The following is a 144,179-nucleotide window of genomic DNA, read 5'->3' as shown; positions in this document are numbered from 1 at the left end:
CCCACGAGTGGCTGATCCTGGCGAACCGCGGCCTGACGACACCGCGCGAATAAAAATACCGTCTATTTCGGCCATATCACGGGAGGATACTAAGTTTTTGGTGCCGCTGCTGGGGAACTGGTATAAGGTAATACTTCTCTCTATCAAACTTATTCACAAGCATTTAGTGGTGTCTAAGAAAGACAATTATGCACGGACTTGGTTATTGGATTTTTCGAACAGTCGCCAATTATATTGGGACCAAAAGGATCCTGCCTCTCCGTAGTCGGCCTGGCCACTTGGTTTGTTGAATAGTTCATGCGGAGCTCTGTTACCGAAATACCAGGGAATCAGTAGCCAGAACCAAAAACATATTCCAACGTAGGATAGTTAGTTAATTAAATTAGACTACCTTAGATTAGATTACTTTAGATTACCTTAGATTACCTTAGAATTAGATTACCCTAGATTAGATTACTTTAGATTAGTTTAGCTTATTATAATTTAGTTTATTTGCGAAAAATTAAAAACAAAAAGGCATACCCAGTGTATGACCCAAACCCGATCTAGACCAGGGTCGTTGTTATTCGTACCTGATCCAGACGCAATAATCTCTAAAGCACGCAAGGAAGCTCGAATCAGAAATCAAATGGCATTACGCGTTACTTTAGCAGAAAATACCAAACCCTCGATTGAAGGTCCAGGAGGACCAATCAGATTTCCAGAGATTCAAGGACACTCGTTCGAGTTAAAACATCACATCATCCAGCTCATTCAGAATAGCTATCAGTTTCATGGATTACCGAATGACGATCCTAATTCTCACCTTGATAAATTCATATCTCTTTCGGACTCCTACAAACAGCCAGGGATAGGACAAGATATAGTCCGGCTCTACTTGTTCCCTTATTCTCTCACTCATCATGCTCAAACCTGGTTTGAAGGACTGGAAAAAGATTTCATCACGTCATGGACGGAGATGGCTACTAAATTCCTAACCAAATATTTCCCTCCTTCTAAACAAACCAAACTGAAGAATGACATCATTAACTTCAAACAAAGTTATGATGAATCTCTTTACACCGCATGGGAGCGATTCAAAACCCTGCTGAAGAAATACCCTAATCACCAGCTAGAACGGTCAGCCCAAATCTGCACCTTCTATAATGGTCTTATGGTAAATCATAGGACGACGATTGATGCAGCAGCTCAAGGGAATCTCATGAACCAAACCGCAGACGAAGCATGGGAATTGCTCTAGAACATGACAATGCATCATCATGACTGGAACAGTGGTGAAACAGCTTCATTATCTGCCCCACTCTCTGCACTTAACAATCAAACGGAGGCCATCAAATCCCTCACGGATAAGATGGAATCTCTTGCTAAATAACTCGGAGAACTGAAGACGCAGCCGCAGCAGGTTAACCAAGCTCAAGCTTGTGTTAATTGTACAAACCCGCAACCTACTGAAGAATATCAAGTTGAGTACGAAAACCCTGACGGTTCAGTCTGTTACGTCCAATACCCAGCTCGTCTACCAAATCCCGGATTCAATCAACCACCTAGGGTTAATCAATTTCAGCGAAGCAATCAACCTTTCCGCTATCACTATCAACCTTATCCAGCCCAACAATCTCAATTGACCTACGATCAACCACTTCCACTCACTGGTCCCCCAGTTGAGGAAAATTCCCCTACCACCCAGATTACAAAAGCAACTAACCCCACTCTCGGAGCTGATGATCAGTTCATTCAAGGACAACAACAGCTAAATCAGAGAACTGCCACCAGACAAGATCAGACGGAGATACTAATGAGAAATCAATTGGCTCTGATCAAAAGTTTGGAAATGCAGCTCGGACAGTTATCACAACGCCTTGAAACCCGACTGCAGGGAAGATTGCCAAGTAATACTATCCAAAATCCACACATAGAAGAAGCAAAGCAAATGGATTCCGTAATCCCAGAGGAAGAACCACGGAGAAGGTCAACTAGGCTAAAGAACAAATTGACATATACTCAGAAGCTGACTCCTGAAACTCTAGTTCGCGTACCTTATCCTAGAAGGCTACAAGAAGAACCATCCAAGCTTGATTCCTTCAAACTTGATGGAAGATTCATGGGCACCATGTCTAAAGTTCCCAACCAGAAGAGATACATCTGAAGGCTTCTCTCTACAAAGGAAAGGATACCAGACTCTAACAAAATTCCACTGAGTGAAGAATGCTCTGCATTACTCACAAACTCTCTACCACCAAAGCTAGGAGATACGGGACGATTCGTTTTCCCATGTTCAATCTACCAATCTGGGACCATTCATGTTCTAGCAGATTTAGGAGCAAGTATCAACCTAATACCCTACTCTCTCTATAAGAGATTAGAGTTAGGAGACTTAACACCAACCAAAATGACAATCTAACTTGCCGATCATACAATTCGATATTGATGTCGTAGCGTGGGGGTACGAAATAGTGTATATTTTACTAGGAAAAACTATTAAAACGATACATTTTTACACAAGTTATTTATTTATTTACAGATGGGATATACCTAAACCTTGCTACAACACTATAGGCAGTGTACCTAATCGTAGAGTAGTGTAGTTTTTAGTAAGTCCGGTTCGTTCCACAAGGAGCTGGCTTATTTCACACTATATTTTAAACAATTATATTCGTACAAAATATATTATATTAATAATATATAAAAGGGGGTTTTACCGTTTAATGACCGGTTTGTCGATTTTATATTTTAAGCGAAGCGTAAAGTAAATTTAATTAACAAAATAAAATAAATAACAAAAATATAAATGACGAATAATTAAAGGTGCGATGAAATATAAAATAAAATAATTATGCTTATTTTAACTTCCGTAATCATGATGTTTGACGTGTTGATTTTTAGTTTATTCCCATGGGTTAATTGTTCTTTGTCCTGGATTATTTAATATGTCCGTCTGGTTTTTGTCCATAACAGTCCATCAGTCATAAATATAAAGTGCGAGTGTCCTCGTCAAATTATCCTTATACCCGAAGTCAAATATTCCAACTAATTGGGGATTCGAACTTTAACAAGGTCTTAATACTTTGTTTAATAATTACACCAGGATATCGACTGTGTGTAACCCAAGGTTTAATACTTTGTTAACAATTATGCCAAGAGTCCTTGTACATAATTTCACCCCTGTTTTAATAATTCCATAGACTATTAATCCATTCCCGTGTCCGGTTAAATGAACAATTATTCGTACATATAAATATCCCGCCCATCGTGTCCGATCGAGTATATATGGTTATTTATAGGGACGTCCAATTGTAAATCTTTATATTAAAATTAACAAACTATCATTTAGTTAAACAAATATAAAGCCCATTAATAGCCCATAGTCTAATTTCCACAAGTGTCGTTCTTTTGTCCAAGCCCAATTATGGTACAAAGCCCAATTACCCAATTTTAATATTTTTAGCCCAACATCATGATTACTTTATCTTAAATAAGCGTAATAATAACTTAAGTACGAGACATTAATTTAAAAAGGAGAACATAGCTTACATTGATTATTTATCGCGTAGTGTTACACGGACAGAGCTCCAACTTTAAAACCCGTAAAATAACCTTTACATTAACCCAAACTAATCTAATATAAAACTAACCTATACTATATATATATTATATATATATTATTATTGCATAGGGAGTATTATTATTATTATTATTATTTTTGTGTGTAAAACTCGGCAGAAAACGTTGATATTTATAGGACATTTCTGAAATTTCAAACTCCGCGAGTTGCGGCACTTTTGCACTATAAACTCCGCGACTCGCGGAGTTCGTAAATCCATCTCACACAAGTTTGGATCCTAGTCTGTCGACGGTTTTAATATAAATATAATATATATATAATTTATATAATTAATTATATATTATATTATATTTATATACATAGTTAACTTGTAATTTTTAGTCCGTTGCGTCGAGCGTTGAGAGTTGACTCTGGTCCCGGTTCCGGATTTTCGAACGTCCTTGCGTATTATTTTATATCGTGTACTTTGCGTTTTGTAACTTGTACTCTTGTAATTTTTAGACGTTTCTCATCAATAAATTGAACCTCTTGGATTGTACTTTGTACTTTTGAGCTTTTTGGCCGTTTGCGTCTTCAATTCGTCATTTTTGCCTTTTGTCTTCGCACTTATTTAATATAAATGATTACAATGAAAATATAATACAATTACATATGAAAACCTATTATTTAGGAGGGATATTGCTATGAAATATATGTTCCTTTTTAGCCTTATCAGATATCCTAAGGGCATAGTTGAGAACGTATTGGTGAAAGTCGACAAATTCTTATACCCTACGGATTTCGTAGTGATGGATATTAAGGAAGACCTACACACACCAGTAGTGTTAGGAAGGCCTTTCATGAATACGGCTAGGACTATCATTGATGTGTACAATCAAACCTTGATCTTACGATCACATGGGGAGAGTGTTACCTTCAAAATTCACCGAACAACCAATCTTTCCATACAGGCAGAGATGTTTGCTATTTCCACCAGACGGATCACTTTCGATGACGAGTCTTCACCACCAGCCGCTGATTTCGAGATGGGTGTCGAATCACAGACTGTAGATGACCCAGAAATGGAAGAATAGGATCCCAGCGAAGAAATAGAGGAAAAGGAGGAATCTGAAGAGGAAGAGGAAATGGAAGACGTAAAAGAAACTACGACAATACCCATTCCAAGCACTGAACGTCATGAAGAAATAATGAGGCTTGAGGCGGCAGATCACAGTTTAATCATTCGTTTCAAGAAGAAGACCGAAAATGCTGAGGTTAAGGACATAGAAATTGATCCTGCAAGTATCAAAGTAGAGGATCAGAATACTGAAGAAACCTGTACATCAGACGCATCCTCAGAAGAACAAGACACCGATGATGATGAGGAAGAGCATCATGAAAACATTCTGAATAACTCACACTCTCCAACCGAACCAGGTCAAGGGGATCCGGACTCTTCCTCAGATCGAATTCCGGTTATATCCACACACGCAGACATGATTACCTTCATCAATGATACCGATGAATTTGAAGACATTCTAGAAGCCATCCAAAAATCAACCATTGATTTTTTGCTACGCTTAACAGAACAAATTATGGCTATCCGAGAAGAACACCACCTCTATCTCCAAAGAGAAGACAATGATGTTGAAATCCTAGAAGAACGCATTCAAGACTTTATCAATTCTCTTCACGATCATATCTATCATGAAGAAAGGCAACGAGAGCATAATTCAGTGGTTCGCACTATCCTTGAGACAAGATTCTGTCGAGATCAGAAGATCATTTACTCTAGGGTTTATAACGCCTTAGCCGGATCTGCACTTTCGTTCTCATGAAACCAACGAGCACTACTGACTCTCATCCAGAAGCATATGGATCTTTCCACCGGACGTGTAACGACCCTGGATTTTTCCAACATTTAATTATTAATAATTTATTATCAATGCTTGTGTTTTAATAAACGTGTTCTTATACGTGTTACTTGTTACCGTATTTAACTTTTCATGGCCCAACTTATCTTTGTGACACACATACTTTACACGAATAATATTTCGAATATTATTTACGTTCATGATTAATTATTATTAATCATTTTTAATTAGCTAATGTTAGTACTTAATTACTTGGGCTTATTTATTTAATTTGTTACTTACTTACACTTGGGCCTTTATTAATGTATATGGACTTGGAAGCCCACCCTACTCTCTTAATGGACTAGTTAGCCCATTATTATGCAAGTATTTCATTAATGATAAGCTAGATTAATTAGTGATATGTAAGGACTAGTTACTTGTATACTTACACCACTTTCCCATACCATTTAACTTTAATACCATTCTAAGCATACACCATTCTCCCATGTTGGAAAGTTTGCTTTTGACCTTGCCCCATTTGGCCCTTGGCCGTCGGTTTTGAAGGCTAGGAGGGAGGGATTCAAATTTTTTTTTTGTATACTTATTTACTAGTATTACTTCCTCATTTCTTCACACACACATACTTACACTTTCTCTCAACTTTCTCTCATCATTTTTCTCTCAAATATTGTAAGTAACAAAAATTTTCTTCTTCTTTTTCTTGTTCCAAAACCGAATACATCATCATCATTTTAATTACTTGCTTTGTTACTTGTTAATTGTTGTTGTTAAAGATCAAGTTCTCTAGCTTGAATCTTCATGTAATCTTGGTTACTTTCATCTTTTCTTTGATGAAGAACCAAGAACAAGAATCTAAACTTTCTAGTTTATGGTTCTACTCTTAAATGTTTTAAAGATTTAAAGTTCACAAGTTTCATTATCATACTTGTGTTCATGTTTGTAAACTTAAGGTTTACTTTCTTAAAGATCAAAGCCTTGGTTTGTATCTTCCAAAGTATGAACAACCATGAACTTATTACTTGTAGATTTAATTTATTTCTTCTTTTGTTCATGTTTTAAATTTGTGATGTTGTTAATTTGGTCAAGTATTACTAGTTAATCTTGATCTCATATTTCTGGAAACTAAAAGTTAACTTTATAAGTTCAAGAACATGGAAGTATAACTTTCTAGTTATAACTTCATATACTTATGTTGGATCTAAGTTTATATAGCTTATGGTCTTCTAATTTTGTTGTAAATAAAAGGTTATAAGCTTACATACATTTTACAAGTTGAAAATCTAAGTTTCATAACTTATGGTTTCATTAAAGTGAAGATCCAAGTTCTATAACTTAGGATCTAACTTAAGAACACTAGATCTAGACTTTCTAGTCTAGGATCTTTAAGATCTAGCTAAGATCTAAGTTCTATAACTTAAGATCTTGTTTATTTAGTTTACTTTCAAGTTTGTAGCTAAATATTACTAGTAGAACTCATGTATGTGTCGGATCTAAGATCTTGATGTAACTTTGGTTCATCAAACTACATACAACTCTTAAGTGAGTTGTGCTACATATCTTAGATTTACACTAGTGTTATGATGGTTAAACCTTGGTTAAGATGATTCAAACCCATCAACGAGTTGTACACTTGAAGCTATACACATCAAGGATGAGAACCGTGATGAGCATCAAGCACCAAGAACCCACCGAAACACCTTTACTTACTGTTTCTGGAACTGATCAAACTAACTGGGCTACTGGAAATTTTATTTTCAGTTAGTTCGGTTCGAGTAGATGATTTTCCGTTTAGACCTCGGCTTAATCCGAGATACGGTTTAGGATCTATGGCCTCCCGAAAGTCACTACACCCTATTAACGTTGTGCTGAAATTTCTGACCTACTCGCACTTAAACCATCACCACGGTCAAACAAAGACGCGTTTGGTTCTGGAAATTGGTCAGCCTCTAGAGGACTCATATACAGAGCAATGGCCACTGGTCTCACCCCATTTCACTTTGTATAGAGGTCGTCGTGACTGAACGAAGTCAGCCCTTTTTTCAAACCCTAGTCTTGACTTAAAACTTACTTTACATTTTTTGTTTAATGATGAATGATGATGGTACTTAAGACCTAATTTACATACTTTTAAACCTTTGGGAACGATTTACTGACTTAGTAACTTTTGAATTAGGTTGAGGACCTTCCGGACCAAACTACTTGCTTACTATTCCCGCGTATCGACTTTTACTACTTTCCACTGTGAGTTATAGTATCCTTTTTTACTTTAACTATTTTGGGACTGAGAATACATGCACATTTTACATTTTATATACTAGGCACGAGTACTTAAACTTTATATATGTGTGGGTTATACAACAGCATAAACTTTCCCCTTAGCTCGGTAACGTAGTCATTGGTTTTCGAACCGGTGAACGCGAATCTTAGATATGGATCCATAGGGTTTGACATATAGTAGCACTAGCATTTAACGGTGTTTAATACTTCATAAACATACGCACTCTCCAAGTGTACTTTTAGGGGTTAGTTACCAAGTGCCCACGGTTGAACATATACTTTTCATACTGTTTTGAAACGCTGTTTGAAGCACTGAAATCTCGTGGCCTACCTTACATTACTGTTATACTTAAACTATAGCTCACCAACCTTTGTGTTGACTTTTTTAAGCATGTTTTTCTCAGGTGCTTAAGGTTTGCGTGCTTCTGCTGTAGTTGTCATGCTTTGTAGACTTCCGCTGCGCTTATTAGAGATGTCACCGCATGAAATGTTTAATTTGCATTCAAACAATGTTATTTTTGAAACAATGTATTTGTAACGACCTATGGGTCACGTACTATTATTTTTGCTTGCTATTCGTAGAAACATACTTTCGGATGTTAAACATATGACGTTGGTTAAAACGTCACCTTTTATCATGAATGCAAACTTTTTTTGAAACAGCATATAGTATTTGACCTTGTAATGATCTTGTTGTTGATGATTTGTACACGATGGTTTTGTACGGGGCATCACATTTGGAATCAGAGCATTGGTTATAGGGAATTAGGTTGCATTAGTGAGTCTAGACCGGACCGAGTAGGATTCACTAATAGGACTAATCTACAACTTGCTAGTTTACTTGTTTCTGCGGAACTTGCTGCATGCTGCTGTTTACTTTTACTGCTATATGCCGTATACTGTTACTTGCTTTCACTACTGCATGCTATTATCTGCTTTTGATTGCATGATACTTGTCGTTATTTCCATGCTACTTACTGCTATAGATGATCTAGACTGTCGTAGCTACTTTTCCTAATACGTGCTTACTTTATGACTTACTAACATGGAAAAACTTATTTTTTCTTGTTCAGATGTCGGATGTCCCGCCCGTTATCATTTTGGAGAGAAATTCAGACTCATCTGCCACATCGCCTACCATTGTTTCCGATTCATAGATCCCGTCCTCTTTACCCTCCAGCGACTCTGGCGCCAGTAGCCATACACCCGACCCAGTGATCATCTCAGATGGACACGAGGATCCACCGGAGATTCCAGCTCCACTCATCCCAGGACGCTCGGAGCCACAACACCATTCCGGTGGTGCTGTGATTCTTGGGGAATATGGGGACGTTCCTTTCCGGAATGAGCATAATCATTGGGCTAGACGCTTTCCTGATGGACGTGTTATGCCGATTCCACCCGGCAGATACCGACTGATGACTACCGACCGAGCACACCCACCTTCCAATAGTTCAGACGACTCCTCATCTGATGACTTCAGTGAGGATGATTCCGACGATGATTCCGACGAGGACCCTGAGGAGGCATCCGTGCAGCCACCCTCTTCCCCGCCGAAGAAGCGGTATCGTTTTGATGGTACTGTTATTCTTGGGGTTAACAGACGTAGTTCGTTCGTTAACGCACATGGACTGAAGGTTAGAGTTACCACCTGTAAGCGGCTTGTGCCGTATCCTGCTGATCCATTCATATATAAGGCTCCCCGTTACGCAAGCATCTACTTCTGGTGCCGGGCCGTCTGCACCACCTGCTCCACCAGCATCGTCTACACCACCAGGACCACCTACACCATCAGCACCGCCTGCTCCAGCAGCCTCTCCCTCTGTCGAGAAACTGACGAGGGAGGTGGATACCCTCCGTACTCGGGTAACTGAGCTCGAGGACCAGGTGTCCCACATGATGGACATCCTTTACCCACCGTCACCATAGGGCATTTGTATTAGATTTCTTTATGTAATCTCGTTGTAGTTTCATGCTTTCTAATGTATTGTATAAATTTTATGCGGATGTATGCAACTATCTTACTTATTAATGAATGGAACTTTGGGTTGTTTACTTTTGTACGATGTTCCATTTACGTTATTGTATGATGATTTTGTGGTATCTGAATCTATTTTGCGTTACTTAATTAACATGTGTTGTGTTGATTCCATGTTGGTTACCATATATTGTACTATTATTTAAATACTGGATTTTGACTTGAGTCAAAATTTTTGTTTAGAACATCAATGGCCAACGGAAGATCAACGCCCACATCAGCACATATCGAAGAAATGATCACTGAACGAGTAGCTGCAGCTTTAGCAGAAATAAACCCCCAAGCCCCACCAGTTAACCAGCCCATTCGTAATGGGTGTACTTATAAGGAATTCCAAAGCTGCAAGCCCCACAACTTTAGTGGTACTGAGGGGCCAGTTGGTCTCACTAGGTGGTTTGAGAAATTAGAATCTGTGTTTCGTGTAAGCAACTGCTCGGAGATGAACAAAACAAAGTATGCCTCATGTATGCTGTCGGACGGCGCACTAACCTGGTGGAACACACTTGCTCAAGCTAAGGGTATTGATGAGGCTTATGCCACTCCGTGGGAAGAATTTAAAGGGGCCATGATTGAGGAGTACTTCCCCAGAACGGAGATACAGAAGATGGAAACTGAGTTTTGGGGACTGAAAGTGGTAGGAAACCATCTTGATGGTTACAACCGTAGGTATCTGGAATTAGCTCTAATGTGTCCCACGATGGTTACCCCGGAGTTTAAGCGGATGGAAAGGTACTTTTGGGGACTTCCTAAGACCATTAAGGGAAATGTTACCTCTTCTAAGCCAGCTGATGTCCCAGAAACAATGCGCATGGCACACACCTTAATGAACCAAATTATCAGCGATGAACCAGAAAAGGCAAAATCCGAATCGGGGGTTAGCAGTGAGAAGCGTAAGTGGGACAACAACAAGGGGAGAGCCTATGATCAAACCCCTGCTAAGAGGCACAACGATGGGAGGAACCCCAATCCAAACACTAGCTCTAACTCTAACTACAAGGTTAGTCTGCCGCAATGCAAGAGAAGCTACAAGCATCACACCGGGTACTGCAATGTGGTCTGCGAAAAATGTAAAAGGACTGGGCATATTGGCAAAGACTGCAAGATCACCACCCCGAATGTGAAGATAAACCCTCCTGGACCAAGAAAGTGTTATGAATGCGGACAAACGGGCTGCTTCAGAAATGAGTGTCCCAATAAGCGAAAGGACGGTGGACCACCGCGTAGAAGAGATTTCAATGTAAACGCAAGGGATGCCCGTGAGAACCCCGACTTAGTTACATGTATATTCACTATCAACAATCTATTAGCTTCTGTCCTATTTGATACTGGTGCCGATAGAAGTTATGTATGTAGACACTTTTGCTCTAAAATAAATTGGTCGTTAGTTCCTTTAAAGGAGAGTATGCTTGTAGAGGTAGCCAATGGAAAACTTGAGAAAGTTGACCAAATTAGCCGATGAGCTATTATCAACATAGCTGGTGTGGATTTCGAGATCGACTTGATACCCATTAAGTTGGGAAGCTTTGATGTTATTGTCGGTATGGACTGGTTGACCATGATAAGGGCTGACATTATCTGTGGAGATAAAGCTCTTCGTATACCACATGGAGACGGTGAGCCACTGATTATTTACGGAGAGAGATGTAGCTCGAAACTGAATCTCATTAGTTGCATGAAAGCATAAAAGATCATGAAGAAAGGACGTCTTACTGTTCTAGCACATGTGAAAACATTAGAAACCGAGGTGAAGAGTGTGGATGACGTACGAATTGTGAACGAATTTTCCGATGTCTTTCCGGAAGAATTTCCTAGATTACCGCCACCGAGAGCAGTGGAGTTTCAGATCGATTTAGTGCCATGAGCTGCACCTGTAGCTCGTACACCTTATCGACTCGCACCTTCCGAAATGCAAGAGTTGCAGAGTCAACTACAAGAACTGCTAGACCGTGGATTTATCCAACCAAGTTTCTCACCTTGGGGCGCACCTGTTTTATTTGTGAAGAAGAAGGACAGATCATTCCGCATGTGTATCAACTACCGTGAACTCAACAAATTGACGATCAAGAATCGGTATCCTCTTCCCAGAATTGACGATCTTTTCGACCAGTTGCAAGGATCGAGCGTTTACTCTAAGATCAATTTGCGATCCGGGTATCACTAGTTGAGGGTGAAAGAGAGCGATGTGATGAAGACTGCATTCAGAACTCGTTATGGTCATTATGAGTTTCTCGTGATGCCATTCATTTTAACCAACACACCTGCCGTGTTTATGGATCTCATGAATCGTGTATGCAAGCCATACTTGGATAAGTTTGTTATAGTCTTCATAGATGATATCCTCATCTACTCCAAAAGCGAAGAAGAACATGAACAACATCTTCGTCTAGTGCTTGAACTCTTGAGACAAGAGCAACTTTACGCCAAATTCTCCAAGTGTGAATTTTGGTTAAAGAAAGTCCAATTTCTGGGTCATGTTGTGAGCGACCAGGGTATCAAAGTTGATCCCGCAAAGATCGAAGCTATCAGCAAGTGGGAAACCCCACTACTCCGACTCATATCCGCCAATTTTTAGGTCTCGCCGGTTACTACCGAAGGTTTATTGAAGGTTTCTCTCTGATTACGCGTCCTTTAACCGCACTGACTCACAAAGGGAAGAAGTTCATTTGGGAACCCGAACAGGAATCAGCATTTCAAACTTTGAAAAAGAAGTTAACCACCGCACCTATCTTATCACTTCCTGAAGGCAGTGGCGATTTCGTTGTTTATTGCGATGCTTCGAAAAGTGGTTTTGGTTATGTACTGATGCAACGAACAAAGGTTATCGCTTATGCCTCTCGTCAACTGAAGATTCACGAGCGAAATTACACAACGCACGATCTTGAGCTTGGAGCCCTTATCTTTGCATTAAAGCTGTGGAGACACTATCTTTATGGAACTAAGAGCACTATTTTCACCAATCATAAAAGCCTCCAACACATCTTTGATCAGAAGCAACTGAATATGAGACAGCGTCGATGGATCAAGACGCTGAACGACTATGATTGTGAACTTCATTATCACCCTGGCAAGTCTAATGTTGTAGCTGACGCTTTGAGCCGAAAGGAGAGGATGGCACCTCTTCGTGTTCGGGCTCTGAACATCACCATTCATTCGAACCTCAATAGCCAGATCCGAGCAGCCCAAGATGAGGCTCTCAAGGAAGAGAATATATCTCACGAATACTTGAACATTCTCGTTTCTCGATTCGAGGTTAAAGAAACTGGACTCCGATGCTATGCCGGAAGAATTTGGGTACCTCGTTATGGAGATCTACGGAACCTTATACTAGATGAAGCCCACAAGTCGAGATATTCGATTCATCCAGGAGCCGGTAAAATGTACCACGATCTTAAGGAACCGTATTGGTGTGCCCTTATCGATCATCTCAGATCGCGATCCCCATTTTACTTCCATATTTTGGCGTTCTTTACAAGAAGCCTTGGGGACACGTCTCTACATGAGTACTGCGTATCACCCACAGACCGATGGGCAAAGCGAACGCATGATTCAGACTTTGGAAGACATGTTGCGTGCATGTCTTATTGATTTCGGAAAGGCTTGGGAAAGGCATTTGCCACTAGCCGAATTCTCTTACAAAAATAGTTATCATTCGAGTATTAATGCCGCACCTTTTGAAGCGTTGTATGGCCACAAGTGCCGATATCCTATTTGTTGGGCCGAAGTAGGCAAAACGCAAATCACCAGACCCGAGATAGTCCATGAAACAACTGAGAAGATTGTCCAATTTCAAGCGAGACTCAAGACGGCCCGTGATCGCCAAAAGAGTTATGCCGACCTTAACCGTAAAGACTTCGAATTCAACGTGGGTGACCGTGTAATGTAGAAGGTTGCACCTTGGAAAGGTGTGATCCATTTTGGAAAGCGCGGAAAGTTAAACCCGCGATACATTGGTCCTTTTGAAATCTTGGAGCGTGTTGGACCCGTTGCTTATCGTTTGGATCTTCCAACTCAATTGAGCTCAGTTCATCCTACCTTTCATGTATCGAATTTGAAGAAGTGTCTTGCTGAATTGAAACATGTCATACCATTGGAGGAACTTACCATTGATGACAAACTCTACTTCGTGGAAGAACCTGTCGAAATTATGGACCATGAGGTCAAAACTTTGAAACACAGCAAGATTCCGATCGTCCGAGTACGATGGAATGCCAAACGAGGACTTGAGTTTACCTGGGAACAAGAGGATCAAATGATGTAGAAGTATCCTCACCTTTTCCCAACTCCTCCATCTACCTCAGCTTAAAATTTTGGGACGAAATTTTCTTTAACAGGTGGGTAATGTAACGACCCTGGATTTTTCCAACGTTTAATTATTAATAATTTATTATCAATGCTTGTTTTTTAATAAACGTGTTCTTATACGTGTTACTTGTTACCGTATTTAACTTTTCATGGCCCGACTTGTCTTTGTGACACACATACTTTACACGAATAATATTTCGAATATTATTTACGTTCATGATTAATTATTATTAATCATTTTTAATTAGCTAATGTTAGTAATTAATTACTTGGGCTTATTTATTTAATTTGTTACTTACTTACACTTGGGCCTTTATTAATGTACATGGACTTGGAAGCCCACCCTACTCTCTTAATGGACTAGTTAGCCCATTATTATGCAAGTATTTCATTAATGATAAGCTAGATTAATTAGTGATATGTAAAAACTAGTTACTTGTATACTTACACCACTTTCCCATACCATTTAACTTTAATACCATTCTCCCATGTTGGAAAGTTTGCTTTTGACCTTGCCCCATTTGGCCCTTGGCCGTCGGTTTTGAAGGCTAGGAGGGAGGGATTCAAAAAATTTTTTGTATACTTATTTACTAGTATTACTTCCTCATTTCTTCACACACACATACTTACACTTTCTCTCATCATTTTTCTCTCAAATATTGTAAGTAATAAAACTTTTCTTCTTCTTTTTCTTGTTCCAAAACCGAATACATCATCATCATTTTAATTACTTGCTTTGTTACTTGTTAATTTTTGTTGTTAAAGATTAAGTTCTCTAGCTTGAATCTTCATGTAATCTTGGTTACTTTCATCTTTTCTTTGATGAAGAACCAAGAACAAGAATCTAAACTTTCTAGTTTATGGTTCTACTCTTAAATGGTTTAAAGATTTAAAGTTCATAAGTTTCATTATCATACTTGTGTTCATGTTTGTAAACTTAAGGTTTACTTTCTTAAAGATCAAAGCCTTAGCTTGAATCTTCCAAAGTATGAACAACCATGAACTTATTACTTGTAGATTTAATTTATTTCTTCTTTTGTTCATGTTTTAAATTTGTGATGTTGTTAATTTGGTCAGGTATTACTAGTTAATCTTGATCTCATATTTCGTGAAACTAAAAGTTAACTTTATAAGTTCAAGAACATGGAAGTATAACTTGCTAGTTATAACTTCATATACTTATGTTGGATCTAAGTTTATATAGCTTATGGTCTTCTAATTTTATTGTAAATAAAAGCTTATAAGCTTACATACATTTTACAAGTTGAAAATCTAAGTTTCATAACTTATGGTTTCATTAAAGTGAAGATCCAAGTTCTATAACTTAGGATCTAACTTAAGAACACTAGATCTAGACTTTCTAATCTAGGATCTTTAAGATCTAGCTAAGATCTAAGTTCTACAACTTAAGATCTTGTTTATTTAGTTTACTTTCAAGTTTGTAGCTTAATATTACTAGTAGAACTCATGTATGTGTCGGATCTAAGATCTTGATGTAACTTTGGTTCATCAAACTACATACAACTCTTAAGGGAGTTGTGCTACATATCTTAGACTTAAACTAGTGTTATGATGGTCAAACCTTGGTTAATATGATGCAAACCCATCAATGAGTTGTACACTTGAAGCTATACGCATCAAGGATGAGAACCGTGATGAGCATCAAGCACCAAGAACCCACCGGAACACATTTACTTACTGTTTATGGAACTGATCAAACTATCTGGGCTACTGGAAATTTTATTTTCAGTTAGTTCGGTTCGAGTAGATGATTTTCCGTTTAGACCTTGGCTTAATCCGAGATACGTTTTAGGATCTATGGCCTCCCGAAAGTCACTACACCCTATTAACGTTGTGCTGAAATTTCTGACCTACTCGCACTTAAACCATCACCACGGTCAAAAAAAGACGCGTTTGGTTCTGGAAATTGGTCACCCTCTAGAGGACTCATATACAGAGCAATGGCCACTGGTCTCACCCCATTTCACTTTGTATAGAGGTCGTGGTGACTGAACGAAGTCAGCCCTTGTTTCAAACCCTAGTCTTGACTTAAAACTTACTTTACACTTTTTGTTTAATGATGAATGATGATGGTACTTAAGACCTAATTTACATACTTTTAAACCTTTGGGAACGATTTACTGACTTAGTAACTTTTGACTTAGGTTGAGGACCTTCCGGACCAAACTACTTTCTTACTATTCCCGCGTATCGACTTTTACTACTTTACACTGTGAGTTATAGCATCCCTTTTTACTTTAACTATTTTAGGACTGAGAATACATGCGCATTTTACATTTTACATACTAGGCACGGGTACTTAAACTTTATATATGTGTGGGTTATACAACGGCATAAACTTTCCCCTTAGCTCGGTAATGTTTAGTCATTGGTTTTCGAACCGGTGAACGCGAATCTTAGATATGGATCCATAGGGTTTGACATCCCCACTCGGGCTAGTAGCACTAGCATTTAACGGGTGTTTAATACTTCGTAAACATACGCACTCGCCAAGTGTACTTTTAGGGGGTTATAAACGTTAAGTTAGTTACCAAGTGCCCACGGTTGAACATATATACTTTTCATACTGTTTTGAAACGCTGTTTGAAGCACTGAAATCTCATGGCCTACCTTACATTACTGTTATACTTAAGCTATAACTCACTAACCTTTGTGTTGACGTTTTTAAGCATGTTTTTCTCAGGTGCTTAAGGTTTGCTTGCTTTCGCTATAGCTGTCATGCTTTGTAGACTCCCGTTGCGCTTATTAGAGATGTCACCGCATGAAACATTTAATTTGCATTCAAACAATGTTATTTTTGAAACAATGTATTTGTAACGACCTATGGGTCACATACTATTATTTTTGTTTGCTATTCGTAGAAGCATACTTTCAGATGTTAAACATTTGACGTTGGTTAAAACGTCACTTTTTATCATGAATGCAAACTCTTTTTAAAACAGCATATAGTATTTGACCTTGTAATGATCCTGTTGTTGATGATTCGTACACGATGGTTTTGTACGGGGCATCACAGGACACCCGACTTATCACTCTGATTTGCAAATGATCGAGGATATTCACAGCTTTTTCGCTCCTTTGGATAGAGATAATTTCGAAAGCACACCAGATAGACTAGTGATTTACGTAACAATTGATCACCACACTGATCTGATTATCAAAGATTTACGAGACACTGTTATGGAGGAAGCAAGGCGAAACAATCCGTTCTCTCATCTTGAACCAGACCGAGTTAACATTGCAACCTATGTTACAAAGCAGCTATCACGTATCTTCCACGAATCCAAAGATCCTAGTTTCACATTTAAAGCTGGATGTCGGGAGATATACTCAAAGACGGTGAAATTAATACTCAGATCAGGATTGCTGTTCACTTCTTTCCAGCTTAATTTCTTAACTAATATGTGCAAAGCAACAGACTCTTACTGTGGAGATCACCGTTCCGAAGACTTCGAAATTCTAAAGTTACAGTTTCTGACATTATTTGAAGACCTCCGAAATGAGCATCCCATCAGAGAAATCATCAACACCAGCACTGCTTCTATGGTTGACATTCATGGGTCAACCAGGAGAGCTGTGGATCATATCCTCATCGGACTTCAAGACTTATCAAGAACCGAAACTGCGCACTACTTATCTTTCAGAAGATCTCCAAGAGAAGTACCGGATCTGTTACCACTATTGGTTCGACACTTTCTCAAGATTTACCCACCAAGACTCACATTCCCTCGAGAAGACCAAGATCACAACCATCGGCGAGGAATGTTTGCTTTTTGAAACATCACTACGGTCGAGCCAATGACCTTAAACAAAAGTGCTTCTCGGGAGGCAACCCGTACAATAAAGTAGAGTAGAAGAATAAAGGACAACAAATGAGCCAATAAAGATGCAAAGATTGGAAGCCAGCCGCATCTGCTAGGGGTATTTCTTTCTTCTTGCTACTAGCTCAAGATTCAAACTATGCCACATCCTAGCTTATCACTAAGTGTGGGATAACACCCAATAAAAGCACTAGACAAATACTCCCAAATCTTCAACTAAAACTCCTAAGTGTGGGACACTAGGAACATTGAGGACAATGTTCGTCTAAGTGTGGGATGTTGGTATCTTTTTATGATGTATTATAATAACCCATTACGAAGATTCCAAGTCCTTAAGCCAAATTTCAAAATTTTTGCAAAAGAAACTCTTTTCGAAAGAGTATTTTTGAAAACCTGAAACGTTTGTCAATAAAAATAAGGCTTAAGTAAGGTGTAAATCTTGTTAGATTGAAATCTCTAATAGAGCATTTTGCATGACTAAGGCATTATCGACCTAAATTGATTATGCTGAGGCACCCCAAATAAGACCAGCATTCATCTTTAATGCTTCACCATTTTCCGTTGAGAGTGCTGATGTCTGTACTCAGAATCAGAACTTGCTTTAGATCTACATCTCCAAGCAGCGAAACGTGAATCGGTTGTAATCAAAATAACTAGCCATTTGTCAAAAATAAACCTTCCGCACCTCCACTACTTCTACTCCACTACCACATCCACATCACTATTTCTCGAAAAATTCAGAAAATGAGATTCCTTCAGAAAACCCGATGTTATAAACCTCTCAAGTATCATGGCAAAGGTCTTGAAAAAGTTTACCGACAAAAAGTTTCTCGAGATGAAGTCTCCAAAAAAAAATGATTTTCAAGTTCTGAGAAAAGGAGCAGAACTATATAAAGAGAAACGCCAAAGAGAACTCGACCAAAGATGATTATCAATTGAAGAAAAGTTCAAAAGTGCTTCTCAAAATACTTCAGCACTCCTATCTATCCGAATAAAAGTCTGTATAAAGACTACATTACCCTTTTATCTCACCCCTCAAAAACAATTTCACTACCACTCCAAAATTCCTTTCCCATCATTGACAAATGACCTATAAAGCTGAGATTACTACCGTTCTCGCATTAGCAGCAAGGATTTGAGTCTTTGTCAAACCTATGACGATGGGTGCAGCATGACTGGCTATGAGTGTATTCATTTCTTAAATCTATAGGGAACCCTAAACACTTGAGTGATTTGAGTGACCCATGAAAGCTAGCCTATGTCATGTAACCTCCTCGCATGCTTGCAGAGATAACTTCAATCCTAACATAGATGACTCACCTTATCTTTTTGCTCTTATAATAAAAGCAAACCGCTTAGGCTATTAGAAAAGAAACACCGAAAAGATTCTTAAGGAAATAAGAGTTTGCTTGAGGATAAGCAAAGTCTAAGTGTGGGATATTTGATATCGGCTAAAAAGTCACGTTTTCACCCCGGTATTGAGGCCCAAAAACAAGAAAGATTCAAACTTTGTCGAAAAAATACCCACTTCATCGGTTAGAATTGAAAAACAAGTAATTACGAAGGCGGTGCAAAAAGAATCAAGAGAATCGGAGCTAAAACGAAGATTCTAGAGCAAAAACGGTGAAAGATAAGAAATCAAGTTACGATCCAGGAAATCAAGGCTGACCAGCACCAGAAACGGCCTGCCACACGGCCTACCAGTATGGAGTATGGCCTGCCAAATGGCTCAGCAAACGGCCCCAAGAAACGGGCTGCCAGCCAAACGGGCTGCCAAATACGGGCTGCCAAACGGCCTGCCAGTCGTATTTTGGCAAAATCCTAGTCTATTTAAAGGGTCTTTGTCATTCATTCCAACACACACTTCAATTCACTTCTTTCTCTCTCTTGTACAATATTAGTCATACTCTCAAGGCCTTCGACTCCGTGCGGGAAACCTAGTACCTGGAGAAGAACGCTGAAGATTGTATTAGGAGTGGTCTGGAGTCTTGAAGTTGTCACTTTTGTATTCAAAACTCGTTTAATCTACTGGTACTTCTATCCTTTATCTTATATAATATTTTATGATATTGTTGCCATGATTAGCGAGTAGTTATCTTTAGTGTATGCTATGATGTAAGCAGTTATAATGCCGAAATAATATTATGGTTTGTGTATGCTGTTGAAATGCTTTCCGATTATGCTTTAAACTCAATCACTTTTCCAACTAATAGAACGTAGTTATAGGCTCTGTTATTGGGAAGTCGCGAACCCCGATTCAGACACTATCTGTGTCACCCCTTGGTAAGAGAAGTCTATCGAATACAACGTAAGATTGACTGAGGCACACCGGTTGTAGTAAGTCTATCGAGCTTTGGATTCCAACTGAGGACTCTTTCGTAGTGAAACATTTGACTAGACCCTTAGTACATTGTCGGTCCTAGACCATGCTAGTGTAGTTACCAAGCATATAAACTTCGTACGTGTATGCTGAAGCACAGCGGTTGTTGTAAGCTGTACCTCTCCTAAGTAAGGCCATGGAACCCGGTTAGTGTTGACCAGTACACTGCACCATAACGCGATCTCAAGCATTGCACCCCGCTTGAGGGATTCTTAGTTAATTAAGGAACTGTTTGTTTAGACACATAAAGGATTGGACCGTTAGGATAATCGAACGTGTTCATGGAAGTCAGCTTGACTTGGCCATGATGTTCTTTATGGTTGAACTCTTTTTAAGGGCCTAACTATCTTTTACCAATCATTAACGAAAGCATTGAAACCATCACGTCTCTCGGATATGGTAAACCATGTATTCTATTATGCTTAAGAAAGTTTAGACCATTTTGGAATGTTAATACGTCACCCAACCGAGTCGCTCAATTGGATGAGCCGTCTGAACGTGTATGCCTGTAGTCAGACTGCACGGGCGTCGGGGGTAAGGGACATTGCTGTCTATTCAGAATCTTTAAGCCTAACGCAGTACCCAGTGACATGTCTTATGACAGGGGCGTTTAGGACCAGTGTAATGAATACAGGGCCTCTGCCTATTCATGAGCCAGCATTCCATAATCTTGGCAGAATAACTAATGAAGTCATAGTATGCACTCACTTTAACCTTATTTGAATTACGAATTTTATCGCATTTACTTTATCTGTCTTATAAATTAGAAAATCCAAAAATAAATATTCACTATTCCCTAACTATCTTAGGCTTAAATATAGGTTCGATTCTACTGATATCTCAATAATACGACTCTAGGTCATACATCCTTTACTTATAAGGAGTAGTAAGATTTAGGCCCCGCTAAATATAAATTTAAAACAGTACCTTCCTCCCACGAGTGGCTGATCCTGGCGAGCCGCGGCCTGACGACACCGCGCGAATAAAAAAACCGTCCGTTTCGGCCATATCAAGTAGTCGAACGACATAATCGTATGTTGTGCGAAGCAGCTCGAACGATGCTTGCTTACTCCAAACTACCTTCGAAATTGTGGGGGGAAGCCATTTCTACTGCATGTTATACCCAAAATTGTTGCATCATTAATAAACGTTTTGATAAAACTCCTTATGAGTTACTATATGGTAGACACCCAAATGTCAAATATTTCCGTGTCTTTGGTTGTATATGATATGTGCTTAACAATTTTGACAGCCTCAGAAAGTTTGATACACATGGCGATCATGCCATATTTCTTGGTTATTCTTCGAACAAAGTTGTCTATCGTGTTTATCACAAACGGACAAAGACGATCAAGGAAAGCATTAATGTAAGGTTCGATGAATTATCGGGAATGGCTTTTGAACAACTCAGTTCAAAACCCAATCCTAACCTGTCTATTACTTCTTCAGCGCAAAACTCAATTTTCTTGAAGAATGGTGTTCCTACGGTAACAACAGAGGAACTAGATATCTTGTTTGATAGTCTTTATGCTCCTCAATGGAATACAAATGTTCAAACCGTACCGGTTACACCATCACAGTCAACTACTGTGGAGACTCAATCAAGTCTTTTCGATGAAGATACAACACCAACTGATTCACCTGTTGCTTCTTCATCCTCCCTCCCACCTCCAGATACAGATAATCTTGAACCAATTCAAGATTCATCAGTTGATACAACTCCAGTTGTTTCTCCAGTTACTCAATTGAATCATTAGATGGTGTTACATCAGATCAAGTGGATCAAGGCTCAATGTCAACAACGGTTGATGTTTCAATGGATACCACTGATGTACAACCTCTTCCACATAATAACCGATGGACTAAAAGTCATCCAATTGATATTATCATTGGTGATGCATCTGCTCCAGTCTCAACTCGAAGGGCTACTCGGAATATGTGTCTTTACACTGCCTTTCTTAGTAAGATTGAACCAACAACGGTTGCTCAAGCTTTACTAGATCCGAACTAGTTGGTAGCAATGCAAGAAGAGATCAATCAATTTGAACGGTTAAGAGTACGGCGATTAGTTCCAAGACCAACGGGTCAACGACCAATAGGGGTTAAGTAGATTTTTAAGAACAAGAAGGATTCTGATGGAATTGTGGTTCGAAACAAGGCACGTCTTGTGGCCAAGGGATATCGAGAACAAGAGGGTATTGATTATGACGAAACGTTTGCTCCGGTTGCTAGGATTGAGGCTATTCGTATTTTCCTTGCATTTGCTTCTCATATGAAGTTCACGGTGTTTCAAATGGATGTCAAAACTACTTTTCTGAACGGTCATCTTCAAGAGGAAGTTTATGTTGATCAACCAGAAGGGTTTGTCGATCCCATTCATCCTAACCACATCTACTACATAGAGAAAGTTTTATATGGTCTGAAGCAAGCACCGCGTGCATGGTACGAGACCTTAACAAAGTATTTTGCTGGACAATGGCTTCTCTCGTAGAACGATTGATACAATGCTATTCATTCGTAAAAACCACGGTCACATTCTCTTGGTTCAAATTTACGTTGATGATATTATTTTTGGTTCCACATCTCCGGCCTTATGCAAAGAATTTGGTGACCTTATGGCCAACAAATTCAAAATGAGCATGCTTGACCAGTTAAATTTCTTCTTGGGGTTACAAGTAAAACAATTACCAAATGGGATTTTTATTAGTCAAACAAAGTATATCAATGATATGCTAAAACTTTTTAAAATGACTGATTTAAAACCAATGACAACCCCAATTAGGACTTTACTGGATACTGATGCTAATGGGGAACCCTTTGACGTTACGCTTTATCGAAGCATGGTTGGTTCTTTAATGTATCTGACTGCAAGTCGACCAGACATTACACTTGTTGTAACTGTCTGTGCCCGCTTTCAGTCCAACCCTAAGAAATCTCACTCCAAAGCGATTGTTAGGATTTTTTAGTACCTTAAAGGTACACCTAACCTTGGGATCTGGTATCCACATGGATCCAATTTCAATCTCACTGCTTATACTGATGCGGATCATGGCGGTTGCCATGTTGATAGAAAAAGCACATCTGGATCAATTCAGATGTTGGAGAATAGGCTAGTTGGTTGGTCATCCAAAAAGCAGAAATGTGTGTCTTTATCAACAGCTGAGTCTGAATACATTGCTGCAGCTCACTATTGTTCACAAGTTTTGTGGATACAAACTCAACTTTTGGACTATGGATTTAAGATTTCTAACACCCCAATTTACTGTGATTCAGAAAGTGCTATTACAATTACGAGCAACCCGGTCTAACATTCTAAGACTAAACACATTGATATTCGTAATCATTTCATTAAGGACCATGTAGAAAAAGGGGATGTAGAGTTATACTTTGTGCCTACCAAAGTGCATTTAGCTGACATGTTCACTAAGCCTTTAGATGAACTTAGGCTAAAGTTCTTGATCAAAGAGATTGGTATGGTAGAGTATAGTGCTTGACATTCCTTAGATCTGTTGGGACTTATACTTAGGATCTTGTGTTTAGGGGGAGTAGATACATTCTAGGGGGAGCAACTACTTCTTTTGATTTAGATAACATCTTTCAAGGGGGAGCCTTACTTTTAGAATTCTGTTAATTTCCTGGGATTAAATTTCAGTGGTTACGAAAGGGGGAGGTAACTCATTGATATCATATTTCAAGGGGGAGTTAACTCATTTTCTTGGGAATATATCAAAATAGTGATTTACTTTCTTGTATATCACATTTTGAGGGGGAGAAAAGGGGCGAACATGAAAAGAAAATTGTTTTTCTATAGTGAATTTTATAAATTCCTTGTTTTTATCTGAAATAATTCACTAAGGCTTGTATACATCTCAGTATGCAACCCGTTTTAACAATTGGTATCACTGAAGATTTGTACTTTGTACTTAATTCAAAATTTTCTAAGTACAAATCTTGTTTTGATAAAATTCATAAAAATTGGAAAATATAAAATCCAAAAAGGTTTGTATTTGAATGAATAAATGCTAATTTTAGCATTATACTGAATCTGACAACCAACAGTGCAGATTCGGTAAGTTCAAAATTTTCAACAATTGTCTCAGAAATGTTTTCCATCAAAAATGTGATAATCTTGAATGATTTTTGATAAAGATTTGTCAAAGTTTGAAGTGCAATGTGTCTAAAAATGAAAATGGACTACATTCGGTACTTAAGGCCCATTCGGTAAAGCCCATGTCTTCAAAACATTCGGTATCTATAAATAGCAGGCTCAAAGTCAAACTTTCTTTTACTTTTTCCTAATTGCATACCGAATCTGATCAAAACTACCGAGTCTGCCTAATCTACCGAATCCGTCTCTCTGTATCTTCAAATCTTTAGTATATTCTTGTTTTAATTGAATTTAAATATCACATGTTGTAGATCTGAGATAATTGAACATTAATAAACCAGAAAATCAAGCAAATAACATGATTGTGACACTTAATTTTGAAAAATGTTGTTTATACCGAATTTGAGTCGTATTTCTTAATTCTTAGATTAAACTCATCTGATTTAGTTGATTAACATGAAATCTTGTCAAATCCATGTTAAATTAGTTGATCTATCAATTGACCGAGTATGATTACATGTTTAATTGAGTATTTGATAGATTCTGTATATACCGAATGTGTTCTTGCTACAGTACCGAGTCTGTTCAAGTCATTAACATGTTTTTCTGATTTGTTTGAGTTGTTAATTGATTGTGACTATGTTTTTGCATGATATAAGACTGAATATGCATGTTTGAGTGATAATATGTGATTTTTGAAGATACCGAATCTGTTCTTGGCATTATACCGAGTCTGCTATTTGGTACTTTCAAAATTTGAGATTTTCAACTTGATAAATCTTGCACGCTTTATTTAAGTCTTTGGTATGAATACTCAAGCTTATTTGGTTACAGAATCTCAAGTTTTCATGACTACCGAATCTGCTTGATTTTTGCTTAAAATTGACTAAGTGCTGTTCTGATTCTTTGTGTTATATAATTGACTTTGCATGATGACTTTATATTGTAATGAATATCGAATGAATGTCATGTTTGTCAATTACTTGTTCATATTTAGAATAAATGATGTTTTTACCTTAGAAAAATCATAAAAATTATAAAATTTGAAAAATACAAAGGATTTCAAAGGCAAATAAGAATAGAGATATGTGCTTTATGTTAAATATCTTGTGGTCTTCTCTTTCTTATTCATACAGCTAAATGGCGAATAATCACTTCATCAACTCTGAAACCAACATTCCTTGCAATTACGGGACTGCAATACAAGAGAGGCATACACTATGGCCTGATCTAAGCTCAACTGTCAGTGTACCTATGACAGATCTGGAGCTACTCAATAGAACCATTAGGTTTGTGGAAGCTACACAACCTACTACTGAAAATCCAGAGGGAACTCAACCTCGATTTGAATTTCAACTAAGGGGAGTTCAAGGGATGAGGAGTATCACTAAAGCTGATTTCAGGAGGATCTTCAGACTTCCTCTTGTACAGAATGCTCCTGCTTTCCCTGCTACTCAGCAAATGATGAACGCAGTCTTCGATCTTGGTTATGTTGGAGCTACCAATATTCCACCGGCTAAGTTCCAGAAGAAATATCTGCACTCAAGGTAGTATGTGATCTTCTCAATCATCAACAAATTCTTGCTGATGACAAGGAGTGGATCCAACAGCCTGACCGTGCCAATGCTGAAGTTGTTCTACTCTTTCATAAGAGTAGAGGCTCCTGACTATCCTGAACATCTATGGGAACTGGTTCAGGCACAAGTTGATAAGCCAAGGGGTTCATATATCCCTTGTGAAAGGTTTTTCTGTATCTTTATCCATGATGCTATCACTGCTTGCAGAAATGCAAATATTTTTGTACCAGGTACACATGGATTACCGATGAAAAGATTTGGGGAGGTAAAGATGAATACCCCAGTGATTTCTGACAATCAATTCACTGCGCCGATTCCAAATTGGCTTGTAGGGCTAGCTGTACCCCAAGACGCTCGAATGCGCTCTTATTTTGAGGCTGTAGGAATACCTCTTCCGAACCCGATACAACAAGAACAAGTTGAACCCGCCACGGTTCCAGCCCCAGAGGTTGTAGAGGAACCTGTAGTACAACCACCCGGGCCAGCTAATCCTCCACTTAGGGTGAACTTTAAACGTTCTAGGGCAGCACACCAAGCTCAACCCGTGAGGATCAGGGAGCCTAGTTCACCTAGGATTGAACCAACCCTTTCAACAACACCCGAAGTGTGCAGTGACAATGATTCTTTAGCAACTGAGTCATCTCCTGAACATTCTCCTAAGAGAACTTGATTTATACCTGATTTGATGATTCAGACTCTGCCAACCCAATGAGTAACTAGATCTAGGACTTCGACACCCATCGTCCGCCAAACAGTTACTCCAACTTTTGGTGATACGGACCAAGACCTAGAGCCGATTAGGTCACCCTCACCTATCTCCGTATCATATCCAATAATAACAGTAAGCCCTATGCTAAATGAAGCGCAAGCGAGCTAAACGCAAGGATGGTAAAAAGACCACTAAGCCCATCCAATCTAAACAGGACTTAACAATAAATCTTACACAGAAAGATGCTTCGGCATCTAAGGAAGTAAAGTCTTCCTCTGCAGTAAAGTCAGCGTTGAATCAATCGATTAAAGAAACTCAATCATTGAAGTCCAGAACGGCCGAAGGGGACCGAAAAATCTTGAAAAGGCACCCTGCGTATCGGCTGGAAATCCTCCTGTGCCTCAACGTACAACAGGGTCTCGAGGTCCGGCTTATCTTGATGAGGGAGATCTGTCGCGCCCCATGGAAACGAGTCAACATGACAATCCTTCGGGATATTTATCAGACCTCTAGTAGACTGATCCCTTGGTTCATGAAAGTGATCCATTGATTCAAACCACTTCTCTTCTAGATTCTGAATCTCAGGGTCTGGAGGAAGAGTGGTTAACTGAAAGAGATGTACCACCTCATGGTATATCAATGATTTCAGGAGTCGGAGATAGCAATATCTCTGCGAGATCAAAACCGACGGGTAGTTCTACTACTTTGTCAGAGTCCCATGATACTAAAGTCATGGAGGCGGATGCTTTGAAAGAATCTTCATCGGCGACAACTCCGGTTGTTGCCCAACCTCCATCAGAAGTGGATATCACGAATCTGACTAGTAGTATGTACATCCCTACATATAAGTACAATACCGCACATATATCCTTACATGCCCTTACAGCAAATCCAACACTTCCACCGACATCGCCTCCAACGGTTGCTGCTGATGCTGATGTTGTTCGTGGTTACACTGTTCTTTCACCAACTGGGTCACCTTCTCGGATTTTGAATAAATATGAATTAAGATATCTCTCTGACAATGAGGTGGAGGAACTATATCTTGCTGAATTTGCTAAACGAACTGATCTTGATGAAGTTTGCGAGACTATGATGATTTATCTTGAGCAAGCAAGGATAGTATATCCATTATCTCCATGCAAGTCACATGGACCAATTCACATGCTTGATCATGATGATTTCGATCCCGACAATCTTCATGAGGGGGAGAATAGACAAGGTGATTATTGGTCCAGTGGTTTTCAAAGATCAACGTATGAAGCTGGTACATCTAGTCAACATAAGGATCAAGATGTTGTTGATATATCTGATTCTGAAAGCGATGAAATTGAGGAAATTCAGTGTGAAAGATTTCTAGATGAATCGGAAGGTCAGAGAGAGGGTGACTCAGGGATGCTTATGATTATGGATTCAGCTGATCAAGTAGATAATAAGTTAGCTCAAGAGGATAATCAAAACTTTGATAATATTGAAGATATTTTGAAGGGGTCGTCGAGTGTCGCCAATGAATTCAACGATCGTCAATTTGTTAACTTGTCATCTCCAACTGATGAATTTGGGATACACTTTGAGGAGGAGATTTTCTCTAATGGCAAGGAAGATACTACGACTCCTCCTGATCTGAATGTTCCATTTCAAATTGCAGAGATTGTTCTTAAGCGTGATACTGATTTCCAATTAAGTGAGGAAGAAGAGAAGATGATTATTCGTTCACCATTCATTGAACAATAAGCGTATAGAATCTATGGTGATTCTGATCTCGTCCTTTCTGCATCAATGAGTGTTCTGGGTGCATGGAAATATCATAAGAAACCAGAATATCACAAAGCTTATCTGAGTGTTCGTGACAAATATAAATTGAAGAATGAAGAGAAACTTCAAGTTCAGCGAAATTCAGAGATCAAAAGCATAAATAAGATTTTGATGATTAACAAGGATGGAGTGAAGATGCCATTGTTTCAGGTAACAAGAATGGATGATGAAGATTATCAATTCTCTGAAGCAGATTTTGATAGATTAAAGATGGACGACATTATTTTCATTTACAACTACTTGATTAACTTGAATGAATCTGCAACAATTTATCATGCTACTGCGATGAAGGCAGTCTACATATTTATTCTTGACTCGATGAGATGGATGTCCGTTCACGATTTTTAGATGGGGTTAGAATCTGGACACAAAAAGCTCATAATCAAACCGCCAAATCAAGTAATCGAAGAGCTAAGATATATGTCCTTACTTGAAGTAAGTGACAGTCCTTAGGGGTTTGTGTTTGTCAATTCTCACTATACAAAGATCTTCATCAGAGTCTCAGATTTCAGAAGATACTCAGAAGGAACGTTGATGTATGCTTTCAAATATTTGAGATGGAGACTAATCAATAACTGCTATTCAACTGAAGATAATGAGATTGTCAAATACATTCTCACAAGATTGAAAAGTCGTCTAAAGACAAGAGTGAACATACGAATATATTAGAATCTCAAGGGATTCAAATCTAAAGTTCACTTCAGAGGAACAAAGTTCCTTTAGATGTTTTCAATAGGATTATATTGTAAAGTTCACATTTAACACTAAGAGGGAGATTGTTAGGACCCCGAAGTTGTATAGTGTTAATGTGAAATAAGCTTAATTGATGGTTCCTTAGAAGAGGGCTATATAAGGAACCTAAGTAGTCCTAATTAGATAGCCATTGCATTGTAACTGAGTTCTATAAGCTGTGGAATGTAAATCTTGTTAATTCTCTCTAATACCGAATCTCCTTCACACTTACCGAATCTCATTCTAACTTATCTTTTCTTCTAATCTCAACATGATCTGACCTATCAAAACTCACACTTGGAGAATTTGGCATAAAGTTGCTCTTGTCTCAAAAGTTCCAACACTAGTCGAAGATGTTTTTCATGTTCTTCTTCGTTTTTGGAGTAGACGAGGATATCATCTATGAATACGATAACGAACTTGTCCAGGTATGGTTTGCATACTCAATTCATGAGATCCATGAATACAGAAGGTGCGTTGGTTAAACCGAATGGCATCACGAGAAACTCATAATGACCATAACGGGTTCTGAACGCAGTCTTCATCAGATCGCTCTCCTTCACCCTCAACTGGTGATAACCGGATCACAAATTGATCTTAGAGTAAACACTTGATCCTTGCAGCTGATCGAAAAGATCATCAATTCCGGGAAGGGGATACCGATTCTTAATCGTCAATTTGTTGAGTTCGCGATAGTCGATGCACATGCGTAAAGATCCGTCCTTCTTCTTCACAAACAAAACAGGAGCGCCCCAAGGCGAAGAGCTTGGTTGGATAAATCCCTAGTCTAGCAGTTCCTGCAGTTGACTCTGCAACTCTTGCAGTTCGGAAGGTGCAAGTCGATAAGGTGCGTGAGCTACAGGTGCAGCTCCCGGCACTAAATTAATCTGGAATACCACAGATCACGGCGGCGGTAATCCAGGTAACTCTTCTGGAAAGACGTCGGGAAATTCATTCACAATTCATACATCATCAATGCTCTTCTCCTCGGTTTCTAACTTCTTCACATGCGCCAGAATAGCAAAATGCCCTTTCCTCATGGTTTTCTGTGCCTTCATGCAACTAATGAGGTTCAACTTCGGACTATATCTATCTCCATAGATAATCAGAGGCTCACGATCTTCGTGAGGTATCCGGAGGATCTTCTCCCCACAGATAACTTCAGCTCTTACCTTGGACAACCAGTCCATACCGACAATCACATCAAAGCTTCCCAATTTGATGGGTATTAGATCAATCTAAAAATCCACACCAGCTAGGTTTATTATACCTCCTCGACCAATTTGGTCAGCCTTCTCAAGCTTCCCATTGGCTAGTTCACCAGAATACTCTCGTCTAAAGGCACTAACGACCAGTCTATCTTAGAACTAAAATGTCTACATACGTAACTCCTATCGGCACCGGTATCAAATAATACATAAGCAAATAGATTATTGAAAGTGAATGTACCTGTGACCAAATCAGGATCCTCACGGGCATCTATAGCGTTTATGTTGAAAACTCTCCCACGTGCTGGTCCGGCATCCTTCTTCTTGTTCAGGCACTCATTCTTGAAGTGGCCCTATTGACCGCACTCAAAACACTATCTTGGTCTAGTAGGGTTTGTCTTCACAGCTGGGGTGGTGATCTTGCAGTACTTGCCAATGTGCCCAGTCCTTTTACACTTTTCACAGACCACGTTGCAGTACCCAGTATGATGCTTGTAGCATCTCTTGCACTGTGGGAGACTACCCTTATAGTTAGGGTTCAATCTAGGGGTCGGGTTGGGGTTCCTCCAGTCGTTGTTTCCCTTGAAACTCTCATGCCTCTTAGCTGGGTTTTGATCAAAGACCTTTCCTTTGTTTCCTTCCCACTTACGCTTCTCATAACTAGCTCCTGATTCTGATTTCGCTTTCTCTGATTCTTTGTGGGTGATCTAGTTCATCAGGGTGTGCGCCATGCGCATAGCTTCTGGGACATTTGCTGGTTTGGAAGAGGTAACATTTCCCTGAATGGTTTTGGGGAGGCCCCACAAGTACCGTTCGATTCGCTTAAATTTAGGGGTAACCATTCTGGGGCACATCAAGGCTAGTTCTAGGTACCTTCGGTTATAGCCATCAAGGTCGGTTCCCACAACCTTCAGCTCCCAAAACTCAGCTTTCATTTTCTGAATCTCCGTTCTGGGACAGTACTCCTTGATCATAGCCCCTTTGAATTCCTCTCATGGGGTAGCATAAGCCTCGTCAATTCTTTTAGCCTGAGAAAGCGTGTTCCACCAGGTTAAAGCGCCGTCCGACAGAGTACATGAGGCGTACTTAGTTTTGTTCACTTCCGAGCAGTGGCTCACACGGAACACAGCTTCCAACTTCTCAAACCACCTTGTCAGTCCAACTGGCCCCTCAGTACCACTGAAATTGTGGGGCTTGCAGCTCTAAAATTCCTTATAGGTGCACCCGTCATGATTGTTCTGGTTAGCGGGTGGAGCTTGGGGGTTGGCATTCGCCATAGCTGTAGCTACTCGAGCAGCAATCATTTCCTCAATCTGTTCCGCTGTGGGTGTTTCCCTTGGGACTCTTACGTTTGCCATTGTTCCTCTAAACAAAAGTTTCGACTCAAGTCAAAATCCAGCATTCAATAATATTATAGCATAAGGCACCCAGTATGGAATCAACACCACACACAATTAATTAAGTAAAGCAACCAGATACAGATATCACAAAATCATCATACAGTAGCGTAAATAGAACACCGTGCAAAAATTTAAACAACATTAAGTTCTATTCATTAATAAGAAAGTTTCATACATCCGCATAAGGTTCGTACAATACATGAGTAAAACATGAAACTACTAACAGAGTTACATAAGGAAATCTAATACAATAATCCTACAGTGATGGTGGGTAAATGATGTCCATCAGGTGGGACATCTGCTCCTCGAGCTCAGTTACCCAAGCACGGAGGATATGCATTTCCCTCGTCAGTTCCTTGACGACGGGGGATGCTGTTGGGGCAGGTGGTGCATATGGTGCAGCACCAGAAGTAGATGGTGCATAACGGGCAACCTTACGCACGAATGGATCAGCAGGATATGGCACAACCCGCTTACGGGCGGTAACCACAACTAACTGTCCACGTGCGTCCAAGAAAGGTCTACCTCCGTTAACCCCTGGAATAACGGTACCATCGAAACGATACCGCTTCTTCGGCGGGGTAGAGGGCGGCTGCATGGGTGCCTCCTCAGGCTCCTCCTCGAAATCATCCTCGGAATCCTCCTCGCTGGAGTCATCGGATGATGAATCGTCTGAATCATCTGAAGGTGGATCTGCATGGCCGGTGGTCATAAGTCGATATCTGCTAGGTGTGATCGGAACGACACGTCCATCAGCAAGGCGTCTAGCCCAATGTCCATGCTCATTACGGAAAGGACCGTCCCCATTTCCCCCAGGAATCACAGTACCACCGGAATGGTGCTGTGGCCCTGGGAGTCTAGGGCTGGGTGGAGCTCTGATACCAAATGTGACGCCCCATACAAAATTGACGTGTACGGTTCATCAACAACAGGATCATTACAAGGTCAAACACTATATGCTGTTTTAAAATAAGTTTGCATTCATAAAAAGGGGTAACGTCTTTACCGACGTCAAATGTTTAACAAACGATAGTGTGCTTCTACAAATAGAAAACAATAACATAAGTACGAGACTCAAAGGTCATTACAAATTCATTGTTCAAAAGTAACATATTTCGTGAATGTAAAGTAAAAGTTTCATGCAGAGACATCTCTAAACAAAAGCAGCGGGTGTCTACACAGCAAGTCTAACAGCGAGACTAATACAGCGGAAGCATCAAACGTCTAAGCACCTGAGAAATAACATGCTTAAAAGTCAACACGAATGTTGGTGAGCTATAGTTTAATTGTAACACTAGTGTAATGTAGGCCACGAGATTTCGTATTCAAAACAGTATGAAAAGTATATGCTTAACCGTGGGCACTTGGTAACTAACTTAACGTAAATATCACCCCCTAAAAGTACACTTGGCGAGTACGCAAGTCTACGAAGTATTAAACACCCGTTAAGTGCTAGCGCGACTAGCCCGAGTGGGGATGTCAAACCCTATAGATCCATATCTAAGATTCGCGTTCATCAGTTCAAAAACCTATGACTAAAAGTTACCGAGATAAGAGGAAAGTTTATGCCGTTATATAACCCACACATACAATAAGTTTAAGTACTCGTGCCTAGTAAGTAAAATGTAAAAAGCGCATGTATTCTCAGTCCCAAAAATTGTTGAAGTAAAAAGGGATGCTATAACTCACATTGAAAGTGCGGTCAAAGTCGATACGAGATAAGTAAGCAAGTAAATCGGTCCGAAAGGTCGCCAACCTAAGTCAAAAGTTACTAAGTCAGTAAATCGTCCCAAAAGGTTTATGAGTAAATAAATTAAGTCTTAAGTATCATCATCATCAACATCATACATAAAAAGTAAAGTAAGTTTTCAATCAAGGATATAGATCGAAACAAAGGCTGAATTCGTTCAGCTGCTACGACCTCTATACAAACTGAAATGACACGAGGCCGGTGGCCATAGCTCCGTATGTGAGTCCTCTAACCGCTGACCAATTTTTAAAGCCTAACTCGTCTTCGTTTGACCGTGGCGACGGTATAAGTGCGAGTAGGTCAGAAATTTCAGCACAACATTACAAGGGCGTAGTGACTTTCGGAAGGCTATAAATCCTAAACCGTACATCGGATTTAGGCGAGGCCTAAACGAAAAGTCATCTACTAGAACCGAAATATTTGGAAATCAACTTTTCCAGCAGACCAGGTGACTGATCAGATCCATAAAACAGTAAGCAAGGTGCTCCGGTGAGATTCTTGGTGCTTGATGCTCATCACGGTTCTCATCCTTGATGCTTATAGCTTCAAGTGTACAACTCGTTGATGTGTTTGCATCACTTTTGACCAAGGTTCTAGTATCAAAACACAATAATCATGACTAAGAATTAAAACACAACTCATGTGAGAGTTTGAGCAAGGTGATGAACCAAAGTTGCATCACTTTTCTTAGTTTCAACACAAATACAAGTCTTATAAAGCTATAAACTTTGAATCAAACTAAATAATCAAAACCTTAAGCTAGAGAGCTTAGATCTTAACTAGATATTAAAGATCTTAGACTAAAAAGTCTAGATCTCATGTTCGTGGTGAAACCCTAAGTCAAAACACTTAGACTTTCAACTTTACACAACCATAAGTTATGAAACTTAGATTTTGTAAAGTAAAATGAACATGAATAAATGATCTATTGTTTTAACAAGTTAGATGACCTTAAGTTATGAAACTTAGATCAATTTTACATGTGTGAAAGTCATAAACTAGTAAGCTTATACTTTCTTGTTCTTGAACTTTCAAAGTTAGACTTTGGTTTCAAGATTTATGAGATCAAAGTTTAACAAGTAATCTTTGACCATCAAACTCAAACAAATCAAAATCTATAAACATAAATGATAGATTTAAAGTCAAAAATAAACAAGTTCAAGTAAGGATCCTTTATACAAAAAGATATCAAGTTATGAATTTGAATCTTCATGAAATGAACTTTAAGTTCCAATACTTGAACATAAAGAAGATCATAAAGTAATTTGATCTTAAAATTTGTTAAAAGTTCATGTAGAACCAAAAGCTATAAAGCTTTGATCCTTGTTCTTGCTTCTTTATCATAAAAGAGATCAAAGATGACAAGATATCATGAGGATTGAAGTTATAAAAACCAAAATCCAAAAATAACATTGATGATGATGTTTCGGTTTTGAGAAGAAAAAGAAGAGAAAAAGAATCAAAACCTTCAAGTTTCTTCAAGAAAGATGAGAGAAAAGTAGAGAGAAATTTGAGAGAATAAGTGTGTGTGTTTTTGAAATGAGAATGAGAGAGTTAAAAACAAAATGAAGTGGTGGTGGTGTTGGGGTAGGCCGGCGGTTTGATGGGGTGGGGTAGGGGGACCATTGCTTGCTATTGGATGATGGTACATGGTGGTGGTTGTACATGTTGGGTGGCATGGATTAAAAGGCTAAAAAGTGTAAGTATATGGTACCAAGCATGCTTAATCTTGTCTAATTAACTAATTGGGTTTTGTCTTATGCTTAATGGACTAAATTAGTCCATTAACTAGTCCATTAAGTGAGCCCATCAAGTAAGTAGGGTGGGCCTTGGAAGTCCACTAAGATAAAGTCCATTAGGGTGACTAGTAAGCCTTAGTAAACACTAAGCATAATTAAGGAACCATAAAACCAAGTAATTGTCATTAATAAATAACAATCAAGTTTATGTAGCCATAATATCCCAATCATGACAAAAGTTTAACGTGTACCAAGTTTGTAGCTCGTTTTAATCCTTAAGTGACACTAACGGTCGTAAATGAAATCAAGGATCACGGTAAGTAACCTAGTACTTAAAAACACGTAGCAAGGCATTAACGAAAGTAATTAACATAATTAATGATCTCAGAAAATAATCTATCACAGTAAGCACAAATACGCAGTTTCGTGAAAGATATAAATACAATTAAAAGTCGAAAAAGTCGGGTCGTTACACCAAGTGACGGATCCGTTAAGGGTAATTGACGGGGCCATCACATACACCCTGCTTGGTTATTGGTCTGAGCATTAATGGTATCCTGGTTCCGTTGATTTGCAATGTTTACGGTGTTGCTGTTGGTTCCGTTACGGAGTTCTGCCATAGCCTCGGTTATTCCTTCGGTGATCCACCGACGAACATCATCTTGGGTAACTGGCTTCGGCGGCATTATCTTTCTGGTCAAGATAACACACTCGGTTAGTGTTAATGAAATCGGTACATAAAAATATACTAGCAACGGGAAGTGATGCATAGTAGATAATATTAAATCATAACGATTCTAGTAGTGCTAGTAATGAGTAGTAGTGACACATAGTGCTTAGTAGTAACAATAGTAAGGACAGTGTACACTAGTAGCATTTGCACTAACTAGCAATAGTAGTAGCAACACTAAGCATGACAAGTTATTAGTAAATCCAACACTTAAAGTAATAAAATTCTTATTCATAAACCAAGCATAACCAAAGAAAGTAACATATCCTTCATGTCATAAGTAACACCACGGAAATAAAACCACATCTAGCAATGTATGTGCGAGTATCAAGTAATAAGCAATAATAATAAAATAATATCATGTGACGTGGAACAAGTCCAAACAAGCGATCTCTATTTTCGTTTTTACAGCTCCTTCAACAAATACTCGACCATTTTCTCCAAGTTCTCGACTCGTAACGCGAGGTCATTGGTGTTGTTGTCATTAGTGGCAGCAGCAGTGGATGTACTAGGTTTAGAAGTAGAAGTAGAAGTGTCATAGGGATGGTAACGTTCACACATCTCAAGTGATTGGTTGTCATAGCGAAAACTCTTACAAAATAGGTTATTAGCTCGGGCAGATCCTTTAGGAATCCTACGTTGGCCTCTCGGTCCGTAGGGGTTAACAAAGTCAGGATCAACAAAAGGTGACTGGGAACGAGTGGGTGAGTCGGGTAAATTAGGTTTTGATTCGGATTCGGGTTCTGGGTCCTCCTTCGGTTCTTCTTCTTTCGGCTCTTCTTCCGGTTCAGATTGCATCTCGGGTTCAGATTCAATTTCGTCCATAAACTCAAGCATGGTGTTTCTTTGCGCTTGCACAGTTTCCTCGGATTCCGTGTCGGAGTCGGTAAGAATGATAGGATTGGAAGAAGTCATCTAGCACTCAAGAAAAACACAAGGTTAGCTCATTTAATAATCATATCATTATAGGAATTAAGTAAAGTAACAAGTAATGTCACTAGGATTCATGTAACTTAACAAGTCTAGGGTTACAGTCACTCAATAGATGTCCTAACGTTCGACTCTCTAATGCAGCCTAGTCCTAGGTAACCGATCTGCTCTGATACCAAATGTAATACCCCGTCAGAATCCACTAATGGTGTATTAACTCTGGTCCCACAGTTTAGCGGTCATGCTCTCTATATGAGACGTTTTCGGAAAAGTATTCGCATTAATTATCAAAGCAAAGTCATTTATTAAGGAAAATGCAACGTGAAAATATTTGACAAAAATAACCAACGTAAATGAACCCAAAGCATCTCAATAAGTAAATAGTTTAAATGCGAATATTTGTTCTTGAAATAAAGATGATAAAATATGCTGAACATCGTCCAGTTCTAGCAGCAGACAAGCATGACAACTTCCGTATAGCGGAAGCACTACCTCTATGGACCTGAGATAAAACATGCAAAACGTCAACGAAAACGTTGAGTGAATCTACAGGTTTAGTAAAGCATTTCGTAAGTTAGGCCACAAGATTTCTGGAAAACATCGTAAGAAAAGCATACATTATCATGAGCACTTGATTATAAAACTTTAACCTTTGCGGATAGCTAAAGCGCTACACGTCTTCCTTTTACCCTTTCTAAGCATACACCGATCAAGTGTACAAGTAACAACAAAATAAGCACCAGTTACGTTGCGGTGAGGTTTGTCAAACCTAACGGTACCGTCCCTATAAGTCGAGCTTACATAAAGTAACTAATATAATCAAGCTAATGAATTTTTGATCTGAACTCATATGTATAGTTGTTTAAGTACTTGTGACTAATATGTAAAACATTTGTAAAAAGCATGTATCTCATCCATGTAAAAACATAGTAGGGACTGTAGACTCACCTTAGCAAAAGAACCTGAAATATCTTAGCAAAACGTACTGTACTCGAACAGTCTCGACCGAACAACGCAACCTAGTCAAATAGGTCATCTTAAGTTTACACACATAGGTCATACTATGTCAACCCATAGTGTACGCAAAGTCCTAGTGCTCAGACTGACTCAACAAGCAATTAAAAGTCAACTAGTCCAAGCAAGTCAACAAAAGTCAACCAAAGTCAAACCTAAAGTCAACTCAGTCAAAGTGGTCAACTAAAGTCAAACATCTCAGTAGGTCATGCAAACATGGTCAACATGTCAAACCTAGGTCAAGTAACACTTTACAGTTCATAGTTAAGCAAATTGCACATTCGCAGTTTAACGCATGCCTTCTAAATACGTATATCGTAGAAAGATACAACCATAAGTCATAGCACATAATTCATAAAATTATGACCAACTCCAGATAACAACTAGACTCAAAATCGATTTCAAAAAGTCCAGCCTCATACGATATCTAAAAGTCAGAAATGAGAAAAGGTCTAGTTATGGTTTACTAAATCAGTTTCAGCACGCGCGTCAGTTTTGAAACAATTCTCAAAAAATATAGAAAATAGATTTTGATGAATGGCTAATTGGAGTCCTCTCAAAACATCCCAAAATTTTAGTGATAAAATAATTAAAGACATCTCTTTAGCCAATTCGTACATTTTAATCAATCTTTACAGACCTTTTAGTTTTGGTCAACAAATAAACACATCACTTAGACGAGCACATATCTTATGTCAAATCACACTTTCGCAAGTTGGCATACAAATAAAAAAACATCAAGTAACATATAAACCAACATATTCCATAATATCAAATCCTCAATCAATTTCTATTTTACTCTACATAATTTTATTTAACTTTGAAAACAGATTCAGCTCACTAAAAAACATAAATCTTCGTTTTGACATAACGGGAGCATTACATAAGCTTTTGACGCAAATCTTAAGTCTAACATGCATGATTTTTCACAAGGAATACGATAGTACACTTTTCATTAACTAAATCACAAAGCATTCAAGTCAAAAAATTCGTATTGCGAGCATAACCTAGTCAAAACTTCGATTAAGTATATCTTGAGCATACGATAACGAAATCAAGCAAAATCAAAGTCCAAAATTAATAACTTGTAGATATCTATCCATCTAAACATATTACAAGATCAGTCCACATGTCAATTTTATCAGATCATTAAAATACAAATTCATTTTTTATGCAAACAACATCAATTGATCGATTAAACGATAAATTACAACGCAAAACACCATTAATTGAGCACTAGACTTGAATACACCATGTAATTGAACAAAAATCTAAATTATAGAATTTAGGGTTACAAGTTATACCTTAAAATATCAAATTGCTAGTACGTACGCGTAGAGAACGACGATTGGAACAACGTTTATGCTTAAGTTTTCTTCTAAATTTGAGTTTTGATGGCTATGGTGGTATGGTTGGTGATCGACGAAAAGAAGAGGGAAGGGGGAGAAGCAATCGGCCAAAAAAGAAAAGAAATAAGGGTTTGTGGTATAAGCTTCTATTTATAGTTCAAGGTTAGGGCCTAATTAAATTAACAAGTAACCTTGTAGCCCAAGTTTTAGTCCATAAGGGGGTCCATGGGGGGGGTTCGACCGATTGGCCCACCTAGGGGTGTCCTGGGCTCGGTTTTGCTAAATTACTTGTATGCGCGTGGTCCGTTTTGAGTGCCGTTAACCGTACAGGGTCTCCGATACGTTAACTAGTCGTTGAAACGCAATCACCGGATTTAATTCATTAAATAAATAATAAATTAAATTAGTTTTTCCTAAAGTCAATAATTATTGAAAATAATTATTTTGTCGTTTAATTGAGTTCCGTAAACTGAAAAGCTTTCTAAGCGATTAACTTAATCGTAACGTTTTTTAGTTATTTCGCTATCCGAAATAAAATCATAAATTAATATAACATATTAATTCAAGTAATCCACTAGGATCAAATATGCATTTAATTCCATTAAACACACAAGTCTAAGTAAACACCGTTAAATACTTAACGGACAAGTAATGATAGTAAACGGAAAAGTCGGGTTGTTACAGATTGGAATTTTGTTGACAATTAGTGTCGTAAGATGAATCATGTCACATAACTCTTGGTTTGGAGATAAATTGATTACAGGAACAGTATTGTTTGGGATTTGAGATGCTAAACTGACCTTGAGTTATTTTTTAGCGAAACCTAATTGAAGATCTATCGTTGATGACTGCTCCGTTCATGTAGGGAATGGCTTTGCTTGCCTAAGATACATTCAAAAACTTCACAAAAGCAAACGAATGATCTTGTCTCCATGATATTCCTTCAATTATTCTGAAGTTTTGTAAGACATTTTTTATTGTAGTAGGATTTGTAAATTTAGATAAACCCCCCAAGAACACCGTGGATTTCTTAGGATAAGAATTATGTTTGTGTTTATGATGTATGTAATTGTAATTGTTCGGTTGTGAATTTGGATGTTGAAGATTTATAGGGATTGAATTTGGAAATGTCGGTTTTAAAGTTTGGGAGAATTTGGAGTTCATGTCTATCAGAATGTTGAATGTGATAATGAAAAAAAAAAATGTTGCTTCATATATGCCAAATAAAAAATAAAAGAAACTATAAACGGTAGTTTTGCATTTATTTAAAATATATAAGTAAAGTAAGTATAATAATCCAACTCGGAATATAATATAATGAAAGTGGAGTTAGAAGAATAAAAGGCAATCCAACCACTCCACCATGATCCCCGTAATTGTAAGCCGTATGATTCATCGTACCACTTCTCCGTCCTCTCCCACGTGCCATTCACGTTCTTTATCCAAAAATTTTCATTCTAATCTGCTATCCTACGCCCAATGTTACATTTATGTTTTTCTTTTCTTTTTATAAATGAAGACAACAGGTATAACGAATTGAATATACATTACATCATATATATTTTATTTTCTATCATTTGTCATTTATCTTTATTATATTCAGTAGCGAGGGTGATGCTCAACCCCTAACAGTCCAACATCTGCCTACATTTACAATATATATCAGCCCAACATTTACAATATATATCAGTCCAATAGTTTATTAAGGAGTACTGTTTTAATGATTTTACTATTATTATTTTTGTTCAAAGGCAAAACAACAAATATTATTAATATGAATGAGGATCAGTACAAGGAATATCAAATTGCATGGAGGACGTGCGTGAGATCATGAACAGACAAAGAAACGAGAACAAAACATCGACAACAGGTCTACATTTGAAGATCTAACTTAACTACAATTTAAGCATGATCATCGTATACACTTGGATGTAAAAGCCACTGACACCATTCGATATTGGTCTTCTTTATTCTTGAGGAAATCCAGAGAAAGCTTTTAGCTTGTATTTCTTTGACCATCGAACAGAAATTCTAAACTTTGTTTTCAAAAACCAAAGTTCTGGTATCTCCATATCGTATAGCATGTTACCCATTCTATAGCTTGCCTGATTTTTGAAGTAGAATTTGCACACGATATCTTCCCTTGAAACATATCTTCTAGCCCGGAATAATTGACATTGCCATTATTGAATCATCGACAAACCCGAACCCAAATGTCTTTAACTTTCAAACAATTGAGAACCACGTGTTCAACTGTTTCCACATCGTTATTACATAGAGGGCATCGGAATGAGTCTATGTCAATACCGCGTTTATCCAGCTCGACCCGAACCGGTAACCTCCCTAGTTTCGTTCGCCATATGTGGATGCCAAGCTTTTGTGGGACATAGTTGTTACGCATAATTGCAGTTGGTAAAGAGTAGTGCTGAAGCAAAAGATCATTTAGGATACAGGTGAAGGCATGTACTGAATATTTCCCACTATTTTGTAGTGACCATACCCATGAATCCTTCTGATTGCTTGCAAATTCAAAAGAGTTTAAACAGTTAAGAAGCGCCAAAAGCTCATCGTTTGTTCTTCCTGAAGGGTCTCTATGCCAATGCCAGTTAGTTGTCCAAGCTGCACCATGTCTAATGATTCGATTCGTAACAATAGCATTTTCGTTTGTTTCTAATCTGTACAATCTACCAAATTTCTCACACAACATGTTATCAAGCCAAATATCTTTTCAAAAAAATGTATCTTCGCCATTGCCAATCGTATTAACAAAGGAAGCAGAGAAATTGATGTTCCATTTCCTTAAAATCACATCCAAATGTTGTAATCTTATGCCAAATAGAACCACTGTTGGTACTGATTTGCGCACGAAAATATCCTAACCCCCCGTCTCGCCTATAAATACTTTTGATTACTCTTGCCCAATAAGAGTTATTTTCCATACGAAAACGCCACCACTACTTTCCTAATAAAGCTAAGTTTTTAGCTTTGAGCGAACCGATGTTAAACTAGCCCCGATCATAACTCAAAAGAATGGCATCCCAACTAACCCAAGACATTTTAGTGTTTTCGTCCGACCCGCCCCAAAAGAAGTTATGACGCATACCTTCTAGCAAATCGATGACACCCGAAGGAGCACGGAATTGGGAGAAAGCGTACAACAGAAGGCTACTAAGACTATCTCTAACGCACCCGTGTTGGACCAAATGTGCACCCAACATGCCGCTAGCACGCGGCTAACACGGCGTGCTGGAGGGGGTGAGGGTTGGTGCGCTGGAACTTAACACGGAGGAAGAAGACCCGTGCCTGGCCACGTGTTCAATGGTGAATGGGTGATTCATATGCAACGGATAGTTTGATCGAATTCAAAGAGATCAAATAAATTGAATAATTTCATCTATATATACATTTCAAACTCAACCATTTTTCACACCTCATTTCTAAACACTTCATCTCATATACATTTTCAAACACTTTACTTCACTAAATTTCTAAAAAATGTCACACTCGAACGAGTGGTCGATGTTTAACAACATTTTAACCGGCTGCGGCGAGCCGACATCTCCCGGCACGTCATCTTCAAACCAATCTCGAACTGGACTTGGTTTTGCCAACTATACAAATTGCTCGTTAAATATGAACCCACAAGAAATTGAACAACAAGTCCATCAACTACAACAATTTTAAAACTACAAGAAATTCAAAGAGAACTCAAGTTATCCCCACAACTATTTCAAACCTAACCACAAACACAAGCACAAACCCAACCACAAACTCTATCACAAACCGAAGTAGAGCCCGGACAACCTGGTGGCGCGAGGAGAAGAAGAAGTCACAAACGTAAAGACAAACAAAAGGCATGCCAACCGTGCCAAAAAAGAGTTTGGACATCGGCCGAAGAGGTTTGGTTTGCGAAATGTTGGCTTGATGCGTCTGAGAATCCGATTATCGGAAACTTTCAAAAATATTAATCTTTGTGGGCTACCGTAATGAGAAAATTCAACAATAACGAAAAAGTACGTTTTCGAAATGAATATGCATTATCGGGAAAATGGCGTTATGTGGACAGAGGGTGTAAAACTTTTCAAGGTTATTATGAGGCCGAAAAACGCAATCCAAGGCGTAGTGGAAAACCCGAACAACGTGGTCCAAACGATTGATATTATGGATGATCGTCTTGATAATATGCTTTTAGGTGATGATCTGATTCCAAGGCTCATTTGAAGGAATCAAGCAAAGAAGGCGGCTAGGACTTCCGTATCTTCTGATGCGTCACAAAGCTCTCAATCAACAAACTCTTCAAAATTTGAGGAGTTATGTGAACAAGTTAACGCGTACAAGACCGAAGTTGCAAAGAAAAAGCTTCAACAAATGGACACAATCACCAAGGCGGAACGTATGAAAGCCGCACTTGAAGCCACAAAATGGATTTTGTCGTTGGACATTAATAACATACGAAACCCGAAGGAAAAGAAGTGTTGCATAAAGATGAATAAGAACTTGTTGAAAGAGTACGACGACTAAATTCAATTGTCGGATGAGGATGATGACGAGTAGCTTTAATATTTATATAATTGTACTTTTCAATGTTTAGGACTTTATAAAAATAAAGTAACTTTAGGTCTTTTTAATTATTGTAATTTTTTATTTTAGGACTTTTTTATTAAATATAATCGTATTATTAATTTTTATTTTAGTATGTTTTATTAAATTAATTTGTTTTTATAATTAGAAAATAATAATATAACTAACTAAAAAAATAAAAATAAAGAAAATGAAAAAGAAATAAAAGATACCCCACCCTACAGGCTACACATCAACACGCCACTCAACACGCCACCATTATTTGCCAGTCTACCAGCATGCCCATCAAGCACCTCACCCCCACCCAGCAACACGCCAACACGCCCATCGGGTTAAATATGGTCTAAGCACCGACTTTATGAGAGTGAGTCGGACCCCGAACGACATCAATTTTGATTTCCAATTCGCAAGTCTACAACGGATTGTTTTCGATGTATGGTTCCCGTTCATTTAACTTATTCATTTTTTGCCCAATTGGTAACCTTAGATATGACATGGTAAATTTACCCGGTCGGCCATCACATCTATGGAATCATTAGACACACATGTCCCGTATAGACAACTTTATGCAAAATTTAGTTTTAGACCCAAAATTTTCTCAAAACATTTAAGAATTTTCATGAGATTCAAGGCATTTCTTCTATTCCATTCTCCAAAGAGTAATGTATCATCCGCATATTGAAGATGTGAAACCACAATTTTATCTGCTCCTATTTCCAGTACGTTAAATAGATTTTTGTCAATAGCACTTTTCATTAGCAAGCTAAGTCCTTCGGTTGCTAAAATAAAAAAGTAGGGGATAAGGGATCTCCTTGCCTTACGCCTTTCTTTAGCACGAATTCGTTAGTTGAAGCACCATTTACTAAGACGGAAACGGAAGCAGATTTGAGACATGAACCTATCCACGATATCCATTTATCCCCGGAGACCATTATATTTAGGATTTCAAGAAGAAACTTCCAATTTAAGCTATCAAAGGCTTTCTCAAAATCCGATTTGAAGATTAAACTCTTCCATTTTCGAGTCTTAAGATCATCTACCGCTTTGTTAGCTATTAGAATTCTATCAAGGATGTATCTCCCTTTAATGAAAGCACTTTGATCATAGCCTACAAGACTCGGGATGACCTTCTTGAGACGATTAGCAAGTAGCTTTGCAATTATTTTGTAGTAGCTACCATTAAGCTAATGGGGCGATAATCACTTAAGTTCGTCAGACTTTTCTTTTTCGGGATTAAGGTGAGAAAGGAGGCATTACATCCTCTCAAGATTGATTTTTCCTCCCAAAACCTATCTATGGCTTTCACGAGATCGTATTTTATAAGCCACCAAAATTTTTTAAAAAAATCTTAGATTAAAACCGTCGGGACCGGAAACTTTTGAGTCACCACATTCTTTTTAGCACTCCATATCTCTGATTCGGAAACAGGAAGTTCCAGCATAATAGCGTCAGTTGAATCGATGGTTTTAAATTTGAGCCCATTAAACCCATCTAACCCTGATTCACTATTGTTGGATCTTTCAAATACATTTTTGAAGTATAAGAACACCTCATCTTTTATTTTACTGGGGTTTTCTTCCCAAACACTGTCGATGAATAATCCCTGAATCTTTGTAGTGTTGCAGTTTCTTTGAATAGAAGCATGCAAAAAACGTGTGTTATCGTCACCTTCTTCCGCCTATTTCAAATATTATTTTGTAATATAAAAGGACTCTGATCTCCACACAACTCTTGTTAATTTATACATATTATTTTTTTTCTATCATGATGTTACTATTATAGTATTAGATAAATACTACAGTATACCATAAAAATAATATTTTATATTTATAAATATTGTGTAAACAATAGCTATAAGAGTTACCAAGCGTCGATTTATTCGGGACATGACTGACTCTTAGAGCCTAAATTAAATTTCATGCGGGATTTAAAATTCATGGAAGCTTGATTTTACCATTTTCATGGTGTCCCAATTTTATTTTTAATTTATTTTAATTTTTCTAAAAACTTTTTCCTACTTATTGGCCGGAGGTCCACTCGGAAGCAATCTCTGTATCCAACGAGTAGAGAGAGGGATGCCTTTCTCTACTTTTGAGAGTGTTTTCACTCTGGGTGGAGAAATGACTTGTCTTTATTCTCGGATAGGGGAAGAATTGTCTACATCTCACCTCCCCTATACACCACTTATGTGGTATTGAGTTTTGTTGTTGTTGTTGTTGTTGTTGTTGTTGTTCTTGTTGCTATACGTGTTACCGTGAACTGCAATAAATGATTGTACATAAAGTTATCTATTAACTGTAAAATAACAGTTATCATGTAGTACAATACTATAAAATGTGTCAAACGATAGTCCTAGAAGATGTCGTTAGCAAACCGTAATACTGCCTCCCCACATTTTGAATGCACAACTATTTTCATCATCACCTAATGTATTAATCAAATTCAGTGTAAGTTAATAACTAAGGCGTCATGGTGAAACAAGTTGCACAACTGAAGGAAGTTTGAATGTGATTTGGAATTTCTATGATCATTCTTTTTATAAGAATATTTCAAGAACTTGAATTGCATATCAAATAAGTTAGAATAGTGGGTTTAATTTTAATAGTGCGTCAATGGGATTTCCTTGACTTTGTTTATCAAGTTTACACAAGTATAAAAAATTAATAATGATCCTGGCTTTATGGCTGGTTTTGTGAACATTTATCCTGATGATCAGGTATGTAATTGTACATGTACGGAGTAATTATTAGTATGTTTTTTGACTTGGCTTAACCTGATGTCAGTTAATACCGTGGTTTTAAAATGTGATGTTGTAAGTTAATAGCTTCATTTATTTATTTTAAGGACACATATTGGTGCTTGCTCTCCAAATTCTATATACCGTAATTTCATTATTCATAAATTCTATGTGTTGTATGTGTGTGTGTGTGTGTTGTTTAAAGAATGTTGTCATTAAGCCTATATTGACAATTTATGTTTTTGAATATTTAGAAATGTTGGAGTTAATCGGTTCATTGTGTCACACATCGAAAAGTGAAAGAAATCAATTTGCGTATATAAGCTTATAAGAACCTCCCTCTATCACTAATTGATTTTAGAGTAATGTGTAACTCATGAGCTTATATGTTGTACAGGTTCAAACTAATATGACTGTGGACGTGACCGGGGAGAGGTCGGGGGTCCGGGTGAGTCGAGATGGTATTGAATGCGTTTGTGGGAATAGCGTGGATTGAACCGATTAAGGGGGTGATTGTTGGTGTCTGTGGGATTAGCGTGGATTGAACCGATTAAGGGGGGTGATTGTTGGTGTTATGTTGAAGAAGTTATATATTATGGACCAACTTGATTAAGGGTGCACCGCATATCTATTTGTCCAGGAACATTTTTTTATGTTTCAAGTTAAGCTACAGTTGTAATTGTGCTCAAAATTAATTGTCAAGTTTAATATGCTTCATTCTAACTCAAGTCTATAATATATGTGAAAAATGGTGTATATGAGCTTAGTTGTGCAAGTCCATCCGGAAGCTTTCATATCCTTGAAGATGATAAACAACTCACGGGAAATTTTGAATGATAATTATGATCACGTTGACGAAGTCCTTAGAACTAGTATTTATGAGTTTATAAGAGGTTCAACACTTATTTTATTGTGTTTTCTTTTTTAAAAATAATTATGATACGTTTTTTTAACAACCCTGTATTTTCACGGGTTCTATAACTAAGTACATTATTGAAATGTGCCTTTCCTTTTCAATTACATATTACATATTGAATATTAAATGGTGTCTTCTTTTAAAGGAAATATTGTACATACAATTAGATGGATGTTACATAGCATCCAAACCTTTGGCAGAATATAGTGTACTCTGGATGGGGTATGCGTTCCACCCGGATTTAACAGGAAAAAACATTTTACACTAAAAAATTGAAAATTTTTATCAAAAAATAAGATTTTTTTAGTGTTTACCCCTGCAAACAATGAAAAATTTATCAAATTTTTACACTCGCCTCATCTGTACCCGAATTTATAAGAGGTTCAACACTTATTTTATTGTGTTTTTTCTTTTTTAAAAATAATTATGATACATTTTTTTTAACAGCCCCGTATTTTCACGGGTTCTATAACTAAGTACATTAATGAAATGTGTCTTTCCTTTTCAATTACATATTGAATATTAAATGGTGTCTTCTTTTAAAGGAAATATTGTACATACAATTAGATGGATGTTACATAGCATCCAAACCAGTGGCGGAATATAGTGTACTCTGGAGGAGGTATCCGCCCCATCTGGATTTAACGGGAAAATACATTTTACACTAAAAAATTGAAAATTTTACCAAAAAATAAGATTTTTTTTAGTGTTTACCTCTGCTGACAATGAAAAAATTTATCAAATTTTTACACCCACCTCATCTGTACCCGAATTCAAATTCCGCCACTGATCCAAACCCACGAACTAGCAAGTTATGAACTTAAATAAACAAGAAGGAAGAGCTGGATTAGATAAAAACATTCAGAGGGAGCATCCACACCGTACATCAGCAGCTAAGCAGCAACTATATAATTAAATTTTTCGAGTCTCAGAACCAAATGTGTTAATCTAACTTCTTGTTCTTTATTCTAAGCGAAATCCAATCATACGATACCACTTGAATTTCGTTGAGAGCGATCGGGACATTCCAATATTTGTTCTTAAAGACTTATTGCTTACGCTATTTCCAAATTAGATAACCACAAGACCAAACAACTATTGGTGATTTTAATGTGATCCAACCAATGATTTTAGTGAATTGGATTTACTAGGTAAAAAGTGTTGGTAATCTATTAATACTCTAAAACGAATTCGGTGAAGTGTTGATTACACGTTCATAAAAAGTTAAATAGATTGCGGAAGTCGAACGTGAACTTAGTGATTTTGACAAAAGGTTTAAACTACACAACCTGATCTGAACTGGCGGTGGCACACCGTGCCAAATTGTGGAACGACGTGCCAGAAGGTGGGAATTTGGCAAAATGGCACGCCGTGCCAGGCCGAGCTGCAGGGAAAAGGTGTCAATTATTGACAGAAAAGTTGAAACGGTTCACTAAAAGTTGCACAGGTTTCCTGGAAGTTCTAGCACGATTTTCCTGTGATTATTAGGTCATAATAACACCATTTTAAAGTTGTTTATTACCAAGTGTTGTGTCTTTACATTATGACCATTATCAAAGGTTGCAACTCTTCAATTGCACATTTTCGACTATTATAAATAGAAATCTCTATTTCTGTAAATGGGTTACAGAATTTGACAAATTTCATATATACTTTCTAATCACAACATCGATATTATCCACTCTATAATTGTTTAGATTTCTTAACTTTTAGCCTAGACTATAAATCATTTCTTGTCTTATCCCAATCAAGACTTCGTGCAACCCGAGGCTAATAGGATCGAAATACTTGATTATGAAAATATTCACAAGATTCAATGAACAATCTGGTGATCATATTCTACAGCCCTATACCATATTTATAACATTCTAATCAAGTATTTGCTAGAATCATGGTTGGTGAATCTGTGAAGGAGATGATATGACGCCCCGTACAAAACCATCATGTACGACTCGTCAACAACAGGTCCATTACACGGTATAATACTACATGCTGTTTTAAAACAAGTTTTGCATTCATGAAAAGGTAACGTTTTACAAAAGATAACGTGACATAAAGGTCGTTACAAAGTCATTATTCAAAATAACATAAGTTGCGAATGCAAAATGAAAGTTCCATGATTGAGACATCTCTAAGTAATGCAGCGGAAGTCTAACACAGCGAGTCTGTAACAGCAAGTCTATAACACCAAGACAGCAAGTCTAACAGCGGAAGCAACAACGTCTAAGCACCTGAGAAATACACACTTAAAAGGGTCAACACGAATGTTGGTGAGCTATAGTTTGTATTCAGTAATGTAATGTAGACCACGAGATTTCGTATTCAAAACAGTATAAAAAGTATATGCTTATCCGTGGGCACCCGGTAACTAACTTAACGTAATAATAATACCCCCTAAAAGTACAATTGGAGAGTGCGTATATCCTCGAAGTATCAAACACCCGTTAAATGCTAGCACGACTAGCCCGAGTGGGGATGTCAAACCCTATGGATCCATATCTAATATTCGCGTTCACCGGTTCAAAAACCAATGATTTAACGTTACCGTGCTAAGGGGAATCTTTGTGCCATTATATCACCCACACATATATAAAGTTTAAGTACTCGTGTCTAGTATGTAAAACATAAAAAGCGCATATATTCTCAGTCCCAAAAATAGTAAAGTAAAAAGAGAAGCTATAACTCACAGTGAATGTGCAGTAAAGTCGATATGAAAAGTATGCAGGTAGTAAGTCGGTCCGAAAGGTCGTCAACCTAAGTCAAATGTCACAAAGTCAGTATATTGTCCCCAAAAGTTTAAGAGTGAATAAATTAAGTCTTAAGTATCGTCATCATCATCATCATCATCATTATACGTAAAAGAATAAGTAAGTTTTCAACAAGAATAGAGACCGAAACAAAAGGCTGACTTCGGACAGCTGCTACGACATCTATACAAAACGAAAAGACGTGTGGTTAGTGGCCAAGGCTCCGTATGTGAGTCCTCTAACCGCTGTCCAATTTTCAGATCTAACTCAATGACGTTTGACCATGGCGACGGTTCAAGTGCGAGTAGGTCAGAATTTTCAGCACGATGTTACAAGGGCGTAGTGACTTTCGGAAGGCCATAAATTCTAAACCGTATATCGGATTTAGACGAGTCCTAAACGAAAAGTCATCTACTCGAAACGAACTATCTGAAAATTGATTTTCCAGAAGTCCTAGGAACCTGATTAGATCCCGAAAAATAGCAAACAAGTGCTCCGGTGGGTTTTTTGGTGCTTGATGCTCATCACGGTTCTCATCCTTGATGCGTGTAAGCTTCAAGTGTACAACTCTTTGATGTTTTAGCATCACTTTGACTAAGTTTCAACCATCAACACACAACTAAGTGTAAAAGCTATCATTCTACAAGTTTTGAACATCAAGGTTGCCTCTTTATTGCATAAACCCAATAAAGCTTCTACCTTTGTCCTTTTTACACAAGTTTATGCATCTTCATCATATGAGATGATGAAGACTTGATCTTTATCATCACAACAATCACAAAAAGGTTCCAAGTAAGTGAGATCTGTAATGATAACTTAGATCTCAAGTATTAAGAAAACCCCAAGCTAGAAAGCTTGGATCTTTACAAGATTAATGAGACCATAAGCTAAAGAGCTAAGATCTAATGAAAGTAATGAGACCATAAGATAAAAAGCTAAGATCTTTAACAAAATAATGAAACCCTAAGCTAAAAAGCTTGGATCTTTAATGTTCTTGAAGATCCTTAAAGCAAAAGGCTAGATCTTCAAGCTACATGAAGATCATAAACACAAGTTTTGATCTTTTTAACAAAATAAAAGAATCATAAGCTAGAAAACCTAGATCCAACAAAGTAATGAAGATTCAAAGCTAGAAAGCTTGAATCTTCCATGTTCTTGAAGGATTTAAACCAAAGTTTGAATCTACAAGATATAACAAGATCAAAAAGCTAAAAAGCTAGATCCTTGCATGATGATGATGATGATGTCGACAATGAGAAGAAGAAGAAGAAGAAGAAGAAGAAGAAGAAGAAGAAGAAGAAGAAGAAGAAGAAGAAATTTAAAACTTACACTTTTTAGAGTGAGAAAGACTAGAGAGAGAATTAGAGAGTAAGTGTGTGTAAAATGTGAATGAGATTAAGTGTGAAATGGGTGAGATTTGCTTGGTATTTATAGAGTGGTGAGGGTGGTGGGGAAGCCCTTTGGCCGTGGGTTTGGGGGGAGACAAGGGGGACAACTTTTGCTTTTTGGTTAATGGTGGTCTAAAGTTGGTGCTTATGTTGGGATCCTATGCAACAATTGTGATTATGGTTAACAAAAATGCTAGTATGTTCCCTCTAATAAATGGGTATTTGTTTTACATTTATGTGGGTCATAAACTTATTAAAATTGGGCTACTTAAATAGTCCATTAACTAGAGTAGGGTGGGCTAAAGTTGAACAAGGTAGAAAGTCCAACAAGACTAACTAGTGAGCATAAGTAAATTACTAAGCGTAATTAAGCAACCAAAAACCCAAGTAATTGTTATTGGAAAATAACAATTAGTATTTCGTATTCATAATATTCCAATTACGACAAAAGTTAAACGTGTACCAAAACATATAGCTCGTTCTCAACGTCAAGTGACACTAACGGTCGTAAAAGCATTCGGGGATTAAGTTAAGTAACTAAGTACTTAATGGCACATTGTATGGTATGAACGAAAGTAATTAATCATAAAACAAGATCCCATAATATAAACCAACACAGTACGCACAAATGCGCATTTCGCAGAAAGTAACAAGCATAAAAGCAAGTCGAAAAAGTCGGGTCGTTACATTACCCACCTGTTAATGAAAATTTCGTCGCAAAATTTTAAGCTAAGGTAGACGGTAGAGTTGTGAAGAGGTGAGGATACTTCTGCATCATTTGATCCTCTCGCTCCCAAGTAAACTCGGGTCCTTGTTTAACATTCCAACGAACTCGGATGATTGGAATCTTGTTGCGTTTCAAGGTTTTGACCTCACGGTCCAGAATTTCAACAGGTTATTCCACGAAGTGGAGTTTGTCATCAATCGTAAGCTCCTCAAGTGGTATGACAAGTTCTGGTTCAGCAAGACATTTCTTCAGATTCGACACGTGAAAAGTGGGATGAACTGCACTCAACTGAGTCGGAAGATCCAAACGGTAAGCAACGGGTCCAATACGCTCCAAGACTTCAAAAGGACCAATATATCGCGGATTTAGCTTCCCACGCATTCCTAAATGGATTACACCTTTCCAAGGTGAAACTTTCAACATCACTCGGTCACCTACATGGAATTCGCTATCTTTACGCTTAAGATCGGCATAGCCCTTTTAATGATCACGGGCCGTCTTGAGCCTCGCTTGAATTTGGACAATCTTCTCGATTGTTTCATGGACGAGTTCGGGTCCAGTGATTTGCTTTTCACCTACTTCGGCCCAACAGATAGGAGAACGACATCTGCGGCCATACAAAGCTTCAAAAGGTGCGGCCTTAATGCTCGCGTGATAACTATTGTTGTAAGAGAATTCGGCTAGCGGCAAATGGTTCTCCCAAGCCTTTCCGAAATCAATTACACAAGCACGCAACATGTCCTCCAGGGTTTGAATCGTGCGTTCACTCTGTCCGTCGGTTTGCGGGTGATACGCAGTACTCATATCTAAACGTGTTCCTAAAGATTCTTGTAAAGAACGCCAAAATCTAGAAACGAAACGGGCGTCTCGGTCTGAAATAATCGATAAAGGTACACCGTGTCGAGATACAACTTCCTTTATGTATAATTGCGTGAGTCTCTCCATCGTATCAGTTTCCTTCATGGCTAGGAAGTGTGCAGATTTGGTAAGACGGTCAACGATAACCCAGATAGTATCATATCCGCCTACCGTCTTCGGTAGCTTCGTGATGAAGTCCATTGTTATTCCTTCCCACTTCCATTGCGGGATTTCTGGTTGCTGAAGTAATCCGGATGGCCTCTGATGTTCGGCTTTTATCTTAGAGCAAGTTAAACACTTTCTGACGTAAGTCGCAACATCCTTCTTGAGGTTCGGCCACCAATATTGAACCTTGAGGTCATGGTACATCTTACCATCACCTGGATGAATCGAATATCTTGACTTGTGAGCTTCATCTAGAATAAGGCTTCGTAAATCTCCATAACTAGGCATCCAGATTCTTTCGGTAAAGTATCGGAGTCCAGTCTCCTTAACCTCGAATCGAGAAACGAGAATGTTCAAGTGCTCTTGAGAAATATTCTCCCCCTTGAGAGCTTCCTCTTGGGCTACACGGATTTGGATATTGAGATTCGTGTGAATAGTGACGTTCAAGGCTCGAACACGAAGATGTGCCACTCTTTCCTTTCAGCTCAAGGCATCGGCTACAACATTTGCCTTACCAGGGTGGTAGCGAAGTTCACAATCATAGTCGTTCAACGTCTCGATCCATCGACGCTGTCTCATATTCAGTTGCTTCTGATTGAATATGTGTTGAAGGCTTTTGTGATCGGTGAAGATAGTACTCTTGGTTCCATACAGATAGTGTCTCCATAGTTTGAGTGCAAAGACAACGGCTCCAAGCTCGAGATCGTGAGTAGTGTAGTTTCGCTCATGAATCTTCAGTTGTCGGGAGGTGTAAGCAATAACCTTCTTTCGTTGCATCAATACACACCCAAAACCTTATCGGGAGGCATCGCAATACACAACGAAGTCATCACTGCCTTCAGAAAGGGATAGAATAGGAGCGGTGGTTAACTTCTGCTTCAGGGTTTGGAATGCCGACTCTTGCTCGGTTTCTCAAACAAACTTTTTCCCCTTGTGAGTTAACGCGGTCAAAGGACGCGCAATCAAAGAGAAACCTTCGATGAATCTATGATAATAACCGGCGAGCCCTAAAAATTGACGGATATGAGTAGGAGTAGTGGGAGTTTCCCACTTGCTGATGGCTTCGATATTTGCGGGATTGACTTTGATACCCTGATCGCTCACAATATGACCAAGAAATTGGACTTCCTTCAACCAAAATTCACACTTGGAGAATTTGGCATAGAGTTGCTCTTGTCTCAAGAGTTCAAGCATGAGTCGAAGATGTTGCTCTTGTTCTTCTTCGCTTTTGGAATAGATAAGGATATCATCTATGAAGACGAAAACGAATTTGTCCAGGTACGGCTTGCATACGCAATTCATGAGATCCATAAACACGGCAGGTGCGTTGGTTAAACCGAATGGCATCACCAGAAACTCATAGTGGCCATAACGAGTTCAGAACACAGTCTTCAGCACATCGCTCTCCTTCACCCTCAACTGGTGATATCCTGATCGTAAATCAATCTTGGAGTAAACGCTGGATCCTTGCAGCTGATCGAAAAGATCGTCAATCCTGGGAAGGGGATACCGATTCTTGATCGTCAACTTGTTCAGTTCACGATAATCGATACACATGCGGAAAGATCTGTCCTTTTTCATCACGAACAAAACAGGTGCGCCCCAAGGTGATGAACTCGGTCGGATAAATCCACGATTTAGCAGTTCCTGCAGTTGACTCTGCAACTCTTGCAGTTCGGAAGGTGCAAGCCGATAAGGTGTGCGAGCTACGTGTGCAGCTCCTGGCACTAGATCGATCTGGAACTCCACTGATCTTGGCAGCGGTAATCCCGGAAATTCTTTGGAAAGACGTCAGAAAACTAGTTCACAATTCGCACATCATCCACGCTTTTCTCCTCAGTTTCTAACTTCTTCACATGCGCTAAAATAGCAAAACGCCCCTTTTTCATAACCTTTTGTGCCTTCAAGCAACTAATAAGGTTCAGCTTCAGGCTACATCTATCTCCATAAACAATTAGTGGTTCACCATCTTCGCGAGGTATACGAAGAATCTTCTCTCCACAAATAACTTCTGCTCTCACTTTGGACAACCAGTCCATACCGACTATCACATCAAAACTTCCCAACTTAATTGGTATCAAATCAATCTTAAAATCCACACCAGCTAAGTTTATAATACCTCCTCGACCAATTTGGTTAACTCTCTCAAGCTTTCCATTGGCTACCTCAACAAATATACTCTCATCCAAAGGCACTAACGACCAATCTATCTTAGAACAAAAGTGTCTACATACATAACTCATATCGGCACCGATATCAAATAGGACAGAAGCTAATAGTTTATTGATAGTGAATGTACCTGTAACCAAGTCAGGATCTTCACGAGCATCTCTGGCATTCATGTTGAAGACTCTTCCACGTGCTGGCCCGCCATCCTTCTTCTTGTTAGGACATTCATTCCTGAAGTGGCCCTGTTGACCGCACTCATAGAACTTCCTTGGTCCACTTGGGTTTATCCTCACAGCTGGGGTGCTGATCTTACAATCTCTGCCAATGTGTCCAGTCCTTTCACACTTCTCACACACTACGTTGCAGTATCCAGTGTGATGCTTGTAGCATCTCTTACACTGAGGAAGGGTACCTTTGTAGTTAGGGTTAGAGCTAGGGTTCGGGTTAGGGTTCCTCCAGTCGTTGTTCCCCTTAGAATTCTCATACCTCTTAGCTGGGTTCTGGTCAAACCCTTTTCCCTTATTTCCGTCCCACTTACGTTTCCCATTACTAGCTCCCGATTCTGATTTCGCCTTCTCTGGCTCTTGGCGGGTAATTTGATTCATCAGGGTGTGCGCCATATGCATAGCTTCCGGTACATTCGCTGGTTTAAAAGAAGTGACATTTCCCTGAATGTCCTTGGGAAGTCCCCACATATACCTCTCCATCTGTTTGTACTCCGGAGTAACCATTGTGGGGCACATCAAAGCTAACTCCAAGTACCTTCGATTATAGCCATCAAGGTCAGTTCCTACAACTTTCAGTTCCCAAAATTCCGCTTTCATTTTCTGAATTTCGGTTCTGGGGCAGTACTCCTCGATCATAGCCCTCTTAAACTCCTCCCATGGTGTAGCATAAGCTTCGTCGATTCCCCGAGCCTGGGCGAGCGTATTCCACCAAGTCAAAGCGTCATCCGAAAAAGTGCAGGATGCAAACTTAGTCTTATTCCCTTCGGAGCAGTTACTCACACGGAACACAGATTCCAACTTCTCAAACCATCTCGTTAGCCCAACTGTCCCTTCTGTTCCACTGAAATTGTGGGGCTTACAACTCTGAAATTCCTTGAAAGTGCACCCATTCTGGAAGTTCGGGTTAGCCGGTGGAGCTTGGGGGTTGGCATTCGCCATAGCTGCGGCTACTCGAGCGGCTATCTTCTCCTCGATCTGTGCTGCTGTGGGCATTTCCCTTGGACCTCATCCGTTAGCCATCGATCTTCCAAACAAAATTTCGACTTAAGTTAAAATCCATCAACCAACAACGTCACAGCATACGGTAAACAACATGGAAACAACACTGTACATGATAACTAAACATGGCAACAAGCAGTAGATAGTACAAAAGCCAACATGTAATAAAAATCCGTACAATAAATTAACAACAGTAATTCCATTCATAGTAAGAAAATTGCATACAACAGCATAAGGTTCGTATAATACATAAATGAAAAACAGGAAACTACAAACGGAATACATAAAGAGATCTAATACAACAGTCCTAGGACGAGGGTGGGTAAATGATGTCCATCAGGTGAGTCATCTGGTCCTCGAGCTCCGTTACCCGAGCACGGAGGGCATGCACTTCTATCGTCAGTTCCTCGATGCTAGGTGATGCTGGTGGTGTAGTGACCCGAACTTTTCCATGTTTATATATATTAATTGAGATTGATATTTACATGATTAAATGTTTCCAACATGTTAAGCAATCAAACTTGTTAAGACTTGATTAATTGAAATATGTTTCATATAGACAATTGACCACCCAAGTTGACCGGTGATTCACGAACGTTAAAACTTGTAAAAACTATATGATGACATATATATGGATATATATATAGTTAACATGATACTATGATAAGTAAACATATCATAAAGTATATTAACAATGAACTACATATGTAAAAACAAGACTACTAACTTAATGATTTTTAAACGAGACATATATGTAACGATTATCGTTGTAAAGACATTTAATGTATATATATCATATTAAGAGATATTCATACATGATAATATCATGATAATATAATAATTTAAAATCTCATTTGATATTATAAACATTGGGTTAACAACATTTAACAAGATCGTTAACCTAAAGGTTTCAAAACAACACTTACATGTAACGACTAACGATGACTTAACGACTCAGTTAAAATGTATATACATGTAGAGTTTTAATATGTATTTATACACTTTTGAAAGACTTCAATACAATTATCAAAATACTTCTACTTAACAAAAATGCTTACAATTACATCCTCGTTCAGTTTCATCAACAATTCTACTCGTATGCACCCGTATTCGTACTCGTACAATACACAGCTTTTAGATGTATGTACTATTGGTATATACACTCCAATGATCAGCTCTTAGCAGCCCATGTGAGTCACCTAACACATGTGAGAACCATCATTTGGCAACTAGCATGAAATATCTCATAAAATTACAAAAATATGAGTAATCATTCATGACTTATTTACATGAAAACAAAATTACATATCCTTTATATCTAATCCATACACCAACGAACAAAAACACCTACAAACACTTTCATTCTTCAATTTTCTTCATCTAATTGATCTCTCTCAAGTTCTAAGTGTTCTTCATATATTCTACCAGTTCTAGTTACATAAAATCAAGAATACTTTCAAGTTTGCTAGCTCACTTCCAATCTTGTAAGGTGATCATCCAACCTCAAGAAATCTTTGTTTCTTACAGTAGGTTATCATTCTAATACAAGGTAATAATCATATTCAAACTTTGGTTCAATTTCTATAACTTTAACAATCTTATTTCAAGTGATGATCTTACTTGAACTTGTTTTCGTGTCATGATTCTGCTTCAAGAACTGCGAGCCATCCAAGGATCCGTTGAAGCTAGATCCATTTTTCTATTTTCCAGTAGGTTTATCCAAGGAACTTAAGGTAGTAATGATGTTCATAACATCATTCGATTCATACATATAAAGCTATCTTATTCGAAGGTTTAAACTTGTAATCACTAGAACATAGTTTAGTTAATTCTAAACTTATTCGCAAACAAAAGTTAATCCTTCTAACTTGACTTTTAAAATCAACTAAACACATGTTCTATATCTATATGATATGCTAACTTAATGATTTAAAACCTGGAAACACGAAAAACCCAGTAAAACCGGATTTACGCCGTCATAGTAACACCGCGGGCTGTTTTGGGTTAGTTAATTAAAAACTATGATAAACTTTGATTTAAAAGTTGTTATTCTGAGAAAATGATATTTATTATGAACATGAAACTATATCCAAAAATTATGGTTAAACTCAAAGTGGAAGTATGTTTTCTAAAATGGTCATCTAGACGTCGTTTTTTCGACTGAAATGACTACCTTTACAAAAACAACTTGTAACTTATTTTTCCGACTATAAACCTATACTTTTTCTATTTAGATTCATAAAATAGAGTTCAATATGAAACCATAGCAATTTGATTCACTCAAAACGGATTTAAAATGAAGAAGTTATGGGTAAAACAAGATTGGATAATTTTTCTCATTTTAGCTACGTGAAAATTGGTAACAAATCTATTCCAACCATAACTTAATCAACTTGTATTGTATATTATGTAATCTTGAGATACCATAGACACGTATACAATGTTTCGACCTATCATGTCGACACATCTATATATATTTCGGAACAACCATAGACACTCTATATGTGAATGTTGGAGTTAGCTATACAGGGTTGAGGTTGATTCCAAAATATATATAGTTTGAGTTGTGATCAATACTGAGATATGTATACACTGGGTCGTGGATTGATTCAAGATAATATTTATCGATTTATTTCTGTACATCTAACTGTGGACAACTAGTTGTAGGTTACTAACGAGGACAGCTGACTTAATAAACTTAAAACATCAAAATATATTAAAAGTGTTGTAAATATATTTTGAACATACTTTGATATATATGTATATATTGTTATAGGTTCGTGAATCAACCAGTGGCCAAGTCTTACTTCCCGACGAAGTAAAAATCTGTGAAAGTGAGTTATAGTCCCACTTTTAAAATCTAATATTTTTGGGATGAGAATACATGCAGGTTTTATAAATGATTTACAAAATAGACACAAGTACGTGAAACTACATTCTATGGTTGAATTATCGAAATCGAATATGCCCCTTTTTATTAAGTCTGGTAATCTAAGAATTAGGGAACAGACACCCTAATTGACGCGAATCCTAAAGATAGATCTATTGGGCCTAACAAACCCCATCCAAAGTACCGGATGCTTTAGTACTTCGAAATTTATATCATATCCGAAGGGTGTCCCGGAATGATGGGGATATTCTTATATATGCATCTTGTTAATGTCGGTTACCAGGTGTTCACCATATGAATGATTTTTATCTCTATGTATGGGATGTGTATTGAAATATGAAATCTTGTGGTCTATTATTATGATTTGATATATATAGGTTAAACCTATAACTCACCAACATTTTGTTGACGTTTTAAGCATGTTTATTCTCAGGTGATTATTAAGAGCTTCCGCTGTCGCATACTTAAATAAGGACGAGATTTGGAGTCCATGCTTGTATGATATTGTGTAAAAACTGCATTCAAGAAACTTATTTCGTTGTAACATATTTGTATTGTAAACCATTATGTAATGGTCGCGTGTAAACAGGATATTTTAGATTATCATTATTTGATAATCTACGTAAAGCTTTTTAAACCTTTATTGATGAAATAAAGGTTATGGTTTGTTTTAAAATGAATGCAGTCTTTGAAAAACGTCTCATATAGAGGTCAAAACCTCGCAACGAAATCAATTAATATGGAACGTTTTTAATCAATAAGAACGGGACATTTCAGTTGGTATCCGAGCGTTGGTCTTAGAGAACCAGAATTTTGCATTAGTGTGTCTTATCGAGTTTGTTAGGAGGCATTAGTGAGTCTGGACTTCGACCGTGTTTACTTGAAAAATGATTGCTTAACAAATTTTGTTGGAAACTATATATTTTTAACATGTGAATATTATGTGATATATTAATCTCTTAACACGTTTGATATTATGTGATAGATGTCTACCTCTAGAACAAGTCCCATTGACTCACCTAATAATAATGAAGAGTCAAATGTAAATTGGAATGATTCGTGGACTGATTCACAAGTTCCCGAAGAGGAACCGGAAGAAGAGTCAGAACCGGAAGAAGAATCGAAACCGGAAGAAGAATCGGAACCGGATGAAGAAATAGAATCGGTGGGGGAAATAATAAAACGGTTAAGTAAAAGAAAATCCTCAACCAACCGACCAAGGTTAATTATGGTCAATGGTGTTTCCGCCAAGGAAGCAAAATATTGGGAGGATTACCAATTCTCCGATGAATCGGATTCCAACGAGAATTCCGATGATGTTATAGAAATTACCCCAACTGAATTTAAAAAGGCAAAAGAAAATAATAAGGGAAAGGGCATAAAAATAGAGAAATCTAATTCCAACCCCGATGAACTTTATATGTATCGTCAACCCCCGAAGTCCTTAAGTTGTAACAATGACCCGGGAACCTCTAAACCATCAGGTTTTTCTAAACAAATGTGGAAAACGACGGCTCGTATTAGGGGAACATCATATATCCCTAGAAACTTGGCAAAACGAACCAAAACCGAAGAAGAAGAAACGAGCGAGTCGGAATAAGATAGTTGTATTCGTGTGGTGTAATATATGTAATATAGTGTGCTTATGCTTTATGATATATGTAAAAATTGCTTGTATTAATAAGTATTTTTTATGAATCTAACTCTTGTCTATTTTACAGTTTAAAAACACAAAATGGATAGACAACCCAATATTTTAAGAGACCTACCCGGAGACATGATTGATGAAATCCTGTCTAGAGTCGGTCAGAATTCCTCGGCACAACTATTTAAGGCGAGATCAGTTTGTAAGACATCCGAAGAACGTTCCAAGAATGTCTTGGTTTATAAGAGACTTTCGTTTGAAAGAAGGGGGATATCACATTGGGAAACCCATAAGTTACGATGTGTTTACTTTGACGCATATATTGCGGGGAACCCAAATGCTATTTTACGCAACGGGTTAAGAAATTATTTTGACTCAATGTATTCGAATATAGGACTTCATGATTTAGAAAAAGCGGCTAACATGCAACATAAAGAAGCATGCTATGCTTACGGGTTAGTAATGTTCGCTTCTCACCAAAGTGAGAAAAAGAACATCGGGCTACAGCTATTAAACAAAACGTTCCCACAAGTGACGGAGTCGGTAATTGGGGTAAGAAATGAGGTTTTTAGGTTATTACGAGACTGTTGGTCATTACGTAACCCTCGTCCCTTTGACGACGTTACAACACGCTGTCTTATCAACGGCCATAACGGTTATGTTCCACAAGACCAAGGATGGGAAGTAGTCCTAGTAAAACCAGAATGCATGACTTGTTTCTGGACGTATGAATTACGTGTCTTTATTGCCTTTGCTGAACGACTTGTGTACTAGCTAGAATTATCTTCACAACTATCTTGTATCAAAGTTATTGTGTGCTATATTTCATGCTTTATGTAAAATAAGCGGTATTGTAAGTTTGTAAAATATTGTATAAAAGTCTGAACGCGAAATATTATTATAATCAGTTTTTCATATAGAATTGTAGTAGTTGAATTGTATATTAGCTACTAAGTATGAACTTAACGGGTAGGTACTACCCGAATTTAAACTTATAAAACGCTAATATGAAGAAAAAGCTTTTATAAATGAGTTCATATTATGCTACGAAATACTATTAACTACTCTTAATATTCTGTATGATTAACTTGTTCCATTTGAATATTTTGAAGGAAATGGCACCGACAACTCGACACACCGTGAATATGAATGAAGAGGAATTCCGTACTTTTCTAGCTTCAAACATAGCCGCAGTACAGGCTGCGCTACATACCAACAATAAACTTAGATCTAGCAGTACGGGAAATCATGTAGGATGCACCTACAAAGAATTCACTGCCTGCAAACCTTTGGAATTTGATGGAACCGAAGGACCGATCGGATTGAAACGGTGGACCGAGAAAGTCGAATCGGTGTTTGCCATAAGTAAGTGTACTGAAGAGGACAAAGTGAAGTACGCTACGCATACCTTCACAGGTTCTGCGTTAACATGGTGGAATACCTATATAGAGCAAGTGGGACAAGATGATGCGTACGCACTACCGTGGTCAGCATTCAAGCACTTAATGAACGAGAAGTACCGTCCCAGAACCGAGGTCAATAAGCTCAAGACAGAACTTAGAGGGTTACGAACCCAAGGATTTGATATTACCACCTACGAAAGACGATTCACAGAATTGTGCGTATTGTATCCGGGAGCGTTCGAAGATGAGGAAGAGAAGATCGACGCGTTTGTGAAAGGATTACCGGAAAGAATCCAAGAAGATATAAGTTCACACGAGCCCGCCTCCATACAACAGGCATGTAGAATGGCTCACAAACTAGTGAACCAGATTGAGGAAAGAATTAAAGAACAGACGGCTGAAGAGGCCAATGTGAAGCAAGTCAAAAGAAAGTGGGAGGAAAACGGTGATAAGAATCACCAATACAACAACAACAGCAATTACAATAATAATCGCAACAATTATCCCAACAATCGCAACATCAATCGCAACTACAACAAACGGCCCAACAACAACAACAACAACAACAACAACAACAGCAACTACAACAATCGTCCCAACAACAATAACAACCGCAACAACAACAACAACAACAACAATCAGAAGCAGCTATGCCAAAGGTGTGAAAAGTATCACTCGGGGTTCTGCACCAAATTTTGCAACAAGTGTAAAAGAAATGGTCATAGCGCGGCGAAGTGTGAGGTCTACGGACCAGGGGTTAACAGAACGAAAGGAACAAATGGTGTCGGAACGAGTAATGGCGGAGCAAGTAGTGTCGGAGCAAGTTATGCCAATGTAGTTTGTTATAAATGTGGAAAACCGGGCCACATTATCAGAAATTGCCCGAACCAGGAGAACACGAATGGACAAGGCCGCGGAAGAGTTTTCAATATTAATGTGGCAGAGGCACAGGAAGACCCGGAGCTTGTTACGGGTACGTTTCTTATTGACAATAAATCTGCTTACGTTTTATTTGATTCGGGTGCGGATAGAAGCTATATGAGTAGAGATTTTTGTGCTAAATTAAGTTGTCCATTGACGCCGTTGGATAGTAAATTTTTACTCGAATTAGCAAATGGTAAATTAATTTCAGCAGATAATATATGTCGGAATCGAGAAATTAAACTGGTTAGCGAAACATTTAAGATTGACTTGATACCAGTAGAGTTAGGGAGTTTTGATGTGATAATCGGTATGGACTGGTTGAAAGAAGTGAAAGCAGAGATCGTTTGTTACAAAAATGCAATTCGCATTATACGAGAAAAAGGAAAACCCTTAATGATGTACGGAGAAAAGGGCAACACAAAGCTACATCTTATTAGTAATTTGAAGGCACAAAAACTAATAAGAAAAGGTTGCTATGCTGTTCTAGCACACGTCGAGAAAGTACAAACTGAAGAAAAGAGCATCAATGATGTTCCCGTCGCAAAAGAATTTCTCGATGTATTTCCGAAAGAATTACCGGGATTACCCCCACATCGATCCGTTGAATTTCAAATAGATCTTGTACCAGGAGCTGTACCAATAGCTCGTGCTCCTTACAGACTCGCACCCAGCGAGATGAAAGAACTACAAAGCTAATTACAAGAACTTTTAGAGCGTGGTTTTATTCGACCAACCACATCACCGTGGGGAGCTCCTGTTTTGTTTGTCAAGAAGAAAGATGGTACATTCAGGTTGTGTATCGACTACCGAGAGTTGAACAAACTTACCATCAAGAACCGCTACCCACTACCGAGAATCGACGACTTATTTGATCAAATACAAGGCTCGTCTGTTTATTCAAAGATTGACTTACGTTCCGAGTATCATCAAATGTGGGTGAAAGAAGATGATATTCCAAAGACTGCTTTCAGAACACGTTACGGTCATTACGAGTTTATGGTCATGCCGTTTGGTTTAACTAATGCACCAGCTGTGTTCATGGACCTTATGAACCGAGTGTGTGGACCATACCTTGACAAGTTTGTCATTGTTTTCATTGATGACATACTTATTTACTCAAAGAATGACCAAGAACACGGTGAACATTTGAGAAAGGTGTTAGAAGTATTGAGGAAGGAAGAATTGTACGCTAAGTTTTCAAAGTGTGCATTTTGGTTGGAAGAAGTTCAATTCCTCGGTCACATAGTGAACAAAGAAGGTATTAAGGTGGATCCGGCAAAGATAGAAACTGTTGAAAAGTGGGAAACCCCGAAAAATCCGAAACACATACGCCATTTTTTAGGACTAGCTGGTTACTACAGAAGGTTCATCCAAGACTTTTCCAGAATAGCAAAACCCTTGACTGCATTAACGCATAAAGGGAAGAAAGTTGAATGGAATGATGAACAAGAGAAAGCGTTTCAGTTATTGAAGAAAAAGCTAACTACGGCACCTATATTGTCATTGCCTGAAGGGAATGATGATTTTGTGATTTATTGTGACACATCAAAGCAAGGTCTCGGTTGTGTATTAATGCAACGAACGAAGGTGATTGCTTATGCATCTAGACAATTGAAGATTCACGAACAAAATTATACGACGCATGATTTGGAATTAGGCGCGGTTGTTTTTGCATTAAAGACTTGGAGGCACTACTTATATGGGGTCAAAAGTATTATATATACTGACCACAAAAGTCTTCAACACATATTTAATCAGAAACAACTGAATATGAGGCAGCGTAGGTGGATTGAATTGTTGAATGATTACGACTTTGAGATTCGTTACCACCCGGGGAAGGCAAATGTGGTAGCCGACGCCTTGAGCAGGAAGGACAGAGAACCCATTCGAGTAAAATCTATGAATATAATGATTCACAATAACCTTACTACTCAAATAAAGGAGGCGCAACAAGGAGTTTTAAAAGAGGGAAATTTAAAGGATGAAATACCCAAAGGATCGGAGAAGCATCTTAATATTCGGGAAGACGGAACCCGGTATAGGGCAGAAAGGATTTGGGTTCCAAAATTTGGAGATATGAGAGAAATGGTACTTAGAGAAGTTCATAAAACCAGATACTCAATACATCCTGGAACGGGGAAGATGTACAAGGATCTCAAGAAACATTTTTGGTGGCCGGGTATGAAAGCCGATGTTGCTAAATATGTAGGAGAATGTTTGACGTGTTCTAAGGTCAAAGCTGAGCATCAGAAACCATCAGGTCTACTTCAACAACCCGAAATCCCGGAATGGAAATGGGAAAACATTACCATGGATTTCATCACTAAATTGCCAAGGACTGCAAGTGGTTTTGATACTATTTGGGTAATAGTTGATCGTCTCACCAAATCAGCACACTTCCTGCCAATAAGAGAAGATGACAAGATGGAGAAGTTAGCACGACTGTATTTGAAGGAAGTCGTCTCCAGACATGGAATACCAATCTCTATTATCTCTGATAGGGATGGCAGATTTATTTCAAGATTCTGGTAGACATTACAGCAAGCATTAGGAACTCGTCTAGACATGAGTACTGCCTATCATCCACAAACTGATGGGCAGAGCGAAAGGACGATACAAACGCTTGAAGACATGCTACGAGCATGTGTTATTGATTTCAGAAACAGTTGGGATCGACATCTACCGTTAGCAGAATTTTCCTACAACAACAGCTACCATTCAAGCATTGAGATGGCGCCGTTTGAAGCACTTTATGGTAGAAAGTGCAGGTCTCCGATTTGTTGGAGTGAAGTGGGGGATAGACAGATTACGGGTCCGGAGATTATACAAGAAACTACCGAGAAGATCATCCAAATTCAACAACGGTTGAAAACCGCCCAAAGTCGACAAAAGAGCTACGCTGACATTAAAAGAAAAGATATAGAATTTGAAATTGGAGAGATGGTCATGCTTAAAGTTGCACCTTGGAAAGGCGTTGTTCGATTTGGTAAACGAGGGAAATTAAATCCAAGGTATATTGGACCATTCAAGATTATTGATCGTGTCGGACCAGTAGCTTACCGACTTGAGTTACCTCAACAACTCGCGACTGTACATAACACTTTCCACGTCTTGAATTTAAAGAAATGTTTTGCTAAAGAAGATCTCACTATTTCGTTAGATGAAATCCAAATCAACGAAAAACTTCAATTCATCGAAGAACCCGTCGAAATAATGGATCGTGAGGTTAAAAGACTTAAGCAAAACAAGATACCAATTGTTAAGGTTCGATGAAATGCTCGTAGAGGAACCGAGTTCACCTGGGAGCATGAAGATCAGATGAAGAAGAAATACCCGCATCTATTTCCAGAAGATTCGTCAACACCTTCAACAGCTTAAAATTTCGGGACGAAATTTATTTAACGGGTAGGTACTGTAGTGACCCGAACTTTTCCATGTTTATATATATTAATTGAGATTGATATTTACATGATTAAATGTTTCCAACATGTTAAGCAATCAAACTTGTTAAGACTTGATTAATTGAAATATGTTTCATATAGACAATTGACCACCCAAGTTGACCGGTGATTCACGAACGTTAAAACTTGTAAAAACTATATGATGACATATATATGGATATATATATAGTTAACATGATACTATGATAAGTAAACATATCATAAAGTATATTAACAATGAACTACATATGTAAAAACAAGACTACTAACTTAATGATTTTTAAACGAGACATATATGTAACGATTATCGTTGTAAAGACATTTAATGTATATATATCATATTAAGAGATATTCATACATGATAATATCATGATAATATAATAATTTAAAATCTCATTTGATATTATAAACATTGGGTTAACAACATTTAACAAGATCGTTAACCTAAAGGTTTCAAAACAACACTTACATGTAACGACTAACGATGACTTAACGACTCAGTTAAAATGTATATACATGTAGTGTTTTAATATGTATTTATACACTTTTGAAAGACTTCAATACACTTATCAAAATACTTCTACTTAACAAAAATGCTTACAATTACATCCTCGTTCAGTTTCATCAACAATTCTACTCGTATGCACCCGTATTCGTACTCGTACAATACACAGCTTTTAGATGTATGTACTATTGGTATATACACTCCAACGCCCATGTGAGTCACCTAACACATGTGGGAACCATCATTTGGCAACTAGCATGAAATATCTCATAAAATTACAAAAATATGAGTAATCATTCATGACTTATTTACATGAAAACAAAATTACATATCCTTTATATCTAATCCATACACCAACGACCAAAAACACCTACAAACACTTTCATTCTTCAATTTTCTTCATCTAATTGATCTCTCTCAAGTTCTATCTTCAAGTTCTAAGTGTTCTTCATATATTCTACAAGTTCTAGTTACATAAAATCAAGAATACTTTCAAGTTTGCTAGCTCACTTCCAATCTTGTAAGGTGATCATCCAACCACAAGAAATCTTTGTTTCTTATAGTAGGTTATCATTCTAATACAAGGTAATAATCATATTCAAACTTTGGTTCAATTTCTATAACTATAACAATCTTATTTCAAGTGATGATCTTACTTGAACTTGTTTTCGTGTCATGATTCTGCTTCAAGAACTGCGAGCCATCCAAGGATCTGTTGAAGCTAGATTCATTTTTCTCTTTTCCAGTAGGTTTATCCAAGGAACTTAAGGTAGTAATGATGTTCATAACATCATTCGATTCATACATATAAAGCTATCTTATTCGAAGGTTTAAACTTGTAATCACTAGAACATAGTTTAGTTAATTCTAAACTTGTTCGCAAACAAAAGTTAATCCTTCTAACTTGACTTTTAAAATCAACTAAACACATGTTCTATATCTATATGATATGCTAACTTAATGATTTAAAACCTGGAAACACGGAGAACACCGTAAAACCGGATTTACTCCGTCATAGTAACACCGCGGGCTGTTTTGGGTTAGTTAATTAAAAACTATGATAAACTTTGATTTAAAAGTTGTTATTCTGAGAAAATGATTTTTATTATGAACATGAAACTATATCCAAAAATTATGGTTAAACTCAAAGTGGAAGTATGTTTTCTAAAATGGTCATCTAGACGTCGTTTTTTCGACTGAAATGACTACCTTTACAAAAACGACTTGTAACTTATTTTTCCGACTATAAACCTATACTTTTTCTATTTAGATTCATAAAATAGAGTTCAATATGAAACCATAGCAATTTGATTCACTCAAAACGGATTTAAAATGAAGAAGTTATGGGTAAAACAAGATTGGATAATTTTTCTCATTTTAGCTACGTGAAAATTGGTAACAAATCTATTCCAACCATAACTTAATCAACTTGTATTGTATATTATGTAATCTTGAGATACCATAGACACGTATACAATGTTTCGACCTATCATGTCGACACATCTATATATATTTCGGAACAACCATAGACACTCTATATGTGAATGTTGGAGTTAGCTATACAGGGTTGAGGTTGATTCCAAAATATATATAGTTTGAGTTGTGATCAATAGTGAGATACGTATACACTGGGTCGTGGATTGATTCAAGGTAATATTTATCGATTTATTTCTGTACATCTAACTGTGGACAACTAGTTGTAGGTTACTAACGAGGACAGCTGACTTAATAAACTTAAAACATCAAAATATATTAAAAGTGTTGTAAATATATTTTGAACATACTTTGATATATATGTATATATTGTTATAGGTTCGTGAATCAACCAGTGGCCAAGTCTTACTTCCCGACGAAGTAAAAATCTGTGAAAGTGAGTTATAGTCCCACTTTTAAAATCTAATATTTTTGGGATGAGAATACATGCAGGTTTTATAAATGATTTACAAAATAGACACAAGTACGTGAAACTACATTCTATGGTTGAATTATCGAAATCGAATATGCCCCTTTTTATTAAGTCTGGTAATCTAAGAATTAGGGAACAGACACCCTAATTGACGCGAATCCTAAAGATAGATCTATTGGGCCTAACAAACCCCATCCAAAGTACCGGATGCTTTAGTACTTCGAAATTTATATCATATCCGAAGGGTGTCCCGGAATGATGGGGATATTCTTATATATGCATCTTGTTAATGTCGGTTACCAGGTGTTCACCATATGAATGATTTTTATCTATATGTATGGGATGTGTATTGAAATATGAAATCTTGTGGTCTATTATTATGATTTGATATATATAGGTTAAACCTATAACTCACCAACATTTTGTTGACGTTTTAAGCATGTTTATTCTCAGGTGATTATTAAGAGCTTCCGCTGTCGCATACTTAAATAAGGACGAGATTTGGAGTCCATGCTTGTATGATATTGTGTAAAAACTGCATTCAAGAAACTTATTTCGTTGTAACATATTTGTATTGTAAACCATTATGTAATGGTCGCGTGTAAACAGGATATTTTAGATTATCATTATTTGATAATCTACGTAAAGCTTTTTAAACCTTTATTGATGAAATAAAGGTTATGGTTTGTTTTAAAATGAATGCAGTCTTTGAAAAACGTCTCATATAGAGGTCAAAACCTCGCAACGAAATCAATTAATATGGAACGTTTTTAATCAATAAGAACGGGACATTTCAGGTGGGGCAGGTGGTACAGATGGTGTAGATGGTGCAGGTGGTGCAGATGGTCCAGGTGGTGTGGATGTAGTACTAGAAGTAGACGGCACTGAGCAGGCGAACTTACGCACAAATGGATCGGCAGGATAAGGTACAACCCTCTTACGGGCGGTGACCCTAGCCAACTGTCCATGTGCGTTCACGAACGGCTTACCTCCATTAACCCCTGGAATAACAGTACCATCGAAGCGGTACCTCTTCTTCTGTGGGGTAGAGGGTGGCTGCACGGGCTCCTCCTCGGAGTCCTCCTCAGAATCCTCCTCGGGATCCTCCTCGCTGGTATCATTGGATAATGATCCGCCTGAATCGTCGGAAGGTAGTGCGGGTACATCACGGGCGGGAGAAAGTGTCTGGCCGGTGGTCATAAGTCGATATCTGCCAGGTGTAATTGGTACGACACGTCCGTCAGCGGTGCGTCTAACCCAATGTCCATGCTCGTTACGGAAGGGACCGTCTCCGTCTCCCCCAGGAATCACAATACCACCGGAATGGTGCTGTGGCCCCGGGAGTCTAGGGATGGGTGGAGCTAGAATCTCCTCGGGATCCTCGTCTCCGTCTGAGAAGTCCATGAGGTCAACCGCGTGTCTACTATCTCCAGAAGACGAATCGCCAGAGTCGCCGGAGGATAGCGGTGAGTCAGCAACAATAGTAGGCGAGGTAGCAGACGTATCTGATGTCATACCCCATCCTAATCCATCTGGACGAAGTCATTACATTTGGTTACATCGCGAGGTACTTGACCTCTATATGATACATTTTACAAACATTGCATTCGTTTTTAAAAGACAATCTTTCTTTACATCGAAAGTTGACGGCATGTGTAGTGACCCGAACTTTTCCATGTTTATATATATTAATTGAGATTGATATTTACATGACTAAATGTTTCCAACATGTTAAGCAATCAAACTTGTTAAGACTTGATTAATTGAAATATGTTTCATATAGACAATTGACCACCCAAGTTGACCGGCGATTCACGAACGTTAAAACTTGTAAAAACTATATGATGACATATATATGGATATATATATATATATAGTTAACATGATATTATGATAAGTAAACATATCATTAAGTATATTAACAATGAACTACATATGTAAAAACAAGACTACAAACTTAATGATTTTGAAACGAGACATATATGTAACGATTATCGTTGTAACGACATTTAATGTATATATATCATATTAAGATATATTAATACATCATGATATCATGATAATGTAATTATTTAACATCTCATTTGATTTAATAAACAATGGGTTAACAACATTTAACAAGATCGTTAACCTAAAGGTTTCAAAACAACATTTACATGTAACGACTAACGATGACTTAACGACTCAGTTAAAATGTATATACATGTAGTGTTTTAATATGTATTCATACACTTTTTAAAGACTTCAAGACACTTATCAAAATACTTCTAAGTAACAAAAATGCTTACAATTACATCCTCGTTCAGTTTCATCAACAATTCTACTCGTATGCACCCATATTCGTACTCGTACAATACACAGCTTTTAGATGTATGTACTATTGGTATATACACTCCAATAATCAGCTCTTAGCAGCCCATGTGAGTCACCTAACATATGTGGGAACCATCATTTGGTAACTAGCATGAAATATCTCATAAAATTACAAAAATATGAGTAATCATTCATGACTTATTTACATGTATACAAAATTACACATCCTTTATATCTAATCCATATACCAACGACTAAAAACACCTACAAACACTTTAATTCTTCAATTTTATTCATCTAATTAATATCTCTCAAGTTCTATCTTCAAGTTCTAAGTGTTCTTCATAAATTCTACAAGTTCTAGTTTCATAAAATCAAGAATACTTTCAAGTTTGCTAGCTTACTACCAATCTTGTAGAGTGATCATCCAACCTCAAGAAATCTTTATTATTTATAGTAATATATCTTTCTAATACAAGGTAATACTCATATTCAAACTTTGATTCAATTTCTATAACTATAACAATCTTATTTCGAGTGAAAATCTTACTTGAACTTGTTTTCGTGTCATGATTCTGCTTCAAGAACTTTCAAGCCATCCAAGGATCCTTTGAAGCTAGATCTATTTTTCTAATTTCCAGTAGCTTTATCCAGAAAACTTGAGGTATTAATGATGTTCATAATATCATTCGATTCATACATATAAAGCTATCTTATTCGAAGGTTTAAACTTGTAATCACTAGAACATAGTTTAGTTAATTCTAAACTTGTTCGCAAACAAAAGTTAATCCTTCTAACTTGACTTTTAAAATCAACTAAACACATGTTCTATATCTATATTATATGCTAACTTAATGATTTAAAACCTGAAAACACGAAGAACACTGTAAAACCGGACATACGCCGTCGTAGTAACACCGCGGGCTGTTTTGGGTTAGTTAATTTAAAACTATGATAAATTTTGATTTAAAAGTTGTTCTTCTGGGAAAATGATTTTTCTTATGAACATGAAACTATATCCAAAAATCATAGTTAAACTCAAAGTGGAAGTATGTTTTCTAAAATGGTCATCTAGACGTCGTTCTTTCGACTGAAATGACTACCTTTACAAAAACGACTTGTAACTTATATTTCCAACTATAAACCTATAATTTTTCTGTTTAGATTCATAAAATAGAGTTCAATATAAAACCATTGCAATTTGATTCACTCAAAACGGATTTAAAATGAAGAAGTTATGGGTAAAACAAGATTGGATAATTTTTCTTGTTGTAGCAACGTGAAAATTGGTAACAAATCTATATTAATCATATCCTAGCTAACTTATATTATATTATACATGTATTCTAATATATTATGTAATCTTGGGATACCATAGACACGGATGCAAATGTTTTGACATATCATATCGACCCATGTGTATATATTATTTGGAACAACCATAGACACTCTATATGCAGTAATGTGAGAGTTAGCTATACAGGGTTGAGGTTGATTCCAAAAATATATATACTTTGAGTTGTGATCTAGCCTAAGACGTGTATACACTGGGTAGTGGATTGATTCAAGATAATATATATATATATATATATATATATATATCAATTTTTTTCTGTACATCTAACGTTGGACAACTAGTTGTAGGTTACTAACGAGGAAAGCTGACTTAATAAAATTAAAACATCAAAATGTATTAAAAGTGTTGTAAATATATTTTGAATATACTTTGATATATATGTACATATTTGTTATAGGTTCGTGAATCGACCAGTGGCCAAGTCTTACTTCCCGACGAAGTAAAAATCTGTGAAAGTGAGTTATAGTCCCACTTTTAAAAATCTAATATTTTTGGGATGAGAATACATACAGGTTTTATAAATGATTTACAAAATAGACACAAGTAAGTGAAACTACATTCTATGGTTGAATTATCGAAATCGAATATGCCCCTTTTTATTAAGTCTGGTAATCTAAGAATTAGGGAACAGACACCCTAATTGACGCGAATCCTAAAGATAGATCTATTGGGCCTAACAAACCCCATCCAAAGTACTGGATGCTTTAGTACTTTAAAATTTATATCATATCCGAAGAGTGTCCAGGAATGATGGGGATATTCTTATATACGCATCTTGTTAATGTCGGTTACCAGGTGTTCACCATATGAATGATTTTTATCTCTATGTATGGGATGTATATTGAAATATGAAATCTTGTGGTCTATTGTTACGATTTGATATATATAGGTTAAACCTATAACTCACCAACATTTTTGTTGACGTTTAAAGCATGTTTATTCTCAGGTGAATATTAAGAGCTTCCGCTATTGCATACTAAAATAAGGACAAGATTTGGAGTCCATGTTTGTATGATATTATGTAAAACCTGCATTCAAGAAACATATGTCGATGTAATATATTTCTATTGTAAACCATTATGTAATGGTCGTGTGTAAACAGTATATTTTAGATTATCATTATTTGATAATCTACGTAATGCTTTTGAAACCTTTATTGATAAAATAAAGGTTATGGTTGTTTTAAAAATGAATGCAGTCTTTGAAAAATGTCTCATATACAGGTCAAAACCTCGCAACGAAATCAATTAATATGGAACGTTTATAATTAATATGAACGAGACATTTCAGTTGGTATCAGAGCGTTGGTCTTAGAGAACCAGAAAATTTGCATTAGTGTGTCTTATCAAGTTTTTTAGGATGCATTAGTGTGTCTGGACTTCGACCGTGTTTTCTTTAAAAATGATTGCTTAACATTTTTGTTGGAAACTATATATTTTTAACATGTGAATATTATGTGATATATTAATCTCTTAACATGTTTGATATTATGTGATAGATGTCTACCTCTAGAACAAGTCCCATTGACTCACCTAATAATAATGAAGAGTCAAATGTAAATTGGAATGATTCGTGGACTGATTCACAAGTTCCCGAAGAGAAACCGGAAGACGAGTCGGAACCGGAAGAAGAATCGGAACCGGAAGAAGAAATAGAACCAGTGGAGGAAATAATAAAACAGTTAAGTAGAAGAAAATCCTCAACCAACCGACCAAAGTTAATTATGGTCAATGGTGTTTCCGCCAAGGAAGCAAAGTATTGGGAGGATTACCAATTCTCCGATGAATCGGATCCCGACAAGGATTCCGATGATGTTATAAAAATTACCCCAACACAATTTAATAAGGCAAAAGAGAACAATAAGGGAAAGGGCATAAAAATAGAGAAATTTGATTCCAAACACGATGAACTTTATATGTATCGTCAACACCCGTATTTCTTAAGTTGTGACAATAACCCGGGAACCTCTAAACCACCAGGTTTTTCTAAACCAATGTGGAAAATGACGGCTCGTATTAGGGGAACATCATATATCCCTAGAAACTTGGTAAAACGAACCAAAACCGAAGAAGAAGAAACGAGCGAGTCGGAATAAGATAGTTGTATTCGTGTGGTGTAATATATGTAATATAGTGTGCTTATGCTTTATGATATATGTAAAAATTGCTTGTATTAATAAGTATTTTTTTATGAATATAACTCTTATCTATTTTACAGTATAAAAACACAAAATGGATAGACAACCCAATATTTTAAGAGACCTACCCGGAGACATGATTGATGAAATCTTGTCTAGAGTCGGTCAGAATTCCTCGGCACAACTATTTAAGGCGAGATCAGTTTGTAAGACATTCGAAGAACGTTCCAAGAATGCCTTGATTTATAAAAGGCTTTCGTTCGAAAGATGGGGGATATCACATTGGGAAATCCATAAGTTACGATGTGTTTACCTTGGCACATATATTGCGGGGAACCCAAATGCTATTTTACGCAACGGGTTAAAAAATTATTTTGACTCAATATATCCGAATATAGGACTTCGTCATTTAGAAAAAGCGGCTAACATGCAACATAAAGAAGCATGTTATGCTTACGGGTTAGTAATGTTCGCTTCTCACTAAAGTGAGAACAAGAACATCGGGCTACAACTATTAAACAAAACGTTCCCACAAGTGACGGAGTCGGTAATTGGGGTAAGAAATGAGGTTTTTAGGTTATTACGAGACTGTTGGTCATTACGTAACCTTCATCCTTTTGACGACGTTACAACACATTGTCTTACTATCGGTCACAACGGTTATGTTCCACAAAACTAAGGATGGGAAGTGGTATTAGTAAAACCAGAATGCATGACTTGTTTCTGGACGTATGAATTACGTGTCTTTATTGCCTTTGCAGAACGCCTTATTTATTAACTAGAATTATCTTCGCAACTACTTTGTATCAAAGTTTTATGTGCTATATTTCATGCTATATGTAAAAAAAAAGAGGTATTGTAAGTTTGCAAGTTATTGTATAAAGGTTTGAATATGAATTTTTTTTTATTTTTTTTTTTTTTTTTTTGTGATTAGTTTTTCATATAGAATTGTAGTAGTTGAAATGGTATGTTAGCTACTAAGTATGAACTTAACGGGTAAGTACTACCCGAATTAAAGAGTATAAAACGCTAATATGAAGAAAGAGCTTTTATAAATAAGTTCATATTACGCTACGAAATACTATTGACTACTCTTGATATTCTATATGATTAACTCGTTTCATTTGACTATTTTGAAGGAAATGGCACCGACTACTCGACACACCTTGAATATGAGCGAAGAGGAATTTCGTGCCTTTCTTGCTTCAAACATAGCCGTAGTACAGGCTGCGCTACATACCAACAATAACTCCGAATCTAGCAATGCAGCTAACGGCGCAAGAAATCGTGTAGGATGCACCTACAAAGAATTCACTGCCTGCAAACCTTTGGAATTTGATGGAACCGAAGGACCGATCGGATTGAAACGGTGGACCGAGAAGGTCGAATCGGTGTTTGCCATAAGTAAGTGTACTGAAGAGGACAAAGTGAAGTACGCTACGCATACCTTCACAGGTACTGCGTTAACATGGTGGAATACCTATCTAGAGCAAGTGGGACAAGATGATGCTTACGCACTACCGTGGTCAGCATTCAAGCACTTGATGAACGAGAAGTACCGTCCCAGAACCGAGGTCAATAAGCTCAAGACAGAACTTAGAGGGTTACGAACCCAAGGATTTGATATTACCACGTACGAAAGACGATTCACAGAATTGTGCCTATTGTGTCCAAGAGTGTTCGAAGATGAGGAAGAGAAGATCGACGCGTTTGTGAAAGGATTACCGGAAAGAATCCAAGAAGATATAAGTTCACACGAGCCCGCCTCCATACAACAGGCATGTAGAATGGCTCACAAACTAGTGAACCAGATTGAGGAAAGAATTAAAGAATAGGCGGCTGAAGAGGCCAATGTGAAGCAAGTCAAAAGAAAGTGGGAGGAAAACGGTGATAAGAATCACCAATACAGCAACAACAGCAATTACAACAATAATCGCAACAACTATCCCAACAATCGCAACATCAATCGCAACTACAACAAACGGCCCAACAACAACAACAACAACTACAACAATCATTCCAACAACAATAACAACCGCAACAACAACAACAATCAGAAGCAGCTATGTCAAAGGTGTGAAAAGTATCACTCGGGGTTCTGCACCAAATTTTGCAACAAGTGTAAAAGAAATGGTCATAGCGCGGTGAAGTGTGAGGTCTACGGACCAGGGGTTAACAGAACGAAAGGAACAAATGGTGTCGGAACGAGTAATGGCGGAGCAAGTAGTGTCAGAGCAAGTTATGCCAATGTAGTTTGTTATAAATGTGGAAAACCGGGCCACATTATTAGAAATTGCCCGAACCAGGAGAACACAAATGGACAAGGCCGTGGAAGAGTTTTCAATATTAATGCGGAAGAGGCACAGGAAGACCCGGAGCTTGTTACGGGTACGTTTCTTATTGACAATAAATCTGCTTACGTTTTATTTGATTCGGGTGCAGATAGAAGCTATATGAGTAGAGATTTTTGTGCTAAATTAAGTTTTCGATTGACGCCGTTGGATAATAAATTTCTACTCGAATTAGCAAACGGTAAATTAATTTCAGCAGATTATATATGCCGGAATCGAGAAATTAAACTGGGTAGCGAAACATTTAAGATTGATTTGATACCCGTAGAGTTAGGGACTTTTGATGTAATAGTTGGCATGGACTGGCTGAAGAAGGTGAAAGCAGAGATAGTATGTTATAAAAATACAATTCGCATTGTACGAGAAGAAGGAGAACCGTTAATGGTGTACGGAAAAAAGGGCAACACGAAGCTACATCTTATTAGTAATTTGAAGGCACAAAAACTAATAAGAAAAGGTTGCTATGCTGTTCTAGCACACGTCGAGAAAGTACAAACTGAAGAAAAGAGCATCAATGATGTTCCCGTCGCAAAAGAATTTCCCGATGTATTTCTGAAAGAATTACCGTGACTACCTCCACATCGATCTGTTGAATTTCAAATAGATCTTGTACCAGGAGCTGCATCAATAGCTCGTGCTCCTAATTGACTCGCACCCAGCGAGATGAAAGAACTGCAAAGCCAACTTCAAGTACTATTAGAACGTGGTTTCATTCGACTAAGCACATCACCATGGGGAGCTCCTGTTTTGTTTGTCAAGAAGAAGGATGGTACATTTAGGTTGTGTATTGACTACAGAGAGTTGAACAAACTTACCATCAAAAACCGTTATCCACTGCCGAGAATTGACGACTTATTTGATCAACTACAAGGCTCGTCGGTTTATTCGAAGATCGATTTATGTTCTGGATATCATAAAATGCGAGTAAAGGAGGATGATATTCCAAAAACTGCTTTTAGGACGCGTTATGGTCATTACGAGTTTATGGTTATGCCGTTTGGATTGACTAACGCACCAGCTGTGTTCATAGACCTTATGAACCGAGTGTGTGGGCCATATCTTGACAAGTTTGTCATTGTTTTCATCGATGACATACTTATTTACTCAAAGAATGATCAAGATCACGAAGAACATTTGAGAAAAGTGCTAGAAGTATTGAGGAAAGAAAAACTGTACGCTAAGTTTTCAAAGTGTGCATTTTGGTTGGAAGAAGTTCAATTCCTCGGTCACATAGTGAACAAAGAAGGTATCCAGTTGGACCCGGCAAAGATCGAAACCGTTGAAAAGTGGGAAACCCCAAAAACTCCGAAGCATATACGTCAATTTTTAGGATTGGCTGGTTACTACAGAAGATTCATCCAAGATTTATCCAAAATAGCAAAACCCTTGACTGCATTAATGCATAAAGGGAAGAAATTTGAATGGAAGGATGAACAAGAGAAGGCGTTTAAATTATTAAAGAAAAAGCTAACTACGACACCTATATTGTCATTGCCTGAAGGGAATGATGATTTTGTGATTTATTGTGACGCATCAAAGCAAGGTCTCGGTTGTGTATTAATGCAACGGACGAAGGTGATTGCTTATGCGTCTAGACAATTGAAGATTCACGAGCAAAATTATACGACGCATGATTTGGAATTGGGCGCGGTTGTTTTTGCATTAAAGACTTGGAGGCACTACTTATATGGGGTCAAAAGTATTATATATACCGACCACAAAATTCTTCAACACATATTTAATCAGAAACAACTGAATATGAGGCAGCGTAGGTGGATTGAATTGTTGAATGATTACGACTTTGAGATTCGTTACCACCTGGGGAAGGCAAATGTGATAGCCGACGCCTTGAGCAGAAAGGACAGAGAACCCATTCGAGTAAAATCTATGAATATAATGATTCACACTAACCTTACTACTCAAATAAAGGAGGCGCAACAAGGAATTTTAAAAGAGGGAAATTTAAAGGATGAAATACCCAAAGGATCGGAGAAGCATCTTAATATTCGGGAAGACGGAACCCGGTATAGGGCTGAAAGAATTTGGGTACCAAAATTTGGAGATATGAGAGAAATGGTACTTAGAGAAGCTCATAAAACCAGATACTCAATACATCCTGGAACGGGGAAGATGTACAAGGATCTTAAGAAACATTTTTGGTGGCCAGGTATGAAAGCCGATATTGCTAAATATGTAGGAGAATGTTTGATGTGTTCTAAGGTCAAAGCTGAACATCGGAAACCATCAGGTCTACTACAACAACCTGAAATCCCGAAATGGAAATGGGAAAACATTACCATGGATTTCATTACTAAATTGCCAAGGATTGCAAGTGGTTATGATACTATTTGGGTAATAGTTGATCGTCTCACCAAGTCAGCACACTTTCTGCCAATAAGAGAAGATGACAAGATGGAGAAGTTAGCATGAATGTATTTGAAGGAAGTCGTCTCCAGACATGGAATACCAATCTCTATTATCTCTGATAGGGATGACAGATTTATTTCAAGATTCTGGCAGACATTACAGCAAGCATTAGGAACTCGTCTAGACATGAGTACTTCCTATCATCCACAAACTGATGGGCAGAGCGAAAGGACGATACAAACGCTTGAAGACATGCTACAAGCATGTGTTATTGATTTCGGAAACAGTTGGGATCGACATCTACCGTTAGCAGAATTTTCCTACAACAACAACTATCATTCAAGCATTGAGATGGCGCCGTTTGAAGCACTTTATGGTAGAAAGTGCAGGTCTCCGATTTGTTGGAGTGAAGTGGGGGATAGACAGATTACGGGGCCGGAGATAATACAAGAAACTACCGAGAAGATCATCCAAATTCAATAACGGTTGAAAACCGCCTAAAGTCGACAAAAGAGCTACGCCAACATTAAAAGAAAAGACATAGAATTTGAAATTGGAGAAATGGTCATGCTTAAGGTTGCACCTTGGAAAGGTGTTGTTCGATTTGGTAAACAGGGGAAATTAAATCCAAGGTATATTGGACCATTCAAGATTATTGATCTTGTCGGACCAGTAGCTTACCGACTTGAGTTACCTCAACAACTTGCGAATGTACATAACACTTTCCACGTCTCGAATTTGAAGAAATGTTTTGCTAAAGAAGATCTCACTATTCCGTTGGACGAAATCTAAATCAATGAAAAACTTCAATTCATTGAAGAACCCTTCGAAATAATGGATCGTGAGGTTAAGAGACTTAAACAAAACAAGATACCGATTGTTAAGGTTCGATGGAATGCTCGTAGAGGACCCGAGTTCACCTGGGAGCGTGAAGATCAGATGAAGAAGAAATACCCGCATCTATTTCCAAAAGATTCGTCAACACCTTCAACAGTTTAAAATTTCGGGACGAAATTTATTTAACGGGTAGGTACTGTAGTGACCCGAACTTTTCCATGTTTATATATATTAATTGAGATTGATATTTACATGACTAAATGTTTCCAACATGTTAAGCAATCAAACTTGTTAAGACTTGATTAATTGAAATAGGTTTCATATAGACAATTGACCACCCAAGTTGACCGGCGATTCACGAACGTTAAAACTTGTAAAAACTATATGATGACATATATATGGATATATATATATATATATATATATATATATATATATATATATATATATATATATATATATATATATATATATATATATATATATATATATATATATATATATATAGTTCACATGATACTATGATAAGTAAACATATCATTAAGTATATTAACAATGAACTACATATGTAAAAACAAGACTACTAACTTAATGATTTTGAAACGAGACATATATGTAACGATTATCATTGTAACGACATTTAATGTATATATATCATATTAAGATATATTAATACATCATGATATCATGATAATGTAATAATTTAATATCTCATTTGATTTAATAAACAATGGGTTAATAACATTTAACAAGATCGTTAACCTAAAGGTTTCAAAACAACACTTACATGTAACGACTAACGATGACTTAACGACTCAGTTAAAATGTATATACATGTAGTGTTTTAATATGTATTCATACACTTTTGAAAGACTTCAAGACACTTATCAAAATACTTCTACTTAACAAAAATGCTTACAATTACATCCTCGTTCAGTTTCATCAACAATTCTACTCGTATGCACCCGTATTCGTACTCGTACAATACACAGCTTTTAAATGTATCTACTATTGGTATATACACTCTACTATTGGTATATACACTCCAATGATCAGCTCTTAGCAGCCCATGTGAGTCACCTAACACATGTGGGAACCATCATTTGGCAACTAGCATGAAATATCTCATAAAATTACAAAAATATGAGTAATCATTCATGACTTATTTACATGTAAACAAAATTACACATCCTTTATATCTAATCCATATACCAACGACCAAAACCACCTACAAACACTTTCATTCTTCAATTTTCTTCATCTAATTAATCTCTCTCAAGTTCTATCTTCAAGTTCTAAGTGTTCTTCATAAATTCTACAAGTTCTAGTTTCATAAAATCAAGAATACTTCCAAGTTTGCTAGCTTACTTCCAATCTTGTAGAGCAATCATCCAACCTCAAGAAATCTTTATTATTTACAGTAAGATATTTTTCTAATACAAGGTAATACTCATATTCAAACTTTGATTCAATTTCTATAACTATAACAATCTTATTTCGAGTGGAAATCTTACTTGAACTTGTTTTCGTGTCATGATTCTGCTTCAAGAACTTTCAAGCCATCCAAGGATCCTTTGAAGCTAGATCCATTTTTCTCATTTCCAGTAGCTTTATCCAGAAAACTTGAGGTAGTAATGATGTTCATAACATCATTCGATTCATACATATAAAGCTATCTTATTCGAAGGTTTAAACTTGTAATCACTAGAACATAGTTTAGTTAATACTAAACTTGTTCGCAAACAAAAGTTAATCCTTTTAACTTGACTTTTAAAATCAACTAAACACATGTTCTATATCTATATGATATGCTTACTTAATGATTTAAAATCTGGAAACACGAAGAACACTGTAAAATCGGACATACGCCGTCGTAATAACACCGCGGGCTGTTTTGGGTTAGTTAATTAAAAACTATGATAAATTTTGATTTAAAAGTTGTTCTTCTGGGAAAATGATTTTTCTTATGAACATGAAACTATATCCAAAAATCATGGTTAAACTCAAAGTGGAAGTATGTTTTCTAAAATGGTCATCTAGACGTCGTTCTTTCGACTGAAATGACTACCTTTACAAAAACGACTTGTAACTTATATTTCCGACTATAAACCTATAATTTTTCTGTTTAGATTCATAAAATAGAGTTCAATATGAAACCATAGAAATTTGATTCACTCAAAACGGATTTAAATGAAGAAGTTATGGGTAAAACAAGATTGGATAATTTTTCTTGTTGTAGCAACGTGAAAATTGGTAACAAATCTATATTAATCATATCCTAGCTAACTTATATTGTATTATACATGTATTCTAATATATTATGTAATCTTGGGATACCATAGACACATATGCAAATGTTTTGACATATCATATCGACCCATGTGTATATATTATTTGGAACAACCATAGACACTCTATATGCAGTAATGTGGGAGTTAGCTATACAGGGTTGAGGTTGATTCCAAAAATATATATACTTTGAGTTGTGATCTAGCCTGAGACGTGTATACACTGGGTCGTGGATTGATTCAAGATAATATATATCAATTTTTTTCTGTACATCTAACGTTGGACAACTAGTTGTAGGTTACTAACGAGGACAGCTGACTTAATAAACTTAAAACATCAAAATGTATTAAAAGTGTTGTAAATATATTTTGAATATACTTTGATATATATGTATATATTTGTTATAGGTTCGTGAATCGACCAGTGGCCAAGTTTTACTTCCCGACGAAGTAAAAATATGTGAAAGTGAGTTATAGTCCCACTTTTAAAAATCTAATATTTTTGGGATGAGAATACATGCAGGTTTTATAAATGATTTACAAAATAGACACAAGTACGTGAAACTACATTCTATGGTTGAATTATCGAAATCGAATATGCCCCTTTTTATTAAGTCTGGTAATCTAAGAATTAGGGAACAGACACCCTAATTGACGCGAATCCTAAAGATAGATCTATTGGGCCTAACAAACCCCATCCAAAGTACCGGATGCTTTAGTACTTTGAAATTTATATCATATCCGAAGGGTGTCCCGGAATGATGGGGATATTCTTATATATGCATCTTGTTAATGTCAGTTACCAGGTGTTCACCATATGAATGATTTTTATCTCTATATATGGGATGTATATTGAAATATGAAATCTTGTGGTCTATTGTTACGATTTGTTATATATAGGTTAAACCTATAACTCACCAACATTTTTGTTGACGTTTAAAGCATATTTATTCTCAGGTGAATATTAAGAGCTTCCGTTGTTGCATACTAAAATAAGGACAAGATTTGGAGTCCATGTTTGTATGATATTATGTAAAAACTGCATTCAAGAAACATATGTCAATGTAATATATTTCTATTGTAAACCATTATGTAATGGTCGTGTGTAAACAGTATATTTTAGATTATCATTATTTGATAATCTACGTAATGCTTTTGAAACCTTTATTGATAAAATAAAGGTTATGGTTGTTTTAAAAATGAATGCAGTCTTTAAAAAACGTCTCATATAGAGGTCAAAACCTCGCAACGAAATCAATTAATATGGAACGTTTATAATCAATATGAACGGGACATTTCAGCATGCATACAATTTCATAATATATCAACTATAATTGACTTAATAATAATCTTGATGAACTCAACAACTCGAATGCAACGTCTTTTGAAATATGTCATGAATGACTCCAAGTAATATCTCTAAAATGAGCAAATGCACAGCGGAAGATTTCTTTCATAACTGAGAATAAACATGCTTAAAAGTGTCAACCAAAAGGTTGGTGAGTTCATTAGTTTATCATCAATAATCATTTCTATCATTTTAATAGACCACAAAATTTTCAGATATTTAATTGTACACGTAACCCGAGTACAAAATAATACGCGTAACCCGCGAATTAAAAATCATTCATATGGTGAACACCTGGTAACCGACATTAACAAAAATGCATCTAGAATATCCCCATCATTCCGGGACTCTCATCGAACATGATAAAATCGAAGTACTAAAGCATCCGTAACCCGGATGGGGTTTGTTAGGCCCAATAGATCTATCTTTAGGATTCGCGACAATTAGGGTTTCTGTTCCCTAATTCTTAGATTACCAGACTAAAAGGGTGATATTCGATTTAATAATCCAGCCATAGAATGTAGTTTTGAGTACTTGTGTCTATTTCGTCAAACATTTATAAAAGCAGCGCATGTATTCTCAGTCCCAAAAATATATATTGCAAAAGTATTTAAAAAGGGAGCAAATGAAACTCACGATACAATATTTTGTAGTAAAAATATTCATTCGACTGAACTGAACAATGCAGGGTTGGCCTCGAATTCACGAACATATATCATTCATATATATATTAACACACATAATTGTAATTCGAACAACTTTATATTTATTTTGTTATGTATTAAGATTAATATTCTTATATATATTTTATTAATACTTATAATATGTTATAATACTTATTTGATATATAATTCAATTAACGTTATAATATTGTATTAGTTAAAACATAATTTTATGTAATATTAGTATATTTATGTAATAAATATATTTAATGTACAAAATATTTATTTATTAGAATGATAGTTTTTGAAAATATTTATTTACTAATAATAATAATAATAATAATTTTAGTAATAATAATATTAATAATTTTCAAAAATAATAATAAGTATTTGTCATAAACTTAATCATACTTTTTCTTAATAATCATAATCATATCATTAACCTATTTTGAATCATAAACTTAATCCTTAATTTTATTTTTAAACCTAACCTTAACATTTTAATTAAAATTAATTATTAATCCTAATAATAATAATAATAATAATAATAATAATAATAATAATAATAATAATAATAATAATAATAATAATAATAATAATAATAATAATAATGATAATAATAATAATAATAATAATAATAATAATAATAATAATAATAATAATAATAATAATAATAATAATGAGTAATAAGTAAACTACCTCAAAGAAGTAGTCCTTAAAAAATGCCCAAGTCCGGGTTTGAACCCGAGACGTCCCGCTAACCCTATAAAACTCCCAACCAATGCTCCGTTACTTATTTTCTGTTTTTAATTCATACCATAATCGTCAACATTCGGTTAAAAATGATTTTCATGCATTATCGAATTCGCCTTCCCGTACCCTCATCGTTATCCTCATATGATCATCATTACTTATTTATTATTATCATATAATTATTATCATTATATATTTTTGTTATCACCATCGTCTAATACCATCATTATCATAATCATAATCGACTTCTCTTATCATCATATAACCGTTATCATATTATCATCATTCGTATCATTATATCATAATCATCATCATCATCATCATCTTATCTTAACCATCATGATCATTATCATCATGCGGTTCTATCATCATCATCATTTTCATTTCTCCTATATTATCATTATCTAACCCGTCATCAAGATCATAGCATCCTCGCCATCATCATACGGTTATCACCGTATCAAGTATCATGTATTACGCATCACCTCATGCTACCATCACATCATACATCATTTAATCGTAATCGTAATCATAATCATAACCATCGCTACCTCATTATCTATCATAATCTTATCATCACATAAAATCATATATTAATATTGTTATCATATCATTACGAAGTTATTCTTTCATCATTAACATCATCATCTCATCAATATCATATCGTCACCATCATCATAGTCACGATATCATCATCATCCTTTCATAACTTAAGAATTTATTTGGTTTATACTTGTGAATCGACAGAAACTGTTTAAACGAAAATTTCGAGCAGCAGCCCAACAAGAAATAATGGTTAGAGCTCGGCCCAATACCTTGTTATGTTCGAAGCCCACATATGGCCCAATTTAATAGCAGTCCGGTTAGCCTGGGAGCCCAATTAGTAACATTGATCAACCTAGGATTCCTTCTAATTTAATACAATTCAAGTTGCTATTCCAAAAATCTGGAATCCAAGGAATACGTCTCTATCTCGACCCCTCCACTCTCTTTTTCTTTATTCATGACAAAAGGGAGCTATCAATTACTCAATTTGTTGAAAATTTAACAGGAACTTTAATAAGTTTTTGAATAGCAGGAAGGATCGAAGCTGGTAGTTTCTATCATAGAGATCGAATAGCACTAGTTGAAGATATAAGCTCGAACAAATTTAAAGATGGTGAGGCGTCAACAGTAGTAACAGACACAAAACAAAGGTGGTGAAGGGTTGATGGTGGTCTGAGTTATCTTGCAGTTGCAACAGAAGAAGTCTAGTGATTTTGACGGGCTCGTTTGAAACAGAAGGAAAATAAAAGAAGACGAGCAGGAAATTAGATAGGAACTAGTTATAGTTCTAGTTGGGTTCATGGCTGAAACAGGCAATTATTTGCAGGTGGGTTTGTTGGGTTGATGGCCTAATCATGGAAACAAAAAAATAATGGCAGTTGATGAAAATAATTTTCATGGTGTTCGATGGAATAGATCAAAAATCATAGCAGTGGATAATTCATGATAGAGATCAAGAGCGGTAAGAGAGAGATGAGAAGGTGGCGAGTGATATGGTTTTTTAATGGTGGATGTATGGTGATCTATGGTGATGATTTTTCGTAGAGTAGTAGCAATTCTTAGATTTAATAGAGAACGAATATTTGGTAACAGGTATTAATAGAGTGCTTTTGGGTGAGTGATCGAAGATCGTGGGTTTTTGAATTGTATCAAAGAAGACGAGCGGCATCAGTAGTATATGATTGGGTAATTTGTGTGTGTGAGTTTAAGATTGAACAGCAGTCATGGTTACCTAAATATTAGCATGGTTTCCATGATGAGATTATGATTGTTGATGGTGTATGGTTCTCGAGCAACTGCAGCATAGTATTCACGATGTAGTAACAGAAGATGGTGTTTTTTTGTTCTCAGTTAGCAACAGTAGTAGGAGGTAATGATGGTGATAGTTGATGATAACAAGGAGAGGAAAGATGATGATCGATGGTGCTTGTAGTTTTGTTGGGTGGTGCACGACGGTGATTATTACAAGGTGGACTGTAGCCATCTTAGTAAGTGGTGGTGATTAATGGTTTGTGTTATGGACTTTTGTTTTGTGATGGTTTGCTGTGGTGTCTATTATATGATAAAGATGATGATCGAGTGATAGACGGTAGTTCATGGTGGTGGTTTGTGATGTTGATCAGATATGGTTGAAGGTGGTTGTTGTGGCTATGAAGTGGTCGATGGGTTTGTATAAGTGATGAACAATCAAAATTAGAAACCATTTACTGGTAGCAGTGATTTATGGATTTGCTACCCCATTATCATACATATGTATATATAATTATATAATATATATAATAATAATATAAAATATAATATATTAATCAATCAGAATTCAAGAGATGCAATCCAGCTGCCATTCTTATTTTTAACTGCCGACACTTTCAACACTGTGTATTATATTTAATATTAATAAATTATATTAATAATTATCATAATAATAATTAATAATAATATTAATAATAATAATTATTATTAGTAATAATAATAATGTTTCTAATTATATTAATAATAATAACAACAATGATATTATTAATATAATAAATTAATATTAGTACCTAATTATTTACATAACATGAAATAATTATTTACATAAGATAAAATATTATTAATTTATTTCTTTTGGTCTTATTCTTAGTAAAGTTATTTATAAAAATTTGTTACTTGTTTTTAGTCCTAACTAAGCTATATAAAGTAATAAAATCCAAATTATCAACGTAGATGCATTTTATATAAACTTATAATCTACGAAATCTATCTACAAACTAATGATCACAATCATTTTATTCGAAACCATTTATATTCAATATACTTCATTTACGTATATAGGTATGTTTTAAATAATAAGTATTATATATTATTTTATTTTACATTACTAATTCTAACAAATACATCAGATAATATTTCTATATATATATATATATATATATATATATATATATATATATATATATATATATATATATATATATATATATATATATATACACATCTATTTACAATTTGTGGTTCGTGAATCGTCGGCAATGGTCGAAGTTACATGAATGTATGAAACAGTTCAAAATTTTTGAGACTCAACTTTACAGACTTAGCTTATCGTGTCAAAAATACAAAATCGAATCGAGAGTTTGGTTTAAAATTAGTCGAAATTTTCCCGATCGTCACATCTGAGTCGCTCTCGAAGTCAAAGGTCATGGGCGGCATGTCTGACATCTAAACAAGGAAAAATAACTTTTTCCATGTCAGTAAGACATATAGCAAGCACGTAATCAGGCACTACAGCATCCTAGCAGTACATAGCATGGCAATCGTAACAGTATTAAACAAAAGTAACATGCAATCAAGGGCAGATAGTAGCATGCAGTAGCGAGAAAGTACCAGTAGCATACGGCAAGTTCACATAGCAGTAAAGGTAAGCAGTAGCATGCGGTAGTAGTAAGCAGTAACAAGTAAACGAGCAAGTTGTAGATTAGTCCTATTAGCGAATCCTACTCGTGAAACAACCCGACCCGTATTCCATACGATAAATTTTTTTTTTTGAAATAATACACATTTACGCGCCAATTAAATATGTAAACCATTCCACACGTTTCGTTAAAACATACAACAAGTTTAGTATTTACAAAAGGCACAAAGGCCATTAACAAATGTGATGCAAGTTTGACCAATACAAAAATGATAGTTTTAAACCAAACAACACATCGAGCATGGTTTGTGACTAAACTACCCAAAACGCTAGGCCAACTTCCAAAAGCTCCAACATAACATCATCAAGGGACACCTAGTGCCCAACAACCCCCTTGCCCTTGTCCACACCTGCATCTAAAAAGATAAACAACGAGAGGGGTAAGCTAATGCTTAGTGAGTGCAACAATTATACGTTTGCATATACAACCTACTTACTTGCAATCACTTACGCATTTACCCTATACATGCTAGCATTATAAGTAATCATACCATCACAAGTATAACACTAAACCTTCCACCATACGAGCTAGCATAACAATAGCATATAGTTTAAATAATATAATATGCTACAATCCACAAACATACAACTATGGTTAACCAAACGAACGAGCGAACGGTGTTTAAGGACCGTCGGAGTTCATAACAACCATTAGTGCACTTAACACTTCGTACACTAACCCCACGGGTGGCATCTTAACACGTCGATACTTCACCCCGGGTGGTGCCTTAACACTTCGACACTTCACCCCGAGTGGTGTCTTAGCACATCGACACTTCACTCGTTACATCTCTCGGAGTGGCATCTTAAAACATCGATACTTCACTCCCGAGTGCTGTCTTAACACATCGACACTTCGCTCGCCACGTGAGGAGTGGTGTCTTAACACGTCGACACTTCACAACTCAACTACACAAATAAATACATCATATATGCACGCATATAATTATTCCACTCACCTTAACACTTCGGTGATGATTATGCACTTCCGAAACTTCAAGGCAACATACCTAATATATAAGTACACATTTAATTACACAACTAGTGGAACTTACCACACTACATATCACTTGAGCATTTAATGACCCATTTGCATTAAATAGCTCACCCATCTCAAAATCGCCCATGAATGGCCAAGACTCATATTAAATCACTAAAGCTAGTGATTTAAGTCTACTAACATTAATTAATCACAACTTAGGGTAATTCATACCCATTTCACCCAAACTAGGTCAACATTACCCCTTTTGACCCATTTTAACACTCTTTCAACATTAAACAAGTGTTTTAAAGCTTAACAACACCATTAATACTTACAAATCTTAAATCATAAGGCCAAACCCTAGGTTATAGCTATTTAAGATTTCTTTTCACCCACATAACCCAAGTTCACCCATTTTATCCCCAAATGGGTCATACAAGTCTCTAGTAACCAAAACCCTAGCCATTAACCAATTAAAACTCAAAACTTAGAGTTAGAACTTACAGAGACTATCAACGGGTAGCTAGAGACAAGAGGAACAACTTTAATTCTTGCTCCAAAGATCAACCCTCAATTCTTCACTCTCAAATCTCACCTTTAATTCAATTGGGTTTTAAGTTTTGGGAGAGAAAATAGAAAGAAAAGGGAAAAGAATTTAAATTAAATGAACTAGTGGTGCAGATTTAATTCTCCAATCTGATCCATACACCAATTTACCAAATTGCCCCTTAAAATCACTTATAAAGAGCTAAGTCCGACACCAGTCTGGCAGTAATGCAGCAGCGCGGCTCAAATCGTCGCGGCGCGACGAACAAAGGGAAAATCACCCTTTCTTAACCCATGTTCTGTCCCTGGTTTGCTTGATATGCCGCGGCGCGGACCCGTTTGTCGTGGCGCGGCCTAAGACACTATCTGGCCAGCTCGACAACCTTAAACACAAAAATCATTTTACACAACATTCAAGTCGTTCAAGCTTCCAATACACGTCTAAACATCGTATCTAAGCCTCACAAGACTTAACGCTAACCAAAACTCATTTACAAACTTATATACGCACACATTAACAAGTACATATATATATGTATCTACACAATTACGCATAAACAACGAGTTACAAACGTGCAAATGATTAAGTATTTACCTTTCGATACGTACGGGAAAAACGGGATGTTACAACTCTCCCCCACTTGAATCGGAGCGCGTCCTCGCGATCCAAGCCGCATGACCAGTCGGAAGATAGACCAAGACAAACTCTTCGGATTCCCATGTAAACTCGGAACCCTTTCGATGTCGCCATTGCACCTTGAAAGTTCTAATTTCCTTGTTTCGCAACATCTTAACCTTCTCATCAAGGATTGCAACCGGTTCTTCCGCATACTCTAGTTTGTTATTCAACGTAATCTCATCTAAAGGCACCCAAGTCGAGTCATCCGCAAGACACTTACGAAGATGGGAAACATGAAACGTGTTATGGATTCCCGCAAGTTCTTCGGGTAACTCTAGTCGATAAGCAACCTCACCAACTCGTGCCAAAACCTTGAAAGGACCAATAAACCGAGGAGCTAACTTTCCTCGTTTCCGAAACCGGATAACACCCTTCCATGGAGAAACCTTAAGCATCACCATGTCACCTTCTTGAAACTCAATCGTTCTCCTACCTTTATCGGTATAAGACTTTTGTCGATCTTGTGCCGCTTTAAGCCGAGCCAGAATCATTTCAATCTTACTATTCGTCTCCAAGACCAAATCGGAACTCCCGATCTCTCTTTGACCCACTTCTCCCCAACAAATGGGAGTTCGACACCTACGCCCATAAAGCATCTCATACGGTGGCATTCCAATACTAGTGTGGTAACTATTATTGTACGAGAATTCCACCAATGGCAAGTTCTCATCCCAACTTCCACCAAAATCAATAATACACGCCCTTAACATATCCTCCAACGTTTGGTTCGTACGCTCGGTTTGCCCGTCTGTTTGAGGATGATACGCCGTGCTCATTTTCAACTGAGTACCCATATCTTCATGAAACTTGTTCCAAAACCGGGACGTAAAATGAGTATCTCGATCCGAAACAATAGATATAGGAATCCCATGTCTCGATATCACCTCCTTGATAAACAACTTGGATAAAGTCTCTGATGATATCGTTTCCCGAATGGGAAGAAACAAAGCCCTTTTCGTCAATCGATCAAATATCACCCAAATCATATCATATTGGGTTCTCGCCATCTTCGGTAACTTAGTAATGAAGTCCATGGTAATGTGCTCCCATTTCTATTTCGGGACTTCCAAGGGTTGTAACTTACCGTACGGCTTTTGGTTTTCGGCTTTAACTTGCAAACACGTGACGCATTGTTCAACATACTTGACCACATCACGTTTCATACCGGGCCACCAATAATCTTTCTTCAAGTCATAGTACATCTTTGTTGCACCCGGATGAATGGAATACTTTGACTTATGTGCTTCATCTAGTAGAACTTGTCGGTTACCACCCATCTTAGGCACCCACACTCTTCCTTGAAAAGACAACAAACCACGCGAGCCCATAGTAATGAACTCCATTTGCCCCACAATCCGTTTTTCATGCTTGTTGTGAACATATGCTTCTATTTGAATCTCACCAAGCTTTACAAGAAAATCGTTAGTAATAATCATGCGTAACGATCCTACTCGTATCGCCGGATGTTGACTCTTTCGACTCAACGCATCCGCGACCACGTTCGCCTTTCCCGGATGGTAAAGTATCTCATAATCATAATCCTTTACCACATCCATCCACCTACGTTGACGATAATTCAAATCTCGTTGAGTAAAGAGATGTTTCAATCTCTTATGGTCCGAATAAATCGTACACTTGACACCATACAAGTAGTGGCGCCAAATTTTCAACGCATGAACCACCGCCGCCAATTCAAGATCGTGAGTCGGGTATCTCTTTTCGTGTTCCTTTAATTGTCGAGAGGCGTAAGCGATGACTTTACCTCTTTGCATCAAAACACACCCGAGCCCATTTAAAGAAGCATCACAATAAACCGTCATGTCTTCTACCCCTTCCGGCAACACTAACACCGGAGCTTGACACAATTTCTCTTTTAACAATTGAAAAGCGATTTCTTGCTCGTTCTCCCAATTGAACCTTACGTTCTTCCTCGTCAATTTAGTCAAAGGAGAAGCAATCTTAGAAAAGTCTTGGATGAACCGACGATAATAACCGGCCAATCCGAGAAAGCTTCGGATTTCCGTAGGCGTAGTCGGTTGTCCCCAACCCTTCACCGTTTCTATCTTCCCCGGGTCTACTTGAATTCCTTCTCGATTCACAATATGGCCAAGGAATTGAACTTCCCTTAGCCAAAATTCACATTTGGAGAATTTTGCATACAACTTCCCCTTCCGCAATGTCTTCAACACTTCACGCAAATGGTGCTCATGTTCCTTCATACTCTTAGAATAAACAAGTATGTCATCGATGAACACAATTACCGACTTGTCCAACATAGGTTGGCACACTCGGTTCATAAGATCTATGAATGCCGCCGGTGCATTCGTAAGACCAAAAGGCATAACTACAAACTCATAATGCCCATAACGCGTTCGAAAAGCCGTTTTCTCTATGTCTTCCTCACGGACCCGCACTTGATGATAGCCGGACCGTAAGTCAATCTTAGAAAAATACGTTGCACCTTGGAGTTGGTCAAACAAATCGTCAATCCTAGGTAATGGATAGCGATTCTTGATCGTCACTTTGTTCAACTCCCGATAATCGATGCACATCCGCATACTTCCATCTTTCTTTTTCACAAACAAGACCGGAGCACCCCATAGCGAGGAGCTCGGTCGAATGAAACCCTTCTCAAGTAACTCTTGGGTTTGATTTAACAACTCTTGCATTTCCGTTGGCGCTAAACGATAAGGAGTTTTAGCAATGGGAGTAGCTCCCGGAACCAACTCAATGCGAAATTCTACTTGTCTTTCCGCCGGAACACCCGGTAGCTCATCCGGAAAAACGTCTTCAAACTCATTAACCACCAGAATTTTACGAATGGATGGTGGCTCATCACGAGTATCAACTACATGAGCGAGATAACATACACCACCACTCTTGAGAAAACGTCGTGCCCGTGCATAAGTGCATAATGGTACGACTCTTCTTCGTTTATCACCATGAATAATCAACTCTCCGCCACTTGGGGTTCTCACACGAATGAACTTATCATGGCATGCAATATCGGCTCTATTACGATCGAGCCAATCCATGCCAACAACAATATCAAACTCACCCAAAGTCATCGGAATGAGATCGATTTTAAACGTTTCGGTACCAAACACAACATTACAATCTTTACACACATCAACCCCTAGCACCGTCTTACCATCCGCTATTTCAACTTCTATCGGATGACTTAACTTAGCTAGCAGTTTGTTAAGCTTAGACACAAATCGAGGCGATACAAAAGACAAATTAGCACCGCTATCAAATAATATCGTTGCCGGATTAGAGTTAACCATGAAAGTACCTGAGACAACTTCATTGGAATGCCTGGCCTCATCATTGGTCATCAAATAATTCGCCCCTTAGCCGTGCCCGCCGCCTTCTATAACCTCTTAACATGATCACCCCGCAAGTCGGGACACTCCGGCCTCTTATGCCCTTCTTTACCACAATTAAAACAAGTGAGCTTGGTTGTGGTTGATTGTTTCGGGCACTCACGAGCCATGTGCCCCCTTTGCCCACAATTGTAGCAAGCATAAGTAAAATCACCAGAAGCACCCTTCTTAACACTACCAACACTCTCGGAGCCCTTCTTGTGCTTCTTGTTAGAAAAGTTCGAATGACTAGTAGCTTCAAATTTCTTTTTGCCGAAGGTAAAGCCACTCTTTCTCAAGATGAGCGACTCGAAACCTTTGGCCATATCAAACAACTCATCAAAACTCTTCACCACATTCACGCTTATCTTCTCTTGATAATTATCATTCAAGATTTGGTAAAAGTCTTCCCTCAACATTTTATCATTCCCGACATACTCCGGGCAAAATTGAGTTTTTGACAAGTAAACGGATTTAAGAGTATTCAAATCCATCGACCCTTGCCTCAAGGAACGCAACTCGTCCTTAAACCTAGTAAGATCGGCCGAAGTTCGATACTCTTGGAAGAACTCCATTTTGAACTCATCCCAAGTAAAATTCATGCAATGTTCTTCGCCATAAACTAGGATTTTTGCATCCCACCATAGCTTCGCATCACCTCTTAGCATGCTACAACCATACCTTGTCTTTTTATCAATCGGGCATTCACAAGTTCGAAAGGCCCCCTCCATATCGGAGATCCACCGGGCACTCTTTAACGGGTCTCTTTCGCCCTCAAAAGTAGGTGGTTGAGCATCCTTAAAGTTCTTATAGAGAAAGTCACGTCTTCCCACATTATCCTCATGTAGGACGGATTTAACTTGTTCTTTGACTACATTGACCAATTGTTCGTCAATTGAGTCTAGGAAAATCTTCTTGATATCCACAAGGTACTCCACCTTTTGACTTTTAAGAATGGCCTCAATCTTGGCCGTGAATTCGGCGTCCTCACTAGTGCCCCCATTTTCGGTGTCGTGTCCGTTTCTCATCTTCATTCTATAAAATGAAAAAGATTAAACAACGAACGAAACAAAAGGACATAACACGTATGCATATACGCATACCCCACACTTCTCCATCTTACTCAACAATCGTCGTACATTACTTGTTTGACACGATTTGCACCCGTAACAATGGTAGCTAATCATTGTTACGCGAGCAGGTTACATTAACTTGCTAGTACAACATCCATCTCGCTTGATGATTGCTAAACACAACACAATCAATTAGCACGAGGTTAGTTCACATAACCAAAGCACTAACAATTCCCGATTAGACCCAAAGTCCTACAAGTCCCGCATAAAAGCGCATGCACAATAAAGTCTATGTCTAGGCACTTATCTCAAGTCACCTAAATCCCTTAGACCATGCTCTGATACCACTTGAAACAACCCGACCCGTATTCCATACGATAAATTTTTTTTTTTGAAATAATACACATTTACGCGCCAATTAAATATGTAAACCATTCCACACGTTTCGTTAAAACATACAACAAGTTTAGTGTTTACAAAAGGCACAAAGGCCATTAACGAATGTGATGCAAGTTTGACCAATACAAAAATGATAGTTTTAAACCAAACAACACATCGAGCATGGTTTGGGACTAAACTACCCAAAACGCTAGGCCAACTTCCAAAAGCTCCAACATAACATCATCAAGGGACACCTAGTGCCCAACAACCCCCTTGCCCTTGTCCACACCTGCATCTAAAAAGATAAACAACGAAAGGGGTAAGCTAATGCTTAGTGAGTGCAACAATTATACGTTTGCATATACAACCTACTTACTTGCAATCACTTACGCATTTACCGCATACATGCTAGCATTATAAGTAATCATACCATCACAAGTATAACACTAAACCTTCCACCATACGAGCTAGCATAACAATAGCATATAGTTTAAACAATATAATATGCTACAATCCACATACACACAACCATGGTTAACCAAATGAACGAGGGAACGGTGTTTAAGGACCGTCGGAGTTCATAACAACCATTAGTGCACTTAACACTTCGTACACTAACCCCACGGGTGGCATCTTAACATGTCGATACTTCACCCCGGGTGGTGCCTTAACACTTCGACACTTCACCCCGAGTGGTGTCTTAGCACATCGACACTTCACTTGTTACATCTCTCGGAGTGGCATCTTAACACATCGATACTTCACTCCCGAGTGGTGTCTTAACACATCGACACTTCACTCGCCACGTGAGGAGTGGTGTCTTAACACGTCAAAACTTCACAACTCAACTACACAAATAAATACATCATATATGCACGCATATAATTATTCCACTCACCTTAACACTTCGGTGATGATTATGCACTTTCAAAACTTCAAGGCAACGTACCTAATACATAAGTACACATTTAATTACACAACTAGTGGAACTTACCACACTACATATCACTTGAGCATTTAATGACCCATTTGCATTAAATAGCTCACCCACCTCAAAATCGCCCATAAATGGCCAAGACTCATATTAAATTACTAAAGCTAGTGATTTAAGTTTACTAACATTAATTAATCGCAACTTAGGATAATTCATACTCATTTTACCCAAACTAGGTCAACATTACCCCTTTTGACCCATTTTAACACTCTTTCAACATTAAACAAGTGTTTTAAAGCTTAACAACACCATTAATACTTACAAATCTTAAATTATAAGGCCAAACCCTAGGTTATAGCTATTTAAGATTTCCTTTCACCCAAATAACCCAAGTTCACCCATTTTATCCCCAAATGGGTCATACAAGTCTCTAGTAACCAAAACCTAGCCATTAACCAATTAAAACTCAAAACTTAGAGTTAGAACTTACCGAAACTATCAACGGGTAGCTAGAGACAAGAGGAACAACTTTAATTCTTGCTCCAAAGATCAACCCTCAATCCTTCACTCTCAAATCTCACCTTTAATTCAATTGGGTTTTAAGTTTTGGGAGAGAAAATAGAAAGAAAAGGGAAAAGAATTTAAATTAAATGAACTAGTGGTGCAGATTTAATGCTCCAATCTGATCCATCCGCCAATTTACCAAATTGCCCCTTAAAATCACTTATAAAGAGCTAAGTCCGACACCAGTCTGGCAGTAATGCCGCGGCACGGTTCAAATCGTCGCGGCGCGACGAACAAAAGGAAAATCACCCTTTCTTAACCCATGTTCTATCCCTGGTTTGCTTGATATGCAGCGGCGCGGACCCGTTTATCGCGGCGCGGCCTAAGGCACTATCTGGCCAGCTCGACAACCTTAAACACAAAAATCGTTTTACACAACATTCAAGTCGTTCAAGCTTCCAATACACGTCTAAACATCGTATCTAAGCCTCACAAGACTTAACACTAACCAAAACTCATTTACAAACTTATATACGCACACATTAACAAGTACATATATATATGTATCTATACAATTACGCATAAACAACGAGTTACAAACGTGCAAATGATTAAGTATGTACCTTTTGATACGTACGGGAAAAATGGGATGTTACAACTCGGCTCGGTCAAGACTCACTAATGCAAACTAATTCCCTACAACCGATGCTCTGATACCAAATGTGACGCCCCGTATAAAACCATCATGTACGACTCGTCAACAACAGGTCCATTACACGGTATAATACTACATGATGTTTTAAAACAAGTTTTGCATTCATGAAAAGGTAACATTTTACAAAAGATAACGTGACACAAAGGTCGTTACAAAGTCATTATTCAAAATAACATAAGTTGCGAATGCAAAATGAAAGTTCCATGATTGAGACATCTCTAAGTAATGCAGCGGAAGTCTAACACAGCGAGTCTGTAACAGCAAGTCTATAACACCAAGACAGCAAGTCTAACAGCGGAAGCAACAACGTCTAAGCACCTAAGAAATACACGCTTAAAAGGGTCAACACGAATGTTGGTGAGCTATAGTTTGTATTCAGTAATGTAATGTAGACCACGAGATTTCGTATTCAAAACAGTATGAAAAGTATATGCTTATCCGTGGGCACCCAGTAACTAACTTAACGTAATAATAATACCCCCTAAAAGTACACTTGGCGAGTGCATATGTCCTCGAAGTATCAAACACCCGTTAAATGCTAGCGCGACTAGCCCGAGTGGGGATGTCAAACCCTATGGATCCATATCTAATATTCGCGTTCACCGGTTCAAAAACCAATGATTAAACGTTACCTTGCTAAGGGGAATATTTGTGCCGTTATATCACCCACACATATATAAAGTTTAAGTACTCGTGTCTAGTATGTAAAACATAAAAAGCGCATGTATTCTCAGTCCCAAAAATAGTAAAGTAAAAAGGGAAGCTATAACTCACAGTGAATGTGCGGTAAAGTCGATATGAAAAGTATGCAGGTAGTAAGTTGGTATATTGTCCCCGAAAGTTTAAGAGTGAATAAATTAAGTCTTAAGTATCGTCATCATCATCATCATCATTATACGTAAAAGAATAAGTAAGTTTTCAACAAGAATAGAGATCGAAACAAAAGGCTGACTTCGGACAGCTGCTACGACCTCTATACAAAACGAAAAGATGCGTGGTTAGTGGACGAGGCTCCGTATGTGAGTCCTCTAACTGCTTTCCAATTTTCAGATCCTAACACAATGTCGTTTGACCGTGGCGACGGTTCAAGCGCGAGTCGGTCAGAATTTTCAGCACGTCATTACAAGGGCGTAGCGACTTTCGGAAGGCCATAAATCCTAAACTGTATATCGGATTTAGACGATTCCTAAACGAAAAGTCATCTACTTGAAACAAGCTATCTGAAAATCAATTTTCCAGAAGTACTTGGAACCTGATCAGATCCCGAAAAACAGCAAACAAGTGCTCCGGTAGGTTTCTTGGTGCTTGATGCTCATCACGGTTCTCATCCTTGATGCGTGTAAGCTTCAAGTGTACAACTCTTTGATGTTTTAGCATCACTTTGACCAAGTTTCAACCATGAACACACAACTAAGAGTAAAAGCTATCATTCTACAAGTTTTGAACATCAAGGTTGCCTCTTTATTGCATAAACCCAATAAAGCTTCAACCTTTGTCCTTTTTACACAAGTTTATGCATCTTCATCATATGAGATGATGAAGACTTGATCTTTATCATCACAACAATCACAAAAAGGTTCCAAGTAAGTGAGATCTACAATGATAACTTAGATCTCAAGTATTAAGGAAACCCTAAGCTAGAAAGCTTGGATCTTTAAAATATTAATGAGACCATAAGCTAAAGAGCTAAGATCTAATGAAAGTAATGAGACCATTAACTACAAAGCTAAGATCTTTAACAAAATAATGAAACCCTAAGCTAAAAAGCTTGGATCTTTAATGTTCTTGAAGATCCTTAAAGCAAAAGGCTAGATCTTCAAGCTACATGAAGATCATAAACAAAAGTTTTGATCTTTTTAACAAAATAAAAGAATCATAAGCTAGAAAACCTAGATCCAACAAAGTAATGAAGATTCAAAGCTAGAAATCTTGAATCTTCCATGTTCTTGAAGGATTCAAACCAAAGTTTGAATCTACAAGATATAACAAGATCAAAAAGTTAAAAAGCTAGATCCTTGCATGATGATGATGATGTCGACAATGAGAAGAGAAGAAGAAGAAGAAATTTAAAACTTACACTTTTTAGATTGAGAAAGACTGGAGAGAGAATTAGAGAGTAAGTGTGTGTAAAATGTGAATGAGATAGTGTGTGAAATGGGTGAGATTTCCTTGGTATTTATAGAGTGGTGAGGGTGGCGGGGAGGCCCTTTGGCCGTGGGTTTGGGGGGAGACAAGGAGGGACAACTTTTGCTTTTTGGTTAATAGTGGTCTAAAGTTGGTGCTTATGTTGGGATCCCATGCAACAATTGTGATTATGGTTAACAAAAATGCTAGTATGTTCCCTCTAATAAATGGGTATTTGGCCTACATTTATATGGGTCATAAACTTATTAAAATTTGGCTAATTAAATAGTCCATTAACTAAGTCAGTATATTGTCCCCAAAAGTTTAAGAGTGAATAAATTAACTCTTAAGTATCGTCATCATCATCATCATTATACGTAAAAGAATAAGTAAGTTTTCAACAAGAATAGAGACTGAAACAAAAGGCTGACTTCGGACAGCTGCTACGACATCTATACAAAACGAAAAGACGTGTGATCAGTGGCCAAGGCTCCATATGTGAGTCCTCTAACCGCTGTCCAATTTTCATATCTAACTCAATGACGTTTGACCATGGCGACGGTTCAAGCGCGAGTAGGTCAGAATTTTCAGCACGATGTTACAAGGGCGTAGTGACTTTCGGAAGGCCATAAATCCTAAACCGTGTATCGGATTTAGACGAGTCCTAAACGAAAAGTCATCTACTCGAAACGAACTATCTGAAAATCAATTTTCCAGAAGTCCTAGGAACCTGATCAGATCCCAAAAAAAAGCAAACAAGTGCTCCGGTGGGTTTCTTGGTGCTTGATGCTCATCACGGTTCTCATCCTTGATGCGTGTAAGCTTCAAGTGTACAACTCTTTGATGTTTTAGCATCACTTTGACCAAGTTTCAACCATCAACACATAACTAAGAGTAAAAGCTATCATTCTACAAGTTTTGAACATCAAGGTTGCCTTTTTATTGCATAAACCCAATAAAGCTTCAACCTTTGTCCTTTTTACACAAGTTTATGCATCTTCATCATATGAGATGATGAAGACTTGATCTTTATCATCACAACAATCACAAAAAGGTTCCAAGTAAGTGAGATCTACAATGATAACTTAGATCTCAAGTATTAAGAAAACCCTAAGCTAGAAATCTTGGATCTTTAAAAGATTAATGAGACCATAAGCTAAAGAGCTAAGATCTAATGAAAGTAATGAGACCATAAACTACAAAGCTAAGATCTTTAACAAAATAATGAAACTCTAAGCTAAAAAGCTTGGATCTTTAATGTTCTTGAAGATCCTTAAAGCAAAAGGCTAGATCTTCAAGCTACATGAAGATCATAAACACAAGTTTTGATCTTTTTAACAAAATAAAAGAATCATAAGCTAGAAAACCTAGATCCAACAAAGTAATGAAGATTCAAAGCTAGATAGCTTGAATCTTCCATGTTCTTGAAGGATTCAAACCAAAGTTTGAATCTACAAGATATAACAAGATCAAAAAGCTAAAAAGCTAGATCCTTGCATGATGATGATGTCGACAATGAGATGAGAAGAGAAGAAGAAGAAGAAGAAATTTAAAAACTTACACTTTTTAGAGTGAGAAAGACTAGAGAGAGAATTAGAGAGTAAGTGTGTGTAAAATGTGAATGAGATTAAGTGTGAAATGGGTGAGATTTGCTTGGTATTTATAGAGTGGTGAGGGTGGTGGGGAGGCCCTTTGGATGTGGGTTTGGGGGAGACAAGGGGGGACAACTTTTGCTTTTTGGTTAATAGTGGTCTAAAGTTGGTGCTTATGTTGGGATCCCATGCAACAATTGTGATTATGGTTAACAAAAATGCTAGTATGTTCCCTCTAATAAATGGGTATTTGTCTTACATTTATATAGGTCATAAACTTATTAAAATTGGGCTAATTAAATAGTCCATTAACTAGAGTAGGGTGAGCTAAAGTCCAACAAGGTAGAAAGTCCAACAAAACTAACTAGTGAGCATAAGTAAATTACTAAGCGTAATTAAGCAAACAAAAGCCCAAGTAATTGCTATTAGAAAATAACAATTAGTATTTCGTAGTCGTAATATTCCAATTACGACAAAAGTTAAACGTGTACCTAAACATATAGCTCGTTTTCAACGTCAAGTGACACTAACGGTCGTAAAAGCATTCGGGGATCAAGTTAAGTAACTAAGTACTTAATGGCACGTTGTATGGTATGAATGAAAGTAATTAATCATGAAATAAGATCCCATAATATAAACTAACACAGTAGGCACAAATACGCAGTTTCGCAGAAAGTAAAAAGCATAAAAGCAAGTCGAAAAAGTCGGGTCGTTACAGATGACATCAAAGTTTGCCAAACTTGAGAAGTTTCAAGGAGCGGATTTTAGAAGATGGCAGGAAAAATGTGATTTCTTTTGACAACCTTGAAGGTTGTGTATGTTCTATCAACACCTATGCTTGAAGAAATGGAGAATGGAACGTTGGAGTACACCTAGAAGAGAAGCAAGTGGGAAAATGATGACTTCATTTGTCGTGGCCACATCTTAAATGGTATGTCTAATATCTTAGTTTTCGTGGCCACATGGACGAAGATTCTTCTAGCAAGAAGTTTCTTGTTAGCAATTCTAATAATTAAAAAATTGTCGACGCAAGGTCGGTAATGGAGCAATTCCTTGAGATTCTTGGGATTTTGGGACAATTTGCTCAACATGACCTGACAATGCATGAATCCATTTCGGTGTCATGTATCGTTGATAAATTGTCTCCATCTTGGCTAGAATTTAGACACACTTTGAAATACAAAAAGGAAGAAACAAATTTGACCGAATTGGGTGGCCACTTCCGTATTGAGAAATCAATACAGATGTAATAGGGTGGCAAAGGGAAGATAAAGAAACCGGTATCATCTTCTGTCAACATGATATAAGTTAATTACTGTGGGAACAATATCAACAACCACAAGAAATCAAATGAAAAGAATAGGATATTTGATGGTAAAAAGAATGGTACCAACAAGAAGGAAAAAAGGACTTGTTGAAAGTGCGGTAAATCTGGTCATGTCAAAAAGAATTGACGTGTAAAGAACATTAATTGAGCAAGCACTTCGGAACTAAAAAAATTACTCAATATATTAATTGGAACTTGGCAAGTTACTATCCATATTGTCATGAGTGGTATTTTTAAAATTTATGAACCTCATACTTCAGTTACTATAGCGATTTTCACGAATGGTTTAGGTACAAACGGCTTCGTGTCCAAACGAGCCATTGTTTTTGAAATAGATTGAATGGGTCGAGTCTAAATGGGTTGTGTTGAGAAGATTTTCCATTAAAAAAATATTTTTCAATCAAAACTTTCTTATGAAATTTTTCCACTATCAGTCTTAGTTCACCTTGAAATTTGACATTAATGTAATCAAAGACGTTGATCGCTTCATGTAATTACCTTTGCCTTCATTTGATTATAGGTTGCAAAGTCTTCTTTTGTTCCGGTTTTAATTGGTCATGCTGATCGTATTACTCATTTAAGCAGCTCTATTTTCGTGTGTTAGATGATGTTGTGTAACATCCCGGTAATTTGAGGTATTATTTTATTATATTATATTATATATATTAATCTAATAATACTGGGAGTAGTTGGGATGTTTCGGGTGACCAATTAATGGTGCGAAATATTATCTTTATAATGATATAATGATTGGAGTGTCGGGAGTTAAAACATCGAGTCGTAGGACTTAACTGTAAGTTTTTGTTAGTAATAGGATTGCAAGCGCGGGGACGCGAGTTTAATAAAAGATGGGGACTTATTCAAACTCATAATAAAAAATATTCTTGTAATACTAGAGGGACTTGAAGGTTAATATAGTGGAAGTATTATGGGATAGGGAAAAGACTATGAACTTGAGGGGTTAAAGTTAACAAACTCCAAACTTCAATTAAAAGCCTGAGACCATGTTTTTGCTTCCGCTCGTACGTTCCATACATAAAAAAAAAAAAAAAAGAGAGCTAGGCAATTTTAGAGAGATAAAGGAAGAAATCTTGAGATCTTGGTGAAATTAGGGCTTGAAACCTTGCAAGTGTGCAATTGAAGTGCAAGCTATACCTAGTGTGGGGCATTTTTGGTGAAAGGAAGTGTCCATCCTCTCTAATTTGAACTCACTTGGTAAGAACACTAAAACCCTATCTTAATTCATAGTGGAGTTTTGTTATTTAAGTGTTTTTGTGTACTATATCATCCACGCTTATATGAAAAATGAATTTTTAAAGGAAGTTTGTTTGATGAGTTGTATAATCATGTGTAGATGATTATTTCTAGTTATATATTATAGTAAGAATTATGTTAGAATATGTCCACATTGATAAGGTTATGTAAGAACTATTAAATTGGTGTTTTGGGTATGGTTATGGGTTAGAAAATGATTAAAGGATGTCAAACCCGTAGTTAAGAAAACTGCACAAATCATGATTTTGTAAAGGTCATATCTCGTAAATCTGTTTGGGGTGTGTGAGCACTTTTTGAAAAGATCTTTGAGTATCCTTTCCAATCAATAAACTTTTGTTTTCCAAAGAGGTGTTTAACTGAGTCAGAATCTGCTGTAACTAATGGGCTGTCCAAATGATTAAAATGGGTAAAATTTTTATAAAGTGTTTTTGTTTGAATTTTTGGGCATGGTGTAAGTGTCAATAATGTTAGAGAGTTATTGGCATGAATTACCACTTTTAGCGGTAATGAGTCAAGACCCTCTTGAGTCAATAATTGGTTGAAAGCTTAATTGGGTCAAAATTAAGCTAGTGGTCAATTTTAGTGCCTAGTGACATTATGGGCGGGTCTTGTGTTATGTATGTGGTAATTAGCTAAATAGAAATATTTAGCTTATTATTCTTGATATAATGTAATAGGTGGATTACATTGGCGACTCGTGAAATTTGAATATTGTGTTGCTAGAGATTTCGAGGTGAGTGGAATAATTATATGTGTATGTATATGATTTATTTGCTTGTGTGAGGTGTGGTTAGTAATTCCGTGCGCAAGGATTCATTACAGTGTTATCCGTGCGTGAGAATTTCACTACTCCTTGATGGAGGCTACATTGTGTGTCATGGTGTTGGTGGTTTTAATATCACTTCGTCGATAACATCATGACATGTGGGGATTGGTGGTTTTGACTGATTTCATCGATTCACTCTATGCCACCATGAGGAGTAACGTTGTATCATGTGGTGTATAACGTTATCGGGAAATGCGAGTACCGGTGGGAAATGCGATTACCATTCCTGTGTTGTGTGAATATGGATCCATATTGCGATGTGTTGTTATTGTTAGCATATTATTATTATTGTGATTATATGCTAGTGTGACGCTTGTATGCTTGGTATGCAGTTTGTGATGTCGTGCAAGTTAGTAAGTTGTATACATGTATGTATAATTATTAGATTCACTAAGCGTTAGCTTATTCTGTTGTTGTTTACCTTTTTATAGGTACCGATTGAAGATGCGTTGATATCTAGTTGCTAGACTAGATCTTTAGATGTTGTTTGAGTTCATTGCGGGATTGCTCGCGACTTATTGGACTCGGGTTAGGGATAGATAATCCCCGGGATCATGCTCTTGGTATCGGTTTGGGTTGTGGAGTCTTAAACCGTTCGTTAGGTAATTTGGGTCAAAATTACACTTTTGTGTTATGTAATAGGTAGTGGATCACCCGATAGATGATTAAACTTGGTCAAGCTCTTCGTTATATGATTTTGTCGTACGTAGAAACCTAAAAAGATTTTGGCTGATATGAATGAGTTTAGGTAACTTCTGTGTTTGAAACGACCTCTACTCATTTCCCGAAAAATGACAAATATTTTTTTTACACATGTTTGCGGAGCACACTTATACAAATGTGTGCGGCGCACACTTATATTTGTGCGGCGCACACTATGCCTTCCTGCGCGCTGATCAAATTTCTAGTATATGTGTGTGATGCACACATGTATGTGTGCGGCACACACACCACCCAAACCAGTTTTTTTATACCAAAATCTAGTACTTTTGACCCATTTTCAAATACCCAAATTGAGACCAACAAACACAATTTGATTACAACTTGTTTTTCTTTGAAATATTACATCCAACTTACCTTATCATATTATATGGCCGAAACGGACGGTTTTTATTCGCGCGGTGTGGTCGGGCCGCGGCGCGCCAGGATCAGTCACTCGAGGGAGTGATACTGTTTTAAATTTATATTTAGCGGGGCCTAAATCTTACTACTCCTTATAAGTAAGGGAAGTATGACCTAGAGTCGTATTTTTGAGATATAAGTAGAATCGAACCTATATTTAAGCCTAAGATAGTTAAGACGGAGTAGTGATTACCTATTTGGAATTTTCTAATTTATAAGATAAATAAAGTAAATGCGATACGAATTCAGATAAGGTTAAAGTGAGTGCATACTATGAATTCATCAGTTATTCTGCCGAGATTATGGAATGCTGGCTCATGAATAGACAGAGGCCTTGTATTCATTACAGTGGTCCTAAATGCCCCTGTCATAAGACATGTCACTGGGTACTGCATTTGTGATGCCCCGTACAAAACCATCGTGTACGAATCATCAACAACAGGATCATTACAAGGTCAAACACTATATGCTATTCCAAAATACGTTTGCATTCATGATAAAAGGTGACGTCATAACGAAGGTCAAGTGTTTTACAACCAAAGTATGCTTCTATGAACGGAAGCAAAGATAATAGTACGTGACCCTTAGGTCGTTACAAATCATAGTTCAAAAGTATTTAAGTTCGAATGCAAAATAAAGTAGTTCATGCAGAGACATCTCTAAAGCAGCGGGTGTCTACAGCAAGACTAGTACACAGCGGAAGCAACCTTAAGCACCTGAGAAAAACATGCTTAAAAACGTCAACACAAAGGTTGGTGAGCTATAGTTTAATTATAACATTAATGTAAGCTAGGCCACGAGATTTCAGTGCTACAAAGAGCGTTTCAAAACAGTATGATAAAGTATATGTTAACCGTGGGCACTTGGTAACTAACTTAACGTTTATACCCCCTGAAAGTACACTTGGCAAGTGCGTATGTTTACGAAGTATTAAACACTCATTAAATGCTAGCGCGACTAGCCCGAGTGGGGATGTCAAACCTTATGGATCCATATCTAAGATTAGCGTTCACCGGTTCAAAAACCAATGGCTAAACGTTACCGAGCTAAAGGGAATGTTTATTCCGTTGTATAACCCACACATATATAAAGTTTAAGTACTCGTTCCTAGTATGTAAAACGTAAAATGCGCATGTATTCTCAGTTCCCAAAATAGTTAAAGTAAAAAGGGATGCTATAACTCACAATGATAAAGTAGCGGTAAAGTATGACTCGGGAAATAAGCAAGTGTGTAGGTCCGTAAATTCCTCAACCTAAGTCAAATATTACTAAGTCAGTAAATCGTTCCAATAGGTTTAAAAGTATGTAAATTAGGTCTTAAAGGTCATAATCATTCATCATCAAACAAAAGGTGTAAAGTAAGTTTCGTTCATGAAAAGAGTTTAAAACAAAGGCTGAGTTCGGTCAGTCACCACGACCTCTATACCTACTGAAATAAGGTGAGGCCAGTGGCCATGGCTCCGTATATGAGTCCTTTAGGTGTGGTAAAAATCCTAGAAGCAAAATCGTCTTCATTTGACCGTGGCGTTGGTCTAAGTGCGAGTAGGTCAGAATTTTCACCACAACGTTAAAAGACATAGTGACGATCGGAGGGCCATAAATCCTAAACCGTAACTTAGATTAAGACGAGTCCTAAATGAAAAGTTATCTACTCAAACAGAGCTATCTTAAAATCATCTTTACAGTAGCCGAGGTCGTACGGGTCAGACCCAGAAACAGTAACACAGTAGGTTCCGGTGGGTTCTTGGGTTCGATGCTTATCACGGTTCTCATCCTTGATGCATATAGCTTCAAGTGTACAACTCGTTGATGTGTTTGCATCATCTTAACTAATGTTTCACCATCATAACACTTGTGCAAGTCTAAGACATGTAGCACAACTCATTTAAGTGTTGCAAGTGTTTTGATGAACCAAAGTTACATCAAAGTCTTAGATTTAACACATACATGAAATATAAAAAGTAATATTAACCAAGTTTTGACTATTATGACACAAGTGTAGGTCTAAGACATGTAGCACAACTCACTTAAGAGTTGTATGAAGTTTGATGAACCAAAGTTACATCAAAGTCTTAGATCTAACACATACATGAACTTTAAAACTAATATTAAGTTACAACTTGAAAATAAACTTATAAAATCAAGATCTTAAGTTGTAGAACATAGTTCTTAGTTAGATCTTGAAGATCCTAGACCCAAAAGTCTTGATCTAACATAAGTGTATCAAGTTATAATTAAAGAAAGCTTACTTACATGTTCTTTAACTTTTAAAGTTAATTTTAGTTCAAGAAAGTATGAGATCAAGACTAACTTGTAATACTTGACCATTTAAACCAACAAACATGAAATTAAAGTACATAATATAAAGAAATAAACTAAGTAAGAAAGTAATAAGTTCATGGGTTTAATACTTTTAAAGATTCAAGCCTAAATCTTGATCTTTAGGAAGTAAACTTTTAAGTTTTCTTCATGAATACGAGTAATGATTTACAACCATGAACTTACAATCTTTTAAAAAATTAAATGTAGAATCATAACTAGTAAGTTAAGTTCTTGTGTGTTCTTGTAAATACAAGATAATATGGAGAATCAAACTAAAGAGTTTGATTCTTGTAACATGTAAGTAAGTAACAAACAACTACAAGTAAGTAAGTAAACAATAATCAAGTAAACAACAACAAGTAACAAAAGATGATGATGATTGAGTACTTGGTCACGGTTTTGGAGAGGAGAAAAGGAAGAAGATTTTGTTCATGTTACTTACAAGATTAGAGAGAATTGAGAGAGAAATGAGTTGCAAGTATTGTGTGTTTTTGGAATGAGAGGAATGTGAGTAAGATGTAATGCATAAAATGAAACAACACTCTCCCCATCAACTCCTAAAGCTGACGGTTCACCAAGGGGGGAAGGAGAAGAGTTTTGCCCACTAGTTTCATGCATGTAAAGTCTTACAAAGTTGGTTATTAGATGGGGTTTCATGGGGATAAGGTGGTAACTAGATTCCTTGTGACTTAAACTAACTAGTTAGGTTCCAAATGTAATACTTACATGTTAAGTGGGCTAATAAGTCCACTAAAGAAGTAGGCTGGGCTCTCTAAGTCCACTAACATTAATTAAAGCCCAAGTCCAAGTATTTAACAAGTAAAAGTCCAATAACACTAATAAAGGCCCAAGTAATCAACTAATAACCTTAGTTAATTAAAATGATTAATAAAACTTAATCATGAATGTAAATAATATCTTAAAATATTATTCGTGTAGTGTACGTATGTCACAAAGACGTGTCGGGCATTCAAAAGTCATGTATGATCAATCATGGTAACGAGTAAATGTAATAACATACATTCAATAATTCATAAGTATTAATAATAACAATTATTAATAAATAAACGTTGGAAAATCCAGGGTCGTTACATTAACCACCTGTTAAAGAAAATTTCATCCCGAAATTTTAAGCTGAGATAGATGGAGGAGTCGGGAAAAGGTGAGGATACTTCTGCATCATTTGATCCTCTCGCTCCCAGGTAAACTCAGGTCCTTGTTTGGCATTCCATCGTACTCGGACGATCGGAATCTTGTTGCGTTTCAAAGTCTTGACCTCACGGTCTATAATTTCAGCAGGATCTTCCACAAAGTGGAGTTTGTCATCAATTGTAAGTTCCTCAAGTGGTATGATAAGTTCAGGTGCAGCAAGACACTTCTTCAAGTTTGACACGTGGAAGGTAGGATGAACTGAGCTCAATTGTGCTGGTAGATCCAAACGGTAAGCAATGGGTCCAACACGTTCCAAGATTTCGAAAGGACCAATGTATCGTAGGTTCAACTTTCCACGTTTTTCAAAATGAATCACACCCTTCCAAGGTGCAACCTTCAACATTACACGATCACCAACGTTGAATTCAAAGTCTTTACGTTTAAGATCAGCATAACTCTTTTGACGATCGCGAGCAGTCTTAAGTCTAGCTTGAATCTGAGCAATCTTCTCCGTTGTTTCATGGACTACCTCGGGTCCGGTGATTTGCTTTTCGCCTACTTCGGCCCAACAAATAGGAGATCGGCACTTGCGGCCATACAAAACTTCAAAAGGTGCAGCATTAATGCTCGAGTGATAACTGTTGTTGTACGAGAATTCGGCGAGTGGCAAATGCCTTTCCCAGGCCTTTCCGAAATTAATGACACATGCACGCAACATGTCTTCCAAGGTCTAAATCATACGTTCACTTTGCCCGTCGGTCTGTGGATGATAAGCAGTACTCATGTCGAGACGGGTTCCCATGGTTTCTTGTAAGGAACGCCAAAATCTAGAAGCAAAATGGGGATCGCGATCTGAGATGAACGATAAAGGTACACCATGACGAGATACAACCTCCTTGATGTATAATTGAGCAAGTCTTTCCATCGTATCTGTTTCCTTCATGGACAAAAAGTGTGCAGATTTGGTAAGGCGGTCAACAATAACCCAGATCGTATCGTATCCGCCCACCGTCTTTGGTAGCTTAGTGATGAAATCCATTGTGATCCTTTCCCACTTCCATTGCGGGATTTCCGGCTGTTGAAGTAACCCAGAGGGTCTCTGATGCTCGGCTTTAACCTTCGAGCAAGTCAAACACTTACCAACATAAGTCGCAACGTCTTTCTTAAGATTCGGCCACCAATACTGTTCCTTAAGGTCGTGGTACATCTTGCCCGCTCCAGGATGAATCGAATATCTCGATTTGTGTGCTTCATCAAGTATAAGGTTCCGTAGATCTCCATAAAGAGGTACCCAAATTCTTCCGGCATAACATCGGAGTCCAGACTCCCTAACCTTGAATCGCGAGACGAGTATGTTCAAATGTTCATGAGATATATTCTCCTCCTTGAGAGCCTCATCTTGGGCTACTCGGATCTGGCTGTTGAGATTCGAATGGATGGTGATGTTCAAAGCCCTAACACGAAGAGGTGCCATCCTCTCCTTTCGTCTTAAAGCGTCAGCTACAACATTGGCCTTGCCAGGATGATAGCGAAGTTCACAATCATAGTCGTTTAGCGTCTTGATCCATCGACGCTGTCTCATATTCAGCTGCTTCTGGTCAAAGATGTGCTGGAGACTCTTGTGATCGGTGAAGATAGTGCTCTTAGTCCCATACAAATAATGTCTCCACAATTTGAGCGCAAAGACGACGGCTCCCAGTTTGAGATCGTGAGTAGTATAGTTTCGTTCGTGAATCTTCAGTTGACCGGAAGCATAGGCAATAACCTTTGATCGTTGCATCAGTACACAACCAAAACCACTCTTCGATGCATCACAATAAACAAAAAAGTCGTCACTACCCTCAGGAAGTGATAGGATAGGTGCGGTGGTTAATTTCTTCTTCAAAGTTTGAAATGCTGATTCGTGTGCGGGTTCCCAAATGAACTTCTTCCCCTTGTGAGTCAGCGCGGTCAAAGGATGCGCAATCAGAGAGAAACCTTCAATAAACCTTCGGTAGTAACCGGCGAGACCTAGAAATTGGCGAATATGCGTCGGAGTAGTGGGGGTCTCCCACTTGCTGATAGCTTCAATCTTGGCGGGATGAACTTTGATACCCTGGTCGCTCACAACATGACCCAGATATTGGATCTCCTTCAACCAAAATTCACACTTGGAGAATTTGGCTTAAAGTTGCTCTTGTCTCAAGAGTTCAAGTACTAGTCCGAGGTGTTGCTCATGCTCTTCTTCGCTCTTAGAGTAAATGAGGATATCATCTATGAAGACGATAACAAACTTATCCAAGTACGGCTTGCAAACACGATTCATGAGGTCCATGAACACGGCAGGTGCATTTGTCAAACCGAATGGCATCACGAGAAACTCATAATGACCATAACGGGTCCTGAATGCAGTTTTCATCACGTCACTTTCCTTCACCCTCAACTGGTGATAACCGGATAGCAAATCGATCTTTGAGTAGACACTCGATCCTTGTAGTTGATCAAAAAGATTGTCAATGCGGGGAAGGGGATACCGATTCTTGATTGTCAATTTCTTGAGTTCACGGTAGTTGATATACATACGAAAGGATCCATCCTTCTTCTTCACAAACAGAACAGGTGCGCCCCAAGGCGAGAAATTTGGTTGGATAAATCCTCGATCTAACTGCTCTTGTAGTTGACTCTGTAATTCTTACATCTCAGAAGGTGCGAGTCTATAAGGTGTGCGAGCTACAGGTGCAGCTCCTGGCACTAAGTCGATCTGAAACTCTACTGCTCTCGGCGGCGGTAATCCAGGCAATTCTTCAGGGAAGACATCGGAAAATTCATTCACAATTCGAACATCGTTCACGCTCTTCACCTCAGTTTCTACCGTTTTCACATTCGCTAGGACAGCAAGACGTCCCTTCTTCATAATCTTTTGCACTCTCACGCAACTAATGAGGTTCAGCTTCGAGGTACATCTCTCTCAGTAGATGATCAGTGGCTCATCGTCTCCGTGTGGTATACGAAGTGCTTTATCTCCACAGATAATGTCGGCCCTTATCTTGCTCAACCAATCCATACCGACTATCACGTCAAAACTTCCCAATTTGATAGGTATCAAATCAATTTCGAAATCTGCACCAGCTATGTTGATAATAGCTCCTCGACTAATATGGTCAACTTTCTCAAGTTTTTCATTGGCGACCTCGACAAGCATACTCTCTTTTAACGGGACTAACGACCAATTAATCTTATCGCAAAAGTGTCTACATACATAACTTCTATCGGTACCAGTATCAAATAGAACAGAAGCTAATAAATTGTTGATAGTGAATATACCTGTCACCAAGTCGGGGTTTTCTCGGACGTCCCTTGAATTAACGTTGAAAGCTCTACCACGGGGTGGTCCGCCGTCTTTTATTTTGTTGGGGCACGCATTTCTAAAATGGCCCATCGGTCCGCATTCGTAGCACTTTTTCGGTCCATTGGTGTTCGGCTTCCCATTCAAAGTGGTGACCTTGCAGTCCTTCCCGATATGCCCAGTCCGTTAGCACTTTTCGCAAACAACATTACAATATCCAGTATGGTGCTTGTAGCACCGCTTGCATTGTGGTAAGGTTCCTTTGTAGTTCGGGTTTGAGTTGGTGTTCGGATTGGGGTTTCCACCATTGTTGTTTCCTCTGAAACCCTCATGTCGCTTCGCTGGGTTTTGATCATAGGTCCTTCCCCTGTTGTTATCCCATTTGCGCTTCTCACTAGTACCCGCTTCGGACTTAGACTTTTCCGGTTCATCGATGATGATTTGATTCATTAAAGTATGCGCCATGCGCATCGCTTCCGGGACATTTGGTGGCTTGGACGAGGTGACGTTTCCTTTAATGCTCTTAGGAAGTCCCCAGAAGTACCTTTCCATACGCTTGAATTCTGGGGTGACCATTGTCGGACACATCACGGCTAATTCCAAAAATCTCCGGTTGTAACTATCAAGGTCGTTCCCAACAGCCTTTAACTGCATGAATTCCATCTCCATCTTTTGTATCTCGGTTCTCGGACAATATTCCTCAATCATGGCACACTTAAACTCTTCCCATGGCGTAGCAAACGCCTCATCGATACCCCTTGCTTGTGCCATTGTGTTCCACCAAGTGAGGGCGCCATCCGCCAGTATACATGAAGCAAATTTGGTTTTGTTAGACTCGGAACAGTTGCTGACTCGAAATACAGATTCAAATTTTTCAAACCACCTAGTGAGACCAACTGGCCCCTCGGTTCCGCTAAAGTTATGTGGTTTACAGCTTTGGAACTCTTTGTACGTACACCCATTATGAACGGGCTGAATAACCGGTGGCGGTGGTGGTGGCGGTGGAGCTTGGGGTTGCATTTCCGCAATGGCTGCGGCTACCCTTTCGACAATCATCTCTTCGATTTGGGCGGTGGTAGGTGTTGATCGTCCGTTGGCCATGATGTTCTAAACAAAAATTTTGACTCAAGTCAAAATCCAGTATGCAAATAGTAATAATACAGTATATGTAACCAACATGGAATCAACACATCACATGTTCATTAAGTAACGCAATCCAGGTACAAATACCACAGAATCATCATACAGTAACGTAAATAGAACATCGTGCAAGAATTAAATAACGCAAAGTTCCATTAATAATAATAAGTTTCATACATCTGAATAAGTTCGTACAATACATAAGTGAAACATAAAACTACAACTAGATTACATAATGAAATCTACATACAAAAGCCCTACGGTGAAGGTGGGTGTAGGATGTCCATAACATGGGATATCTGGTCCTCTAGCTCAGCTACCCGAGCACGGAGGGTTTCCACCTCCCTTGTCAATTCTTCGACAGTGGGAGATGGTGGGGCAGGCGGTGCAGGTGGTGCGGGTGGTGCCGGTGGTGCAGATGTATACGGTCCGGCTCCAGAAATAGTTAGTACATAACGCGGTGCCTTACGTACGAGTGGGTCAGCAGGGTACGACACCAGCCGCTTACGGGCAGTAACCCTACGACGCCGACCAAATGCGTCAGTGAATGCTCGTCCTCCGTTGATCCCTGGAATAATAGTACCGTCGAAGCGATACCGCTTCTTCGACGGGGTGGAGGGTGGTTGTACAGGTGCATCAGGGTCCTCCTCGTCAGAGTCATCGTCACTCGAGTCGTCTGTGGATAAGTCATCAGATGAAGAATCAGCGAATGATGGGTCGTCCGAATCATGTGGTGGTGAATGCACGGGCGGCCCTCCTTGGGCGGCTATCATCTGTCGGTAATGGGCGGGTCCGATCGGAATGAGACGTCCATCAGGGGCGCGTCGGCACCAATGGCGATACCGGTTACGGAATGGACCTTCCCCGAATTCCGCGGGAATCACAATCTCACCGGAGCGGGGCTGTGACACCGAGGGTCCGGGGGCAGATGGAGCTGGAATCTCCGGAGGGTCTTGGGCTCCGTCAGAAGTAGCCACTGGGGCAGGCGCATGACTGCTAGCTCCGGAAGATGAAGCGCCGGGATCACTGGTGGGTAACGGGATCGGTGGATCGGCAACAATGGCAGGTGTAGTGGCTGAAGTGTCTGAACTGCCCAAAACGATAGCAGGTGGAATATCCGACATCTGAACAAGGAAAAATAAATTTTCCATGTCAGTAAGTCATAAAGCAAGCACGTATTAGGCCAACAGTCTAAATCATGTATAACAGTAAATAGAATGGCAATAACGACAAGTATCATGTATTCGAAAGCAGATAATAGCATGCAGTAGTGTAATCATGTAATAGCATACGACATATCGCAGTAAAAGTAAGCAGCAGCATGCAGTAAGTGCAGCGGAAACAAGTAAACTAGTAAGTTGTAGATTAATCCTATTAGTGAATCCTACTCGGGTCGGTCTTAACTCACTAATGCAACCTAATTCCCTACAACCAATGCTCTGATACCAAATGTGATGCCCCGTACAAAACCATCGTGTACGAATCATCAACAACAGGATCATTACAAGGTCAAACACTATATGCTATTTCAAAATACATTTGCATTCATGATAAAAGGTGACGTCATAACGAACGTCAAGTGTTTTACAACCAAAGTATGCTTCTATGAATGGAAGCAAAGATAATAGTACGTGACCCATAGGTCATTACAAATCATAGTTCAAAAGTATTTAAGTTCGAATGCAAAATAAAGTAGTTCATGCAGAGACATCTCTAAAGCAGCAGGTGTCTACAGCAAGACTAGTACACAGCGGAAGCAACCTTAAGCACCTGAGAAAAACGTGCTTAAAAACGTCAACACAAAGGTTGGTGAACTATAGTTTAATTATAACAGTAATGTAAGGTAGGCCACGAGATTTCAGTGCTACAAAGAGCGTTTCAAAACAGTATGATAAAGTATATGTTAACCGTGGGCACTTGGTAACTAACTTAACGTTTATACCCCCTAAAAGTACACTTGGCAAGTGCGTATGTTTACGAAGTATTAAACACTCGTTAAATGCTTGCGCGACTAGCCCGAGTGGGGATGTCAAACCCTATGGATCCATATCTAAGATTCGCGTTCACCGGTTCAAAAACCAATGACTAAACGTTACCGAGCTAAAGGGAATGTTTATGCCGTTGTATAACCCACACATATATAAACTTTAAGTACTCGTGCCTAGTATGTAAAACGTAAAATGCGCATGTATTCTCAGTTCCCAAAATAGTTAAAGTAAAAAGGGATGCTATAACTCACAATGATAAAGTAGCGGTAAAGTATGACTCGGGAAATAAGCAAGTGTGTAGGTCCGGAAAGTCCTCAACCTAGTCAAATATTACTAAGTCAGTAAATCGTTCCGATAGATTTAAAAGTATGTAAATTAGGTCTTAAAGGTCATAATCATTCATCATCAAACAAAAGGTGTAAAGTAAGTTTCGTTCATGAAAAGAGTTTAAAACAAAGGCTGAGTTCGGTCAGTCACCACGACCTCTATACCTACTGAAATAAGATGAGGCCAGTGGCCATGGCTCCGTATATGAGTCCTTTAGTTGTGGTAAAAATCCCAGAAGCAAACTCGTCTTCGTTTGACCGTGGCGATGGTCTAAGTGCGAGTAGGTCAGAATTTTCAGCACAACGTTAAAAGACATAGCGACGATCGGAGGGCCATAAATCCTAAACCGTAACTCGGATTAAGACGAGTCCTAAATGAAAAGTTATATACTCGAACAGAGATATCTTAAAATCATCTTTACAGTAGCCCAGGTCGTATGGGTCAGAACCATAAACAGTAAAACAGTAGGTTCCGGTGGGTTCTTGGGTTCGATGCTTATCACGGTTCTCATCCTTGATGCATATAGCTTCAAGTGTACAACTCGTTGATGTGTTTGCATCATCTTAACCAATGTTTCATCATCATAACACTTATGCAAGTTCAAGACATGTAGCACAACTCATTTAAGTGTTGCAAGTGTTTTGATGAACCAAAGTTACATCAAAGTCTTAGATTTAACACATACATGAAATATAAAAAGTAATATTAACCAAGTTTTGACTATTATGACACAAGTGTAGGTCTAAGACATGTAGCACAACTCACTTAAGAGTTGTATGAAGTTTGATGTACCAAAGTTACATCAAAGTCTTAGATCTAACACATACATGAACTTTAAAACTAATATTAAGTTACAACTTGAAAATAAACTTATAAAATCAAGATCTTAAGTTGTAGAACATAGTTCTTAGTTAGATCTTGAAGATCCTAGACCCAAAAGTCTAGATCTAACATAAGTGTACCAAGTTATAATTAAAGAAAGCTTACTTACATGTTCTTGAACTTTTAAAGTTAATTTTAGTTCAAGAAAGTATGAGATCAAGACTAACTTGTAATACTTGACCATTTAAACCAACAAACATGAAATTAAAGTACATAATATAAAGAAATAAACTAAGTAAGCAAGTAATAAGTTCATGGGTTTCATACTTTTAAAGATTCAAGCCGAAGTCTTGATCTTTAGGAAGTAAACTTTTAAGTTTTCTTCATGAACACAAGTAATGATTTACAACCATGAACTTACAATCTTTTAAGAAATTAAATGTAGAATCATAACTAGTAAGTTAAGTTCTTATGTGTTCTTGTAAATACAAGATAATATGGAGAATCAAACTAAAGAGTTTGATTCTTGTAACATGTAAGTAAGTAACAAACAACTACAAGTAAGTAAGTAAACAATAATCAAGTAAACAACAACAAGTAACAAAAGATGATGATGATTGAGTACTTGGTCACGGTTTTGGAGAGGAGAAAAGGAAGAAGATTTTGTTCATGTTACTTACAAGATTAGAGAGAACTGAGAGAGAAATGAGTTGCAAGTATTGTGTGTTTTTGGAATGAGAGGAATGTGAGTAAGATGTAATGCATAAAATGAAACAAAACTCTCCCCATCAACTCCTAAAGCCGAAGGTTCACCAAGGGGGGAAGGAGAAGAGTTTTGCCCACTAGTTTCATGCATGTAAAGTCTTACAAAGTTGGTTATTAGATGGGGTTTCATGGGAATAAGGTGATAACTAGATTCCTTGTGACTTAAACTAACTAGTTAGGTTCCAAATGTAATACTTACATGTTAAGTGGGCTAATAAGTCCACTAAAGAAGTAGGGTGGGCTCTTTAAGTCCACTAACATTAATTAAAGCCCAAGTCCAAGTATTTAACAAGTAAAAGTCCAATAACACTAATAAAGGCCCAAGTAATCAACTAATAACCTTAGTTAATTAAAATGATTAATAAAACTTAATCATGAATGTAAATAATATCTTAAAATATTATTCGTGTAGTGTACGTATGTCATAAAGACGTGTCGGGCATTCAAAAGTCATGTATGATCAATCATGGTAACGAGTAAATGTAATAACATACATTCAATAATTCATAAGTATTAATAATAACAATTATTAATAAATAAACGTTGGAAAATCCAGGGTTGTTACAGCGTTAGGCTTGAAGATTCTGAATAGACAGCAACGTCCCTTACCCCCGACGCCCGTGCAGTCTGACTACAGGCATACACGTTCAGACGGCTCATCCAATTGAGCGACTCGGTTGGGTGACGTATTAACATTCCACAATGGTCTAAACTTTCTTAAGCATAATAGAATACATGGTTTACCATATCCGAGAGACGTGTCGTGTTTCAATGCTTTCGTTAATGATTGGTTTTAAAAGATAGTTAGGCCCTTAAAAAGAGTTCAACCATAAAGAACACCATAGCCAAGTCAAGCTGACTTCCATGAACACGTTCGGTTATCCTAACGGTCCAATCCTTTATGTGTCTAAACAAACAGTTCCTTAATTAACTAAGAATCCCTCAAGCGAGGTGCAATGCTTGAGACCGCGTTATGGTGCAGTGTACTGGTCAACACTAACCGGGTTCCATGGCCTTACTTAGTAGAGGTACAGCTTACAACAACCGTTGTGGTTCAGTGTGCACGTACGAATTTTATATGCTTGGTGACTACACTAGCATGGTCTGGGACCGACAATGTACTAAGGGTCTAGTAAGATGTTTCACTACGAAAGAGTCCTCAGTCGGTATTCAAAGCTTGATAGACTTACTACAACTAGTGTGCCTCAGTCGATCTTACGTTGTATCCAATAGACTTTCCAATAACAGAGCCTATAACTACGTTCTATTAGTTAGAAAAACGATTGAGTTTAAAGCATAATCGGAAAGCATTTCAACAGCATACACAAACCATAATATTATTTCGGCATTATAACTGCTTACATCATAGCATACACTAAAGATAACTACTCGCTAATCATGGCAACAATATCACATAAAATAATGATAGAAGACATTATATAAAGATAAGGGATAGAAGTACCAGTAGATTAAACGAGTTCTGAATACAAAAGTGACAACTTCAAGACTCCAGACCGCTCCTAATACAATCTTCAGCGTTCTTCTCTGGGTACTAGGTTTCCCGCACGGAGTCGAAGGCCTTGAGAGTATGACTAATATTTTACAAGAGAGAGAAAGAAGTGAATTGAAGTGTGTGTTGGAATGAATGACAAAGACCCTTTAAATAAACAAGAATTTTTCCTGCAAACGACTGGCAAGCCGTTTGACAAGCCGTTTGGCAGGCCGTATTTGGCAGGTCATTTGCTAGGCAAGCCGTTTATCGAGCCCGTTTGCCTGACTGTTTGGCAGGCCGTTTGCCATACTGGCAAGTCATTTGGCAAGCCGTATGGCAGGCCGTTTTTGTGCCTGGTCAGCCTTGATTCACTGGATCATAACTTGATTTCTTGTCTTTCACCGTTTTCGCTCTAGAATCTTCGTTTTAGCTCCGATTCTCTTGATTCTTTTTGCACCGTCCTCGTAATTACTTGTTCTTCAATTCTAACCGACGAATTGGGTATTTTGCCGACAAAGTTCGAATCTTTCTTGTTTTTGGGCCTTAATACTGGGGTGAAAACGTGACTTTTTAGTCGATATCAAATATCCCACACTTAGACTTTGCTTGTCCTCAAGCAAACTCTCATTTCCTTAAGAATCTTTTCAGCGTTTCTTTTCTAATAGCCTAAGAGGTTTGCTTTTATTATAAGAGCAAAAAGATAAGGTGAGTCATCTATGTTAGGATTGAAATGATCTCTGCAAGCATGCGAGGAGGTTACATGACGTAGGCTAGCTTTCCCGGGTCACTCAAATCACTCAAGTGTTTAGGGTATAGATCTAATAAATGAATACACTCATAGCCAGTCATGCTGCACCCATCGTCATAGGCTTGATAAAGACTCAAATCCTTGCTGCTAATACGAGAATGGTAGTAATCTCAGCTGTATAGGTCATTTGTCAATGATGGAAAAGGAATTTTAGAGTGGTGGTGAAGTTGTTTTTGAGGGGTGAGATAAAAGGGTAATGTAGTCTTTATACAGACTTTTATTCGGATAGATAGGAGTGCTGAAGTATTTTTGAGAAGCACTTTTGAACTTTTCTTCATTTGATAATCATTTTTGGTCGAGTTTTCTTCGGCATTTCTCTTATTAAGTTCTGCTCTTTTTTTCAGAACAAATTTTTTTTTTAGAGACTTCATCTCGAGAAACTTTTTTCCGGTAAACTTTTTCAAGACCTTTTGCCATGATACTTGAGAGGTTTATAACATCAGGTTTTCGGAAGGAATCTCGTTTTCTGAATTTTTCGAGTAAATAGTAAAGATGATGTGGATGTGGTGGTGGAGTAGAAGTAGTGGAGGTGCGGAAGGCTTATTTTTGACAAATGGCTAGCTCTTTTAATTACAACCGAATCACGTTTCGCTGCTTGGAGATGTAGATCTAAAGCAAGTTCTGATTCTGAGCACAGACATCGGCACTCTCAACGGAAACTAGTGAAGCATTAAATATGAATGCTGGTCTTATTTGGGGTGCCTCACCATAATCAATTTAGGTCGATAATGCCTTAGTCATGCAATGCTCTATTAGAGATTTGGTTCAACCTAACAAGATTTCCACCTTACTTAAGCCTTATTTTAATTGACAAACGTTTTAGGTTTTCAAAATTATTTTTCGAAAAGGGTTTCTTTTGCAAAAATTTTGAAATTTGGCTTAAGGACTTGGAATCTTCGTAATGGGTTATTTTAATACAGCATAAAAAGATTATACCAACATCTCACACTTAGACGAACATTGTCCTCAATGTTCCTAGTGTATCCCACACTTAGGAGTTTTAGTTGAAGATTTTGGAGTATTTGTCTAGTTTTTTAATCGGGTGTTATCCCACACTTAATGATAAGCTAGGATGTGACATAGTTTGAATCTTGAGCTAGTAGCGAAAAGAAAGAAATACCCATAGCAGATGCGGCTGGCTTCCAATCCTTGCTTCTTTATTGGCTCATTTGTCATCCTTTATTCTTCTACTCTACTTTATTGCACGGGTTGCCTCCCGATAAGCGCTTTTGTTTAAGGTCATTGTGTGATGCCCCGTACAAAACCATCGTGTACGAATCATCAACAACAGGATCATTACAAGGTTAAGTACTATATGCTGTAATTAAAGAAGTTGCATTCATGATAAAAAGGTGATGTCATAACCGACATCAAATGTTTTACATTCCAAAAACATGCTTTGCTAAGTAGAAGCAATAATTAAGTGTACGTGACCCCAAAGGTCGTTACATAATGTAGTTTCAAAAGTAAATAAGTTTGAATGCAAGATAAGTAGTCATGCGATAACAACTCTAAGCAGCGGGTTCTACAGCACGACTAGTACACAGCGGAAGCAACCTCAAGCACCTGAGAAATACATGCTTAAAGACGTCAACACAACGGTTGGTGAGCTATAGTTTAAGTATAACAGTATGTAAGGTAGGCCACGAGATTTCAGTGCTACAAAGAGCGTTTCAAAACAGTATGATAAAGTATATGTTTAACCGTGGGCACTTGGTAACTAACTTAACGTTTAAGATACCCCCTAAAAGTACACTTGGCGAGTGCGTATGTTTACGAAGTATTAAACACTCGTTGACTGCTAGCGCGACTAGCCCGAGTGGGGATGTCAAACCCTATGGATCCATATCTAAGATTCGCGTTCACCGGTTCATAAACCAATGATTAAACGTTACCGAGCTAAAGGGAATGTTTCTGCCGTTATATAACCCACACATATATAAAGTTTAAGTACTCGTGCCTAGTATGTAAAACATAAAATCCACATGTATTCTCAGTTCCCAAAATAAGTTAAAGTAAAAAGGGAATGCTATAACTCACAATGATATGTAGCGGTAAAGTAGTAGTCGGGAAAGGTGTGCAAGTAAATGGTCCGAAGTCCTCAACCTAAGTCAAATAGTACTAAGTCAGTAAATCGTCTTAATAGGTTTAAAAGTATGTATTTAAGGTCTTAAGGGTCATCATCATTCATCATCAAACAAAAGGCGTAAAGTAAGTTTCGTTTATGAAAGTAGTTTAAAACAAAGTCTGACTTCAGTCAGTCACCACGGCCTCTACCCTTACTGAATTAAGGTGAGACCAGTGGCCATGGCTCCGTCTATGAGTCCCTTAAGTGTGGTAAAATTTACAGAAGCAAACTCGTCTTGGTTTGACCGTGGCGACGGTCTAAGTGCGAGTAGGTCAGAAATTTCTGCACAACGTTAAAGGACATAGTGACGATCGGAGGGCCATAAATCCTAAACCGTAACTCGGATTAAGACGAGTCCTATATGAAAAGTTATCTACACGAACTGAGCTATCTGAAAATCAAGGTTACAGTAGCCCAGGTGTACTGGTCTGTTACAGAAACCAGAAAAACAGAAACTGTACACAGAAAACAGAAAAGTAAATGGACATAGTGACGCTCAGAGGGCCGTAGACTCTAAACCGTAACTCGGATTAAGATGAGTCTTATATGAAAAGTTATCTACTCGAAAAGTTCTATCTAAAAATCAAGGTTAGAACAGCCCAGGTCTACTGGTCTGTTCCAGAAGCATCAGGTCAGTAGGTTTTGGGCAGAACAGTGAGTTTTTAAGGGTTACGGTGGTCTTGGTGCTTGATGTTCATCATGGCTCTCATCCTTGATGCATATAGCTTCAAGTGTACAACTCATTGATGTATCTACATCATCTTAACCAAGTCTTGACCATCATAACCCATGTGCAAGTCTAAGACATGAAGCACAACTCACTTAAGAGTTGTATGAAGTTTGATGAACCAAAGTTGCATCAAAGTCTTAGATCTAACACATACATGGACTTTAAAGCTAATAACAAGTTACAAAATTGAAAGTAAACTAACTAATCAAGATCATAAGTAGTAGAACATAGTTCTTAGTTTGATCTTGAAGATCCAAGACTCAAAAGTCTAGATCCAAAGTTATATTTAAAGAAAACTAGTTTGTGTGTTCTTGAACTTTCAAAGTTAACTTAATTTGTTCAAGAGATATGAGATCAAGACTAACTTGTAGTACTTGACCATATAAACTAACTACATGAAATTAAAGTGTATAAAATAAAGAAACAAGTTAACTAAACAAGTAATTAGTTCAAGGGTTGCTCATACTTTAAAGATTCAACCAAAGTTGATCTTTAAGTAAAGTAAACTTTAAGTTTACTTCCATGACTTACAAGTATGAGTTCAACAACAAGAACTTTATAATCTTTGAAACATTATATGTAGAACATAAACTAGTAAGTTTAGTTCTTGTGTTCTTGATGAATACAAGATATTATGAAGAATCAAAACTAGGAAGTTAGATTCTTGAAAGTTAGTAAGTAAGTAACAACAACATGTAACAAGAATCAAACAACAAACAAAGATTGATGATGATGAATACTTATGAAATCAGTTTTTAGCAAGGAAAAAGAGGAGAGAAAAGTTCATATTACTTACAAGTAAGTAGAGAAAAGTGAGAGAGAATGGTTGAGAGAAAATGGGAGATGAATGTGTGTTTGAATTGTGAAGTAGTATTACATAAAATGACACAAAAAGGCACTCCCAAGGCCTCTAAATTTCGGCCTGCAGCAGCCCACAAAGGGGGGAGGGCTTTGTTTGGTGGATACTAGCATGTGGCTGTCCTTAAAGGTGGTTAAAATGGGTGCATGCATGGGAAGAACAACTAACTTGATTCCTTACTAAGTTAACCAACTAGTTACAAGTTAAAGTGATACTTACACTTTGAAAGAGTGGGCTAACTAAGACCACTTAAAGGTAGGGTGGGCTTACAAGTCTTAATTCATGAGTCCATTAACTAATCAAAGCCCAAGTTCAAATAAATCACAAGTTAAACCAATTAAAGCCCAAGTAACTAACTAATAGCCTTAGTTAATTAAAATGATTAATAAAATTAATCATGAATGTAAATAATATCTAAAAATATTATTCGTGAAAGTTCCGGGTGTCACAAAGACGTTTCGGGCCATTAAAGTCAAGTTCGGGCAATCATGGCAACATGTAAATGTAATAACGTACATTCGTTTAATCACTCGTATTAATAATAATAATTATTAATAAATAAATGTTGGAAATTCCAGGGTCGTTACATTACCCACCTGTTAAAGAAAATTTCGTCCCGAAATTTAAGCTGAGGTAGATGGAGGAGTCGGGAAAAGGTGAGGATACTTTCGCATCATTTGATCCTCTCGTTCCCAAGTAAACTCAGGTCCTCGTTTGGCATTCCATCGTACCCGTACAATCGGAATCTTGTTGCGTTTCAAAGTTTTGATCTCACGATCCATAATTTCAACAGGTTCCTCCACAAAGTGGAGTTTGTCGTCAATAGTAAGTTCTTCCAATGGTATGATAAGTTCGGGTGCAGCAAGACACTTCTTCAAGTTCGATACATGGAAGGTAGGATGAACTGAGCTCAATTGTGCTGGTAGATCCAAACGGTATGCAACTGGTCCAACACGTTCCAAGATCTCGAAAGGACCAATGTATCGTGGGTTCAACTTTCCACGTTTTCCAAAACGGATCACACCTTTCCAAGGTGCAACCTTCAACATTACACAATCACCAACATTAAATTCAAAGTCCTTACGTTTAAGATCGGCATAACTCTTTTGGCGGTCACGGGCAGTCTTAAGTCTAGCTTGAATCTGAGCAATTTTCTCCGTCGTTTCGTGGACTACCCCGGGTCCGGTGATTTGCTTTTCGCCTACTTCGGCCCAACAAATAGGAGATCGGCACTTACGGCCATACAATGCTTTAAAAAGGTGCAGCATTAATGCTAGAGTGATAACTGTTGTTGTACGAGAATTCGGCGAGTGGCAAATGCCTTTCCCAGGCCTTTCCAAAATCAATGACACATGCACGCAGCATGTCCTCCAAGGTCTGAATCGTTCGTTCACTTTGCCCGTCAGTCTGAGGATGATAAGCAGTACTCATGTCAAGACGAGTTCCCATGGCTTCTTGCAAAGAACGACAAAATCAAGAAGCAAAACGGGGATCGCGATCGGAGATGATCGATAAAGGTACACCATGACGAGATACAACCTCTTTGATGTATAACTGAGCAAGTCTCTCCATTGTATCAGTTTCCTTCATCGCTAGAAAGTGTGCAGATTTGGTAAGGCGGTCAACAATAACCCAAATAGTATCGTATCCGCCCACCGTCTTTGGTAGCTTAGTAATGAAATCCATTGTTATCCTTTCCCACTTCCATTGTGGGATCTCCGGTTGCTGAAGTAAACCAGAAGGTCTCTGATGCTCGGCTTTAACCTTCGAGCAAGTCAAACACTTACCAACATAAGTCGCAACGTCCTTCTTAAGATTCGGCCACCAATACTGTTCTTTAAGGTCGTGGTACATCTTGCCCGCACCGGGGTGAATTAAATATCTCGATTTGTGTGCTTCATCAAGTATCAGGTTTCGTAGATCTCCATAATAAGGTACCCAAATTCTTCCGGCATAACATCGGAGTCCAGACTCCCTAACCTCGAATCGAGAGACAAGTATGTTCAAATGTTCGTGAGATATATTCTCCTCCTTGAGAGCCTCAACTTGGGCTACTCTGATCTGGCTGTTAAGGTTCGAATGGATGGTGATGTTCAGAGCCCTAACACGGAGAGGTGCCGTCCTCTCCTTTCGGCTTAAAGCGTCAGCTACAACATTGGCCTTGCCAGGGTGATAACGGAGTTCACAATCGTAGTCGTTGAGCGTCTCGATCCATCGACGCTGTCTCATATTCAGTTGTTTCTGATCAAAGATGTGCTGGAGACTCTTGTGATCGGTGAAAATAGTGCTCTTAGTTCCATACAAATAATGTCTCCACAATTTGAGCGCAAAGACAACGGCTCTAAGTTCAAGATCATGCGTAGTGTAGTTCCGCTCGTGAATCTTCAATTGGCGGGAGGCATAGGCAATAACCTTTGATCGTTGCATCAGTATACAACCAAAACCACTCTTCGATGCATCACAATAAACAACGAAATCGTCACTGCCTTCGGGAAGTGATAGAATAGGTGCGGAGGTTAACTTCTTCTTCAAAGTTTGAAATGATGATTCGTGTGCGGGTTCCCAAATGAACTTCTTTCCCTTGTGAGTCAGCGCGGTCAAAGGACGCGCAATCAGAGAAAATCCTTCGATGAATCTTCGGTAATAACCGGCGAGACCTAGGAATTGGCGAATATGCGTTGGAGTAGTGGGGGTCTCCCACTTGCTGATGGCTTCAATCTTGGCGGGATCAACTTTGATACCCTGGTCGCTTACAACATGACCCAAAAATTGTACTTCCTTCAACCAAAATTCACACTTGGAGAATTTGGCGTAAAGTTGCTCTTGTCTTAAGAGTTCAAGCACTAATCGGAGGTGTTGCTCATGTTCTTCTTCGCTCTTAGAGTAGATGAGGATATCATCTATGAAGACGATAACAAACTTGTCCAAGTAAGGCTTGCAGACACGATTCATGAGGTCCATGAACACGGCAGGTGCATTTGTCAAACCGAATGGCATCACGAGAGACTCATAATGACCATAACGGGTCCTGAATGCAGTTTTCATCACGTCACTTTCCTTCACCCTCAGCTGGTGATAGCCAGATCGCAAATCGATCTTTGAATAAACGCTCGATCCTTGTAGTTGATCAAAAAGATCATCAATTCGTGGAAGAGGATACCGATTCTTGATTGTCAATTTGTTGAGCTCACGGTAGTCGATACACATACGAAAGGATCCATCCTTCTTCTTCACAAACAGAACAGGTGCGCCCCAAGGCGAGAAACTTGGTTGGATAAATCCTCGGTCAAGTAGCTCTTGTAGTTGACTCTGTAATTCTTGCATCTCGGAAGGTGCAAGTCTATAAGGTGCGCGAGCTACAGGTGCAGCTCCTGGCACTAAGTCAATCTGAAACTCTACGGCTCTCTGCGGCGGCAATCCAGGCAATTCCTCTGGGAAGACATCGGAAAATTCGTTCACAATTCGAACGTCGTTCACGCTCTTTACCTCAGTTTCTACTGCTTTCACATGTGCTAGGACAGCAAAACGTCCCTTCTTCATAATCTTTTGCGCTTTCAGGCAACTAATGAGGTTCAACTTCGAGGTACATCTCTCTCCATAGATAACCAGTGGTTCGCCATCTCCTTGTGGTATGCGAAGTGCTTTATCTCTATAGATAACATCGGCCTTTATCTTGCTCAACCAATCCATACCGACGATCACGTCAAAACTTCCCAGTTTGATAGGTATCAAATCAATTTCGAAATCTGCACCAGCTATGTTGATAATAGCTCCACGACTAATATGGTCAACCTTTTTAAGTTTTCCATTGGCGACCTCGACAAGCATACTCTCTTTTAACGGGACTAATGACCAATTAATCTTATCGCAAAAATGTCTACATACATAACTTCTATCCGCACCAGTATCAAACAAGACAGAAGCTAAAAGATTGTTGATTATGAATATACCTGTCACCAAGTCGGGGTTATCGCGTGCATCCCTTGCATTAACATTAAAAGCTCTAGCACGCGGTGGTCCGCCATCCTTTCGTTTGTTCGGGCACTCGTTTCTGAAATGGCCCGTCTGCCCGCATTCGTAACACTTTTTCGGCCCGTTGGTGTTCGGCCTCCCTGTCATTGTGGTAGTCTTGCAGTCTCTACCGATGTGCCCGCTCTTCTTGCACTTCTTACAAACAGCATTACAATACCCGGTGTGGTGCTTGTAGCACCTCTTGCATTGTGGTAGCGTGCCTTTGTAGTTCGGGTTGGAGTTGTTGTTGTTGGGGTTGGGGTTGTTGTTGTTTTGCCTGAACCCTTCATGTCGCTTCGCCGGGTTTTGATCATAGTTTCTACTCCTGTTGTTGTTATTGTTGTTGTGGTTGTTGTGGTTGTTATGGTTGTTGTCCCATTTCCTCTTTTCGCTACTACCAGCTTCAAACTTAGCCTTCTCCGGCTCATCAATAAGGATCTGATTCATGAGGGTATGCGCCATGCGCATTGCTTCGGGAACATTCGGTGGTTTGGATGAGGTGACATTTCCTTTGATGGACTTAGGGAGTCCCGAGAAGTATTTCTCCATGCGCTTGAATTCGGGGGTGACCATGGTCGGACACATTAATGCTAACTCCAAAAACCTACGATTATAACTGTTAAGGTCGTTCCCTACGCCCTTCAACTGCATGAATTCAATTTCCATCTTCTGAATTTCAGTTCTTGGACAATACTCATCAATCATAGCCGCCTTGAATTCCTCCCATGGCGTAGCATACGCCTCATCGATACCTTTCGCTTGAGCTAACGTGTTCCACCACGTTAGCGCGCCGTCAGATAGCGTGCAAGATGCAAACTTGGTCTTATTGTCCTCCAAACAGTTGCTAACTCGGAATACTGATTCAAGTTTTTCGAACCATCTGGTGAGACCAACTGGTCCCTCGGTGCCGCTGAAGTTATGCGGTTTGCAGCTCTGGAATTCCTTGTATGTACACCCATTTCGAACGGGTGGAATAACCGGTGGTGGTGGTGGTGGAGCTTCGAGATTTCTTTCTGCTAGGGCTGCAGCGACCCGTTCGTTGATCATGTCCTCAATCTGGGCGGCGGTAGGTGTGGATCTTCCGTTAGCCATGGTATTCTAAACAAAAATTTTGACTCAAGTCAAAATCCAGTATGCAAGTAGTAGTAATACAGTATATAGTGACCAACATGGAATCAAAACATCACATGTTATGAAATAATGCATCTAGGTAAAAATACCACAGAATCATCGTACAACAATGTAGATAGAACATCGTGCAAGAATTAAATAACGCAAAGTTCCATTCATTAATAATAATAAGTTTCATACATCTGAATAAGTTCGTACAATACATATGAAATACATGAAACTATATCTAGATTACATCATGAAATCTAAATACAAGGTCCTACGGTGAAGGCGGGTGAACTGCTCCCCAAGCCAACTGCTCCTCGAGCTCAGTGACTCGAGCTCGGAGAGTCTCAATCTCCCTCATCAGTTCCTCGTTAGAGGGAGCTGGTGGGGCAGGCGGTGCAGGTGGGGCGGGTGGTGCAGGTGGTGCCGGTGGTGCTGATGTAGATGGTCCGGCTCCGGATGTAGACGGTACGTCCCTAGATGTAAGTGGTCCGTATCTAAATCTAGGTGGTACGGTTCCAGGAATAGTCAATACGTAACGGGGAACCTTACGTATCTGTGGGTCGGCAGGGTATGGCACAACTCGTTTACGAGCAGTAACCCTACGACGATGGCCAAATGCGTCAGTAAAAGCACGACCTCCATTCACCCCTGGAATGACGGTGCCGTCGAAACGGTACCGCTTCCTCGGCGGGGTGGAGGGTGCCTGAATAGGTCTATCAGCAGGATCCTCATCATCGCTGGAGTCGTCTGATGATGAAGAATCGGCGGATGATGAGTCATCCGAATCGTGTGGTGGTGACACTGGTGGCTGAGCTGATAATCCGAAGCGTCCAAAGGCGGCCAACATCTGTCGGTGTCTGCCTGGTGGAATCACGACTAAACGTCCGTCGGGAGTGCGTCGGCAAGGCGTGCGCATGTGGTTACGAAACGGCCCTTCCCCGAACTCCGCGGGGATCTCAATACCACCAATGCGGGGCTGTGACCTCGAGGGTCCGGGAGCAGACACTGGGGCAGGTGCACTAGTACCAGCTCCGGAAGTAGAAACGCCGGGATCACTAGTGGGTGTCGGGGCTGGTGTATCGGCAGTATCAGCAGCAGGTGTAGCAGTAGGTAGGGCGACGGGGTCTGAGTCTGTACTGCCCGAAATGCCAGCAGGTGGAACATCCGACATCTGAACAAGGAAAAATAAATTTTCCATGTCAGTATGTCATAAAGCAAGCAAATAATAGGCCAACAGTTTAAATCATGTATAACGGCAACTATCATGGCAATAACAGTAATTCGTATGAAGGTAGCATGCAATCAAAAGCAAGTAGCATCATGCAGTAGTGAAATCATGTAGTAGCATACGGCATATAGCGGAAAAAGTAAGCAGTAGCATGCAGTAAATTCAGCGGAAACAAGTAAACTAGCAAGTTGTAGATTAGTCCTATTAGTGAATCCTACTCAGGTCGGTCTTAGACTCACTAATACAACCTAATTCCATACAACCAATGCTCTGATACCAAATGTGATGCCCCGTACAAAACCATCGTGTACGAATCATCAACAACAGGATCATTACAAGGTTAAGTACTATATGCTGTAATTAAAGAAGTTGCATTCATGATAAAAAGGTGATGTCATAACCGACATCAAATGATTTACATTCCAAAAACATGCTTCGCTAAGTAGAAGCAATAATTAAGTGTACGTGACCCCAAAGGTCGTTACATAATGTAGTTTCAAAAGTAAATAAGTTTGAATGCAAGATAAGTAATCATGCGATAACAACTCTAAGCAGCGGGTTCTACAGCACGACTAGTACACAGCGGAAGCAACCTCAAGCACCTGAGAAATACATGCTTAAAAACATCAACACAACGGTTGGTGAGCTATAGTTTAAGTATAACAGTATGTAAGGTAGGCCACGAGATTTCAGTGCTACAAAGAGCGTTTCAAAACAGTATGATAAAGTATATGTTTAACCGTGGGCACTTGGTAACTAACTTAACGTTTAAGATACCCCCTGAAAGTACACTTGGCGAGTGCGTATGTTTACGAAGTATTAAACACTCGTTGACTGCTAGCGCGACTAGCCCGAGTGGGGATGTCAAACCCTATGGATCCATATCTAAGATTCGCATTCACCGGTTCATAAACCAATGATTAAACGTTACCGAGCTAAAGGGAATGTTTCTGCCGTTATATAACGCACACATATATAAAGTTTAAGTACTCGTGCCTAGTATGTAAAACATAAAATCCACATGTATTCTCAGTTCCCAAAATAAGTTAAAGTAAAAAGGGAATGCTATAACTCACAATGATATGTAGCGGTAAAGTAGTAGTCGGGAAAGGTGTGCAAGTAAATGGTCCGAAGTCCTCAACCTAAGTCAAATAGTACTAAGTCAGTAAATCGTCTTAATAGGTTTAAAAGTATGTATTTAAGGTCTTAAGGGTCATCATCATTCATCATCAAACAAAAGGCGTAAAGTAAGTTTCATTTATGAAAGTAGTTTAAAACAAAGTCTGACTTCAGTCAGTCACCACGGCCTCTACCCTTACTGAATTAATTTGAGACCAGTGGCCATGGCTCCGTCTATGAGTCCCTTAAGTGTGGTAAAATTTACAGAAGCAAACTCGTCTTGGTTTGACCGTGGCGACGGTCTAAGTGCGAGTAGGTCAGAAATTTCTGCACAACGTTAAAGGACATAGTGACGATCGGAGGGCCATAAATCCTAAACCGTAACTCGGATTAAGACGAGTCCTATATGAAAAGTTATCTACACGAACTGAGCTATCTGAAAATCAAGGTTACAGTAGCCCAGGTGTACTGGTCTGTTACAGAAACAGAAAAACAGAAACTGTACACAGAAAACAGAAAAGTAAATGGACATAGTGACGCTCGGAGGGCCGTAGACTCTAAACCATAACTCGGATTAAGATGAGTCTTATATGAAAAGTTATGTACTCGAAAAGTTCTATCTAAAAATCAAGGTTAGAACAGCCCAGGTCTACTGGTCTGTTCCAGAAGCATCAGGTCAGTAGGTTTTGTACAGAACAGTGAGTTTTTAAGGGTTACGGTGGTCTTGGTGCTTGATGTTCATCATGGCTCTCATCCTTGATGCATATAGCTTCAAGTGTACAACTCATTGATGTATCTACATCATCTTAACCAAGTCTTGACCATCATAACCCATGTGCAAGTCTAAGACATGAAGCACAACTCACTTAAGAGTTGTATGAAGTTTGATGAACCAAAGTTGCATCAAAGTCTTAGATCTAACACATACATGGACTTTAAAGCTAATAACAAGTTACAAACTTGAAAGTAAACTAACTAATCAAGATCATAAGTAGTAGAACATAGTTCTTAGTTTGATCTTGAAGATCCAAGACTCAAAAGTCTAGATCCGAAGTTATATTTAAAGAAAACTAGTTTGTGTGTTCTTGAACTTTCAAAGTTAACTTAATTTGTTCAAGAGATATGAGATCAAGACTAACTTGTAGTACTTGACCATATAAACTAACTACATGAAATTAAAGTGTATAAAATAAAGAAACAAGTTAACTAAACAAGTAATTAGTTCAAGGGTTGCTCATACTTTAAAGATACAACCAAACTTGATCTTTAAGTAAAGTAAACTTTAAGTTTACTTCCATGACTTACAAGTATGAGTTCAACAACAAGAACTTTATAATCTTTGAAACATTATATGTAGAACATAAACTAGTAGGTTTAGTTCTTGTGTTCTTGATGAATACAAGATATTATGAAGAATCAAAACTAGGAAGTTAGATTCTTGAAAGTTAGTAAGTAAGTAACAACAACATGTAACAAGAATCAAACAACAAACAAAGATTGATGATGATGAATACTTATGAAATCAGTTTTTAGCAAGGAAAAAGAGGAGAGAAAAGTTCATATTACTTACAAGTAAGTAGAGAAAAGTGAGAGAGAATGGTTGAGAGAAAATGGGAGATGAATGTGTGTTTGAATTGTGAAGTAGTATTACATAAAATGACACAAAAAGGCACTCCCAAGGCCTCTAAATTTCGGCCTGCAGCAGCCCACAAAGGGGGGAGGGCTTTGTTTGGTGCATACTAGCATGTGGCTGTCCTTAAAGGTGGTTAAAATGGGTGCATGCATGGGAAGAACAACTAACTTGATTCCTTACTAAGTTAACCAACTAGTTACAAGTTAAAGTGATACTTACACTTTGAAAGAGTGGGCTAACTAAGCCCACTTAAAGGTAGGGTGGGCTTACAAGTCTTAATTCATGAGTCCATTAACTAATCAAAGCCCAAGTTCAAATAAATCACAAGTTAAACCAATTAAAGCCCAAGTAACTAACTAATAGCCTTAGTTAATTAAAATGATTAATAAAATTAATCATGAATGTAAATAATATCTAAAAATATTATTCGTGAAAGTTCCGGGTGTCACAAAGATGTTTCGGGCCATTAAAGTCAAGTTCAGGCAATCATGGCAACATGTAAATGTAATAACGTACATTCGTTTAATCACACGTATTATTAATAATAATTATTAATAAATAAATGTTGGAAATTCCAGGGTCGTTACACATTGGCTCGACCGTAGTGATGCTTTAAAAAGAAAACATTCCTCACTGATGATTGTGATCTTGGTCTTCTCGAGGGAATGTGAGTCTTGGCGGATAAATTCTGAGAAAGTGTCGGACCAATAGTGGTAGCAGATCCGGTACTTCTCTTGAAGATCTTCTGAAAGATAAGTAGTGCGCAGTTTCGGCTCTTGATAAGTCTTGAAGTCCGATGAGAATATGATCCACGGCTCTGCTCGTTGACCCATGAATGTCAATCATAGAAGCAGTGCTGGTGGTCATTGTTTCTCTGATGGGATGCTCATTTCGGAGGTCTTCAAACAATGTTAGGAACTGTATCTTTAATATTTCGAAGTCTTCGGAACGGTGATCTCCATAGTAGGAGTCTGTAGCTTTGCAAAGATTTTTTAAAAGACGAAGCTAAAAAAAAGTGAACAGCAATCCTGATCCGAGCATTAATTTCACTGTCTTTGAATATATCTCCCGACATCTAGCTTTAAATGTGAAACTTGGATCTTTGGATTCGAGGAAGATACGTGATAGCTGCTTCGTAACATAGGTGGCAATGTTGACTCGATCTGGTTCAATATAAGAGAACGGATTGTTTCATCTTGCTTCTTTCGTAACAGCGTCTCGTAACTCTTTGATAATCAGATCAGCATGGTGATCAATTGTTACGTAAATCACTAGTCTGTCTGGTGTGCTTTCGAAATTATATCTTTCTAAGAGAGCGAAAAGGCTGTGAATATCCTCGATCATTTGCATATCAGAGTGATTAGTCGGGCATCCGGTGGAAAGATCTATATGCTTCCGGATGAGAGTCAGTAATGCTCGTTGGTTTCGTGAGAACGGAAGTGCAGATCTGGCTAAGGCGTTATAAACCTTAGAGTAAATGATTTTCTAATCTCGACAGAGTCTTGTCTCAAGAATAGTGCGAACCACTGAATTGTGCTCTCATCGCCTTTCTTCTTGGTAGATATGATCGTGAAGAGAATTGATAAAGTCTTGAATACGTTCTTCTAGGATTTCAACATCATTGTCCTCTTTTTGGAGATAGAGGTTGTGTTCTTCTCGGATAGCCATAATTCGTTCTATTAAGCGTAGCGAAAAATCAATGGTTGATTTTTGGAGGGCTTCAAGAATGTCTTCAAAATCATCGGTATCATTGATGAAGGTTATCATGTCTGCGTGTGTAGATATAACCGGAATTCGATCTGAAGAAGAGTCCGGCTCCCCTTGATCTGGTTCGGTTGGAGAGTGTGAGTTATTCAGAATGTCTTCATGTTGCTCTACCTCGTCATCATCGGTGTATTGTTCTTCTGAGGATGCGTCTGATGAATGGGTTTCTTCAGTATTCTGATTCTCCACTTTTACACTTTCAGGATCAATTTCTTTATCCTTAACCTCAGCCTTGTCGGTCTTCTTCTTGAAGCGAATGATTAAACTGTGATCTTCCATCTTAAGCCTCATTATCTCTTCATGACGCTTAATGCTTGGAACGAGTATTGTCGCAGTCTCTTTTACGTCTTCCATTTCCTCCTTCTCTTCAGATTCCTCCTCTTCCTCTATTTCTTCAGTTGGGATCCTATTCTTCCATTTCTGGGTCGTCTACAGAATGTGATTCGACACCCATCTCGATATCATCGGCTGGCGGTGAAGACTCGTCATCGAAAGTGATCCGTCTAGTGGAAATAGCAAACATCTCTGCCTGTCCAGAAAGATCGGTTGGTCAGTCAATTTTGAAGGTAACACTCTCCTCATGTGATCGTAAGATCAAGGTTTGATTGTACACATCAATGACAGTCCTAGCCGTATTCATGAAAGGTCTTCCAAACACTACTGGTGTGTGTAGGTCTTTCTTAATATCCATTACTACGAAATCCGTAGGATACAAGAATTTGTCGACTTTCACCAAGACGTTCTCAACTATGCCCTTAGGATATCGAATTGTGTGATCGGCAAGTTCGATTGTCATTTTAGTTGGTGACAAGTCTCCTAACTCTAATCTCTTGTAGAGAGAGTAGGGGATTAGGTTGATACTTTCTCCTAAATCTGCTAGCTCATGAATGGTTCCAGATTGGTAGATTGAACACGGGAAAACGAATCGGCCCGTATATCCTAGCTTTGGTGGTAGAGAGTTTCTGAGTAATGCAGAGCATTCTTCACTCAGTGGAATTTTGTTAGAGTCTGGTATCTTCTCCTTTGTAGAAAGAAGCCTTCGGATGTATCTTTTCTGGTTTGGAACTTTGGACATAGTGTCCAGGAATCTCCCATCAAGTTTGAAGGAATCAAGCTTGGATGGTTCTTCTTATAGCCTTCCAGGATAGGGTACATGAACTGAAGTTTCAGGGGTCAGCTTCTGAGTATATGTCGATTTGTTCTTGAGCCTGGCTGACCTTCTCCGTGGTTCTTCCTCTAGGATTACGGAATCCATTTGCTTTGCTTCTTCTATGTGGGGATTTTGGATAGTATTACTTGGCAACCTTCCCTGCGGTCGGGTCTCAAGGCGTTGTGATAACTGTCCGAGCTGCGTTTCTAGACTTTTGAGCAGAGCCAATTGATTTCTCATTAGTATCTCCTTCTGATCTTGCCTGGCTGCAGTTCTCTAATTTAGATGTTGTTGTTCTTGAATGAATTGAGTCAATTGATCATCAGCTCCGAGAGTGGGGTTAGTTTCTTTTGTAATCTGGGTGGAAGGGGAATTTTCCTCAACTGGTGAACCAGTGATTGGAAGTGGTTGATCGTAGGTCAATTGAGATTGTTGGGCTGGATAAGATGGATAGCGATAACGAAAAGGTTGATTGCTTACCTGAAATTGATTAACCTTAGGTGGTTGATTGAATCCGGGATTTGGTGGACGAGCTGGGTATTGGACGTAAAAGACTGAACTGTCAGGGTTTTCGTACTCAACTTGATTTTCTTTAGTAGGTTGCGGGTTAGTACAATTAACACAAGCCTGAGCTTGGTTAACCTGCTGTGGCTGCGTCTTCAATTCTCTGAGTTGTTTAGCAAGAGATTCCATCTTATCCGTGAGGGATTTGATGGCCTCCGTTTGATTATTAAGTGCTGAGAGTGAGGCAGATGATGAAGTTGTTTCACCACTGTTCCAGTCATGATGATGCATTGTCATGTTCTCGAGCAATTCCCATGCTTCGTCTGTGGTTTGGTTCATCAGATTCCCTTGAGCTGCTGCATCGATCATCGTCCTATGATTTACCGTAAGACCATTGTAGAAGGTACAGATTTGGGCTGACCGTTCTAGCTGGTGATTAGGGCATTTCTTCAGCAGGGTTTTGAATCGCTCCCATGCAGTGTAAAGAGATTCATCATAACTTTGTTTGAAGTTAATGATGTCATTCTTCAGTTTGGTTTGTTTAGAAGGAGGGAAATATTTGGTTAAGAATTTGGTAGCCATCTCCGTCCATGACGTGATGGAATCTTTTTCCAGTCCTTCAAACAAGGTTTGAGCATGATGAGTGAGAGAGTAGGGAAACAAGTATAGCCGGACTATATCTTGTCCGATCCCTGGCTGTTTGTAGGAGTTCGAAAGAGATATGAATTTATCAAGGTGAGAATTAGGATCGTCATTCGGTAATCCATGAAATTGGCAGCTATTCTGGATGAGCTGGATGATGTGATGTTTTAACTCGAATGAGTGTCCTTGAATCTCTGGAAATCTGATTGGTCCTCCTCGACCTTCAATCGAGGGTTTTTTTGTTTTCTGCTAAAGTAACGCGTAACGCCATTTGATTTCTGATTCGTGCTTCCTTGCGTGCTTTAGAGATTATTACGTCTGGATCAGGTACGAATAACAACGGCCCTGGTCTAGATCGTGTTTGGGTCATACACTGGGTATGCCTTTTTGTTTTTAATTTTTAGCAAATAAACTAAGATAATCTAAAGTAAGCTAAACTATTCTAAGGTAATCTAATTCTAAGGTAATTTAATTTAATCTAAGGTAGTCTAGAGTAATCTAATTTAATGTAACTAACTATCCTATGGTTGAATATGTTTTTGGTTCTGGCTACTGATTCTCTGGTATTTCGGTAACAGAGCTCCGCACGAACTATCCAACAAACCAAGTGGCCAGGCCGACTACGGAGAAGCAGGATCCTTTTGGTCCCAATATAATTGGCGACTGTTCAGAAAATCCAACAACCAAGTCCGTGTATAATTGTCTTTCTTAGACACCACTAAATGCTTGTGAATAAGTTTGATAGAGAGCAGTATTGCCTGATACCAGTTTCCCGGCAGCGGCGCCAAAAACTAGCTCCTCATGTGAGTGGGAGGCTGTGTTATCAATAATTTTGTGAGCTTCAGTTGCGGTTTTCTTCATAATGGAACCACCAGCTGCTGTGTCGATGTCTTTTCGTGTAGCAACATCGCATCCTTGGTAGAATATTTGCACTATATGATAAGTGTCTAAACCATGTTGAGGACATCCTCTCAACAAGTTTTCGAATCTTGTCCACACCTCATATAGAGTTTCATTTGGCTTTTGTGTGAACGTAACAATTTCTCCTTGAAGTCTTACGGCTTTAGATGCCGGAAAGAATCTTTTAAGAAATTTCTCAACTAAAACATCCCATGTGTCAATCGCCCCTTCAGGTAACGATTCTAACCAATCTTTGGCTTCTCCCTTTAAAGTCCAGGGAAATAACATGAGATTGATCTGTTCATCCTCAACTTCTCTAATTTTAAATAGAGTACAGATCCTATTAAAGGTTCGAAGATGTTCGTTTGGATCTTCCTTTGGCGTACCACTAAATTGGCATTGATTAGTTACCATGTGTAGGATTTGTCCTTTGATTTCATAATCTGGCGCATTAATGTCTGGTTGAGTAATGGCATGACATTGGCCCGTGCGTGTGGCTCTCATTCGGTCTTCCATACTTAGAGGTTCCTGATTTCCATGATTGAATTTGTTGAATCTGAATCACTAGAGGATTCTGATTTAATGGTTTCTTCCCCGACAATCGCTGGTTGAATGATTTGTGGTTCAGGAGGGATGATTAGTGGTTCCGGATCTCTGAATTGTCCTTGAATATCCTCCGGGTTCTCAATTGTGAGGTCGGGTTCAAAAAATGGATTATCAAAAATTTGAATTGGAGTACTTGGACGACTAGATGATGATTCTAAAGAAAAATCAACGGCGACATTGTTGGCTAGATGTCTTGATTGAGTTACAGGTGGTGAACGTATGAAAGGTGGTGAACGTTTTGCTCGGTGCATTCACTGAATATCCTATTAGTTATAAAGATAAAAATTATATAAGTTATCAAATTAATAGACTTTTCTGATTTTGCCCACGTTTCGAATAGCCAATAGATGCAGCAGGTAGCCAGGACCCTTTAAATCGGAAGCCCACAACTCGCCACTAACAAATCCAACTATTACTACGAACCATAAAATTTTAGATGTCTATCAATTTAACCGCTTAAAATAATTTTTCGTCGAAATTTAAAGAAAATAAAAAGTCTATGTCCTAAAAACTAGAGCGTAGAAATGAGAAAGAAAAAGAGCGTCGAGAAATAAGAGTCGAAAAATGTCGAAAAATAAACAGTCGAAAAATAAAAATAAGAAAGTAAAGTGTCGAAACTTAAAAGTCTAAAAACTAAATATTAACACTTGCGTCTAAAGGTATTAAAGTTTAAAAGAAATTCTATATCCAAAATGGCAATAACTTAATTAGGCACTAAAATCTATTTAAAACTAAGGCGATAAGCGACGTCGTAAGATTCTAAAGCGCCTAAATCTTAATCTAAAGAAAAAGCACTTAAGGGATTTTACGGCAAAGCCTAAAAATCTAGAAATATAAAAGTTTCTACCGCAAAAATTAAGTTTAAAACTAGTTACGAACGATAAAAATACAAATTACAAATTAAAAGATTAAAATATACAATTTATAAAAAGAAAAAAAAATGATAAAATTACTTATTTTTATAAAAATATTATTTTTATATTATTATTTTATAAAAGGATTAATTTTATAATTAATAAAACTAATTATAACAAATTATAATTAAACTAAACTAAATATATTAAATTAAAACCCTAATTAACTAATTAATTAATAATTATTATTATTAACCCTAACCCTAATCCGTACGTACCAGGTATCAGACCTGTCAGAAGACCTCATGCGGTCGCATGAGTTTTATGAATCTGGGCCATGCGATCGCATGGATATGGATACCAGTGTAACGACCCTGGATTTTCTGATTTATATTATTAATATTTATTTGCGTTGTACTAAATGTATTCTTATACATTTTACTTGTTACCGTATTTGACTTTCCATGTCCCGACTCGTCTTTCGACACGTGCTTTTCACAAATAATATTTCGAATATTATTTACGTTCATAATTAATTATTATTAATTATTCCTAATTAACTAATGTAAGTAGTTAATTACTTGGGCTTGTTACTAAATTGTTGCATACTTACATGGGCTTTTATTATGGACTTGGACTATCAAAGCCCACCCTACATTTCTTAATGGACTAGTTAGTGAGCCCATCATATTACTAGTGATTTATTAAGGTTAAACATAGATTAATTAAGTGTTGGAGACAAGAATGTCTCAAGCATGCTTGCACCTCTTTCCCACGTAATTAACCTTATACTCTTCCTAGCATACAACACTCTCCCACACTTGAAAGATCAAACTTAACTTCCCCTTTTGGACCCCTAAAAACCGTCGACCATTGGGAGCATGGGAGGGAGTTCAAATTTATTTATTTATTTTTTATTTTTTTACTTATATGCTAGTATTACTTCATTTTTCACATACCTTCTTACACTTTCTTTTCTCTCAACTTTTTCTCTCTAAATTATAAGTAACAACTTTATTTTTCTTTCTTCTTCTTCCTTTAAAAATCACCAAGTATCATCATCAATTTACTTGTTGTTGTTAAAGATCAAACTTTCTAGTTTGTATCTTCATGAATCTTGCTTCTTCCATCCTTTGTTTGATGAGGAATTAAGAACAAGGATCTAAGCTTGTTAGCTTATGGTTCTACACTTGAAAAGTTGTAAAGATCTAAAGTTCATAAGTTTTAGGATCTTACTTGTGTTCATGTTTTGTAAACTTGAGGTTTATTTTCTTAAGATCCAAGCTTTGGCTTGAATCTTCTTAAGTATGAAACAAACATGAACTTGTTACTTGTAACTTTAGTTTATTTCTTTATTTTTTTGTTTTAAATTTGTGATTGTATAATATTGGTCAAGTATTACTAGTTAAACTTGATCTCATTTTTCTTGAAACTAAAGTTTAAACTTTGTAAGTTCAAGAACATGGAAGTTAAACTTTCTAGTTATAACTTCATAAACTTATGTTGGATCTAAGTTTCTATAGCTTATGGTCTTCCAATTTTGTTTTAAACAAAATCTTATAAGCTTATATATACATTCAACATGATTAAAATCTAAGTTTCATAACTTATGGTTTTATTAAAGTAAAGATCCAAGTTCCATAACTTAGGGTTTAACTTAAGAACACTAGATCTAGACTTTTTAGTCTAGGATCTTCAAGATCTAACTAACATCTAAGTTCTACAACTTAAGATCTTGTTTATTTAGTTTACATTCAAGTTTATAGCTTAATATTACTATTAGAACTCATGTATGTGTCGGATCTAAGATCTTGATGTAACTTTGGTTCATCAACCTTCTTACAAACCTTAAATGAGTTGTGCTACATATCTTAGAAATACAATAGTGTCATGATGGTCAAAACTTGGTAAAGATGATGTAAACACATCAACAAGTTGTACACTTGAAGCTATAAGCATCAAGGATGAGAACCGTGATGAGCATCAAGCACCAACAATCCACCGGAGCACTTTGCTTACTGTTTTTTGGATCTGATCAAGCTACTGGGCTACTGGAAAAGTTTATTTCCAGATTGTTCGGTTCGAGTAGATGACTTTTCATTTAAGACTCGTCTTAATCCAACTTACGGTTTAGGATTTATAGCCTTCCGAAAGTCACTACGCCCTTTTAACGTTGTGCTGAAATTTCTGACCTACTCGTACTTAAACCGTCTCCACGGTCAAATGAAACGAGTTTGGTTCTGAAAATTGTTCAGTGGTTAAAGGACTCATATACGGAGCCATGGCCATTGGTCTCACCTCATTTCATTTTGTACAGAGGTCGTGGCAGCTGAACGAATTCAGCCTTTGTTTCGATCTCTATTCTTGATTGAAAACTTACTTTACTTTTTACTTATGTTGTTGAATGATGATGATACTTAAGACCTAATTTACATACTTTTAAACCTTTGGGAACGATTTACTGACTTAGTAACTTTTGACTTAGGTTGAGGACCTTTCGGACCAACTACTTGCTTACTTATCTCGTACCGACTTTACTACTTTTCACTGTGAGTTATAGCATCCCTTTTTACTTTAACTATTTTGGGAACTGAGAATACATGCGCTTTTTACGTTTTACATACTAGGCACGAGTACTTAAACTTTATATTTGTGTGGGTTATACAACGGCATAAACTTTCCCCTTAGCTCGGTAACGTTTAGTCATTGATTTTTGAACCGGTGAACGCGAATCTTAGATATGGATCCATAGGGTTTGACATCCCCACTCGGGCTAGTCGCGCTAGCATTTAACGGGTGTTTAATACTTCGTAAACTTACGCACTCGCCAAGTGTACTTTTAGGGGGTGATATTACGTTAAGTTAGTTACCAAGTGCCCACGGTTGAGCATATACTTTTCATACTGTTTTGAAATATGAAATCTCGTGGCCTACCTTACATTACTGTTACATCTAAACTATAGCTCACCAACATTCGTGTTGACATTTTTAAGCATGTTTTCTCAGGTGCTTAGAGGTTTGATGCTTCCGCTGTAGTAGTCTTGCTGTATAGACTCCCGCTGCTTTTGTTAGAGATGTCTCTGCATGAAACGTTTACCTTGCTTTAACAAACTATGTTACTTTTGAAACAATGAATTTGTAATGACCATTGGGTCTCGTACTTATGTTAATTGCTTCTATTCGTAGAAGCCTACTATCGTTTGTAAAACTTATGATGTTGGTATGACGTCACCCTTTCTTATGAATGCAAACTTATTTTAAAACAGCATATAGTGTTTGACCTTGTAATGATCCTGTTGTTGATGATCCTTACACGTTAATTTTGTACGAGGCGTCACAACCAGGCCTGTTCTTGGGCTGCTACAGTGATCGAGCCCGGTTACTTACTTAATTTTTTTTTCCTGAGTTTAATATTTATAGAAAATAATATGTAATTTAAATAAAACTTATTAAAAATTACTTATTAGTTTTTAAAACTTTTAACAAAAGAAATAAAAAAAATATAAACTTTTTTTTTAATTTAAACACTTAAAAATATAGAAATAATTTTTTTTATGTTTTTATATTTTTGTATTATAAAACTTATATAAAATTATATATTTACAAAAATAGCTTAAAAACTATTTTTTTATATAGCATTTCGCTTTTCTTCACCGGCAGCAGCGCTAAAAATTCTTGATGTGTGCGAGGTGTAGTACGAAATAAATTATATTTTACTACGAAATACTATTAAATACGATACAATTTTACACAAGTTATTTATTTATTTATAGAATGAATATACCTAAACCTTGATACAACACTTATAGGCAGTGTACCTAATCGTAGAGTAGTGTAGTTTTTAGTAAATTCGGTTCGTTCCACAGGGATCTAGGTGAGTTTAACGCAATATTT

This window comes from Rutidosis leptorrhynchoides, chromosome 5 (assembly GCF_046630445.1).
Source record: "Rutidosis leptorrhynchoides isolate AG116_Rl617_1_P2 chromosome 5, CSIRO_AGI_Rlap_v1, whole genome shotgun sequence".
Taxonomy (NCBI): Eukaryota; Viridiplantae; Streptophyta; class Magnoliopsida; order Asterales; family Asteraceae; genus Rutidosis; species Rutidosis leptorrhynchoides.
Note: the sequence above shows the minus strand (reverse complement) of the source record.